General features: G+C 33.4%; 1 protein-coding gene across 1 annotated transcript; it reads right to left on the reverse strand.

Moving 5' to 3' along the window:
- Positions 1-4856: 4856 nt before the first annotated feature.
- LOC118186876 (uncharacterized) lies at positions 4857-86769 on the reverse strand. Its single transcript, XM_035357045.2, has 7 exons — positions 86516-86769; positions 70124-70192; positions 31579-31623; positions 24309-24347; positions 21512-21688; positions 13298-13489; positions 4857-12427 (listed from the first exon to the last, which is right to left on the reverse strand). The coding sequence occupies exons 1-7, from the start codon at positions 86523-86525 to the stop codon at positions 5628-5630; spliced, it is 7332 nt and encodes a 2443-aa protein (XP_035212936.2). The 5' UTR covers positions 86526-86769; the 3' UTR covers positions 4857-5627.
- Between the last annotated feature and the right edge of the window lie 57410 nt (positions 86770-144179).

The raw sequence follows: 144179 nt of genomic DNA on the forward strand, positions 1-144179 counted from the left end.
ATTTGCCAGCCCTTTATGAAATCAATGTTAAACATTTTTAAATGTAATGATCGTTCATCATGAACAGCGAATTGAATACGCGAACTTCCGTTTGTTGATATCTGAAAATGAAAAGTGTTGATTTAATTTTGCATTTGGAATTGTATGGCATGGGTTTATGGTTTAATTGGCCTAGCTTTCGGATACTAATTATCAACAGAACTCCATGATTGTCGAAAATCTATCATTTTATTTATTTTTTCATTATAACCTATATTTTCCTTATTTTACAAAGCAATACCTGAAAATGATATGTACTATTGTATAGCCATTAGGAATTTTAGGCAGGAAATGCGAAAATCACTAATGCTCTTTCCGAGACTCGAACTTCATATCTTCGGATTGCTAGTCAGACGTACTTCCAATTGCACTACTAAGGCAGGCTGCATGGAGTTAGAAAAGCGTATATAGTAATAATATATAATAATATCGAAATATTAATCCTTACCAGGGAAGGTGTGAGAGACATTAATTGAGAATGTTGCATTCTCCGTTGAATATATTTCTTTAAATGTGATGTGTTTTAACTTTCTCTAACTGTGTGTTAAAGAGTGTTAAAACACATCACTAACTGTGTGTTTGTGTGTGTTCATATATACAAAGAAAATAAAAAAATTGTATTGCTGATATACGCATTTATATATAATACGAAGTTCAAAAATGGTATCCCAAAACTGTCCGTCTGATTCCCCATATCTGCAGGTTGGTTAATGCTAATGCCTCATACTGACTGTTTACACTGTGGTTTCTGACTCTCTCGGCATAGACTTCTAATTGCATTGTATTATCCTAAACATTTGGAATCTGTTTTAATCTAAAGTTAATCTCAGAAACAATAAATTTGCTGTCCTTTGCACAAAAGATTTAAAAAAATGCGAAATGCATGGTACAATACATTCATGACGCAATTCAAAAATTACATGGTACGATGAATTATTTAATTTCACACTCTTGTTATAGCCACTTCATTATTTTTATTAGAGTGCAAGTGCCAAAAAGGATAACAAAGCTAATGAATGAGGTAAAATGCTTTAAATTTCTTATGCTGAATTTTATGGTTTCGTATCTGCTGATGTTTTTTTGTTCTGGATTTGAGAGGTGGCAGAAAATCTAATTTATAAGGAAAAATTCTTACATTATATTATAATATTTATTTTTATATAAGACCAACTTTAAAAAAATAATCAAATTTTATTATACATTATAATTAAAAATCAGAATACAAATTTCTGAAAGGTAAAAAATTTGAATTAATTTTCATTAGCCAAAGAAGCGTTAGCCCAGAAAGACTAATGTCTCGAAACAGCATTTCGCGTTTGTTCACTGTAAACGGCGTTATTAAATTGTTGCCACCAAATATTATCGCCCTGTATTATATTTGATTTATAGTAATTAAATGATGAAGAATCTTAATGAATGTATGCATGTTTTTCGCATTGTGAAAAAACGGTACTTAGAGCCATGAGATTTTGAATAACGTAGCCTTTACCCAAATATGGACACCTGGAAGCCCGATTTTGTTTTACTGTCTATTTCATATTTTATAAAACTTTAACGAAATTTTTATTAACAAACTCAACGGTTTCAAAGCGAGCAGTGGCAACACTGTACAGGAAAAAAAATTTTCTCCCGTGCGCGAGAATATCTGTCGGAAATTCTAAAAATTTGCTATTTTGAAATATTTTTAGGCCAAAGGAACATTATCCCAAATGTTCTCGAAACGTGCGTATGTAAATGAAATAAACGCCCCTTTGGGCGTAATATAAAATTCGAAAGCTGTCAGATTTTATTATTATTATTATTATTTAGTAATGATGCAATTTATGGAGATAGATTATTTTATTATATGGAAAAAGGCTTAGCTATGAAAAATTTGTGACAGCATATGCAGAATTCAGAATTTGTTCAGAATAGCTTTTTTGTATCTAAATATTTAACTTCTTCAACTATTTCGGCATTACCATTTACTTACAGCTATTCAAATTTGTAACTGTATCCATTAAAAAATTTTTAAACACAAATTGTAAATCGTATTTGCTGGCTTGCAATTTTAATCGTACTTACGTGAGGTAAATAGAAATCATTAAACAAACAATTCGAAGATTCTGAATTCTCTCTTTAATTATTTCTGATCAATGGAAGAAATCCAACCGTACGAAAGCGATCTCTATTCATCCTGCTTGTTTTCCACTTCGCTTTTCATAATGAGGAAGTCATCCCACAGGAGAAGGAAGCGCAGTTCGTCATCCTTCGGCTCCAATTGAACGAGTCTGGGCCCCCACAGATGGTGATTTAGTTAGCAATTTCCTAGTAAACTATACTAACTAGATGTTTATGCAAGTAACGCGTGGCCTTCATCATCGGCCTTTAGGGTTAGGTGTTTGAAAAGGAAGCAATGCTTTATTATTTTCCTTCTACCTATGATTTTCTATTATATATACAATTTCTGAAGAAAATAAAGGTACAGAAAGTATTTTGAAATCAAACCGTTTGAGGTAAATAAATAAACGCTGTTAAAAAGTAATTTCGTATTGCAAAGAACTCACAATTTATTCTATGAAACTTCCCAGAAATTTACTTTTTTATTCAAGACTCATTTCGGATGATGAAACCTGCAATGCACTGGCTTCCATAATTAGCAATCTTTCATTCATTTCTTGTTGTTTATTAAATTACTAATCTAATAAATTTAGAATTTATATTGGATTCTCTTTTGGCAGTCACCTTCCATAGAAGATCACTTCTAAAAGTAATTTCTGAAAACATAAATAAACGGATACATTAGACATAACCTCTATAAGGCGACGCTCTAGCGAAGATGTAAATACTCTCTCGAAATGCGGATAATTGAGAGGCATTGCTGCGTCTAGGAATCTTAAAGAATTGATTTATTCAAAGAAAAGAAGACTTTTACTAGAAATTTCAAAAATAATAATTAATGAATTATTTATATATGTTTTTGGTGCGACTGAATAACACGTACAGTAAACTTTTATGCATATAAACTCCTAAATATATGCGTCTAAAATTTTGATCATAAAAAGGAAGGGAGACAAAAAGAACTTTTTTATGCTTCTCTATGCTTCATATTCAAGAGCAAAAGAAAACTCTTGAACTTGATATCTTCCTGCATAATGGAAGTTTCCAAAAATTTCTTAATGGAATGCAAATATAAGAGGAACCGCAGGAAAGCAATTTTGAATAGAAGGAAAATGTTTTGTTAATTTATAAAAGAAAAGAATAACTAACACTCAAATTTAATTCATTGGTACGATTGCTGTCATGGAGGAAATGTTTTAGTTACATCAATGTTTGAATCATGAGAGAGGGTTAGATGTCTGCGATAGTTCTATTATAAGCAGAATGTACACATGTTAAAACCTGTAAGTATTAAACCATGTAGTGCTTAATGGTTCTTAAAAAAGATGAATAAGACATCTTAGGTGACTTTTCATTAAGATTTAATTAAGATGTTCATTAAGATTCGTGACTTTTCATTAAGATTTAAGTCCTGGTGTTGTTTGAAATTTCTCAAAATTTAACACAATTTATGGCTTCAAAAGCTTGGCGATTTATCGTTGTAGCAGTTCAAACTCAAATTTTCTTCAGAATATCACATCTCACTGAAATAAATTAATAATACATTCTGGGTTCCTATAGTTTTATAAATTGGAAAATTAAATCATATATATTTAATTAAAGATATTTTTGCAATTAATTTCGAGCTATGCATTTCACAAAATGTTTGAATAATTGCGAAGAAAGCGACATAATCTTGGTATAATGAATTATTTAACTTCCTAATCTTTTTATTACTGTTTTATTATTTTTATTAAAATAAAAGCGATCGCATATTTGCGTTGCGTAATTTTGTATTTTATAAGTATCAACACATAACAAATTTCAGAGTGATCAAGTCGGCGATCAGAAAGAAGCCGAATAAATTGAACCGGTTATTTTTATAAATTTAATTAAATTTGCTTTCTGTTCCATCTAAACTAATGTCCTTGAACGAATATGCATGAATGACAGATCGTGCATCGCTAAATGAATGGTCACTGGTAGTTTATTATTAATTAAACTGTATTTACCACAATTTGAAATTCAAAATAAACATAAAGTCTAAATTACTTTAGATTTCTATCTTAAAAATAAAAATGCATGAGAATTCCAAATTTGGTGAGTATAGTGAAGAGAAACTATAAACATTTCCTTTTTAGATAAAAATATTTATTTTTTCGAAGTACTTTGCCTTTTTAAACAATAACATGAAACCTTTTCTGGATGTCTGACTTTGATGGATAAATTCCCAATACACAGTCCTCTTCATATCATTACATCCCTAGCTTTCTTCGGAGCCCTTCATTTTCAGATTAACTGATTCACCTAAGAATCGTAAGACACTTAGGCCACTTAGGCAGATGATAATTAATAAATTCAGTTAAAAGACTTCCAGGAAGCATTACAGTTATGGTGAAAGCACTAAACCTGATCTTTAAATATACAGACTACTTTGAAAGAGATAGGCCGATTTTAGGCATGCTTTCAAAGTTTAACTGATCTTGTTTGACATTTCTTTTCATTTAACATTAAGTAATTCAATCAGCATGAGCAGAAAATCGACTAAAATGAGATTAATGGTGAATGTAATAATTTTTAGGGATATCTTAGATGTCAAACAATTGTGTATCAGTAAGAATCAAAATGATGCTTGTTTAAGATGACGTAAGATAGGTTCTGAAAAATCAGCGAAACATCTTCATCATGTTATAATCCATGTTAAAGGAAAAAATATCGAAAGAAAAAAGGTGCTAACGTATAAGCCATAAAGTTTAATTTCTTAAAATAAATAGATACGGATTACATTTACATCACTGAAACATTTTCAAAACATAACACACTTAAGATTGAAACTGCGTTGATAAATGATTCTTCTCATTTCATTCATGACATCACAGCTCATCAAGTTCAATTTCAAGTTCGTTATCAATGAACAAATAAATAAAGCACATGAAAACAGATGAACATAAAATGAAATTTTTCACAAAATATTGCTCTTCATATGCGATTTCTTTTCAATCCCTTGCTTCTTCAAAATTGACACAAAATAAAAATGATTGCCATGAACCTAATAATGTACATCATAGAGCCCAAATTTTTAAAAGTCGAGTTTCACAGAAATAAAGAGGAAAAGACACTGCACTGCACAAGAACCACAGTATTTCCAAACAGTAACAATAAAATGTTGTAAAGAATAAAAGCATAAAAATTCCCCCACATGTTTGAAATATACCAATGATAAAGGATTTAAAAGTATCTACTTTCAAGTCTGTGATGTTTGCACACGCTGTTTAATTCTAAGAAGTACGTTTTAATCCCTAGAAGTTTTGTATTGCTTTTATTATGATTTGTTTTTCGAAATAGTTTTGTCTTCATTTCTTAGTAACAAATTGTATTTCGATGTTCTAAGGCACTAAACAATTAAATATGGACAGCATGTTACCTATTTGATGTGCAACATGCTGTCCATAGAAGATGGAACACTTAGAATGGTTTTCACTTGACGGGTATGCACAATGATGAACACTTCATTTTCGAGAACCTGAATTTTCATTTTTGTGTTTAACAGTAGAACCGTTCGATAACACAACTTCTGTCCAGTCACCTTTACTGGTTTCATTATCCTCCGGTGATTCAACAATTATAAACGATGAGGTGACTGGAAAGAAATGACCTGATTTCTTTCCGTAACCTCCCACCAATAATGCACCTTTCATAGTTATGCTATCTTTGGTAGAATATTTCACTTTAGGGGTAGATATTACTTCGGTGTTTTCTGTTGAACTTGAAACTTCAGGTTCCTTTGCGTTTCGCTTCACGATGAAAACGGGTTTGTCTTTATTTAGAGATCTTGCATGAACTTCTGAATCGTATCCTGGAGCCTTGAAGACATTTGAAATAACATCTACCATGGAATAAGAAGGCAGCTTTTCAATTTCTTTTGCTGCTTGAGAACTTTTTGCTACTGGACGAATGATTGTGTGGGGCGGAATGTCAGTTTTATGCTCCACTGAATCGACGGTAGTGTAGTTCTCAATACTAAAAGATGTATACCCTTCATGGTTTGGAAGCTCGTTTTGCGGAACTTCGCTTTGATTTATCCTCAGCTTATCTGCATTTGCTTTTAATTCCGAAATGTCCCTTAAATATATAGGCAAAGGAGGTAAGGTTTTAAGAATAGTGGTTGTTTCCGTATCGTTCACTAATGCACCATTGGTAATAAAAGTGGACTTTGTATCATATGGTGTTACATTATTTTCACTAACATCAGATAAAATTGTGTCATCTCTTACTTTACTTCTGTTCTCTTTTAACGGCAAGTCATTTAAATCTGTGGTTATAGAATACCTGGCACTGGTAGTATGCTCTATTTCTTCATCGTTTCCATTCGCAACAATTTTTGGCCCTGGATCAGTTCTTGAATCATCTATATTTTTCCGGAAAGGAATTTCAGGAACTGTGGGCTCAAACCATTCTCCGCCTTTCTCCGGGCCATTATTAATAATTTGAAAATGTTCTATTGTTATATTTACAGTAGTATCAGGTGTAAAATTTTCTGTTTCATCGTTTGCTGAAGTGTCAGTCACATTATTGATTTTAATTTCGGTTTCATTTTTAAGATAAATTTCAGCTTCATTGTGCGACTTAACAGCTATTTCTGCTCTTTCCTCATGCATTTTCTTGCTGTCGATATTGCGATCGAATGCATGATTATCGATTGTTGTGACTGGCGTAGATTTATTTAGATCGGCAAGCTGATTGTTATTATCGGATTCATTTTGTGTGTTATTTAAGAAAAGCGTAATATTTTTTGAAGATGAAAGTTTAGCTGTTGGAGCAGAATATTTGCTCTTTCCAGTTATGAAAACTCCTCCCAAATAGCCGTACGCACTGTAAGCATCTGTGTCATGAGCGGTTTTAATCTCAGGTGTTTTAGAACCAGATATTTTAGCAATAGTTTGTGTGTTATTTGGAGATACTAATTTAGTAAGATAGTTTTGAGCATTACTTCCGGTTGCTTTTCCTTCAATCGAAATAGCATCTAAGTTTTTTCGTCTTTCCATAATGTTTTCCTGACTGATGGCTTCTGTATTTACAACATCCTGTATTTCATTCGAATTGGATGTCAACTGAGTATAAGAATTGGATAAAATGCTTGATTGATGAAGAATATCATCCATCGTGTTTAAGTTCCTCCCTGTTACATATCTCAGAGACGGTGAAAGATTTGAAACGATATCATCTATGTTTTCGTTTCTAGATCCTTCAGTAGTAGATTCCTCATTCTCAGAATCAGTTTCAGTCGTAATTTCAATGTATGGAGTGAATGGTTTATCCGATTCAGTTTCTTTCAAAGACTTTTCAGTGGTTAAATATTCTTCAAAATCTCCTGCATTCTGTTCACCGGGATAGTTTGAATAATCATTTCTGCCAAATAAAATGCTTATTATTGTTGTTCTCTGGTTCATTTCTGTTTTCTCAGAAGTTATGTCACTAGTCACAGTGAGTACTTTATCTTTATACACTTTCTCGTCTTTCCCTATCTCTACATAGTCTTCTGATGAAATGGGCTCTGAATCCTGTTCTTCATCTTCGTAAGAGTCAAATTCTTCAGATTCAGATGTTTCGCCTATTTCATAGTTATTGTTATCCTTCTCTGCCGATATTGGTACGTTTGTTTGTGCTTGGCTGGCTATTTTGTATTCGATATTTGAAACTATGCTGTTCTTTGTCGACAACTTTGCACTTGATATTTCTGTTGCGTCTGTTGTAAAAAATTCGGTATTACTGGTTTCATTATCACTCAAACGTTCTACAACTTGGAACTGAACTCTGGTTTGTGGGCCTAATGTTTGTTCAGTACTTATATCTGTGCTTGATATGTGTTCAGCATTTACATTTATGTCGGATGTTTGGTCAACGCTTGTCTCAGTGCTTGATGTTTGATCAGCCCTTGCCTCTGTGCTTGAGAGCCGCTCACCATCTGTCTGTCTGCTTAATGTATACTCAGCAGTTGTTTCTGTGCTTGATGTTTGCTCTGAATTTTCCTTTGTGCTTGTTGTTAGCTCAGAATCTGTACTTGATGCTTGCTCCGCGCTTGATGTTTGCTCAGTACGTGCCGCTGGGCTTGGTGTTCGTTCAGCATTTATCTCTGCGTTTGATGTTTGCTCAGCACTTGTCTCTGTGCCTGATGTTTGACCAGCAGTGGTCTTTATGCTTGTTAATATCTCTGCGTTTGTTGCTTCTGTGCTCGATGTTACAAGTTCAAGTGCGCTTAACGATGTTTGCTGCTCCTTGTAAGTAGACACTTGATGAAAAATATCTTCCTCAGCATCAAGTACATCATATTCATCGGTCGAATTACCAGGACTAACTTTCTCTTTTATTAAATGAGCGTTTTCGTGATCTTCTTGATGAATATCTATTTTAGCAATATCTTCCGCCGAGCTATCCTGCCCTGTGGAATGGTTTTCATTGTCAGTTGGAAATTTGTCATCGTTTGCCTCTGTAGTCGTAGCACTGCTATTCTTTGTGTTTATAGAGACTGTTTCTTTACTCGAAACTGATACATTCATCTCTTCTTCAAAAGCTCCTGTATTTGATTGATCAAGATGGAATGTTGTGTAAGAAGCTGTATGCAGTTCATTTATATCTTCTAAAACGGTATTTAATGAAAATTTTGCGTCTGAATCATCTGCATTCACAGCTTTTAAAGAAAGATCAGGATCTATATCGTGTGATGGATTTACAAATTTATTCTCATCTATAATGGAATAAGTTTTATTAACATCTTGGTTTCCCTCAATTTCAGTATATCCGTCTGTTGCATGCTTTTCGAAAGGTTTTGTAATTAAGTCTGTGGTAGCGGTTGATTCAGCAGAATTGCGATCTCCATAAGTCGCTCCAGTGGTGTATGATATTCCGTGAGGTTCTTCTTGAGAAGTATAATTATTTTCGTAACCCGTATTCAAAGTAACGACACTTGCAGTATCATACGATGTAGTGTTGGATTTCACAGTATCTTGGGATTCGTCTTCCTCTGCTTCTAATATGTCTATCTCTTGGGTAGTATTTTCAGTAAAAGTGCTAGAAAATAGGTATTTTTCAGTTGCTTTACTCGACGGTGTTGTGCCTTTCACATCTTTGTCCTCGCTTTCTGTATCCGATGCAGGTGATCCAAGCGCAAATTCAAACTTTTGAGAATCACTTTTCTGCACAGTTTCAAAGGAAAGATGAGAATCTGTAGAAATTTCTGTTACTTTAGTAGATAAAATATCGTTACGGTGTCCTGTTACCTCCTGAGAAGGCTCTTTAATATCAGTAAATGAATTATTAGACTCTGTCGAAAGTTCTGTTCCTTTAGAAGACAGCATGTCATTGTGGTCTAATGTTATCTCTTCATTCGCTTCGTTATTATCAGCATTTTCAAATGGTTGTATGTCTGGGGAATCTACGTCATTTGACTCCGTTTTGCTGTCATTTGCTGGACTGTTCGACTGGGAAACTGTAGATATTTTTTCGGTAACCTCTGTAGCAGGTTCTTCTATTTTCGTTGTGCCAAAATCTACATCATACGTTGTGGCAGATGTACTCGATGATTCTGTGCTGTCCAACTCCATTCCAGTCAATATTAGAGATGAGTTGTAAGCAGATGTTAACTCAACTTTAACTGACTCTGTACTTTGATCTTTTATGTAAGATGTGGTGTAAGAGTCTTCATCCAAACTAGTACTATGCGAAGCTTGATTCTCCCTGTTATTTGTTGCATGTAATAACGCATCTTCAAGTGTGACAGCTGTTACTAAAATTTGAGAGGATTCATCGTCATTATTATCATTTAAGTCATTTGTAGCATCATACTCCTTATTTGTTGACGTGGTACCAGATTTTGTTATTTGGAAAACATTATCATTGCTCTCTTCCGTATGGCCAACAGTAGAAGTTTCACCTAGATTTTTTGTTGTCTCAAATTTAAGAATATTTGTACTTAATTCCTCTCCTTCCATTTCATCAAATTCGTCACTTGCAGATGCTATATCAAGTTTGAAAATGTCTGTATTCTGCTTTGAATGATCTGTTGTAGTATATTCAGTGCTAGAAGATGGTAATTCATGTAATCCTGAAGTTGTATGAATTTTGTTATCCGAATTTGCTTCAGAATCACTATCATTTAATACTTCTTTATCTTGGCTGTCTTTGTCTTCTATTGAAAATGTTTTCAAGCTATCAGGTATTATTTCAGAATCTGTAACCGAACTGTCGCCTTCGAAATTTATTGTAACAGTAGGATGATATAAAATTTCAGAAGTTATAATCTCACTCGTTGTTTCGAGTTCTTCTTCTGGCAACGAGGGTGAACTAGATTTAGAGTCAGATGAAATGTCTTCAGAGTCCAAAGATGGTACTAATTCATTTTTGATGTTTTCAACTTCATCAAAGCTTGATATATTTGTATTAGTTGTATATGAACTTCCATCAGTGTGTTCTGTCGCAGCCTTTGTAGTGCTTGAATTAGCAGAGAAAATGTCTACTGATTTATGGATTTCAGTAGCCTCAGTAACCTTGTGGGTGTCATCCGATGAGTCATGATAGAGATCTGAGGCAGTACGGAAATCAGTAGGATGGAATGATGCATGACTTTCATTTTCTATTTCATCTGACGCACTAGATATAATATTGTCAGTTGTAACATTTATTTTATCGAAAGCTGTTGATTCAGTTTTGTCTTCATCTGTTACATTTTTTGTGGTAAATTTATCTTTATATGATATTACATGAGACTGATAGTCAGAATGAGGAATATCAGTTAAACCAAGATTGGTATTTTGCTGATATTCGCGTTCATCGTCTTCTGTAGTATTTTCTGAATCAACTTCAGCATGCTGAGAGGTTACTTCAGTTGCAGCAGTCTCAGAAGATTCTTCACACTTGCTTTCTACCTTATTGCATTTAGCATCAAATGGTGTAATACTGAATGAAAGGTATTCTGCATACGTTTCAGTGGGAGTTTCAAGATCTGAGTCAATGTTTACCTTAATATGATTATCTTCTTCTGTTGACGTACTTTCATAATAATGAACTTCAGTGCTTTGCGTCTGTAAAATTTCATTTTTAGTGTCGTCTATTGGAACATACGAAACTGATTCTCTCTCCACTGATTCTGAAATTTCTTCCAAACGAGTAGGTTCTGTTACGATATTTATATGTTTAGTAAGTTCTGTTACATGATCGATACCTTTCGACAGTTCTGTTACATGATCGATACTTTTCGACAGTTCTGTTACATGATCGATACCTTTCGACAGTTCTGTTACATTATCGAACTTCTCGGTCAGTGCTGTCACATTATCGACTTCTTCAGTCAATTCTGTTGAGATATCAAACATTTTGATTAATTCTGTTGCGTGATCGATGTCTTCAGTTAGTTCAGTTGCATCATCTTGCTCTTTAGCCTTCTCTGTCGTATGATTTATATCTTCCGTTAAATGAGTTGTATCATTAACAACGGCCTCAAAGTTATAGGAAGATTCATCACCCGTTACAGTATGTGACTGAATAAAACTTACTGTAGTTGTAGTGGTAGTTGTTGTTGTAGATTCATCAACATGCTGTTCCGTACCATCCTCCTGTTTTATCAGCTGTATATCACCAGGTGTTTCAGATGATCTTGTAAATTGTGAAGATTCATCTGTTACTGAAACTGTACTTTCTGATTTTGTTGTACTGGAATCTGCTTCGGAGTACGTCTCATCACTGCTATCATGCGTCTCTTCTGACAGAGAAACGCTTTGTGGTAGCGACGTTTCTGAAGCTGGATAAATGGAGGACTTTGTTTCTTCTGCCTCTAGCTCTTCAAAAGTTTCGAAAGCCCTATCCGTAGTTGAGTCATATTTAATATCTTCAATATTAATTGCTGATAAATTATCAGGGGCAGTTTCTGCACTCGTACTGTCTCGCGTAAATGCTGTTTCAGTACCTGAATCAGATACGCTGCTAATATTTTCATCAAGTAATCCAGTTCTTGATGAGCTAAACTCTTCTGATGTCACGTACCTAGTTGTTTCTGTAAACCCAACAGATTGCAGAGGAAGTGGTGTCGATGATTCTGCCTTTTCACTAGTCAAAGTAAATTTTACAGAGAAACGTGTGCTTTCAGTAGCAGGTGTAGTTGTACTTGATACGACAGGTGTAATCTCTTCAATAGAGACAGTCGTATCTTCAGCAGTGAATTTCTGTAAATGTTGAGTAGTGATATTGATGAAAGTTATTTCTTGTTGCACTACTCCGGGGGTTGTTGTTGATGGTGTCACAGCAATTGTAGACGTGCCTACAAAGATAAAAACGTCAATAAACAAATGGTTCTTTAAAACGTTTTGGATATTTTTTGTTTTTGATATACAATACGTGAATTATGTTTACATTTCTTTTTATGTTATTCTAATTATTTGTAACGCTTGTTCTATAACTCCGTTCTATATTTTTTTCTCATTTAAAGTTGCTTAATTCAAAAGAATATACAAATTAATTAGCGAAAAACAGAGATTAGTATATCGATATAGTTTAATCGTTACTGAAATTGATTTAGAGTTGTGTGAGTGCAGTCTTTCTAATTAGAATTGGCAACAGGCATTACCCAGATTTTCTACCTTTGACCTGTTTGTTAATGAACTTCATTGCTTTAACAGAGAATATAAGGCAGTAAGTGAGAGTTTTTTATTGGTAGTTAGTTTTGAACAGAGACAGATAGTTAAGGAAATTTAGGGCGAAGTGGTCATATTAAAGTAAATATTTTCAGCATAGCTCTATACTCGTAACTTTAAATTGACTTCTGTAAATAAGGAACATTTTTAAACTGAATTTTAAATTGTATCGCAATCTGTAATGAATTAAAAACTATACCATTTTGAAATTTGCATTGAAGCTGTTTTGTGGTTATTTCTGTACTGAATTCAAACTATTCCTTTTTTTTTTTTTTTTTTTTTTTTTTTTTTTTTTTTTTTTTCCAAACTAGTTAGGCTTTTTTATTTTTGTATAACTAGCAAAACCGCAGAAACTCGCTGACACTAGTATAACGCTATTGTAGCAGTGTAAACAAGAAAATTCAGAAGAATGATTTAAGAAAGAGGTTACATATTAAGCCATGTACTTTGGCAATAAGTAAATGAAAAATAAAAAATAGGAACATAAGTCTGCTTACTGAGGGGAGGACAGTGATCATATCGAGGGCAACATTCTCCCTGAACATATTCCGGTTGACAATCTGTTCTGTAAAGACAGTCGGCAAAAGTGCACGAAATAGAACTTCCATGGCAACGACATGTGTAGCAAGCATTCTGTAAATCACGGATGATTTCACCATTTTTGTATTCTTTGTTGTTATGCCAACAACCTACAGCGAAAAGAAAATTCAGTTAACGCGCAATCACTTTAAAGAAATTCTTAATTCAAAGATTTGTTTTTATTTCATAACGATAGGAAAATCGCAAAAATAGCAGGCACTGTTGTAGAAATGAATATAAGGTGATACAAAATTATAGAGCATAATTAGGTCATAAATAACACATTATCTAAATATAGCTATTTGTAATAAATATAAAATTATATTTCAATTTAAGAAGAGCTTTCACATATATGTTAAACTTTAAAACATTTCAGTATACTACCCTTTTGTGGCAGATATTACGATTACAATATTTTAGCCGTCGTGAAGTCCTTAGCGTTTCGGTCATTATTGTTATAACGATTTCCACATTTGTTTTCATTTAATTTTAACGCAACATGGTGTTTTACAAACTCCTCAAGGTAAAGAAATCTGAAGGTAGCAATATCAGAAGATAGAACTAGCTTTTAAATAGGTTCGCATAACATTAATTGCTTTCTTTATACTAGGGTCTGGAATGAACTATGCATGCAACTAAGTTTTGTATCGTTATTGAACTTAAAAGTCATTAGAACTATAGTAATGTGGTGGAGTAGGTGATGCAGATCCCTACCTCTTCAACTACCCACAAACCGATAAACTGCATTTAAAAATGCCAAACAGTGAATACTGGCCACAATGGGCGGAGAATACTTGTGGCAACAAGCAGACGAAAACTAAGATAGAGGAGGTGATCAGGCTATGCTCAGCAAGGTACTAAGAAATTCTCCCCTTCCCTTGAGAATTATATCTTCGCAGCATAATTTTAATAGCAAATCAAAATACTACAACAACTGAAAATCAACACTAGAAATATAGCTCACCCCGTAGAATAGTAACAGGACTGCAAGAGCAAAACTATTAAATGTTTAAAATGACATTGAAAAATCTAGTCAGTGTGTAAATGAATTACAACTTTACTTTGATTATCTCAGTAAAAGTATTGTAAATATGAATTCAGATAAGGTTTAAATGTTCACTTAACCTTTTGAGGCCGGGGCTTTGGTAGCAGTAAAAGCTACCAAAGGACGAGGAATCTTGAACCGAATGTTTTCCCCCCTTTAAGAAATCACCTCCTATTTGCAACAAAGATTCTTGTGTGTACTTTAATGGATTCTCAGAGGGGTGCATCTATGTCGCAAAAGGAAGACCTTTGAAAGAGATAAGTAGTTAAAACCCTAGGGACGTCAAATTTGACATTTCACCCCACTTTTCAGCCTGGAAAATGGAGGAAAAAGACATGGCCACTAAAGTGGACAACCCCGTCTTTTCAAAGAGAGGATTCTATGGCCACTATAATGGCCATCCCGTCTTCAAAAGGTTAACTGTCATGGTTTTATGTAACTATCTCATGTAACTTGTACAATACAATGTTTGTAATTAACATATCTATGCTTATACACAGGCCTTGTATGCCGATGTAATATTTATATTTATATTTTTATCCGGAAGAAATATTCCTTTCTACCAAGATGACTATTAACACTGTAAGACTTTTACAACAAAGTTAGATCAGTGGTTATCTCAGGCGGCGATCAGTACCCGAAATCACAAGAACCGCATGGCAAGAGACTTTGTATCGATTGCGGTATTATACGTACAATGAAACAATCACAATTACAATGAAACAATTTATATTAAAATTATTACACACAGCACAAAATGTTTTGATTTCATGCCCAATTTTATGCATAATACAAATTAATAAGCATCAGAGAAATGCGCTGAGTTGTTTATGAGTATCCTGCATTGTTGTGAGATGCTCCAAAGAGGCTTTGTCCCTGAAGGACTATTGTTTTCGTTTTGCTATTTTGCGTTGAAAACTTTAAAAGGCTGTATCACTTTTCAAATCATTATCACGAAATACTATTGCCCTGTATTAGATTTGTAGAAGTTAAATAATGAAGAATCTGCATAAATGTGTGTATGTTTCTCGCATTGTGATAAAACAACGGTACCTACAGCCATCCAATTTTGAATGACGTAATCCTACTGCGAATATGGGCATCTGAAAGCCTAAATTAGAAATATGGAATTTGTTTTATTATCGATTTCACATTTTGTAAAACTTTAACGAATTTCTGATTAACGAACTCAAGGATTTCAAAGCGAGTAATGGCAATGTTGTACAGAAAAAACATTGAATTCTCCAGCGCGTGAGACTGTGTATCGGAATTTATAAAGATATGCTCAATTTAAAATTACTTTGCGATGTTGCTCTGGAACTGAATTTTATGGTTTAAATGCAAAGAACATGATATTTCATAAATAAAGGTAACACACAAATATTAAAAAACGCCTCTTTGGACGTAATTTAAAATCCGAAACCTTTCAGAGTTTTTTTATTTATATTTACCTTGAAAGCAGCATAACGTAATATACAGACTAAAAGTGGACACACAAAGCATTAACTTTATTAACGTATGTAACATGTATTCTTTTGAAATGTCAATCACGTGTTCTGTTTCGCTTATTTAATATATCTTACAAAAAAGTTTATTACATCGAGAACAGAGATATTGATAGTTATAGATCTTTCATTTTAAATCGAAAGCTAGAAGAAAATTACCAAATAAAGGAAGATTCACAGATTGGTAATTCAGTAGTAGAAAATACGTAATGCAAAATCAAAACCTATAAGCAGACAATATTTATCAGAAGACAACTGACAACTACAGGCAGGCGCAAATGGGGCCATCGGTAATTGGTTAAACTTCTTGAGGTGCCGGTCCTTACCTGATCTTGACGATTTAAAAACCAATAAAATATTAATCATAGCTACAGAACTGACACAGCGCAAAAGAAGAAAGAGAATTGATGATATTCAGAAATAAGAAATGTAATGAATGGCAAAAGTTCTAATCTCATTCTTTTAATAACGGTGTCATCAGCTTGCCTCAGATTCATCATAGTACTATCCAGTTCCCCATTACGCAGCATTTAAATCGTGAATATCCTTACCTTGACATTGAGAAGCATATGTATGCACCTGGTCTTGATATTAAGTATATGCATCTTTATGTATAGCGCCAACAAAGAAATCGTCATAAGAATGCCCCAGCATAAAGACGGCTTTCTTCAAACTAAAAACTGAGCTTCCATCCATTAAAACTGAAATGACAATGTAGGGTTTTATTTATTGTTACTACTAGTCACTTTACTAGTAGTCATAATTTGTGAGCCTTTACTGCTTCCTCTTATTCCTCTCGCATTTCCTCGCCTGGATGTGAATAAGTTAGGGTGACAAGAGTACTTAAACTGTTGGAGCGAAAAGGTTATTGTGAGGGCACGTTGCTATTTTTTTTCCAGCTGCTAACCTTAATATCGACGACGTATTCTTGCCGCCGAGTTATTCTCCCGGCATAGGTCTCTGAGTCAGCCCGTTAGATTAAATTAAATTTTGTAGTCTCTCACTACTCTTTACTTTTAAATTTAGTGTTATATTATCTTTCAAGTTCTCACCGCAAGTGGTCGGTGTTTGTAAGCACGTAAGGCCATGCCTTAATCACATGTTCATATGTTAATCATATTGTGTTCAATAAAAGGGTATTTTACTCTCTTCCCCTGTTGTGTTCATCTTCAAGCCTGCGCGAGAATTCGCAAGGATCAACACTTAGGTAGATCTAATCACATTTCATGATAGCTAAACGATCTAGATCTTAACAATAATAGGAATTTTATGATGTGGTATTCTTGTAAAGGCTTCTTTCTTGGGAAATGGTAGACATCTCGCACTAAGGTAAGGTTAGGTTTGTGGCGAAGTGTTTGCATTCTGACACGAATATTTGTATTTTAACTTTTGCATGCAGTATCCATGTTCGCTGCGCTATACCCGTGCGCACTCGTTATAGCGCGAGTATAAAGACTTAAACGTTTCGCCGAGAGACTCACTTATACATGTAATGCGTTGCTCCTGCTTGTTCGTAGTCGAATTTGACGTCGGCTTATCATCAGGTATTTAATTTCGTATTTACCTTTTAATTTTAAATAAAGTTCATTTTTTGGTTTATTAAAGTCTTCGGCATTTCTTTTAATGAACCTTTTGACAAGTTTGTTATATTGTGGCGTAAACCATCGCAACATTTTTTTTTTCAATATCGCAAAGCCACAAGGGTTATCTGGCTGCCTTTGTGGAGGACTTTATGAACGAAACTAGCTCCTATTCACGTTACGCTTGGGGAAACCCACAAAATCCAGCCACGCAGCCTGCACGCTAGCGTGGGATCGAACCCAAACCAAGTAGAACTACCTGGATACGGTAACTATTGGGCTCATCTTCTGTAAAGATGCCAGATAGATAACTGTGCCACGTCATTATGACGTGGCACAGTTATGCAGCATTCCTTTGCCAACAGCATATGAGTACGTCATATGTGTTGACTAGAAATGAAATCGGGAATTATTGTTTGTGTACTTTAGGTGTGGCCTTATCAGTGACGTACAAGCTTTCTTTAAGCAAGCAGAAATTTCTATAACTACATATTATACGTTACGTTGCAATGAGTCTTCGGAACTACATGCTAGATGCAAGAAAGAAGCAAATATTTTATTCATATTTTGTTTGATTTAATTTGAATTTATAATGATTTGAAGTAGAACAAAACCAAATGTGAATGAAGTTAAAACATGGAATATACTATGTCTATTATTTGTATTTAAGTAAGTTCATATAATCTGCATAACATATTTAGAATCCATATAATAACAAATTGCAACTATAAAATAATTTTATAAAATTTAATTTAAAGAAAAATATTACTTGGTGAATATTTTATGATTTATCATAATTTGCGATTTATAGGTTATTTTTCAATAATTAAATAGAAAGTTATAATTTTAATAGTGTTTTTAATTTTATTATACTTTAATCATAAATTTAATGTAAAATATCTATAGGAAATAAGTAGAGAATTATTTAGAGATATTAATTTGGATAAACTATGAAACAGATTTACTATTGCTAACAAGAAATCTAACAGGAATTATATAATTAATAAGGTAGACCTAGCAAAAGAGCTCTTTTTAAATTAAGAAAGTTTTATTATTTATTTAATTTTAACATACTTTAAGCAAATTTTTAGTATTTGTATGGAAATGCATTAAAAAATTTCATTATTTTTGTTTCGTTTTTGTTGTTTTGCTACACATTATATTCAATATTATGATACATAATGTAGGTTTTTAATATTATTTAAAACATAAAACACGACTAATAAAGATATGCATTTGTATTAATAAATAAATTTTTTAATTTATACAGTATTTTATGTCAATGGAAAGCCACATATATCATTTTAACACCTAGAGCCATCATATGCCTAAAATAGTTTGCAGAGCTGATATTTAAATCATCAAGAGAATACTTTTTTCCTGTTCTATCTCAAGGAATGATTAAAAATGTTTTATGAACCCGCTCTCTAAATTTCCATAAGTTGCACAATTTTGTTAGTATTTTTGTTATAGTTATGCTACTATAGTATTGTAATAAAATAAAATATATGTTCAGTTAATTATTTTTTGGAAATGCAATTTTATATAGTTATCAGCATCTCTAAAATTTGAAACTTTAAGGGCTGTTGTATTAATAAATAAATTACTTTCTGTGCCTGTCAGGCCAAGCTCATCCGCCCTGGATACATACTTATTAAATATTCACGAAATAACAGTATTATTTCATTTTCAAATGTCATAATATACATTTAATTACAATTATTCTGGGTTTAAGACTAATTGTCTGGTTCAGACAAAAGAGGGAGGACCAGACTTGCAGATAAAAAAAAGATAAAGAGGAGCAAAAGAACTCATGAATGTTTTTTAAATATTGAAATAACAGGTGTAATTATTATTCAGATTCTTCGCCAAAATAACCAGTTTTCTAAAATAAATGTCTACGAATTCCGAGTGAGCGAGTGACAAAAATTGATAATGCATTCTCGTTGCAAGTTTTCGAAGTCAGAAAATACAAGAATAGTGTTAATGCTGCATCTCAAAAAGTTCTTGTTGAACAGTTGAAATAATGAGGTGCTTTTATGAGGGATAGGAATGAGGGATAAGAATGAGAGTTGAAGCAATGAAATGCGTTAATGAGGGATGAGAATGAGGGTTGAAGTAATGAGGTGCGTTAATGTCTATGTCATTTAAGACTCTCAAGTTTCTGCTTCAGATCTTCAGGTTTTCTAAATCATCATAAATCAGCAAATTTGTTTTGATGAGCAATAGGCCAAAAAGTGTTTCTGTATGCTCATTCAGGTAGCTCTTGGTCATATTTAATCTTTTATTAGCAAATGAAAGAACGTCAAGGGAATATGTGGTTTTTCTTGGCTGAAAAGTGACTATACTTGTCTTATAAGGTATTTATCCCGCCTTCTTAGCGAGCCTTCATGGTGTGGTGGTCTGCACCCTGGGCGCGTATTCCAGAGGTCCACGGTTCGATTCTCGGCGAAGGCGTTGCATATTTTTCATCTTGCCTGCTTCAAAAAAATACCTAATGTCTCTACAGTGGCGCCCAAACTAAGAGGGTCGTGGATGATGATTCTCCACACACAGGATTTGGCAATTGGGCCCCCTAGAAACCCAGTCGCCCTTTAAAAGGGGAAGTATATAAGATATTTCTCCCGCCTTCTTAGCGAGCCTTCGTGGTGTGGTGGTCTGCACGCTGCGCGCGTATTCTAGAGGTCCGCGGTTCGATTCCCGAAGGCGTTGCATAGTTTTCGTCTTGCCTACTTCCAAAAAATCCTAATGTCTCTACAGTCCCTGTTCAAAGAAGGTACAACAGATTCTCACAGTTTTGCTATATATTGGTACCACTTATTGACTAGTGTAAACTAATGAATGTATTATCATAAACGAAAGGATAAGAGTTGATGGATACTAATATAATTTCATTACTGATCCGCTTATCATCTTGCAATGGCAATACCTGCCCAGAATGCAGCTTCTTTGTAGAAATGATTTTGATCGAGAGGGAAAACTTCAAAGAAATAACTTCCAGTTCTTAAAACACTTGCTTTATTTTAATAATAGGCTGAATTTCTTTTCGTTATTCTGTTGAAATGATCTGTCAATTCTGTGTGTGATGTTTGTGTTTGTTTACAACCTTTTCTTGAGTGAACTGGAGCGACCACGAGTATGAAGCCTTAAAAGATATACTCAGTCCAAGTTGTTGCTTGATTTACTGTGCCTACATTTGGATGATAAAATAATGGAAAACTGCGCTTTGCTTTTAATATCAATGAAGATTTCTTGTATCCTTTCACATATTTTCTTTCAATTCTTTCTCACTTCAAATCTTCATATTCATGAAGTAAATTAAATTAACCTTTCAAATTTTTATATCTGGAGATAAGTGGTAACAGAAATCGCCGTTTACCCCCTGCCCATTTCATTAAAACTACACAAACTGTTACTGTGACAAACTGCTAAGTGATTTAATAAGTCTTATTTTGCTAATTTTATTTTTCATTATTTAATTTCTGTAAATGTACTCTAATTTTAAATTTAATTGAAAAGAAATAGTTTTATGTTTTATATTCCGTATAAACAAGGTTATATATTTTCTTTCAGACTCCACGTAAATATTTATTAATTTCATTGCTTTATTTTGCTTGAAGCAGAAATGAACTTGAATGATGAGAAGATATGAGGTAATATTAAACAATTTATTGTTTAGTTTTGCCAAAAAAGCCAAGTTTCGTCTTTAAGTATAAGGCAAAAAATATTTTTAAATGCACGAACATTGTCGAAATAAAATATTTTAACGAAGATGTAAAACTACTTCACTTACATTACCGAAAATAAATAAATAAATAAATACTGTAGCTTATAGAAAAAGGACAACACACTTTACTGGATGACAACACTGGATATTCCGCATATCCGGATACTATCTGTGATCTCTTATATATTTCGAATTCTAGAGAAAATTCTCTAATCTGACTTTTCATAATATATTTTCATTAGAGGTTTCACAGATAGACAAATAAAGAAACTTACCACAGATGTATTCCGGACAGCATTCTCCTACTTGTCGGACAGCCTTACATCCCGGTTTTACGTGGCAGTCCCTCAATACGCAAGAGAAGCCGGGTGGTCGACACGTACACCTCTCACAATGGTCATCAGCGGGTACCGGGTCGCCTCTTTGGTACACTTTATCGTCTACGATGCATACTATACATAATGTACAAGAAAAGTAAATGAATATGTTAATTAAAATTTGAGCTTCAAAGCAGGAAATAATTGAAAAACATCTAATGTAGTGTGCTTATTTACAGTTTGTAGGCTTGAGGCACAGTTACTAGGAATTAAGCTTGCACGTAGTGTTTTGCCAAAATACGAGAGTTTTTTAAAATTTTATTCCGAAAAGAGTAAAAACAAAAATGCAAATCAAAGTAAAGGCTTTAATGTTTTCAAATTTTAAATACATGCGACCGTTATGCTATTTGGCAGAGCGTTTTTTCATTACACCTATTTCTGTTCGTGTAGCTTGCGCATAAATATATCTAATGCAATGTTTGTTAACCTATTCAATTTATTTTCCTTCCTTTCTTTTCCTGTGAGCCAGAATTTCATCCTTTATTTCTAAGATTTTTTTTACTTCAAGATACATTTCAAATAATATGCAAAACTTAAAACTTTTATTTTGAGTTTTGAACATTATTTGGGTATAATATACAAAGTGTACTATGAAGTTACATATAAATTTACTTACTAAAACTCTGATAATGGTTTGGGAATAACTAATTATTAACTTTTCTTACTAAATTTTTAACTGAATTAATTTTTGAACAAATCATTGAGATAAATTTAATCAACAAACAGACTTTGAAGTAAATATCAATATTTTAAAAATTACATAGATTTGATGAGGTCAGTGAGAAACCTGTGATGGTTTGCGTTTTTGCATCAAATCTGAAATCAAAGGAGAAATGTTTGAAAGAGCAAAATGCAGGTTTTTCGAGCTTCCAAACAATCTTCTTCATTGCTCCGACATAATGCAATAGCGCACAGATATCTTTTTCTGTAACGTTTATATAAGGTGCGCCTAAAAAGGGCAAAACTCTATGATCGATTTCTCATGGAAAACATCTCTTGCTTCTGAAACAGCCCTTAACTCCGAAGATCCATCTTTTTCGGAAGATCTTCGGAGAAACATATGAATATTTTCATATGATCAAACGGATTTCTAATTAAATCTAAAGAATTATCAGAGTTCAACAAGGTACCAACTAAATTTAATAGTTAGGGTGACGTTCAAATGTTGTAATGTCTTTTAAACGGGAAATATTTATTATTTTTCCTTATAATCAAGAACTAATAGCAGTTTGCACACTTAAATACTTTTAACATTATTCTTTTCTTATTTTTTTTAGCTCGCCGATGATAAATTTCAGTTTTTGTTTCCTTCCTAGCATTTAAAGATTTAGTTTATCAGCTGTTAAAAAATGCCAGACAGGTAAGGCGCACGTTCCATTTCTAAATTTCCAGCCAGAAGATCAACTCTATCTAGTCCGGCACTTCGAAACCGAACTCAGCTCATCTTCTTGTTCCAAGATACCAACGATGACGCTTCTTCCTGAAAGCCGCAAAGCATTGAATGGGAAATAAATAGATATTGCCGTACATTCATGCCTGTACGTAATAGCTTATATGTAAGTCGTATGTTTAGAGCATATCTTTAAGACAAAATCCACTATTTCAGTTGATCGGTCGAGAAGTTTTCTTATCTGAAAGGAATTTTAAGGTCAGAGCAGTAATTTATTTCACGCGCAGATAAAGCTTGTTTACATAAGTTTGAAATTCTGACTTCGTCTCCAACATGAGTGGCATCTGCATAGCTCTCAAAGAATTTTTTATTTTGGGCTACAAAAGGTTTTTTTTTTCTTTTTCCAGAGAAACGCGAAACCGTTTTTAAAATATCCGAAGCTTTTTAATGATTTCTATAGGAGAACAAAAGACAGACTTCCTTTTGAGTCGGATAGTACATAAATTAAAACACTAGCAGATAGAAAAACAATTTTGCATCAGTTTGATTTATAAAGCTGAATTGAAGATAAACCGATTGTTAATGATTATCCACTGTTCAACGTGATCCTTGATATAAATGGTCATGTCGTTGATACTTGTTTAAACAGCTCTTTATGATAATTAAAGTTTTTTTTCAATCCATTTCTCAATGCAGTTTTTGTCATTTTGAGTTTTCGAACTATATGTGGCTTTCTAAGCTTTGGTATCTTAAATGCTTCAACAACTCCTTTCGATTCGGAGAATATTAAATCCAATTTCAACTTCTTAAATGAATTCCAAAATATAATGCTTAAAAGTTGTTGGATTTTTGTTAGGGGGGAGACATTCAGTAAACATTCTTTTAATTCTGTTTACTTAATAGAAACATTCTTTGAAACTTTGCTAAAAATAAACAGACATAACTCTTTCTTCTTCAGAAGTAAAAATTTTGTTCATGAAAAACGAGAAGCCTGTATGTGATTGCTCTAAAAATCAATAAAGTTTTATTGAACAAAACCTAAAGTGTTTTTTCTTAATTTTAAATTTAGGTGTGTTACTCTTTCAAATCAATTCTGTCTTCACATAACAGCAGAATACTTGTGTACAACTAGTAGCAAACAAGCAACAAGTGCTCTGTTATTAAGTTAACGTATTTTTCTCATGCTTTTGTTATGCTTTATATTAATGAACAGCAAGTTTGGAAGCACCTCAAATTCTGCCTAAACACGATAGTTTTCCAAAGATAAGAATAACTTCCTTATGCAATAGTCAAAACTATACTTACGTGTTTCATTTGCTATGTAGGATCTGCCCCTCTGATGATCTGTAAAGAGAATGAAGTAATTAAAAATTAAATAAATACGACGAAAAAGAAGTAGATCGCCATTATATTTAACTTGTAGCAGATTGCGATTACATTTAACATTTAGCTAAATACAATAACTAAATACATAAATAAAAATAAAAAGCAAGTATTTTTCAAGGATATAGCCAATATGAGTGTATAGTACAGGGTTCAAGAACCGAAAAAAAAAATATCTAGATTAGTTATGGCAAATTCAAAGTCTTTCCAGAATGAGAAAATTGACTAGAAAATTTCACATAGCACTTTTCAGGAGGAAAATACCCGTAAATATGACTACTTATGTGTGATATTTTACGCGCTTGCAAATAATGTTGTAGAGTTCCTCACTTTGTAATTCTAAGTTACTGTTGGAAGTGAACAATCTTAAGAACTGATAAGCGAATAATCGCTTGAATTCGTGTGACAGGAGACAATAAGATAGAAGGGTAAACTAGCCCTTTATTATTCCAACTAAAGTTTAGCAAAACTCCGTCTTGGAGTTGTACAATGAAGCCCACATTTGGGCTTGAACTTATCTTAACTAAAGAGATACTGAGAATTAAACTAAACTTATCTTAACTAAAGAGGCATAGCCGAAGCTATCAAAATTCTAACAGAGTTGGCCTCTTAACGCTAATTGACTGCGAAGCTACCAAGGGCCTGAAGTACGGCCGAGCGTGATAATAACTTGCGAGAGAGTAGACTAAAAAGGCGGACGCGTGCAGCCAGAATACCTGGTATCTCTCTCTCTAACACCGAAGAACTTAGCGGTTAAATACCGCCCTTCTTCATTATGTATTCAGACGTGATTCTAAAACTACGTTCTGGCCGGAAGTAGTAAGTTGAAGTTAAGAATCGACAGGAAAGGAACTTTAACTCAAAATTTAACTGTTAATAAAATTAACATATTCCTTACAATGTTACAAAAAAGTCCAAAATTAACAACAAAATCATAATTGAATTCATTTTTGTAGCGTTTGAAGACAGTTGCTCCATTTATGAAGTTAAATTGTCAGGAACATTTGTTTTTTTAATTTGGATGTAAGGAAAATTTGAGAGTTTTGAATGAATGAGAAGGAACAGCATTCTAAGGTATCGTTTCCCAAATATTAAGTGTATGTATACCATTTTATTGCATGTTTTATTATTTCTTTAAAAATTTAATAATCATACTTTTAATAATTATTAATAAAAATTTACATAATTATAAACCGTTCTAGCACCTTCCAGTGGTGCGGGCTTTGACGGCTAGCTTTGCTAACCCTGCGAGTTACGATCGCAAATGGGAGGGGGCTAGCACTGGCCATGAGGTGACTATTTGAAAGAAACAGATTAGAGTAAAATGTTCTTTGTCTTTTACTTAGTTACAAGCGAAAGGTTTCCATAGGATTACAATTGCATTAGAAGTACAGAATTTTTTTTTTAACTCATTAAAGCACAATAAGTATTGTTCCGAATTATGTATGTAGGTAAATAATTTTGGTGCAGTTATGTGTAAAATTATAGTACCTCTTGTATAATGTAACATGAAATGCTTCGAAATGTTGAAGTTATCCATCTACCATTGAGGTAAATAAGTAAATGGCTATCTGGCCAATTAATTATCAAGGTTCCGATGGTTCTGGCAACTAACCGTTTTCGAGAAATTTGCCGAGAAATCGCCAAAAGTCGCCAAATTTGGGCTCCATTTGATGATATTTTGGTTCGATACCTATTTAATGATAGTTGATCTGATCCTCTGTATGTAACTATAACTATATCCTTCCCTATATGTGACTAATTATGTATTTCTTCCTGCAATCGAAAATTGAAGCTGCTTGAAATTTCTAGGCAGGCGGAGGAAAAGTGTATAAGCCGGAGAGAGCATCAGTTCACAGTTTTACATTAGAATTGAGTTTGGAGTGCTGAGATATCTCCGTACGAGCTTCGTTCTATAGATGGGTTTTGAATTGCGTTGTGTTTAACATTCTTAGTAGTTTGGTGTGGTAGCTACTGATTTTGCTCTGTGCGAGTACTTTTGTGAAACGTTCCAGAACTGCAAAGTGTTTCTTTTGGGAAAATAAATTTTATCATCGGTTCTGTGTGCATACACTCCGTTACGGAAACGTACGCACGTAACAGTATTTTACTAACTGCAATATGTTTTAGAGGTTTATATAAAATAATGTATAAAAGTTATATAAAATGTCAATGTTGGCAGAATTCTTGCATTCTCAATTTTGAAACCTTTTAAAATAATCCCTAACTTCTTTTAAGAAATTTAGTATTCTCTGAGCACACAAAAAAGGGATGGTTCTAATATCTCCTATTCTATTGGGCCGATCGGCAAACTTTGATTTGCATTTTTCATGTCTCGAAAGCGCAATTTAGGATATATATTAGATTCATATATAGCATTGTTCTAACTTAGGCATTTTAGTATAAAATAGGACTTTTTCTGAAATGACAAGCCAATGGTTTTCCGTATTTCGCTTCTGCGAGTCAAATTATGCCCAAATATTAAATTTTGTAAAATCTGGTGAGAAACTTACCGAGAAATTAAAAAATTTACCTTGGCGCCCTTTTTTCATTTTCCGCTTCTGGAAATTCTAATTTATGGTTACCTATTGTCCTTTCCGTTTCTTCATTGTGGACGAGTGGAAAAAAAGGTGCATATACATGCATTCTAATAATTTTAACAAAGTGCGTAAAGCATATTTTGCGTTATTATCGCTTATAACAAATATGCCAAATATCAAAATGAGTCAATACAGAAATTCACTTACATCTTGAGAAATTTTGAATAAAAAACTCTAATTTTTTGCAGGCTTGCCCGTAAATACATCCACTTTAAAATGATGGGGAAACTTTTGCAGGTTATAATCAAAAACGTTTTCGAAAAATTTATTAAAATTTCTGAAAATGCAAATTTAAAAAGCAAATCAGAAAGTATCTGCGAATTTTATTTAGATTGAGCCTAAGCTTCGACGGTTGAAGAAAGAATCAAGTAAGTTTAATAGAAAAAGAGATATATAAATGTATACCAAATTCAATTAACACTAATAAGCCAAAACTTCGAGAACTAATTTTATAAAACCTAACCGTGCGGTTTTCACAAAACTCAGCACTTCGGGATAATTTGAGTCGTAGGCTCGAAATATGGAAAAAACACCAGTCTGTCATTTCAGAAAAAGTCTGATTTTGCGTCAGAAAAACCTATGTTAGAACATTGCTATATATAAATCTACTATATATCCTAAGTCGCGCTTTCGAGACGTGAAAAACGCAAGTGAAATTTCGTCAATCGGCCCAGTTGAACGGAGATAAAGAACTCTCCTTTTTTTTTTTTTTTTTTTTTTTTTTTTGTGCAAAGGTGTACGTATAATGCTTATGAATATTGTTACTTTTTTTTTTTTTTTCTGACACCAGTTGTTACGTTATTTTTTCCTTCACGTTCGTACAGGGTTTGTGTGGATTTGGTGTAAATAACGGCGACACTTGATGAAGTATCGAAACACACTTTATTTACCAATATCAATCAGGACAGCTCGAAAACACTTTTACAGTCGTCGAAGATCTACTATAAACACGCTGGAACAATCAGCGACACAGCCTTCACACTGTCAAGCAATAACGGTGGAGGCAGCTTCACTGCAAAGCACCAGACTACATGTTACCGACTCTGCTCGTTCGTTCTCGGAATTCCACGTAATCTCGAGACTCTCCACGCTACAACTCGCGAAGCACTGAACGACACACAGAGCACAGCTCCCGACTCTTCGGTTCAGTCGTTCCCGGAGCTTCCCGGAACACACTCTCTCGATGATGCACTAACCGCGATACAATAAGAAACTCTTCGATGCACTCGACGACCCACTCGACACTCGCTGGCCGGCTGTCAACTCGATCGTCTCCGCACGGACTAACTAGATGAGACACACTATCTCGCACTCTAGACGAGGCACACACTGACTGCGGACCAGCAGGGTTTATATAGCTTTCGGCTTGTGTTCATTTTATGGTAACCCTAAAACTGCTTTGCGGGGTATCTTACCGCGCCTGTACATTTCGTAACAAAATTATATACAGAAATGTAGTTATCATATCCACCTCTTTGACTACCCTACTCAACAAACGCAATGTGAAATTTTAGCCGGAATAGATAGATTTTGTTACCCTTAGCACTGTACGAGAAAGAAAAAAAAAAAAGCGATAATAAAAATTATCTATTTGGTTCCAGTTCCAGGAAATTTGCTAAACAGCAGAACGAATTGTTTAAGCTTGTTAGGAGCAGGGATTCAATATATGATAGTCAATATTTCATTTATATCAATGCAGATTATGAGTTTTTCCGCAAATAGATTGCTACTAAAAATTAAAAAAAAAGTTAATCTTTTAAAGTATTTTGTTTTGAAGCGTAATTAAATAAAATGTCCTAAGTTCAAATTATGGTAGCTCAGATGAAAAAACAAAATTGACATTTCTAAAGTGCGTAATCTGACAGGTCTAAGAACTATAAGAGGGAAACAAAAGTGGTAAAAAATGATTAAGAAAAGAAAGAAAGGTTTATGAAATTAGGAAGGGAAAGAAGTATCCAAGGAAGGAGTAGATTTTGAAAAGAAGAAAATGATGTGCTTTTATGATTAACAAAGAAGTAAAAATACTTACAGTAGCCTTTAATAAGTTAATAATCTTCAGTTTTTCTGTTGAAGTTATATTGTAATTTAATACATTAGTGTTGAGATAATTTATTTTACCTGCAATGAATTAACGTGACGGATCCTATTTTTGTATTTTAAAGCTGGATTTGTAATGTGTTAAAAATAGAAATGGGATGAACCCTAAAAGGTTCTCGAGCCATTTGATTACTTCATATGCGAATAACAAAGACAGAAAAAAGGAAAAAGCTTTTTAATATCAAATTTAATATCAAAAGCTTTAATTAAAACATAATTTCAAATCAGTGTTTAATATAAAATTTAATGCAGCTTTTAAAAATGTACCTATATTTGCAAAGAAGATGCTAATGAAATGTTATAAATGAAGTGCATAGTTAAAATTCTTGAACATTATATGCAATTAAAACTCTCATATCATACTGCCAGAGTCAATATACTGGAAACAAAGCATGAATATTGGTAAATGCACAGGGACTTTACTTCAAAGATGCAATGAAAACCCTTCGATCCGTATACCTTCGCTAGTGGATAGAAGGAACTAGGAAAAGAAAATAAACAATGAGCCCCTGATTCATATTATCTACTGTTAAAACTATCGATCTCGTGAAATCGATTTTTGTGATGATTTAGAATGTTTTTTTTATAAATATGAAACATTTAAGTCGCGGACTGTTAATGCTAAATTAGCGTTTCATTCCGAGCTAGTTTGAGTACTTTAGTTGTTCTGCTGTCGAAATTGGAAATCTAATTAACTTCTCAGGAAAACATTTTCTGATCATTTTCGGGATAATTGAAAGAAACATTAAGATGAATCTTCTGCAGAGTCTCAGTTTGCAGGGAAAAATCAAGAGGTTAGTTTACAGCATAAAAAAAAAATAATTGTTTGCTCTTTAGAATTATTTTACATCCTTATTCTAGAGAATAACAGTTTGATAAATAATGTCTAAGGGATTCCACTAATGACTTGGATTCTAATTTGATTGCAAATATTTCTATACTTTATGAGATCCGTCTTGATGTCTCTAAGTTTAAATGTACAAAACTCTAATTTCTGATACCTCGAATACAAACTTGAAAGATTTTGTGAGTTAAAAATAGAATTCGGATTTCTAAAAGGGTCACATTAGAAGGTATGATCTTCCTCCTTTCTACATGCCTTCGTCGTGCAACGGCAGCACACTCGACCGGTATTCGGAAGGTGCAGGTTAGTGTTCCGGTGAAAGCATTGATAATTTTTTTTTTAATTTAAAAATCCTAATGACTCGAACTAAAGTGGCGTTCGAACTAAAGGTTGCTGGTTGATAATTCTTAACCACCAGGATTTAGCGATTGGGTCCCCTAATTCCCAGTTGTACTTAAAAAGAGGGAGTATATAAGGTATTTTCTCCCACCTTTCTGCATGTCTTCGTGGTGTAACAGTAGCACACGCGGCGCGTATTCGAGAGGTCGAGGTTCGAGTCCAGGCGAGGGCACTGCTCCTTTTTCACATCTCCAGCATCAAAATGACTCTACAGTGAACCTGAACTAAAAAACCTTTGGTGGATGATGATTCTTCATCACCAGGATTTGGCAACTGGCTCCCCTAATCCACAGTCGCCCTATAAAAGGGGGTGTATATAGGTTCAGTTCGAGAGGTCCAGGTTCGAGTACCAGCTAGGGCATTACTCATTTTTCGTGTTTCCTACTTTAAAACTCCTAATGAATCTGCAATATAATGTGCAAGAATGAAAAATAAGATGACTGTTTTAGCTTGTGAATCTCATAATGTAAATGCCTCGTGGTCTAAATGCTGAACAGATGCCATTAAAGAAAACGCAAAATATAGGGACATCTGCTTTTATTATTAAAAACATGGACCTTTCTAATAACACTATACACAAGCCTTCCGACAGCTCCCATGAAGTGGAGCCCCACTTGTGGCCGAGCGGTTAAAGATAGTTAAATACAGATAGTTCGCTTTGGATTCCAACCCATGCAAGCACATGAACTCATGCGAGCTCATGCAAGCTGGCTGCATGTTTGGGTTTTGTTGTTATTCCCATGTGTAACGTGAATACGAGTTAGTTTCTCTTAGAAAGTTATCTACGATGGCATCCCCAAGCTTATGCAAATAACTTTCATGTGTTCGTAACTATATTCAAATAATCTATCAACTCAGCCAAGAAGTGGAATGAAATTTATAGCGCTTTAATTATTGTCCTGATCCATCCCCTTTAGTTGATAACTTTACATGTTTGTCATAATTAGCTAAACAAACATATAAACCTAATCCAACCCACTTTCTATTCATAAATTTTCCAGTGATAGATCCAGTATTTTTTGCGTTGATTCCTCCCAATCATATTTATATCACATATTACTCAGAAGAATATACTTGTATATTTGATGCATATGAATTTCACTTAATTTATATTAAATTTATAAATTGAAGTACATGAATTATCATAATTTTATGGCTGAAAAATGAAATCTGTTGAAGAATTAACATGAAAAGAGTTTTCCTAAACTAAATGAAACAAGCTGATATTAAAAAAAGCAAAAATTATACTTACTTATTTCGTCACCAAAGGTGGAAGACGCCCTTCTGTTGATTACATCTACAAAAAAATAACATAATTAAGAACTGAATTATATTAAAAAATGCTTTTATTAGTTACATATTTAACATGAATTTAAGCGTAATAGTTTAATTCATATTTTTACAAATGAGCAATTTAATCTACTTTAAATGAGTGGGTGGTGTAGATATGTTATGATAAATTCAAAGTATTTCATGCTCTAAAATGATAAAAATAGCGTATCATGAAGCGAATGGTTAGGTATGCTAACTATTTGATTACGCGAATTTGGTGGGACGGATCTAATTCCTAATTCTTCCTGGTTAGTTATTTATTTCAACTGAATGTAAATGTAAATTTCAATCATTAATTATTTTATTTCGACATTAAATTATATTTTTGATCAAAACCTATATGCAATAAATATCTATAAATATTTCACTTTTATTTAAAATATACATAAGTGTTAATGGGCTTCGATAACAATACTCCGGACAATCAATATTCAGATAATCGGAACTACACTATAAATAATATTAAAACACTTTTATTAAATAGTTGATGTATTCTAAAGCAGTATATAAAAATCTTGGGTGAGAATTTAGCATCAAATATGAAAAATTTATATCTCAGTCGAAACCTGCTTCGTGCTCGATTTCTGTTACTCCACTTCTGAAGGAAATTAAGCAATATTGTACTTATATTTTGCGATTTCAAAAGGCAAACTGCACTTCAGAATTTAAGATATAGTATATACCTTCGCTAAAATAAATAAGTTGATGTTTGATGTTTGAAAAAATATTTGAGACCGATTTGTTGGAAAAAATTCCCAAGAAGGAAAAACGTTTTTTTTTAAACATGGCACAAAAATCTTTTGGAAGAGTTCCAGAAATTTTTAGCATTTCATTTTATTAAAATCTTTAGCTTCATTTTTTTCCGATATCTTCTATTGATATTTTAAATTAATCAAATTTAGCTTCCATTCTTACTCCTAGACTTTTATTTCTTTGCTTTTATGCAAAGACATCTGAGGAATATAAGTAACACTAATTGAAAATATATTGTATTAATAAAACAAGAAAGTAATCCGTCATTCACAAATGCAATGTATTAATGACATAACCCATTATACATGTTATAATAATAAATTATGCTTGCTATAATAATAGTCATAATACTAATAATAATACATAACTTATTTGATAATAACAATTGTAATAAAAAAATTCAATCTTAAAATTTAAAATTGCAATCTAACACCTGAAAGCGTTTCCCACTAAAGTATAAAAAAGTTAAGGAAATGCTTCAAAAAATTCAAAAATTTAAAAATCATAATATTACAAAATTTGCAACTCAGAGAAACTGTAGTGTGATCTTAGCATGCAGAATTCAATTCAACCCCTGAAATAATTTTAAGCTAAGCAGTTTACGATTGCCTACAAATTTAGAAATTCCCCCCCCCCCGCCAGAAATTAAAAGTATAAAACACAAAATCATTTATTCATTTTAATTATAGCCACCTTCTCCTTCAATCTTACATTTATTTTAAATATAGGAAAATAATATCATAGGCCTTTTTCTCCATACGTTTTGGCTTCGCCATTTTGACCAGTTTATTTTGAAAATGGCAAAGCCAGAAAGTATGGAGAAGAATGTTTATTACATTAAATCATCATAAATTAATGTCAGGTAAAAATTTGTTCACGTGCTATTAAAGAAAGATATAACTATTTAAGATGCAGGTGCGTATTTATTTCATTAGATTTCTTGGACACGAGGATAGCAATAACTCCTCAACTCACAATACTTTCTTATTTTGCCATGATAACTGATCCATAATCTGAAAACAATAAGCATGCTCATAAGCTTCTTTCGTGGTATTTAACATATTAGTGATAATATAAAAATAATGAATATTACTAACGCGCGATTCAACTTATGAGGAAGAAGAAAAACTAATTTATAAAAAAATGGAAGGGATAACTCCTTGAATCACGGAGAGAGATAGTTAATTCGTCTTTTTTCCAAGACCTATCGTTTCCTTCTGTTTAAAGGTTACGTATTTGGTTATTTGAATATTACAAATACACGAGGGCTATCTGCGTAAGAGGAGGGATGCCTTCATGAAGGACTTTCTAAGGGAAACTCGCTTGTATTTATATTACACATAGGGAAAACAACGAAAACCAACCATACAGTCAGTGCTTTCGCCTGGACTCGAACCAAAACTAGGAAGAACTACCAGTGTTTAGCGGTCTTAACAAAACGGCCACGGTAGGGGCTTAAGAGAAAGGAAGGCGGGAGTACGTTTCTTTATGCAACCTATTTGCCGGTTAGTCATTTAGCAACCTCACCACCTCGTCACTAATTTCACCTTGTTTTTTTATTTATTTTTAAAAATTTTAGCAGTACATATTTAGGGTAAAGAACATAAAATGTATTAAAAAATTTTGGATCGATTATTTTCTTGGTCTCTTAATCCTTCTTTTAACTTCAGTTCTCCAGAAATTGTCAAAAATATTTCTTGAATAAACGAGTCAAAATTTCTTTGAATCTTTTGGTTTCATCGAAATCTACTGTTTTAAATTTTCTGAAATTTTTAATTAAATTTTTATTATTTTAATTAAATCTTTAAAATTTTTAATTACTGTTTTAAATTTTCTGAAAGCCGTACCTCATAAATTTTAACATTTTCATCTCGATTTCTCATCATAGATAACGTATCAGTTATTGTTTTCACCTTTTATTCCATTTATATAACTCAGACCTTTCCAAAAAATAGGACTATATATATACATAAATATATTTATATTTATAAATATAAATTGCTTGCAGTAGAGGGATCTGTGTTAGATGTCTTAAAATGCGTAAGGTTTCTCTATAAAATCAGAGCCATACTAATGTTGAATTTGTTTAAATATAAATACACATTCAGACTGATAAACAACGAAATAAATTCTATCTATAAGCTTTACAAAAGAACTTGTTATGATCTATATTTCCATCTAAGTCAAGATACATTAAGAGATTTTCCGCAAGCAGATTATTGTTAAAAATAGTTGGTTTAATCTGCAAAGTAATGCACTATCTAATACAATGGAATATCAAAAGCTTAAAATATAAATGTATGAAAAAGAAAAATAGAAGACTGGCAAATGAAAGCCGATAATCTGACAGCTCTAAAGATAAGAGGAAAAGAAAAGTGGTAATGAAATTAAAAGCGAAACAAGGAGAAACCTATGAGATTAGAAAGTGAAAGAACTGCCCAAGAGAGGATAACAGAAAAAGATAAAAGTTTTTGGGATTAGTAGAGGATAAAGGATACCCAGAATAACTTTCGACTGATTAAAAATTTATCCTTTTTAACGCTGAAACTATATCATAGTTTTAAAGATGATTTAACTAAAGCTATTTTGAATTAATGCTTATGAAATTAATTTCATTCTTATACTTTAACGCTGGACCTACCAAATAAATAAAAATGAAGAATTTTTTAGGCATAATGAATCTGGGTACACATACACTGCCAATAGTTAACATTAAGCAACAGACTGAGAAACATTTACACTCCGCTAGATAATGCAGAGACTTCATAATATAAAAAGAACATTACAGTAGACACCATTTAATGTGATCTCGATTAATGTTATCATTCGATATTGTTATCGAGTTGCCAAACTCAGTGAATTGATATACGTCTTTCCTCACAAGTCTACGGAAAGTATTTTCTCCTACCTTACCTTAAGTGGTAATAATGCAATTGGAAGCACGTCCGCCTAGTAGTCGAGAATTGCGAACTTCAAGTCTCCGTGTGAACATTACTTATTTGCCTTGTTTTCTGCATCGAAAACCCTAATAACTTCACAAGAGGCGCATGAGCTAAAATGTAATGGATGATTATTCGTCACCACTTTGATTTGGTGATTGGTTTCCGTTTCTCTCCTGTCATCCTTTAAGTAAGGAAGAATGTATGGAATTTTCTCTTTCTTTAGCACTTGCCTCCGTAACGTAACTGGAAGTACGCTTGGTTAACACTGACAAATTGAGAGGCAACTCTCGGTGATTGCCCTCGCTGTCTTCTTGCGTTTCTTACCTCTCTTCCCCCTTAAAAATTTGAATCGATTTACAAGGAGCGACTGAACTAAAATGTATGGAACGATAAAACTGAATCCACTTGCTGGATTTGATGACTGTGTCCTAGGCTCTCCAATCGCCCTTGAAATTCTCTTTAGCAGGTCCCGTCGCGATGTAATTCATGAAACAATTATTCCTTCTAGCAGACAAAATATCCGCAGTTCAGATCCAGGGGTGATGTCCACTTTTAACCGTGGAAATTGACCCTGAAAGGAAAATAATGCACATTCAACCTAAAATTCTCTTTCCGCTTAAAGAAACAGACTCAAATAACCGGACACCTAGCAACATTGACCTGGTTTTTCTCGTCTCTAAGGTATCCATACACATAACTGTGCAGCCCAAACGGTGTAGTGGTTAGGTTGCTAACTGCCATACCGAAGGGCCCGAGTTCGAATCCCGCAGAAGGCATGGATGTTTATAAATGTATGGCTGCACTCTAAAGTCCTCTCGTCTGGTTTGTTGGAATGGGAGAGGGTTGGGAGAACCTAGGAACCGTCCCTCCGGGGTGCTCTCCATCAAAATTGGGGGCGGAACTGAGCCAAATTGCACTGCTACCTGGGAGGTGCTCAAGGCTATTACCAACGACAGGCGTAATCTTGTGGTTCTTGCCACGAGAATTTCGTAGGCTCGGGTTAACTACGTCAGACAAGTCAGCATAAGCTGCAACAAAACACACAACCATCCCCGAATGTCCAATTTTCGAAGTTTGCTTGCACATTTTGGCGATAACTCGATAAATTTGAGTATTAATGGATAACACTTGTTTTCTTTGATAGAGCAGCCGAACAATGGTGAAATACAATTCGCATGAATGTGATCAGGCTTAAAATAAACTATAATTTAAATTAAAATGAAAGAAAATTGTCTTTACATTTTCTACACTGTTTCAACCACGAAATAACCCAACAATGAAATAAAACTCATGCGAATTTTAGATTGATTAAAAATAAACTGTATTTAAACTTAAACTGAAAATAAAAGTCTTTCACATAGATGTACTTAAAAATAAGGCAGGACAATACCTTTCATAATCTGGCTGCAATAGCTTGCATAGTGGATCTTCATTATCACTCTTGCCCAAAAATTCGTTTAATGTAGTATGCGCGTATACTGTCTACGGTATAGAAAGCTTTCCCTGAGAAGTTTGAAGAATTCCAATTTCTTATATTGAAACTGTATATAGTTTAGTGTCTAATATAGTGAGTGAGCAATAAGATCAAGAAATTAAGAGGGCCCGTATAGTCGAATGCACATGAATGCATATAACAATATAATTCCATTACTTCTATAATTCATATTTTAAAAATTACTGCACGAGAATGAGTATTATTGAAGGTGGAAAAAGGGGGAACTGAATAAGAAAAGAAACATAGTATTTCACATTCAAACTTGTATTTAAAGTTTAACTACGATATCTTGTCGACGATTCGATGAATCGATGAAATTATAATTTTTGCAATTAAGTTTTGTTAACCTGAAGCGAACTGGCAGAGCTACTCTGAAAGGCGTATATCCATCCTGTTCTTTTCAATGTACTTATCGTAGCTCGAGATCCTTTTTAGATAGTTTTTCCAACTTAGCAACATATATCAGAAGTGGCCAAACTCTGTTTCAGTAAAAGGATGAGATCTAATTTTAATTTTCTAACCAATTATTTTAAGTTAAGTTACTTTTCTATCAAGCCTCGTTTAGCTTCCTTTCAGAATTTAAATTTTCAGCGCGCGCGATATTCAAAGTAGGTAGAATGAAGGAAGTATTTAAAGGAATGTTTTTGAGGGTAAAATCAGAGCCTGTTCTGCCTGCATCAAGCTGATGTCGCTAACTTTAATTCTCTTGATTAGAACTCTACGGCGTTGTGTTATTCTCGCCATTCGGCATCTTTACGCCGATTTCGGTCAGAACTAGCTTCCGCGCTAGTTTTACTGTGAAGCCGTTAGGCTATACTTAAACTTATAAGGTATTTTGTCCCTTCTTTCTGTATGCCTTCGTGGTGTAACGGTAGCACACTCGGCGCTTATTCAAGAAGTCCAGGTTCGACACCCGGCGAGAGCATTGCGCATTTTTTACGTCTCGCAGCTTCAAAATTTTTCTAATGACTCTACAGTGGCGCCCGAACTAAAAAGGGAGGTTCTTCACTCCCCAGGATTTGGCGAATGAGTCTCTTAATCCCCAGTCACCCTTTAAAAGGGGAAGTTTACAAGGCAATTTCTCCCTTCTTTCTGCATGCCTTCGTGGTGAAAAGGTAACACACTCGGCGCGTATTCGGGAGGTCCAGGCTTGAGTCTCGGGGAGGGGAAACCATGCTCATTTTTCGCGCCTCCAGCATCGAAGTAACCTAATGACTCTACAATTTCATTCATTTTAGTTTATCCATTTTCTTTGATTTAAGCCAAAAGTGTTAGCTTCTGCAAGCATAAGTTGGTGCCGTCTATTAAACTTTATTTGGATTAATAGAAAGGTTCTTTTCAAACTTTTTCTGTCTCTCTGGTAATTATAAGACACAGTGAAAAGTCACCAGCTCTGTTCTGACTGTGCGCTTCCCGAAAGGCCAGATCTTAAAAGAGATACAGAAAGATAGATACCGAAATATCAGTAAGCACTGAAATATCGAATATGAGGTTAAACTAAATCGTCGCAATGCAGCCATTTTCCATACGTGTTAGCTTTTTTTTCATTTCATTAAAAAATAATAATGAGGTGTCATAACACATATTAAACAGAGTCATGACACATATTTTAATAAAATAACTGTAAATTAAAATTCACCGTCTTCCAAGAACAAAATTTAAAAGCTTTACCATTATGTTACTCTTCTTTTTAATAGTGAGCTGAAGACAGAAATATCAAACCAGCTGAATAAAATAATTATTTTTAATACTTATTAAGCAAGGAAATTATTTATGAATCTACCATATTAGTTTTCATTGAGTTAATTGGCCTAGGTGTTTTTCAAAACAAAATCACAAAGAATCACATTTAATAGTTCCGATTCAAGTATATTTCTGTACTTTAGTTTTTTAAACATGATCAAATATATATAAATTCTACTGTATGCTGAGTTATTTCAAATAATAAAATAAGACCAAACGGAGAAAATGCAAGTAGTGCGTTGTGTAGGAATTAGTGTTTTTAAATGATATGCTACATTTTTCAAACGGTCGCCAAATGTAAGGCACTTGAAGACATCGGACTTAGAAAACAGTTAACGTCCGACTATGACGGGCAAAATTTCGAGGTCTTGGATGAATGGGAAGCACTTAATTACTTCTACTTACTTACTGCTTCATTTCCCCTGCTGTGTGAGAGGAAAAAAATTTGGATTAAAGCACACTATTTTCCCTTTCGGCTAATCTTCCACTGGTTGAAAAGGCATCAGACAAGAGTCCCAGTGAGGGCATTACTGATTTTTTTATTTCCTGCTCTGAGAAATGCATAATTTACTTTAAAGTGATGCCACGTATGTGAAACCTGCCATGTTTGTATTTAGTTGTTAAAGGGCTTTGCGTACTCTCTACCAAAGTAAGATGAGAAGTGACATCATCCGGGACAACGAAGCTCATATCGTAATACAAATGTGGTTAAATATTTTCGATTACAAAGTTAATTCAAACGTGGTTAAATATTTTTGTCACAACGTCACATTCTTATCAGAGACTTTTAAGTGTCGGTAGAGTCATTAGGTTATTTTAAAGCAGGAAAGGTGAAAAATGAGAAATGCCCTCGCCGGGACTTGAACATGGATCTCTCAAATACGTGCCGAGTTTGCTATCGGTTACACCACGAAGGCATGCAGAAAGGAGGGCGAAATTACCTTATATTGTCGCCTTTTAAAAGGCGACTGAGGATTAGGGGACCATATCGCCAAATCCTGGTGGCGAAGAATCATCATCCACCACCTTTTAGTTCGGGCGCCACTGTAGAGTCATTAGGAATTTTTTGAAGTGGAAGACGTGAAAAGTGAGCAGTGCCCTCACGGAAACTGGGACCTGGACCTCTCGAATACGCGTCCAGTGGGCTTCCGTTACACCACGAAGGCATGCAGAAAGGAGGGAGAAAATAGCTTACATGTCTTTGATCAAAAACGGATCCCTATCATTTCATATCATTTTTATATGTCAGATGCTTCCCCCTGTGATACCGTTGCTATCGCTGTCAATAAGATAGAGGCAAAGTTTTTAAACAATTTAAGTTGTTCAATCGATGTGACAGGTTATTCTACGATAAATACGAAAGAGATTTCTACTAAAGCTTCCAGGAACGTCAGGATCGTTGGAAGAAAAGCATTTTTCCTTCGGATATTACTTTAATAGTGACTAGATAATAATATTTTACGTTTCAAATAGAACTAAAATAAAACATTTTTCGCCAAATATTTGGACACAGATATATAATGATATCAGACGTTATTTTGTGCGTATCTACTCCAGAATTCTGAAAGAAAACAATAAGACAGGAAAATTATTTTATGGTGGTAATACAGGAAATGTGTTTGAAGCATAGTACTTTTAGTAAGTACGTTTATTGAGCACTACAGTGTATTGTTGTTTTCTTGCCGCGGATAAATTCTGTCGTGAGAGCTTAAATATACGTTTTTCTTGTTGGAGTAGAATCAATATCACCTTAAAAAAATTACAGCTTCCCCGTTATAAAAAAATACAAAATATTTGCATATTTTAACAATAAAAATTTATTTAAATATTAATTGTCAACTTTAGATATTAATTGAGCTTTCTTATTTCACAGAAAATCAGTCTGATTTAAAAACAAGTAGACAATAGAATTTTTCAGATCAAAGTAGTTGAATTCGTACTTGACAATTCTTTTATCGATTATTCAGAATCGATAATTCCGCTTTAATTGATACAACATATCTAACACATCTTTATATTACAAAACAAGAAGACAATTTACTTAACAGAAGAATTATTAAAAGAAAAATTCGTATAAATAAAAATCCTAAAATGTTTTAGAAGTGGATTCCGGACAAAACTAATTACAGAGTTTAGAACAAAGATACACATTTGGCATTTTTCCAACAGAATGTTTTTTTGATTTAATGGAATGTTAACGTTTTAATGTGAGTGTCAAGGACAGTATACATTATTTAATAACAGAAGGCAACTGCAGTTGTTGCATGGCTCTTAAGATGCTAACATTCTTTTTGAAATGAAAAGGATTGTCCGGAAATGAATGAATTTTAAAGTACCTTTGTAGTTTCCGTGATCGATTTCCTTTTATAATGTGTCATTCGTGTTTATCTTTTCCTTTTTATATCTATATCTTTATGAAGACTCATAGCTGCAGAATGAGACGAGTGAAGGAAGTAGCTGTTTATAAGAAAAAGTATACACTGCTATATTTTAAAACTGCTGATTTCGACAGAAAATTGGAAATGCATAATAAGCTTAATAACCGAATGCTATTCAAGTACTGCAAGTTAAGTACTCATTATGTGTCAAAAATTAAAAAATTATTAGAATAAATGATTACTGAATATAAAGAAAAAGGAAAATAATCGTCGGATGTCTGTGAAATAGTATTGAAGTTTTCTTTCTTTTTCCTCGAGATAGATTAGCACGCATGTCAGTTCTAATAGCTAATAAAGTGATGTCTGGTAACATAATAATAAAAGGAACAGAGCCATTACACTTCAAAAGAGGTATATTGTTTTCACATAAAGTCCTATCCTGACTAAATTGTCTGATATGCAGAAAGAAAGAATTTAAAAGTAGCCCTTACATATGTGATCATTATACTCGAAATGTAAGGCATTAATTCATTGTTATCACGCTCCAACGAATAGCGGATTTTTTACTTTGCTGAATCAGTCTGCTATTGGTTAACAAATTGAGCTGTTTTTACGAACGCTGGATATATATATTAATCGTACAGTGTTGCCTTTGCTTGCTTTCAAATCACTAAGATTTTTAATCAAAATTTCGTTAAAATTTTACAAAATATGAAATAGACAGCTAAACAACAAATTCGAAATTTGGGTTTCCAGGTACCCGTGTTTGGGTACAGAACTACGTTATTCAAAATGTGATGGCTCTAGGTACCCTTGTTTTTTCACAGTGCCAGAAACATACATACGTTCATGCAAATTCTTCATTATCTAATTTCTTTAAATGTAATATAAGGCGATAATATTTGGTGGCAACAATTTGAAAAGTGAAAGACATTTATAGTGAACCGACGCAAAATGCAATTTCGAGACTAATAGCCCCTCTGGGCCCTTTTGCGCTAAAAAGTATTTAAAAAAAGAACTGATCAAGAACTACTAATTAAACACTCTTATTTGTAGTTATTAAAAGTTCTCTCTTTTAAATTATGTATCTGATTAATATAAGCTGAAAGGTACTTAACTTAATATATCAAACGGATTATAAGCATTCTTAAATTTATTGTCATTAATAAAGGATGTTTCTAATGCTATTGTAGAGACATTAGGTAATTTTTGGAAGCAGAAGAGATGAAAAATTAGCAACGCCTTCGCCGGGAATCGAACCACGGACCTCTGAAAATACCATCTCAGTTTGCTGACCACTACACCACGAAGGCATGCTAGGAAGGCGGGAGAAATGCCTTATATACTCCCCCTTTTAAAGGGCAACTGGGGTTTTTAGGGGACGCCAAATGCTGGGTGTGGAGAGTCATCATCCACAACCCTTTTAGTTCGGGCGCCACTGTAGAGACATTAGGTTAAATGGAAAAGCCGGAGAGATGAAAATTGAGCAATTTCTTTCGCTGGGAATCGAACCACGGACCTCTGGAATACCAGCACAGCGTGCAGAACCACTACACCACGAAACCAGGAAAGTGGGAGAAATACCTTATACTATATGTTAAGTAAATTGTACCATCATTAGTTTTTATTATGTTTACATTATAAAATACTTTTAAAAATACTAAAAAACACATTTTTTCGAAATTTCTTAATTAAACGCTGTCAGGTGGTAGATTATAATCTGAAATTTTCAAATTTGGTTTCTTGTTTTCCTTCTCTTTACAACTTAAAGCATGGAAAGTGACACATATTTTATCTTTGCAGTGTAAATTATGTAATAAAAATTGAAACTGTTTTGATAATGAGAGAAACTTCTATACATTCATATGAAACATAATTGTCTCCTCCAAACAAAAACGGAATCAATGATTACACCGTGTGGATTGCTAATAATTTTTATTTATACATGTTAGGGGTCGCTGCTTACCAGTAGTTCCAAGATTATGAGTGCTAAATTTGCTTGTAAATATGCTAACTGCATATTTATAAGCAATTAGCATATTTACAAGCGGTTAGCAATTAGCATATTTACAAGCAGTTAGCATATTTGCAAGCAGTTAACTACATATTTACAAGCAGTTTAGAGCTTGTAAATATGCTAGCTACAAACTAATATTTAATACCTCATAGTCGATAAATTTTATACTAACCGATGTTTAGAGATATTATGCAAAGGGAGCTCAGCAACACTTTTTGTATTTACAGGCTAGTAATTCTTTACTTTCCGTAGTGAACACATATATTAATGCATGTATTTAAAATAATCCTTTTAAAATTGCTGAAAATATTAGCTGAGAAATTAGCAGTTCTCAAATATAATAAATGGTGCTGTTTCAAACGTAATGTCTAAATCAAAGTGCAGTTAGCAATTTATAATGATGTTTTAAGTCAGAAAAATTACTGACTATTTGAGCTTGGAAGGTCGATGTTATTAAAATCTGTTATTAAAATAGACATATAACTAATTTCCCAGCAAAACCCGTCCTATTATTTGCGATGTAAATCTATAAAGAATCGCTCATTCGAGACGAGTCTTCCGCAAGGTTATATTTTATGAAGAAGAATTCAGAGGTCAGTCTACGTCTAGTAATTATAGCACTATAAATTTTTGTTTATTTCTAGCATTCTTTGTTTAGTGAATATAGAAAATAAAAGGCTGACTTTCGTATTTTTATCTTTTTTCACTCGCGTTTCTTAAATGCGATCCTTGGAGTTACAAAAACGTTCACCTTTTTGCGAGAGATTACAAGGTTTATTTTAAGCGTGCTCTCTGTTTCCTAAGAACCTTTGGAGTTTTCTTTGCAGAAATATTTTTAACTAATAATTAATGGCGGTTGAAGTCCATATAAGATTGCAAACACACGACATTAGTTTCACTACAAACACATTCGATCCAGTTTTTTTCACGCAGCTTTTCATATAGAATTTTTAAATGCAGAAAATATTACTTCCGAATACAGTCAAAAGTCTTTAATCCCGACGTCCATAATCCGGAATGATCTATAATCCGGACCTCAAAGCTACAAACTTTCTGTGCAAACTTTCTACAAAGCGAAAGCATGTTTCGATGTCCATTAAACAAAAAGTGAAATTGTCGCAAAAAATGGATAAAGGCATGAAGAAAGTGACAGAGAGGTGATTTGTTTCTCTAACCATTCCGAAATCTGTTTCTCAATTTCACGCTGCTCTGCGGGGGGGGGGGTGGAGAGGAAACGTCGCGGCGAGCAATGAACTGGAAGTTGATCTGTCAGCACCATCCTCATCTTCAAGGCAGATGTTTTTATTTTATTCGGCTTATAATTCCTCACTAAATGTAGTGTTTCATCTCGATGTACTCCGATATAATTTAAATCAGTTTCCTCGTCATTATAAATATCACGAATACACATCATTTCTGGTTGCAGTTTTCTAGTTTCGATTATGTGTAATGTATGCTTTACGCATGCGTGCGTTGAAAGAAATGTTTAATAAAGTAAACAAATAAATATTAAGCTTTTTTTTTGTAAATTTTTATAGCCTTTAGATAATAATTGCTCTTTATTTCATAAATTACGGTTTCACATTTTTAATTTTATAATTTCTGCATGCCATCTTACCAGATTAAATCTGATGATCTATAATCCGGAAAAACCGATAAACCGGAATCGCTAAAGTCCCGACGAGTCTGGAGTAAAGACTTTTGACTATATTAGTTTGTGGAATAATTTTATGCATAGAAGAAGGTGTATTCTTTTAGATTAATACATAAAATCAACCCTTAACAAATCGACATCATCAAGCTCGGAAGCTGACGAACAAAGAATAGAAAGAATCTAGAAGCAGTCCTTGCTAATGTTGACACTTCGTGAAACAGTAGAATTTTAATTTATCTTCCACTCAACTTCATGCATGACTATTTCTTTTTTCTCCAATGTAGGAGCAATGCGATGTCATTTAGTTATGCGACATGGAACTGAATTCTTTTTATATTCTTTTCCATCGTAACTGCGAGTAATACTGACAGGTGCAAGTGAAACAAAGGAAATAAGAAAGTAAATTTAAGGGGATAAAAAAATTGGATGCAATCTGTTTTAATCGCCAAACTGTATCTTTCATACCAACGCATGGAAAGTTACGAATATTATACCAGCAGTTCTTGTTTTACTCCTGAAAAAGCAAAAATTAGCAGGTACTAATGCACAAATTTCATTATCTTCCGAAAAACGTTATATCACAGCGAAGTTAGTTTCTGAATTTTAATCTTTAGTTACTGAATGTTAACTTTGATTAAAATATCGTAATTGCAATGTAAAACGTTTTTCCACACTCTGAAATTGGCAGATGTAATCACTATATCCCGCAGACCCCTTGAGGAAGAACTACAGGAATGTGACTTTTAACTACCTGTGACACAAAAAGAGACTTCAATTTGGTATACGTATTATCTTCAGTATCTCTGTTTCCGGAGGTAGTGAGAAAGAATGGATTCTCACTCGAGAAAACTCACAACTCATTTTTACAGGTCCTTTGTTGAGAAATGTTCCGATGTACATCATATATTAAAATGAATAATTCCCCAGAAAGGTAGCTGAAGATTTAATTCATCTCTTGGAAAAAAAAACCCAAACGCTTACAGTTTGATAAGTGTTTGAACAATGAAGCTAAAAATAGTAATTTTATATTTAATAGAAATGTTCGGACTTAGAAATTAAGCAGAGAAAGGAAATATATTTATGCATCTAAATGATAAAATCAAAATTTCAGTCAATTTTACAAGATTAATAGAGATAACTAAACATATTTAAAAACATTTTTCTAAGTTAGTATGCACAAAAAGGACAATAAACGAATAACTTTATAGCCTTATTTTACTTAAGACATAAGATTCCCTTTCCCGCACTCAGTTGTAAAAGCAACCATATACTCTCGTATTCAAGTTAATCTTAATTTTTAAACATGTTAGTTTTTCTTTTAAATTTGATCAATATGTTACACTAACTGATTTAAAAACAATAAAAGCACTTCTATATAGTTTAAATCTGTATTTTAATCTTTGGGATAAAATATCTGACATAAATTACAGCACGTTTAATTTATAATATAGCCAACTCGTAATTTTTATGAATATTTGCAACTTTATTTTAATTAATGGAATAAATTTTCTGTTATATAGTGTTATATAATTAAATCATTTGTGTATTAGACTGAACTGGTACAGAATCCTTTTTTAAACGTTTTTATATTTTCGAAATTTTTAAATACAACTTCTTTTGTGAGCTTTTAGGTATCAATCGGAAGTTTTCAGATTGCAATTTCTTTTCTTTTTTTTTTCGATTTCATAAATGCTATCACCTGGTTAATTTTGTATCAAATGACAGCGCGTACATTAGTAAACATATTTATTTACCATAAAAACAATATTAGTAGATATGAGAAAATAATAGATTTCTATTTTATATATTTTTTAAATTAAAGTTTTGTTAAAAATACATTTATCGATGTATCTATATCTTTATCTATCTATTTATGTCTCTTTCCCTATATATGTATAAAACAGAAGGAAGCTTAAGTTAATTAAATAGCCAAGTACAAACTAATTTAATCATTCCAAAATATATAATTAAGCTCAACTGCAGCATTAATTAATATGTGTAACAATATATTTCAAAAATATCTTAAATATTTTCACACATTCCAGTTACCAGAAGTACTTATAATCAGCACAAACAAGAACAGAAAATGTTTTAAAATGATGTATATACAAACATACAGTATATAAGAAAACAGATAGTTAAATAAGCAATGCATTCATTCAAAATACAAAAGGCCTGTTACCTCACTCAGTAAAGTCATTATAACAGATTAACTGTAAATGGAAACAAATGTATTTAAGGTTTATACAAAAACCAGTATTTCAAAGATATTATGACCTTTAATGATATAAATTTGACAAATTTAACAGAAATATAAAAATTATTGAGAAAATGAGCCCATTTTCTCAATAATTTCTGTGTGTCAAAGGAAGTAAGTTTCGGACCTGAGAAAGAAAGAGGGGGGAAAAAGAACCCCTCGCTGTTGTTCCGATCCACAAACACATTTAAGCCTAACACCTGAAAGTTAGTATACATATGTATGTGTGCTTTCACCGTGAAATGAGCTATGAAAGTGCAAAAAGGTAGGCATTTTTTTAATAATCAAATTATCTAATCATACGTGTCTATGATATGTTAACTACTGAAAGTTATATGCACATGCGTGCTTTAATTGTGAAACGTAGCACTGAAAATGCAAATAAGTAGACCTTTTTTATTAATGAAATCATTTACTCATATGTAAAGTAAACATGAATTTTAAAGCTTCCGAAATTCACAAACCAAATTTTGCTGAAATTGAGAATCACGCAAATATTTCATTTCTGTTTTCAAATAAAAAAATATCTAGAGTTGCTATTTCATAAGCGCCATCTTTATCGTTAAATAAAGTTAAAATTCAGCTCAAAATCTTTATATCAATTTCCCAATATTAAAATAATTTCTGTATATTATTTTAAATGTAAAACTGCATCAAAATATTTTTCAAAAGTGCATTTCTATTTGAGTAAAATAAAGTAAAAAAAAAAAAAATAACATACATACTCTGAACACGTATATGAACATGCTACAGACAGTTATCCCTACCACTGTATTGTATGAAATAAGGTATTATTTCAAATCATAATAAGTTCAGTAAATAGCCTTCAAAATGTTACAAGGAAGCCTTGAAAATGTTACACATACACAAGTGTTACAACGCAAGAACCACCTTTCGTTAATTATACTATTAGTATTAACATTAATTATATTTTTTGAAAATGCCTTCTAAGAAATGCAGGTTATATTTTTAAAGAATTCACATTTTTATGCAGCTAATTAGTACAGAAAATTGTAATTGGACCAAAAAAATGAAAGATTATATTCTTATTTCTATTGGCAAATTGTTCTTATTTTGCTAAGATAGGAAGTTTTAGCTTTCACGCATAAAAAACAATAACACCTTACTTCATACGTTAATAATACGTGTGGTTAATTTTGTTGAAAAAATATGGTGTCAAAGAGAAAAAATAAACTCTTAACGTGTCAAATACTAAATGCTGTATTTCTATTTTGCATTCAATAAATGATGAAGCGTATGCAGTTAACCTGACATACAATTTTTCACAGTAACGCTCGACCACATGATATTGGCTGTCTAACAAGAAGTTTTGAACGAATATTTGATTAATGACTACGGCAAAAAAGAAATCTTATTTGCGTTTATTTTGCATAAAATAAACAAGAATGCCAAAACCTGAGTAATTAAATAAATCTCTTTAGCATTTACTTTGCATAAAATAAACGCCACTACCAAAAAATAAAGCAAGAAAAGACATTTTCTTTAGCGTTTAATTTGCATATAATGGAGGTCAGTGCCCAAAACAAATCTCATACATGTTTATTTTGCATAAAACAAACACGATGAATTCTGCATAAAATAAACGCGAATAGTTTTGCATAAAGTAAACATTAATAAAAGAGGAAAAAATTACGAAGGAGCAAAAAAATGAAGGTCAAAGACTAGAAAATAGAGAATGCTTAACAAAAATTTTAAAGCATTATTGTGACTTTGAAATAAACTCCTTATATGCGATAAAATCAAGTTTGTGTTATTGTACTGACCAAAAAGGTTGACTCTTTTCGAATATTTCATGATGGAATTTCGTATGCTTATATGTTAACACTGGATTTCGTATGCTTATACGAAAAGCTGTGTTAACATTTATACATCAATTGAAAGATAATTGAATGCTGAATTTCTCATGTCAATGAAAAAAAGAGTTATGCTTATTTTACTCTGAAACCAAACACAGCTGTGATTGAATAAAGAAGACTATTTGAATTGCAAATCCTGCAGGCCAGTCGCATTATTTGGATTGAGAATCCCACATTCCTTGTTCACAATTGCTGCCACTTCATTTATTCATCAAAGGAAATAGCTGCGAGCAAACGTAGGGTTAAAAATATACCCTGTTCCAGAAGAAAAATATGCTTTAGAGTGAAATCCAAACACAGGTGTGATTGAATTAAGAAGGCGAATGGAATTCCAACTAGTGACATTAGATTGGTCCACAGCAAAAGGATTGTGATTGGTCAGAAATGTTTCGAATTCCTCAAATTTCTTATTTTAATCACACCTGTGTTTGGCTTGTAGATAAATTGACTATATTTCTGTAAAACAAAAACGTAAAACTAATGTGTTCAGTGCCAAATGTAAATCCATTTTGCCACTGTCATAGCAACGGAACAAGAGTTAGTAATGACAAAGAAAAATAACGTATGTTTTGATATAAACGTGTTGAATTACCATTAATGTTCAGTAAAAGAACCGATATAAAAATTTACGTACACTTAAGATGGACTATATTTCGTCCCGATGAATACCTCTGAGGAAATTATCTTAGATAGTATTTTGGTTTATCTTTACTCATGGGTAGCATCTTACTTGTCATAAACATTTTACCCTCCATGACAAAAAAACAATCCTAATTCAGTATAGTTTTTATTTTTAACGTTTAAACTCAATTCCTCTTTTATCTGCAAACTCTTTATAACAGCAACTATTTTTGCAATAAATGCTGTTGTAGTTTCTGGATTTCTAAAACGAGAAACCCTGTTGCAAAAATTTTTAATATCATGATTACTTTTCCTCATTTCAGAAAAATGTTGACTTCATCTAACCAAATAAAAGAATGTTCAGTTTCAAAATTCAGAATTCAAACTTCAACGTGCACATGTTCGGATGGAGGACTATGTGTGGTCAAAATAATGGACTAACATCATTACGAAGATTACTGGTATAGAAAGTTCCTTACACCAGTTAAAGATCTTATACATCTCCACGGAACCACGTAATTATTTTTTACTACTATATACGAGAGAACTGAAGATGAAGAAAGTGGCTGATTATCATAATTATGACAATAAACCTTTCTCAGCTAATATAGGTAATATATAAGACAAGGTAATAAGCTCGTAAAAAAGCTTTCCGAAAATTTATTCTAAAATTTAACAAGCAGATTTTCAAACATAAAGAAGCAATAGCCCTAATTATTTCTTCGGAATGGATCATAAAAACAGCTGTACCAAAGAAGTCTTTTTTTTTTTTTTCACATCGGTGACTAAATGATCTAAAATGGGTATAATGAAACAACTGACAAAAATGTCAGCTCTTCAGCTTTCGTTTCGTCCACGGAATCAAAATGTTGCATAAAATAAGGATTTAATGATACCAGTGATTCGACTTTATATATTCAGGGATATAAATTATTTAAAAGGCTTTTGCTCAAAAAGGAAATCAGGGTTGCATTTTATATGAAGTAATAAATGATACATATAAACATGAGAGTAGCCAATGTAATGCGAAGTTCTCTTTGTATCGGGATTGTATTCATTTTTATGATTGAATTTTATTCAGTTTTGATGCTTGTAAATTCTCGGAACATAAGATTGTCATAAGATTGTCACATAAGATTGTCATAAGATTTTGATCTCGGATATTTCTTTAGTTTCTAGCTCAGGAAGTCTGAGTAGGTCCACCATAAAGCTAAAAATTCTAATGAAACCGCACATTAATTCGTTCTGGTGTCTGTTCTCGGAAATATGAAAAGCATGGTTGCTTGCGGCTTCTCTGATTTTCCTCATCTATACTAAAAATAGAAGTCGGACTTCCTTAGAAAGTCTTCAGCTGGAGTGTTCCTTCCCCTCCGGTAGACAACTCTCAAGTGGGTGCTAAGTATATTAATCAAACTAAATCGGAAGTATCTAAATAAACGAAAACAAAGCAATGCCGGCTGCTTTTTGTCTATATTAAGTAAGAACAGCAGAGAAGTGATAAGAAGATGCGTCATTTTTATTTATCGCTCAAAAGTGATCAATTGATTGTAAAGACCTCATATTTTATTCTAACCAATTATTTTTAGTTTTACTTCCCTTTGCCTTCTGATTTCATTTTCCCACCGGAATGTAAATTTTTAAATGACGTAGTATGCTCCTCTAAACGTGTTTCAGAAGCAGCACTTGAGCTGCGTTTCAAGAGTTCGAAAAGAGAAATAGCGGATATAGTTCCGAGTTTATGTTGCGTGTTTGAAATTAGCGCTCCAGTCGGTATTAGACACCTTTCAGTTTATACTGATATTTCTAGGTTCGGCTATGTTTAGTTAAGCTAAGGAGCCAGTCAAATTTATTAGTGATTTGTTACATTTTTATTTTCTGTAAAAGTTTAATTAGCCACAAGTGGTGGTGAATTGTGAGCACAAAGTCCCTGCATCTGCTCATTTTGGTTCAAATAAAAAGGTTATTTAAAACCTTAAAACCTTCTTCGGCAGTATTTATTCTTTAAAGACATAGCGAGTATTTGCTACTTCGTCTTCTAAGTAGAGTCTACATTGTATGCTTCCAAAAAGAACACAGAGACTCTATGGAAATGTCGCAACTGCTTATATATGCTCTTCATTTTACAAGAAGGCATTATTAAGCATCTGTGAAATCGGCTATTGTTTTACGATAAAAGTAATATTTATAAAAGTAATAACAGTAGTGTCTATTTACAACGACAAAAAATTATATAATTTCCAAATTATTAATGAAGAAAGAAAGAACGAAGTGTTGGCAAGAATGTTTTTTAAAAAATTCTGAAAGGTTTCATATTTTAACAATCGGCCAAAACGTTTTGTTAGAGATTTTTACGCTTGTTAAATTTTTTTTGGTTAGTATTCAGCATCATTATCTTTACATACAGTTTCCCATCAAAATTTCAAAACTTTTAAAAGTTGCATAGCAACATATGTTCAGACTTTCCCATTTAGTGTTAAGCGTTGACATACATTTTTATTAGCTTAAAGGAGCGTAAACCCAGAACGGCTATTATTCTAGAAACGGCATTTTTCGTCGAATCACTAAAAGCACGTAATCACTTTTCAAATCGTGTCGACAACTATTATGGCCCTGTAGTACATTTAAAAAAATTAAATAATAAAGATATTTCAAGTTATGTTTCTCGCATTGTGGAAAAACAACGGTGCCTAAAGCCATCAAATTTTAAATAGCATAGTCCTCCATCTGAATATGGGTACATAGAAGCCGGAATTTCGAATTTAGTTTATTATCTATTTCATGTTTTGTAAAACTATAACGAATTTTATTTTATTTTCAGTCTTTTCTCAGTTCGTCATATGAATATTCAGTTTTTAGTAAGATGGCTAAGAAAAAACAATTTCTGTCTTTTTATTATTAATTTTTTACGTGTTAACTGTATTAAATATCGCGCTCTTCGCCCATACGCCACTTAAAATTCAATTCAACAGCAGTATCACAAAATGTCTAAAAACAGTCTAGTTTTAAAATTTATGGTACAAAGTCTTGTGCTCTGGAGATAAATTTGTTTTTATTTCGTCATTTGCTTAGCCTGTATTATGTCCTAAGCAAAATTCTTCATTTTGTGCAGTCATTTTATGAGGCATGATGTCCCGTTGGAAATCTTTACTAAATCATCAATCACCGTGACATTCTGAAGTTGCTTGCTATCATTTGGCCATAAAGTTAATCACTTGGACTTCATGAAAGCAGTGCCCGGCTTTTTACATTTGGTCAGAGACGCATGATAGTAATTTATTTGATTTAAAAATAATTGTATTTTACAAGCATTTTTAGAAACATCCGAATTTAGAAAAAAAATTCTTACTCTCGGTATCAGATATACGTTTTCGAAATGTACTGTCTTCTCATACTAAAGAATAAAAGAATATTCTTATTCGAGCAATGAAAAACACAATAGCAATCGACGAAAAATATTTATTTTAACTTAGCTCTTAATTACGATAAAGACATTTTTCCCTCTGGCTCTTTTTCTTAAGCTCCCATTTCATTTCAGGGCCATTCACCTAACTTCGATGTCCGCCGTTCTCTATTCTCACTATCTTTGCACGCGCAGATGAAAAGATTCCAAAAGCGGAGGTTCGCGTGATTCGAATTCTCTCAATGCTATTTTTTTTTTTTTTTTTTTTTTTTTTTTTTTTGCTGTTACAGCAGATTTGGTTCGACATGAATTTTAATTTCAATTTTTTTTTTAAACTCCCCTCTCCCTCAAGATGGCTCATTATTACAGCATGCGAAGCTAGAGTGGCTTTTTGGATAATTTAGATTTTATTTTCTCCAAACGAGTTCTCTGGAAAGTCATTTACAATTCGCAGTGCGATTTGGAATGAATAAAATAAGTGTTCTTCGGGTACTTAAAAATGAAAAGTTCGTTGAAATGCACCAAAGGAGATTGCTACTGAATAGCATCACTTTCAATGTGGGAATTTTATTTTAAATATTTCTTTTTGCAGGAATTATGCAAGATGATGTACAGATACTTTCCCACGACCGAAATTTATGTTCCAGGAAATTCTCAAAGTTTTCAGATGCATATCAAATAGCAGGAAGGGAGCGTGTCAAATATTACAACATTTCAGTTTGAAATTTCACGTCATTCATAATAAAAACAGTTGATTAATTGTATTATGTATTTTGTTGCGAATGCTGAGTGATTTGAAATACTGAACTTGATTTCCAAAAAAAGTAAAATAATTTCACGCGCTTCTGAAGACCAATTTTTAGTTTACCTTTTGTTGCTGATGAATAATTTATAGAACTTTAAATGTTTCTTAAAGCAGCCTCAGAAAATTCTGTATGCTTGCTGTGGTACTGATTTGGAGCTAATTTTTAATGCTGATTTTTAGACTTCCTTGTGGTTTTCAAAATGACTACTAATTTAAATATGGTGAAGTGAAAATTATTTTCGGTCGCACATTGAAGTCCCATGAATAAAAATTACGTTTTTTGCAGATGTATTTTAAATATAAAATCAATTACCAATTCAGAAGTCAAACAACAAAAATCAGCGTTATTTTTTCAAAATTTTCACAGGACTAGTTTCGATGGTTTTACCGAACCACCATCCTCAGCTGCAATGAAATGATTTCCTATCTTGTTCATTTGCGGTATTGCAGCTGAGGATGGTGGTTCGGTAAAACCGTCGAAACTAGTCCTGTGAAAATTTTGAAAATATAACGCTGATTTTTGTTGTTTGACTTCTGAATTGGTATTTGTTCGGCGTGTTATTGTGTCTTAATTATAAACTCAATTATTCACAGTATAAAGTGAAGGATTTTATTTCAAGAATATAGCACTCTATGATTTCTCTGAAAACGATAATGATATTAAGGTACACATGCTATTTCCTCATCTAAATTCGTACGTCCGTTAGATCTGTATCACAATGGCTGAATGTAGGTTTGCAAAAATAATCATATTTGGGCATCACACTAGAAATAAAATATGCAGCTAAATTATAAGTACTAAAATATGAAGCTAAATTATTATACATTCTAATAATATATCTGCATATTATTTTTTGCAAGTATAAAATTATATTATCGTCATCATTAATTTATAAATATAGATCAGCGATGATAGGAATATCGTTTGTTACTGCAATAAATACAACAATAGCTGTAAAACAATTTATGCTATTAGCTGAATCTTAAGTTATTTGTAATTCATAAATATTAGAATCACATGTTCAAGATGGGGAGAACATTTAAATTTCATTCAAATAGTATTCTATAAGTTTGAGAAATTACGTTATTTATATAGATGCTAAACTGTATTTCACGTCAGCAGTTCTTTAAATGTCATATCCTCATAAAGGCAAACTTAGTCTCTTTTGACCATTTATTTAATGACCAGGTAGTCAAGTTTATGTACCTCTGCTAAAATGATATCTGTAATTTTATATTTTATTAACTATCTCTTTGACGAATACTACTAATAACAATAACAAAATAGTGTGGAAATTTAGTGTATTAAATATCTTAAATTAATTGCTGTCTTGATTCCATTCGATGGAATGGAATAAAAAAAGGTCTGAACTGTTAAAATATTCTGAACTGTTAAAAATATAAGCGAATTGCGTTTCTACCATCAAGAGGCGGTATTAAAAATGTCTGAAATATTCACAAAATTATGATACTCAGTATAAATGAATATAGTTAAAGTACTGCAAACTTTTCCGATTGGCTTAGAGAAGCGCCTAAAATTAGCAAATAATTTAGTACTGATAGGGCTCATATACGTATGAAGAAATCTTTGTCTCTCAATTTTTAATGTTCAGCAAAAATCTGCCATTTCCGGTACCTACGAAGATTGTTTTATAAACAGACAAAAGGAAAGCCAATTAAATTTATTGTTAAAAATCAAAAAGCTCTCAAAAAAGCATGAGTATATCACTGTGACAATACAATCGGACAACATTCTAAGGTAGCGGATTTTTTTTTTTTTTTTCAGTGATCGCTTCAACGGTAGCCAAAAGCTAATAACTGCGTCGAGAGATGAGATGGAAAATATTCGTGGGCGGGAAACCATTTGCAAAGAGTAATATGCGATTTGGACTTGGGTAAGATAAAATTGCTGATTTTTAAAGCAAGAGTGCAAACTGAAAACGAAGACTGACATGTGGATCAAGATGACTGAGAAAAGTTATTTATGTGTGTGGCATCTGTCTCATGAAAATCAAGAATGTTTTGGTAAAGATCCGTTTGCTATATAGGTCTGCTTGCATTAAAATTCACTAAAGACTTGTTTAATTGAAAAAATAAAAAATGATTAAGAAAACATTTCTTAGCTGTATACTCTTAGAATTTAATGCTAATTAAAATTAATAAATAAATTTTATTTTTTTGTTTCTATTTTATTCAACAGAGGCTGAGGCAGTTGCTGCTTCTTTTCTTGACTTTGTCTTGTCCAATTAAACTCATATTTGAAGTAAAATATCCCAGAATACCTTTGTTCCTTGAAGAAAAATCTCTTATGTCAGAGTTCCTTGAAAGCGGGATCTAATCTATGAAAACAAACGCTAGTCTACGGTAGAATACTGCCGAAATTTAAGGCTCAAATTAATGTGTATCGTTTTCACATTAAAATAAAACTACCTCCCGAATTGTTTCGCCGAAGGGATGCTGTTGATTTGAAGGGGAGTTTGGAACATAAAGAAATTTTAGATTACAATTGCAGGTGTTCATTAATATTTGTTCATACTGTCCAAAGATGGCGTTACGAAGCCATCTGTTCGATTACTTAGTTCCTCTTCGCCTGGATTGGATTGGATTATTAAATTATGGCAAAGCACACGAGGGATATCTGCCTAAAGGGAGGGATGCCTTCGTGGAGGACTATCTAAGGGAAACTAGCTCATATACACGTTACACATGGCCCGCTTCGCTTGGAGTTCTGAAAACGTAAAACTGATGAATAGTTCAGTTTTCTGTTTAGATATTCGAATTGCAAAGCACAGTATAATATAGAAATATTTGACAGGACCATTAAGCTCTCATTTCAAGTTTTCTAATTTTGATATAGCCTGCCTCATATAATTATTAATTAAAATATGATAAACTCCCATGCCATCCCATTCATTTGATTCTCATCGTTTCGTTTTCATCGATGCTGATATATAGCATTTAAAATTCGCTATCTCTGGCTATGCTGGTAGACGGGAAAAACCGATTGCGGTGTTCTTAGACTTCATTCTCCGAAGTTGGTTTGATAAAAATCGGTAAGTGAAAACGTCTTGCTGTCTGTAGTCGTGTTCAAAAACGCTGCACCTGTTGTGCTCTACATTTATTCAACGACCCGGTATAGGATACAGAAATAACGGCAAAATAAATATTAGTTATTATCTACACTTTTCATGTTACCAATTCTTTAAATGTCCTCGAATCAACGAATCATCGAATCAAGGATGTCCTCGAATCAAGGAATCAAGGTCTTTTCCCAAAGGACAGAGACATTTCTTAGAGACATTAGGATTTTTTGGAAGCCGGAGAGATGAAGAATGCGCAAACGCCTTCGCCGGGAATCGAACCACGGACCATTGGAATATCGGTCCAATGTGCAGAACCACTACACCACGAAGTCACGCTAGGAAGGTGGGAGAAATACCTTATATACTCCCCCTTTTAAAGGGCGACCAATCGGGGAACCAATCGCCAAATCCTGGTTGAGGATAATCATCCAATACCCTTTTTTGTTCGGGCGCCACTGTAGAGACATTAGGTATTTTTGGAAGCAGACAAGATGAAAAATTAGCTACGCTTTTGCCAGGAATCGAACCGCGGACCTCTGGAATACCGGCCCAGCGTGCAGAACAAATACACCATGAAGGCACGCTAGGAAGGCGGGAGAAATACCGTATAAAGTAATAAGAATGACAATAAAAAATAAAATAAAATTCTTGTTTTCCCCTTCCCAAAACCTTTTTTTATTTCAAAAATCTTTTACTAAACAGAAGTTTCAAAAATCTTTTACGAAACTCCAAGACCTTCTTTAAACCTGATAAGCAAAGGAAATAATACTAGTTAAGAGAACAAAATTTTTGTTTCCATTTTGCGTGTTACCATCATCTTAAAGTCATCTGCAGACCCCACACAAGTCGATTAATCTCAACAAGTAGTCCTCTGCAGCAACAGACAAAATAAAACCATTTATTTTTCTCTTCACGTGGTAAGAATGCTGCAACATTTAAAAAAAAATTAAATCGCGATTAGCAACAACATCTGTAGTAACATCATTCTCCTGTTGCATCCTTTCATGCTGCAGTCTCTTTAAAAGCCACCTATGGAAAACTTTTTATTTCGAGGTTAAGAAACTATGATTTAAAAACGATAATATATGTTTATAGTTTTCGTTTCTGATACTCCGACCTTTGAGGTTGTCGACCTAGGTACGCGGTTCATCAGGATACATTAGTTAATTAAACTCCAAGTAAAGATCCAAGTTTAAGAAGAAAGGCGGACACTGAGCTGTTGGTATGAACCGCAATGAATACATAACGAGCTGTTCAGTTTGCACGCTTACTGCTCCTCAAACCTTGAACGTCCTTGAACTAGGTCAAAAGAATCTGCCTCTTTGGTGTGTTGTTTCGGCAATACACGAGACCATAAATACGTGCCTCGGGTCGTTGCCAACCTGTCGCCTCTTAATAATAATGGATGATAAAAAATGAAGAGATGAGAGAAAAAGAACGTCAGCGATGGACTCGAGACCTATTCGCCTTTCTACGAATCTGAAACTACATTTTTTTTTTTTTAAAGGGGGAGGAAGAAGAAGACTACCTGATGAAAGCGAAAGCTCACGAAAGGAACTCGTTTGCTACGAATGACCGCTTCAGAAGAAACCGTGAGTGATGGACCATCTAAGCCATCAAAATGCGATGTTAGGAAATGAAAATTTCAGCAAGTGCCCCCTTGTGAAAATTTGGTAGTGAATATTCGGATGCTGGCGAGTGGTTCAAATCGTATGAGAAACAAACGTCAGTTAACTCTTCAGAAAGAATTTAATTATTTGATTAATTCTCTCATCTTAGGAAATTCAGTTATTCAACAATTTTAAACATGCCAATCTTTATTTTGATACAGTTCTTTTGAGAATCCTACTTACAATACTCACGAAGTTTCCTTTTTTTCCTCAGCTGTTACCTGAAATGTTTTAATGTCATGTCTGTCCTTGCAATTTTTTTAAGCTCAGGAGCGGTAATAATCAGAAAAGCACGAGATCATTTGGTACCAGATCAAACGGATAAACTGAAGTTTAAATCATACCGATTCTTGAGACTCCAATAGAGAAGTTCAACCTGGTTGTGGCCACTTTGCATTGCATGGTAATAAGTCGTACATGGTAATAAGTACTACAATGTTAAATTCAAATTAAATAAAAACCATGTATTGGCATTTATGGATGCACAGTATATTTACGGAATGCAGGCATTTAAATATGTCAGCCGAAAAGATCTCTTGGGAAATTGATGATAAGGAAAATTGGGGGCAACAAAATTTCTCAAGTTTATTTTTAAAAGTGACTTCAGTCACAAAACAGAGTAGCGTGAATTTAGCTTTCGGAAAATAATTCCAAAGTTTGTGTTAGCCGTAAGTATTAGAGCAATGGAGTTTCAGTACCAGCCTGAATATAATTTGTTAAGTGGTGAATTTGTTCAAAATGATATGCTCTCCCTTAGTGTCTTGGAAATCAAACTAGCTGGCAGGGCCACAGTAAGAGAACCTCGAGCCCAAACACAGTGCAGTTTCAATAACCTGTAATGTCAACTTTGCTTATTAGAAACTTTGCTTAAGAACTTTGCTTATTAGAAATTATTTGCTTATTTTAATGAGAAAAAAGCAAGGTTATGATGAGTTAGAAGGTGCATTCGGGAGCTCCTAAAACCAGGAGTTTTAGATCTCCTTACGCTCTTAAGCGGTAACCAAACCTTGCTGAATGAAAACCCATCCCGCTCTTTTGATCTGGCAAAGGCTGATCTCTAGAGATAAATATATGGAAAATAATAGAAAGAATGAATTGAGGCTATCACGACAGTTCGTGAGTAGCTGCACAATGAAGAAAGACAATTTTTAGTATCTTGTTAAATGTAGATCAGTTTGCGAAGAAATGTTTCAAGATTGACGGAGGTTATGTGGGTAAATTTTGTAAACTAGTGTTAAAAGGGAAACATGCTAAAAATAAGGAAAATAATCGGATATATAAATTACTTCTGCGACATTAAATGAACGTTTTGGTCACCTAAAGTATTATAAGGTTACATTTTGAAACAGCAAAAAAGGTACAAAATTTGTTTGACTTGTTTGAATTTACAAATACGTTAGGCAGATTACTTAATTTTCCTTGTTTGAATTAACGTTTCGTTTTTCTTTTATTTTAATAACTTTTTTAATAACTTATAAAAGAATTAAAATGCTTTGAAGATTTTTTTTGATTAATTTTGTTTCCTTCTCTCTAGTAGTTAACTGAAGGTCCTCCTCTTTTTAATTTTGAGCGAAGATTTGATCGTCAGCGATAAGCAAAAATTATCCTTTATTTGCCGTTTATGTCAGAAAAAAAGAAATGCTGAGTGCTTTTCAAAAGTGAAATATGGCCATCTTTCTTTTTTAGGAGGTGCAAATTATTCTGCGTAAGCACATTGTCTTCAAATATGCTCAGTAAGAAAAGGAGTAGAAACACGTTAAGGGGACAGATCTTTAAAAATTCCTGGATCAAAAAATATAAATCAAATAGTCAATTGAAATTCATATGTTTAATGAAAGCGAAAGACAAAGGAAATCTAATTCATCAATTAACAAAATTGGTCAGTCATTTTTTCGAAAAAAGAAAACATTAACCTATTAACTGCATAGAATATTAAGCCAGAGTTGCATGAAATATTAATACAATGTTACAGAAAGATAGAAGTGCATAAATTATATACATAAAAAAAATCTGAAAGGTATTAGATTTTAAATTACGTTCAAAGGGGCGTTTTTTTTTTTTACGTTTTGTGTGTTACCTTTATTTATTAAATATCATGTTCTTCACACTTAAACCATAAAATTCAGTTCAACAACAACATAGCAAAATAGTTTCAAAATGAGCATATCTTTTAAAATTTCCGATACACAGTTCCGCGTGCTGGAGATAAAAAGGTTTTTCCGTACAGTGTTGAGATTGTTCGCTTTGAAATCGCTGAGTTTGTTAATTAAAAGTTCGTTAAAGTTTTAAGAAATAGACAATAAAGCAAATTTGAAATTCCAAACTCGAGCTTCCAGGAACTCATATTCTGATGGAGGACTACGTTATTTAAAATTTGATGACTCTATGTACTGTTGCTTTTCCATAATACGAGAAACATACATACATTCATGCAGATTCTCTATTATTTAATTTTTTAAATGTAATACAGGGCGATAATATTTGGTGGCAATAATTTGAAAGGTGATACAACGCTTAGTGATTTAACACAAAATGCCTTTTCGGAACTAATAGAACTTCTGGGCTAACTCCGCTTTGGGCTAATAATTTAAACCAGTGTTTAATAAGTTTAATGCATACGAGGATAAACAATTAAAAATACAAAATTTCATACCAGCTATGCCATTTTTAAAAAGTTCGTGATGCATGAAAAACTGAAAATTAAGAGCAGCACGTTGCCCAACTCACCCCTACTCCTTCCCATAGCAATTATTTCATTTCATTATGTTAAAAAATAATTTTAATGCAATTTATTCTTTCAGGGAAATGTTCAGGAATAAAAATTTTATAAAAAAAGTTCTGGAATCTGAGGAATACAGATTGAGAGAAAGAAATCTTAATCTAGACAGGGAAAGGCTTGACTTAAAATTCTTTATATTTCTCCCTACTTCAAAATGAAAATTAGTTTTTTCCTTCTGAAAACTTGTAGGTACTTATTTCGCTTAATGATCAGGCTTAATGTAAAAATTAATTCTATCTTTTATTCTTTATAGCTTAAAATAACTAATTCTATCCAATTTATTCACCGTTAAATAACTTACAGTAGTCGCTGCTTAATGTAATCACGTTTTTCACGGCTCTTTTGATAAGAATATCCGAATGATAACATTAACCACGATTTTAAGCGGCGTCTACTCAAGTTTGGCTGAGCCAGTCAAGTTGACTTAGATGCTCAGAATTTGAAATGCTTGTTTTAATGTTTTCTCTAACTACACTTTCTCTTTTCCGTATAGTTCCGCCCCTAAAATATTATTTTCTCAAAGCTAGTTAGTCTGAACGCGTTAGAAGTTGCCACTGATGTAATTTGTTTCTGCTCGCAGACGAACAAATTACATCAGTTAGGTAACTGCTTTTTCAGAATACTATTTTTTTCAATCACGGTACGTATATTTAAAACTTTTTAAATATCTTTTTTCTTGAAAACATTTCACGTTTACTCACAGAACAAAAAATCAGTTTTTTGAGAGTGTGCGCATTTAATCAGCTCGTTTTTAATGCAGTCTGAATTAGTATCTTATGAAAAAATTCACACACCATACAAAAAATTATACAAAATACCGCATAAGTTGTGTATGAAATTATTTTAAGCAATCATTAAATTTAAAAAATTGTTCTTGGGCTAATACAGTCTTCTTGAAAGGAAAATTAATAAATATATGATTGATTTAATAGTTTAAAAATTAAGAAAGAGGAAGGGGAATTCCATTTGGAGAAAGCTAGTAAAAGGTTCTGGACTATGCGACCAGGTCCATTAAAAGTAAATATTCTTGGAGATTTAAACATGAATCTTAAAACATAAATAGACACATAGCGCCCCCTGTATGGCGAATTCTAAACGATGGAATAAAATGCAACAAAAAAGGAAAACAAAAAAGTTAAATTTCTGAGATACCTTCAACTTTTCTTGGAAACAAGAATTTAGAATTAAAATTTCTATATAAACCGAAAGACTTTTAACAAATGCAGAACATGTTGAAAGTTCTAATCTTCATTGACATGAGCAGTTTAATTTCAGATATGGTCCGCGAGTCATTAAGTTTGGTCTTTTAGATGAGTTAACATAATCAAAATCTTTTGCGCATTTATACGTAGAATTTTCGATTAGAAGATAAGAACCGCATACACTGCGGGCGTATAATGGATTCTTAATGATAGGAAAGATAGTTCTAAAAGATATTAAATGCCAGAGAAATATAAAGACAGAAACAAGAATTCTAAAAGTTTCGTTTGAAGAAAAGGTAATTTAAAAATTTTATTTAAGAAAATGCAGTTTTTGTGTAAATTATAAAAGGTAAGGACTTCGGCTTTTCTTCTTATCGCAAAAAATTATCGAAAGAAATTTGAGCTAAAATTTTTTACGTTTTCAATATCAATTTTAAATTTTACAGAACTGACTGATCTTTTTAAAGGACTTTTGTTGGATAATAGTGGGCTTACTAATTAGACTTTTCTTCGTAGAGCGCGAGTGAAAATTAAAATTTTTCTTGAAAGACCTGACTCGATCAAAGCGCTAGCCTAGCCCGAAATCCAAATTGTTTGATCCATTTTTTTAAAATTCGAAACAAATACCTACTCCTAGTCAATCAAGAGGTACTTGGACGATCAAACATTTTTTAAACGAACTGCATATAATTCTTGCGCTTTTAGTTTTTAGTGTATTACTAATATCTATCATGAAATTAAGGTAACCGACCTCGTTCAAACAGGCCAATTTTGGGTGAAAATCTCGATTTTTTTATTCAGCATTTTCAAAGGCCACAGTCTTAACTATCAAAAACAAGTTTTCTTTTCCTGATCAGAAGGCTGATGTCTACTTTTAGTCGTGGATTTTGATTCGGAAAGGAAAATAATGGATTTTTATCCGGAAAATAGTGGATGTTTAGCCGAAAATTCTGCCACCGACTTAAAGAGCACGTGCAGGTGACAGGTGACGGAGGACGGGGATGCCTGATGTTTAACAGAGGTAAACAGGCATATGTCCCGCGCCCTCCCCTATCTAGTGGCAGCAACTCCCAGGAGCCTCATGAGGCCACCTTGGGAGTTTATTGAAGAATTTTACGTAATTGTACATGGCCATACAGAAGCGTCTTAGGAATACATTAGTTTTGATCGATAGGCGGATGATTTGTTACATCTTGGTTTTTAGACACTGTTAGACACTAATTACAGCATATACATACACATACAAGTACATATAATTGCACATATAAAGATACATACAAAACACTTGTAAAACACATATAAAAGCACATATATAACACATATAAAACATGTAAGCACATTATATAAAAATAGAAATTAGATACTAGTTTGCACACACTTATACAAGTAAAACACATACTTATAATGAAACATATTTAAGCTAATATATAGTATACACTTACACTAAAGACACGTTTAGATCATTTAGACACATTTAGATCACATATCACATGTAAAATGCGCAAATAAACATACATAAAGCATGCAGGCACACTGTAGAATATTAAATTTTGTTATTAGATGATATAGTAATTACAGATGAAACTTTACTCTGGAGAATACATTATGCAATACGTTATATCAGGTACACAATACTTATTTAATTTGAATAGATATGCAGCGCTTTTTATATACATAATGCTTACAGAATTGATACACAATGTAAAAACAGATACACTATGCTTGTAAAGCATTAGATATTAGAATTTATACTGCGCACAATTGTACAAACGAAATAAGACACTATACTACTATATACAACACAGTTATGGTGTACAATTATGCAAACACAATTATACTAACGTATTAAAACGCAGAATAGAACACTATACTATGGTATATAACACAATTGTGCACAATTATATAAACACAATTATACTTACACATTAAAAAAAAATCTATACTATCGTATACACACAATTATAGTACGCAGCACCATGCATGCTATGTTGCCAAGCTATATATTTCTATGCGAAGCTATGAGATTATACAGGTAATGCAGATACAATATTGATAGATATAGATGAATTATATATTATGCATATGTCATATACAGTGCAGATATAATACAGATAGTTTGAGTAATACAGATATGATGTGCAGGCAATAACTGTAGTGGAGACACTATGTTATAGAATGCGCTGAGCTTATTTTATATTATATTAGATGCACAGTGTTTATTGGATTAAAGTAGGTACACAGTACTTTTTATATACACATTGCTCACAGAACAAATGCACAGTGCAAAGTCAGATACACAACAGGTTGTAAGGTATTGCAGGTAGTGCACACGCAATGTAGATAGTTGCATAGTAATTATATGCTTTATATACAGCAGATACTGTGCAGAATTTGACAAATTCAGTGCAGAATGAGGTGCATATTTATTGCAGATAGTTTGTATAACGCGTTTATGTAATACAGTACTGGCAATGACTGTAGGAGAAACACTATGTTGTAGAATACACAGTGCATATTAGTATTGTAATAGATACATGATGCTTGTTATATACACAATGCTTACAGAATGGTTACACAATGCAAAGTCGGATACACATTTGTTTTACACTGTTCAGTTAAGCATGGACTAGCATGGACATGCAAGTAGTAATCTGTGATTAGTCAGTGTTGAGCTCTGTACACTGTTGATGAGTTCTGTACACGATTTGTCAGGGCGTTCCAATTACTCTGCGCACAGTACCTTATACACTGATATATAACTTGCAGTTGTTGTAATAACTGTGGTTATTCCAGGAAATACTTCTATAGATATTTCAGTCGTTGTAACTACTACAGAGACACAATGCAGGTAGCAGTCTGTTCATAGTCAGTAGTTTGCTCTATACGCCGTAAGTGAGTACTGTACGCAGTAAGCAGCTATGTCTGCAGTTATGTTGCAGTGCAGTTATGTTATAAGCGCAGCACATAATTTAAACATATTGTAAGTTGCATTCAGCTGATTGTCAGTATAAGAGACTGTCAGAATTCTGTTGATGATTTGGTGAAAGCTGACTGTGGTTGCTTTATGAGACGCCTTAATTGACGCTAGTTTGGTTGGCAGATATCTTGCCCTAGGTCGTTGACCTGCCTAATTATTTGGCAGATCTTTTTGACCGCTGATGGGTGCTTTATGATGAATCGTTTATATGATTCTATATTTGTGGCTGGGAGTGGTAGGTGTAAGTTGGATGTAAGGCTGCATTCAAATATGTAGTGGTCGGGGGAGCCAGTTGCCCCGCAGACGCATATATCTGTCATCGAAATTGCATGTCTTTGAAAATAGGATGGAAATGGGCCGTGCCCCGTGATATAGTATGTCAAGGGTGCAATTGCCTGGAGACGTTCGTTGTCTACTATTGGGTAGAATCCGTGTGTCCTTCTTCCTGTATCACAGTTATCCCACTCCTGTTGCCACTGTTCTTTGCTTAGTTCTCTTAGCTTTCTATGCCCAAATTGCCAACCAACCCATTACCACCAACATAGCAGAATCCACGGCAGCCACAACCTTAAACACAGTCTTCCCAGCAGACGATCCGGACGATGACACGCCAGAGCAAAGGCACACAAGGGGAAACACCACTATCCCAGAGACTTCAGACGACGAACCATTTGAAATGGAAGAGATCAAGCAAATCTTTCGACAGCTTCCAGTCAAAAAGGCACCAGGTCCTGACGGCCTGGATTATGCAATAATCAAGGTCGCCTTCAACGCTCGACCCACTTACTTTAAAGTTCTGTTTAACAAGCTTCTACATTGTCAAATCTTCCCTACTGCATTCAAACAAGGACAGGTCGTCCTGTTTTTAAAAAAGCACAAATCCCCGGAAGATCCAAGATCCTTTAGACCCATATGTCTGTTATCTGCATTGGGTAAGATCTACGAAAAACTGCTAGTCAACAGGCTGAAGCACCATCTATACCGACAAAACTTTCTTAGCCCACATCAATATGGATTCAGGACAGGCACATCTACCATCCATGCTCTAGAACACATTCGAAAACATATAAATGACAACAGAATCAACAATCTACATACTGCATTTATCTCTTTAGATCTTCAAAGTGCCTTTGATACTCTCTGGTGGCCTGCAATAAAGCAGGCCCTCAGGGAGACAAAGAGCACGTGCAAGTAACCCTACCTCTATCAGCCGTGGCTTGACTAAACAGTTTCCTCTCTACTCCAAGTTATCCATATGCCCAACTGCACATTTGGCGATAACTTGCTAAATTTGGCTTCTATAGAGCAGTCTAACAACAGTTGTTTGAAATACGATCGAACGGAAAAATCAAAAGTTAAGTAGTCTGCTCTGTAGAAGTTAGTGCTAGTAATTAGTATGCTAATTTTTCGAATGGTCGCCAAATTTGAGCTAGTTAAAGGCATCGGACTTAAGAAAAAGTTAACGCCGGAATAAGGCGGGCAAAGTTGCGAGGTCTTAACTAAGTGGGGGAGCGTTTATTTACTTGCAACCTGCTTCATCTTCCATTTATGTGGGAGTAGGAAGAAATTTCAGCTCAAGTGCACTGTTTTCCCGATTTTCCAAAGCGACTAAAATTCCACTGGCTGAAAAGACACCAAACCGATTAGAAGTGGAGATATACCGCTTTTTCTAACAGACGACAAACCGGAAGTTATTTTTTGTCATGTTTGAGGAAATCAAAGTTTAAAGGGCAAATTAAAGATGCAATTTTCACCCTTGTTTATGTTATTTTTTAATTTAATAATTTTGAGTATTTTACTATATCTGGAGAATCTGACAAAGTATTTTTATTATGTATTCTTTCACTTTCATTTAGCAACGTGAATATTTGTGTATATAAGGTGTGTGTATCAGGTGACGTTAATCTGAGTCTAGACGTTTGAAGTGCGGAAAAAGTCATTTGATCTACACTTGTGATCTCCCAAAAGGAAAAAAAAACCGACTTGCGTTCATTGTAAACAAAGTCACGTTTCCAGTTCAAAGAATTACGAATTTTATCCTAAATTACGCACAAAATCTACAGAAAATAAGCCAGTCCCAGAGGGAGCTAAAGAAACTGTTAAAAATTCTTCTAAGAAATCACATGACAAGGTTGCACCAATCCCAGTGAGCGAAGCCATTCCTGTGACCGATCTTCTATTGGCACTATTCTGACAAAATCTGTAGGATTTATCAGCAAATTTCTTAATTTTGCTGCTCAATTAAAAAGTTGAAATCGTAAGACGAAAAGCAACAACTTGAGCTGACGAAAAACAACAACTATCCAAAACATGGGCTGTTTCTTGTAGACATGTTTGAAAGACTTGAAACTTAAACTTTCATATTCTAATGTAAGATGTAATGTTCTAACGTATGATTTAATGTTTTCATGTATGATGTTATGTTCTAATGTATGATGTTCTAATGTCATGAGTGTTTTACTTTCAGCGCCATTAAGGCACAATTACTTCAACCGAGCCGGAACACAGCTAGCAAGTGAGCCAGCTAATCACGGCATAATAAAGTCATGTCATATCATAACGTTAATCTGAAAACTTTAAATGCGATTTTTGATTATTATTTTTATGTTTTTATGATTTATGTTCACAGCAACCATGATAACTTTAAGAGTTCTTTATAGAGCCATCTGAAATTTTTCACACAGATTTTGCGCATTATTATGCATAATGTAGAATAGGAGTTAAAAAATTAGCCTTATAGATTCTAATTATGTCATTTTCGTTCAATAACTTTTGAGTGTTGATTAGCATATTTGGCGGTATATTACTTGTCGAATCAATATTTTTCAGTTGTACTACTTCACTGTACTTCATTTATGGTTAGTATATATAACATAAAGTCAAAAATATGTTTTTACTATCATTATTTCTTGTAAGTAATGGTTTTTGTGAATTCCGATCTAAAATTTTCAGTTTTTTCCATAATTATCACAAAGTAATGACTTTCTTATCACTTCTGGAGTGATTATATTTAAGCGCGAGTGCACTCCAATAAAAAATATCATAAATTCAGAAATATAACAAGCGTTTTGAAAAACGTCCTTAACGATGTTGGTTACCTTATTAGTTTGAGTATAAAGAATACCTTCTTTAGTACAGTACATATTTTAGTCTGTATAAAAGATCTAGGAAGGAATAAAACATAAGATCCCATTTACAGGTTTTTAGGGAATATATTAATTTCATTTTCATAGTTAAATTTTTTTGCGTACATAATATTACCCTAACAATTATGTTCTCTTTATGCAATCATAATAAATTTTCAAATAGGATTTTATTTGTTTTTTGGAGGATAGAAATAATAAAATAAGTTTTTTTTTCAAACAAGATTTTATTTGTTTTATTGTTTTTTGTTTTATGACTCTTACTTTGGGAATCTACTTATACAATCACTTTCATTCACAATCATATTCATTCCTTGCATTATAATTTTATAAACCGACAACAATGCACATTGTACTATAACTTATAATTAACTTTCTTAATACTCCTTAAAAGCTTTTTACTTAGAAGATTATTAGCCTAAAGGGCGTTAGCCCAGAAGGGCTATTAATTTCGTTTTGACAATTTGCGTCGATTCACTATAAATGGCGAATCACTTTTTAAATTGATACCATCAAATATTAGAGTCCTATATTATATTTAAAGAAATTAGATTATGAAGAATCTGCATAAATGTGTGTATGCTTCTCACATTGTGATAAAACAACTGTACCTAGAGCCATCAAATTTTGAATGGAAACTTAAGTTCCGAATTTGGAATTTGTTTTATTATCTATTTCATATTTTACAAAGCATTTATGAAGTTTTTATTAAGAAACTCAACGATTTCAAAGCGAGCAATGGCAACACTGTACGAAAAATAAATTACCTCCAGTGTGCGAGACTGCGTATCGGAAATTCTAAAGATATACTCTTGCAAATATTTTGTGATATTACTGTTGAATTGAATTTTATAGTTTAAGCGCGAAGAACATGATATTTAATAAATAAACGCACAAACACACAAAACGTTAGAAAAACGAATCTTTGGGCGTAATGTAAAACCTGAAAACTTCTTTTTTTTTCCCAAAGGTTTGTTATTATTTTAATCATATATGTAGAAAATGTTAGGATTTTCGAAGCACGAAACTCAAAATCTAATTTTGCTTTTTCCAGGATTCGGCCCGCTGATCGTATATTTTTAGCTGGATTTTTTAACCATTTACACAACAGCTTCCAACATATTTAGGCAAAAATATCATACATTACACAAAATGTGATATGTCTTAATATATGCGTCAAGAGCTCTCCTTTTTCTTTTAACGTAGATTAAAAGTAGTTGTCTGCAATGACAGTTATTATGAATTCATAATTATGCAAAAGAAAAACGGAAAGATTTCATTAACCTGAATTTTCTATTAACCTCTTAATTTTTTTCGATTAACATATTACGTGTGATAACAGAATTTCTTTCCCTTAATGGATTCTGTGTGATATCACCCTTTATTTTTTCTTTTAATTTGAAAATGCACCAAACATCAGTTTTTAAGCGATTTAAAGAAAATCGACCTTGCATTTTCATCGCACGTCTGAGAAGGTTAAAGTTAACGATACCGGAAAAGACGAGTTCACTGAAATAACGTATCTAACACCTTCTAGCTCGTTAATTGACATGAGCAGGAGTTCTACTTTCTACAGCGCGGAAACAAAAAGGCGTTTGGGGAGTGGAGTCGTGCAAAGTGTCAGGCATCCCGCTATGTTCACATTAATCGCATGGCTGAATCTACTTACGGCCTCCTGTGGGTGCCCAGAGATGAACTGCTATCACAGCTAGAATTGGCAACAGCATCTTCTTCCCGTCTGCGAAAGAGAAATGAATTCGAGGTTAGGACAGAGCAAATACAATTATTACAATCAAAATATACTTTTTTATTTCTTCTGTTTTTGCTACAAGAGAAAATGTAACATCTTTCACGTATGATTGCTAAGACTGTTAGCAATTTCGGAGGTAATCAATCTAAAATATTGGTATAGAATCTAACTGTCGAAAGATGATTCCTGTAGGCTCTGTTATCTCGAAAAAAAATTATTTTGCTTAAGTACTCATAACAAAGCTCTTAAAGACTGTTTGTATATAATTTAAAGACTCAGCAATGACTATACGAAAAAGTGTTTTTTTTTTTTTTTTTGAAGACAGGTAAAGGTAAAGGTAAAAGTATAAGGGGGCCCCAGCGATGCACCATAGGTCAACTGGTAATGCCTTCCCATACTAACTCTTAAAAAAAAGGGGGGAATTGCAAGTTTTATAGAATTTACATAGACTGAAGCTTTCCAAAAGGTCTAGAATTTGCCTATTATGGTACATCGTGCAATCCCACAGTACGCCCTGCATCCAGTATTTAATTAAAATACTGATGTAGGACATAAGTAGATTACAAAATAGTCGGAATACAATTTGAGATTCACATGATAAATTGAACATCTGATTTGGTGCTACAAAAATACGAGATAAACATAATTAATAAACAGATAAACATAATGAGATAATTATAATTAGTACTGGCAACACAATGTTAAAATGAATTGTAATAATAATGCTAAAGAGGTGGGTGTCCATGCGTTATTTCAAGACAGTTTCGCTTAAGGATTTTAAGCCTATCAGGTTTTGTGTCACTTGATTTTATCTTCTTGCTTATTTTGAATCAAGAATAAATATGCGCTCAGCCGCATTAGAAACTGCAGTACCATAGTTAAAAGCATCGCTGACAGCCTGGAGTGACTTCTTTCCTTAGACACCATGCTGTCAGCAGCCCGTTCTGTATATATATTAATTTAATCAATGTCTTCTGGCTTTCTTAATCCAAAGGCGCTTTGTCCCTATTGTTTTCGTTTTGCGATTTTGCGTTGAATCACTATAAATGTCCGTTTCACTTTTCAAACTGTTGCCAAATGTTAGAGACCTGCATTATATTTGAAGAAATTAAATAATGAAAAATCTGCATAAATGTATATATATTTCTCGCATTGTGATAAAACAACGGTACATAGAGCCATCGAATTTTGAATGACGTAGTCCTCCTACGGATATGGGCATATGGAAGACCAAATTTGAAATTTGGAATTTGTTTTATGATCGATTTCATATTTTGTAAACCTTTAACGAATTTTTGATTAACAAATTCAAGGATTTCAAAGCGAGCAATAGCAACACTGTACGGGAAAAAAAAAACCTTTTTATCTCCAGAGCGCGGAACTATGTATCGGAAATTCTAAAGATACGCTCATTTTAAAATTATTTTTCGCATTTCTATTGAACTGAATTTTATAGTTTAAGTGCAAAGAACATGATATTTAATGATAAATAAAGGCAACACAGAAAACGTTACAAAACGCCCCTCTGGATGTAATTTAAAATCTGAATTCTTTCAGATTTTTTTCTTTTCTTTTTTTTTAAATCTTTTATTTTGTTTTTAATTATGTTTAATATTATGATTAATCCAGAGTTCGTTTAATGTATTTCATAATTTGTAATGTATTTCTTCAGATTTCCTCTTTACATTTGTACCTGAGTCTATACCATATCCTTAACATACCTCTATGCCTAACATGTACCATAATGGTGAAAAGTGTTTCCCTTAGTCTCAACAGTCCCCACCATGCACCTTCTTTCGATATTCTGGTCCTTATTTCAATGTTCCTCGTTTAGCGTGGCCAATTCCCGGAAGCTCTAAATGTAATCAATTCCCGAAGAGCACAGTACTAAGTTCTTTATTTATATTTATTTATTTATTTATTTTTAATTCCATCGACGGGATTCAACAAGCTGAAAAGCACCTAACCCAGTGGGCCAGTTGTTCCGTCGTTGGCGAAAGGAAAGAAAGTCTATTTTGACGTTATTTCCTCCGGTAAAATATCCGTTGTTCTTGTAATAAAATATATTAATAAGTTTCTTAGTTTAAAATCGAAGCAAAACTGTATTATATACCAGACATTTGACAATATATTTACTTTTATGATAGTCTTTTCCCACAGAATAAAAGCAGTTTGTTTTGCATTTTGTCACAGCCTGCATATATGCAATTAAGTAAATAAAACAACAACTCTGCTTAGTAAAATGGGTATAGAAGTATTTATTAAATAATATCAATGAAATTTTACATTTTTACTTGGGACATATTTATTATCAGATAATTGAATCAAATATATCATAGATACAAATATGTTGGCGAATACCTGGAAAGCATAGTAAAGGGATTTTAAGTGGAGGATGATATGATTTTGAAGTAAATAGTTCTAATAGATTTGTTATTGAAACAAAAGGTATAGACATGACATAAATTGAGGAACTCAAAAGAAAAAAGGAGCACAGTAGGTGTGTGAATATAAAAGAATTTAAAAAAGATCTGTACCAATATATTTTATATACGTTACACTATTCATAAACTAAATTATGAGAAATTCCTAAATAGTGCAGAATAATGTACAAAAGTTCTTTCTTTTTAATATCAAAGATAATTTTGCTTACCAACTTTCTTCAACGTAAGAGAGATGCAGTCCAATGTAATTCAAAATACTTACGAAGAAACACTATTTAATGCATTATTAACAGAACAGCCAGTATCTTAAAAAAATTTAAACTTTAACAATTGGCAAGGAAAGAGTTTAATTCCCACTCTTCATAATGTATTAAAATAATACGTTAAATATAACCTCTACATAGCAAGCTTTTTAAGAAGCTCAAGTAGAACTGCATTTAAACACAATTAATAATCTAAATTTGTGTGATTATTTACTTTTGTCTCCCTAACGTTCATTCATTAGGATGATAATAAAAGGATAAAATAAATAAGAAAGTAAAGTATTTTAACAGCAATATAACTTAATGTAAGTAACAAAATTTGTTTATATAAGTAACAAAATATCTCATGGTAGAATAAAGACTGCCATACTGTGCAGCGGTCAACAAACTTGTCAATAAATGAAGAGGAAGAAAAGAGTAATTTACTCCTTTTTCCGTTTATTAACAAGCTTTTTTCTAAGAATTTTTTTTCTTTTGTATCATTACAAACTTTATCCTAACTCTGTTCCAACATTTTTTCTGATATTCTTAATCTTTGTAACTGAAACCTTTGAAGATTTATATTTTGTTAATAAAGTCATTAAAAGGGTATGATCAAAACTAGAAACTGTTTCCTTCACCTTTTTGAAAATCGTGATAGTGATTTTTCAATTTTGAAATCAGTCTCTATCTTTAAATGCATACAAATTGAGAACTCGAAAGAAAAATGGTGCAACGTGATAAGTGTGTGAATATAAAAGAATCTTATAAAGATCTGCACCAGTATATTTTATACATATTACGCCATTCATGTACTAAATTATGAGAAATTCCTGAGTATGAATAGTAAAACGTATTGTACAACAACATTAAGAATACATTAAAAATCAACATTAAGAGTGACGCAATTCAGTGTAATTCTATTAAAGGTATTTACGAGGAAACGCTATTTAATTCTATATTCTATCTATTTCTATAGTCTAGAAACGCTATTTAATTCTATATTCTATCTATTTCTATAGTCTAGAAACGCTATTTAATTCTATATTCTATCTATTTCTATAGTCTAGAAACGCTATTTAATTCTATATTCTATCTATTCTATTCTATATAATTTTGTAATTAAATTCTCTAGTTTATATATACTTTATTTTATGCTATTCATAACTTTCTATAAAATATATGGCTGGTTAAATTAGAATGATTTTAATGAGAAGCAAAAATATTAACGAGATATTCCTTTAGTGCGGTAACTGAAATTAGTCTTATGAACTTCTATAATATTAAAATCTATCATGTGCTGTAACCATCCTAAACACCTTTTCTTATAGCACGATTTTCCTAACACAGGAGTTCCTTCACCGAAGTACATTTAAATATAAAAGTTAGATTTAAACGTTGAAGATTAATTCGAAGAGCATAAGTTCCTGTTACGAAGTTCGTCCATTCTTATGCCTCTGTAAGTCTTTAAATTGCCAATAATATTTAGACAGAGGAGAAAGTACACAGAATTCGTTATTAGTTCTATGCAGTGAATTTTCTGTGTTTCTTTGGAGTAATAAATAATTGAATATGCGAGCATTTGTGGAATAAAGAAAAATGTGTGGACGATTTTCCTTACATTTAAATATATTCCATGCCCCAGAAAAAATATAATATCCCTAAAGGGATACTTTATATGTAAATGAATCTTAGTAAAACACAGTAATATAATCAAAAATTTTAAGGAGGAAGGAAACAGAATTTTCTAAAATTTTAATTATGTTTTTTATCTTATTAATTGGTGAAATTAAATATTAGAGATGCGAACAATTCGTTCATTTTTATTAAAATTTCAATTTTATGGGAAACATGATCAGATTCAGTTAAAAATAAACACACAAAAAAGATACTGAATGAAATATCTTTAGGATTCGAGGAAAAAAAAAAGAATAAATTAAAATTAATTAAGCAATTTAATTCCATTACTTTAACATTTATTTTCATACTTCAAATCCGAAGCAAATACCAAAGATAAAAACATTGTAAAAAATATTCTAGTAGAAAGAAATTGTAGAAGAAATAAAGCTTGATGATTAAAGAACAATTAAATTAGGCAAAAGAACAAACTTACATTGAAGCAGCTTTTTGAACAAAACTGCCGATTTTAAGGGCAATCAGGTTTAGCTATCTCTTTGTCAGAAGCAAAAAAGTAAAAAAATTTTTGCTTTTCAAAAAAAGGGTTCTATATATGATTTCCCTTAAAATCGGTAGAATTTTATACAAGATCTGAGTAAATCTAAGGTCGTATTTTTGCCAGTGGACTCTTAATTGACTTGTCACATTACATGCTTTTTGAAATTGAATGAATCAAAACTTAATTTATTAAATCTTTCTTCCAATAAACAAAAGTATAACGAATATTTAAATTGTGAAATTTGATATTATAATGAATGCATTTAGTACATTACAGTTTGGCAGTCTGTCACATCATTGATTAAAAAGTATCTACGGACAAGAGTGCTGTTTCTCATATAATTTTGAACTCATTACTATGAGACAACATTTGCTCTTCATTTCAAACCTAAGCTGCATTTCTTAATTTCTAATAAAATTGTTCGATAGTCTTAATCAAGCGATTTTTTTCAAGTGAATAGCTGCTAATATCAAGCTAACGCAGTTGTGTTTTAAAAGTAAAAATAGAAAAAAAAGTATTAATACGTAGAAAATAGTAATTTGGAAATGAAATATGCATCATATAAGTAAACATAAATTAATTAAAGGAAGTATGTTGCTGGTGCGATTGAAAATATCGGGAATGACGAAATCAGAAAGATATTTACAAGAAACCGCTTGCAAAGGTTTTCCAGACGTTGTTTCGACGATTTTCGACTTCAATCCTATTTAATCCTAAATATATCAGAATATATCAGTCAACAATCCTATTTAATTTTCTTTCATACTTTGTAAATATATGCGTTTTGAACGAAAAGAAATTTTGCTTTGGAAGTTTCTCTAAATGATGAATATAGCTGAGATAAGAATAGATATAAATTCTTCTTACAATAAAATGTACGACATAAAAATCGTTGAAATGTTACTTGAATTTTTTTTCTCAAATATTTCTATATTGTAAATTTCAATTAGCGATATAAAACATTTGAAATGTTGTAAGAGTCTGTAGGGCCATTAGGTTATATTGAAGCAACAGACATGAAAAATGAGCAATTCCATCGCCTGAACTTAAACCTGGACCTCTCGAATCCGCCCTGAGTGTGCTGTTACACCACGAAGGGATATTGGAAGGAGTGAGAAAATACCTTATCAGTTCTTTGAGGAGAACACTCGATCAAAAACAAGATTTTTGTGATAATGTATGACGGTTAAGGAAGGTATATAGTGCACGGAAATTAACGACGCTCCAATAACTAGAACTTAGAGCAGCATGACGATTAAATCAGAGATTTGATGTGCAGCGATCGTCTTTTAACAGTTAAGGGTATTATAGAACAATTGCTTTTTCCAAGCAAGTTTGAAGCATCATTCGGGTCGCGGGCGTTGCTTCTCAAATTGTTCCAAAATCAATAACTTGTTGAAGTGGCACAGAAGATGTTTCCTCTGAGTTCTTCGTAAAACACATTGTTACCATTGATGAAATATTAATCGGTACTTTTGATGCTTAAAGAACTAAACTATCAAGTAAATGGCACTCAAAAGATGAAGCAAGACTGAAAAGATCAGACCAAAGTCGATCAAAAATCAAAGAAATTTTGAGTGCGTAGTATTTTCCTAACAGACTTACCTAACATCCTTTGGGAAGATTTTGGTCAGTAGTTGACAAATTCTGACCAAATTCTTAACAAATAATGTTATTTTGAGTGTTCTGCAGTATTTCCATGAAGTAATTCGAGAAAACGATTTGACATGTTGCGAAATAATTCGTTGAGTTTGCGCGATAATACACTCAAAATGCTTTTGTTTCTCATAAATATTTAACCAAAAAAATCAAATAATAAAGTTCCTCAACCCTTGTATTAATTTAATAATTTAATAATAATTTAATAATAATTAAAATAATAATTTAATGAAATTATGTGTCTTATGTGTCTTATGGAATCATTCCAGATACATTTTGATCACAGCAGTTTACTGTTTTATGGTTTTTGCCTTAGTCTTAAGCGAACTAAACGGTATTATATATTAAGGCTAACGAACAGAAAATAAAGTGAAGTAGAATTTTAAAATAACATTAGCGGTTAATTATTAAATAAAACTTGAAGAAAATTTAAAATATACCTCACTAGCCCAAATGTGAAATTTTTCTAGATATGACAATGCAATTTTGAAGCCATTCAGGTCTTATATATGCAGATTAACATTTAAAATGCACTAAAGGGTAAAAAAATACTAATAGATCCCCGTGAGAGTATAGAACTGCAGAAATACAAAGGGAATTTATTCTGCGATGATTCAGAAATATTCTATAGTTCATAAACACCACACTTCGTGCACATAATTCTGATATATTTAGGAGGCGTATGACATCTGCCTTCCAGAATGTGTTATGTGGCATTTCATATACGCTGAATAAAATTCGATATTCTGTTAATTTCGGTAGCCGTAACACTACTTCAAATTGGAATATTTATTCCTCTAACCATAGTCTCTAGACACGTGTATGGCTGCTCATTATCTTGTTAAGGTTTAAAAGAGGCGAAATACTTCATTGTTATCGCATGAATACTTACAGTTTCACGGGATGTAAAACGCATACAGTGTTCACCTGTCAAAGATATTTGTAGACATATCAGAGATCCCAATGATTTTCAACTTGATAAATTTCATAGCTACCATAATCTATAGAGGCTGTCATTCATTTTTCAGTTTTATAGCTTCCTGAGGTTTCCTTCACTCAACAAATACTTTCATTTGCTTGAAACAGTTGAAAGCGCAGTTGGTCAAATAAGAATACTTGTTTTCAGTTATCAAGTGACCTTTGTCAGAACTGCCGAGTCAAGTGAGTTACATAGCGTTGTGTCGTGTATTCATTAAGTGCAGTTTGGCTGTGTGTTAGCTCCTAAAGCCAAAGCATGAAAGGAACGTTTGACTGTCCTCATGTTGAAGTATGTGAATATCATAAAGACCATTACCTATTCTTCTGCTCTGTTACAAGTAATCTGTACACCCGAAAACCCACCAATCTAGACCTTAACTTTAAAAGACTCAACGCTAACTATATCCAAAAATCATGAAAACACACCAAACGCTCAGCAGAACCGTACCAATCAAAAGTCACACCTTAAAACCGAAAACAAAAACGCGGAAAGAACAATAACTAGGTGTGAGAACACAGAATTCTCACAGTGAACACGGTGGCTGTATCGATTCTTGAATCGTTATCGCGCCCTGCCACGTGCATCGCAGTGGATAAAAACTGGAAGGACCGGTTTTGTCTCTCGCTTTTTGCCTGTCGTCGTGTTAACGAATGTGTGGGCCTTCGGGCCACACACACAGCTCTCGCCATCGTCCACGGTAAAACATAATGTACTCGAGCTGATGTTCCTTTTCATAAGATGGAGGAGAAAATATGTTCTTGTACGAAGAATATAAGAACTCAGGTAAACTTTACTGATTAGGCTGCGAGGTAAAAAATTGTTCCTGTGCTGTGACTCAACGTGTATAATCCTGACATTTGGATGTTTCGAAGAGACGACCATGTGCGCCAAATTCAAGCCTATCTACAAGAAATCTTTTCTCTTCTATTGCGAGTAATTGCACTGCATATTAATTAAGCTTCTTGCAAGATGCTGATAAGTAATGGGCCAGCGATACTATAGGATTAGGAATTACAATATACAGAAAAAAATGAACGCTGTGACAGTCCCGTAGGACTAACGAGTAGGACATGTCGAAGGGCATTCATGAATGTGTTTTTTTTTATAACATATCGAATATAGGCTAATCAAGAAAAGTGTGTTTTTGTGATTTATCTAGGCTAATCAAGAAATGTGTGTTTTTGTGATTTAATAAATGTATATTTAAAAGAGAGCTACTGACTCATGCATGCCTTATTGGGTAAGTCATTTTATTCTTATTATTAAAAGTCATGCAATGTACTAACCACTAAATTTTTAGTTTAACTATTTACGTGGAATTAATTCGCATTTGATACTCTTAGTATAATTACTTTAATACGATCACGGCCAACAACACCACACTAGGTTACTCCAATAACTCAATCCGAACAACTTGAATAATTTCCATAATTCTTTAAAACATCAAGTGCAGTGAGCTGAGCCCATGAACTTTATTTTTGAACTTTGTATTGAAAAATCTGAACAATCTTGCCTGTAACAAATATCCTCACATAACGAGAACCAGACATTCCAATATATTAGCAAAATCGAACCCCATATGTTGATCTACTTATATAGAAATGTAAAATTTCCGGTGCAACGATCTCCAAAGTACCACTCTACTATACTTGCGTAATCCAATATTGTAATGAGTGAACTTAACAGCGTGAGTTATGTAACTTTGCTTAATTTTATGTTATCATCCTCTTTTGTTTAAATGTAACAATTCCAATGTGTAACTCCACTGTTCCTTAGGAGAAAAAGTATACAAATTAAAATTTTTCATTGAAAACATTTACCTTTCCCCGATCCGTTTGGAGCAGCGACGCGTCCGCGTTTTAGTCTCATCCAACGTCTATCTCTACGGAACCTTCTGTGACTTCATTCGGGTGTCAAACTCTGGATAGTTAGTGTACTGGTAATACCTGTTCGATTCTGTACGGAAGTCTCTGGTGCCCTTTGCACGTTTATTTGTTTACCTGTTGAAGTTTGTTGAGGCCCAAGCATCTTTAATATATAGCTCAAACAGAATAATCCCCCTTTTTCAATTTCCTGTTTGACTTCTCTGTTAATCTTAGATAAAGGGGTTTAAACGTCTCATTGCAAATTGTTATTATAATCCAAAGAACAGATTATGAGAAGTTTCAAAATCGTTACCTTGTTCACTATTTTTTTTTACGCTTCTGAAGAAAATAGGTCAATAAATTCTTGAAGAGCATAGAAATTAAGCTTTGCTGAAGAAAATAGTTTAATTTGGATTATGTTTGCCCTTCTTTTTTTTCCCTTCTATAAATGCTAAAAATTTAAAACTAATAATCGGGCTTTTCCAACACTTGTCTGAATGTTTGCTAGTCTGCAGCTCTTATGTACCTTTTTTTGTATACATTTGAGTATTATATTGCCACAGTAACGACTTTGCGGGCACAAAATACACGGACCAGGTTCCCCTGCCGAAGGGAGCAGTCAATACTGTCCTAGAAGGTAGGTGGGTTCGGTTCTCCGAGTACGTTGGCGCGGCGGCCAGTCTTTGACCCTTTGCTCTGCGCCCTGCATAGTGTGTTGTGCCTTGTGAGCCTAAAGACACCTGCTTAAGATGGGGAGTAACTAATGGGCGAGCCTTGTTGTGGGAGCTTAAATGGAAGCTGGGCGAGTAATCACTCATAACTTATGTAACCTTATAAGAAAATAGAATTTACTACTCCTAAAGATTTACTACTCAATACTTTTAAATACAGGATGTCAGTTAAAGAAGTTATGAAGTATATTCGCTCTCTTTCCAGCACTCCCTAGTGGTGTAACAGTAGCACACTTGGCGCGTATTCGAGAAGTTCAGGTTTGAGTCCCAGCGAGGGCATTGCACATTTTTTTACATCTCCTGCTTCAAAATACTTAATGACTCTACAAAGTATACAATTTCATGCTCTTTCTTAAGAAAACTATGAATGTTATCAGCTTCGTTTTTTTTATTCTAGACATAGACAACAACTGTGAAATTTTGGAATTTCATTATAGATGGCGCTAAATGTCTAACAGAAAATATCATATACTGAAAGCAAAAGTAATTTCAGCGCCAGACCATTTGGTTTCGGTGTGACAGGAGCAAAAGGAGGCTAAAAAGATGGCATCCGTATTAAAGTTTCATAAAGGAAAATCCCGAAACCAAGTATGAAACTTCAGAAAGATGCATAAGAGTGAGCCACCTACATGAAGGAACATCGATCAGTGGGCAAGGAACTTCAACTATTAAGTATCTTCATTATTACTAAAGCTTCACTAAAGCTTCATTACTGACACATGTTTGTGCAAGTAAAATAATTAATCTTTAATTCTGAAGTCTCGGGTATTGCAATACAGTGGTGCTTCTTTATACTGTCATCTTTGGATATTTGCAGCTGTCTAGACCAATAATTCCTGGTGCGTTTTGCTCGATATGACAGCCTAATTGAATAGCTACCTAGTTCTCCAAATATTATTCTTAGTATTTATTGTTATTATTATTGTTATTCTGAAGGACGGGCTTTATTAATGACTATGCCTGCAAAGAAAAATGACGGCCTGTCATTCGACTCAAAGAATGCATTACTAAGTCTTCTTTTATGCACTGTCTCACATTCTGCATTTTACTTGGATGAAACTAGACTATCATTCGCATAGTTTTTAAGCAACCAAAAAAAAAATCTTCTATGGAGTCCTACTAACAATTTATAAAAAATTTTGACCGTTTCCTTAATTTTAAAACTAAATATAAGGTATTATCTGTTATGGTTTTCATGGTGTTGAATTTTAAAACTAATGTTCTTGGTGTTGAATTTCATGGCGAAACTAAGATTCATAGTGTTGAATTTTAAAACTTTAATACCCCATACGAACCAAATTTGCAAACTGATTATTTATTCAAATTAAAAGATAAAATTTCCTGATTGGTTTATATGGTATTTTCTCTCTCCTTCCAGCACGCCTTAGTGATGTAACTCGGAGCGTATTCAAGAGGTCGAATCCCCGCAATGGTATTGCACATTTTTCATGTATCCAGCTTAAAAAAACCTAATGACTCTATAATGGCGCCCGAACTAGAAGGTGGGGAAGGATAATTCGTCGCTACCAAGATATGACGATTGGGCCCCTTTATCCCCAGTCACTCTTTAAAAGTGCAAGTACATAAGGTATTTTCTCCCTCTTTTCAGCATGCCTTCATGGTATAAAGGTAGCAAGCATACTCGTCGCCTATTCGAGAGGCCCAGGTGCGAGTGCCGTTGAAAGACATTGCTCGTTTTTCACGTCTCCTGCTTAAAAAAAACCCTGATGATTCCACAGAATTAATAAAAAATGCTGCTAAAAACGAAAATCCAGTAAACAGCGCAATATGACCAGAAACGTAAAATTTTCTCTTTGAGCCAGATTCGTCTTTTAGCCACAGAATTGCTACATGCAAAACTGATGCATTCTAGTCTACAATCATAACTAGTCACATTTAATCACGCAGTGGTATTGCATAAACAATCAAAATGTACATTTATGTTACACACACATAAAATAATATGTAAAGGTATAACTCAAATTAGCAATGTCCCTCGAGTCTTTATTTTAATATGTCTACCTTCCCACTCTGTTCTAAAAATAGTAATAATTTTCCCTGGACTGCATCATTTCTAGATTAATTCCCTATATTTTTACTTAACATGATAATGATGTAACTAATTCGGAACTTAAGCCTCAACCTTTTCTCTGAGCAAATCTCCATAATGGATAACTACGCACTTCTTTCTGCACCTCGGCCTAGATAGACTGCTGTTAGCTGCTTTCATCGTATATCAACAATATCAAAAATGAAAGGCAAGATTAGAGAGCAAGGTGAATTCTGCCGCAAATTTGAATTGAAACAAGAAGAAATTTTTAATGTTTTTGAGATAGTGGTTGTAAAGTTTTAGAAACCGAAGACAGATATGATGGTATGAAAAAGTAGTTGTAACTATAATGGTCGGTTAAATAGTTATTTTATTCTTAACATATGCAACCAGACATAATCAATCTAGATAGCAAGTGGAGTGGAGAGTGAATGCGACATGTCCAAGATGAAATATTGGTTCAAAATGAGTTAGTTTCGTTTTGCTTTATTTTGATTGTTAATATTTAAGCTTCAAAAATTATTATTGGCTGAAGTTTTACGTAAGTCTCTGCTTCAGTAGCGTTATAAAAGGATTACTTATTTAACTTCAGATTATATAGAAAGATTACTTATTAACTTTACGTTATAGAAAGATTACTTGTTTAGTTTTATTTTTAGAAGGTTTACTTACTTTAGAAATAACGCAGAGTTTTTTTTTTCCCTAAAGAGTTACTATTTTTTAGAAGGAAAGGGAAAATACCCAGATAAAGAATTAAGAAATTATTGCAAATTAAAGCTAATATTTTGATTTATATATTTTTATCTTATGTATATATATATATTGTTACGAATTTGGTATTTAAAAAGCTAATGTTAGTTCAATTAGAAATTAAATGGTTTTATTTCTCGCGCAGTGCAGCGCGTGACGAATATTAAAAGAAAGCTAAGCCGGAAAATTGAAAATACAAGAGCGCGTGCATTAAATAAATAAATATCTCTTTTTGATTTCGAGAAAGTACTGGAAAATTCTAGCGCGTGATTTTAAAATCTTATAAAAGGAGGAAAACATCTCAGTTAGTAGTAGTTGCTTAGTTTGTTGTTGTTTAGAAAACTACTGTTGTTGATTGTAGCGAATTCGCGGATTAGCGTTCTTTAGCTGTTTTGAATTACGTTCTATTGGATATTTGAGTAGTTAAAAGATAACTACTGTGAGATATTGTAATACTGCATGATAATTTGAGAAAATTTAAGCATTTTTGTTGTGATAATAATAAATTTTTGTTCATTTTTCATCGGACTTGTGCATTCATTTCATAACGAACCCGTACGCACGCAACAATATATATATATATATATATATATATATATTATTCCTTGAACTACATATGTCAGAAAAATGTATGTAAAGCAAAATTTTACTTTAGTTTGCAATATTCCCTGAACTCTCTATATTAATTTGGGTATTTCCCCTTTCTTACTTAAAAATAGCAATTGCTTACAATAAGTCGCTCTGAATTGCGTTATTTTGAAATGAAACCATATTACGTGATGCTAATGACTTAGGCACATACATAAATACTTCCGCCAATAATGATTTCAATTTGGGAACCGAAAGTTTTAATTAAATAGCAGAGATTAAATGTGAACTGAAAAGAAATCAGGCTGAACGCAACTTCATCTCGGAAACGTCGCATTTGCTTTCCGTTTTATTCTCTAGCTAGATTGCTGTCGGTGCTTTCTTTCTTACCTCAGTTTCTCAATACAAAATTCATTCAAGAATGCGAGGGCGTAGCTTTATCCTTTAAGTATCAAACGTGTTTCTCAATAAAAATAAGGAAATGTTAGTTCGGAACTATGACTGGAAACGCTTCTTTACACATTAACGTGCCATCAGTTTCTAAATCATTGCTTTGCTTCTAAACTCCGCTGGCGTTTGTAATGTGTTATTGCTGTTTTGTTAGCACTTATCAGAAGGCTTAAGAAACAGTTGATTATTTTTTTATCTTCAAAATTTAAACAAATACGTATATGTTGGCTGTTAAATTAACGTATTATTTTATACAAGCTGTCGCTATTTCAGATAAGAACAAATATATAAAAGGGTTAAAAAATGTTCAACTAAAATCTGTAATATAAACAAATAACATGCAAATGAATTCTCCCATCAGAAAAAAAAAATGGTCATGCCTCTCGGGTTAACCGATTAAAAATAATAAATTTTTATCAATATTATATGATGAATTGTTTTCGGTTATACACCCGAGCACTCCTACAAAAAATTGCGTTAAACCTGTTGATGACAAATTTAAATCTTCCTGCTAAGCATCAGAAAAAAATACGGTTTGTATTCTTGATGTCAAATACCATTATTAAAAAGAAGGCATATTTTCTTTATGCTAAATATCAGTAGCAGTATTACGATAGGTACGTTTATGACAGAGCTTTATAGCAAATGATTTAAAACAAATGCTCTCAAAAATTCGAAAATTACCATTCAATAAAATATCACATAAATGTGTACAAAATTAAGATACTTTTCTCTTCGCCAGAAGGACATGAATGTCGATATATTACATAACTATTTAATGATAAATAATTTTGCCATGGTTTAATAATTTCATTATTAAATAATAATAATAAAATTACTATTATTGTTAATTTAAAAATTTTCCCTATTATTAATTATTAAATCATCATCATCATATAAATAAATTAATGTAAAATTATTCAGTAATAATAATTAAATAATAATAATTATAAAATTATTAAAAAATTTCCTTTATTTTACACATTACATTCAGGAAAATTTACATCTAAAATTAGCACTAACAAATATACTTTAAAAATTAGGTTTTGAAACAAAAATTCTATAAAAATTAATAAAAATATTCTTATATTCTAATGCTAACTCAATTTTGAGATATTACTATGGGATTTTAGCTTTAATACCCATCATCTCTAAGTTAAAGCACGAAACTAATTGTATATACGTAAATTAAAATAATCATCTTAATACGATAATCTCAAAGAGTTAGTTCGTAATCACTCTGATTACGAATAAAATGTGCGTTTGGAAACCGGCAAGAAAATGGCCTTAAAGGAAACTTAAAAGTTAAATATTCAGAGGATAAATAACTACCTGATGGTTTGTTTTACAGATAATTGTTATTATAAAACGTGTAGCTAGATTTCATGACAAAATGCTATTTTTACTGAAAATGCAGATTTTGATGCCTTAGATAACATATGCAGTTTAAATATAGCGACGGAAGATAATCTGTAGTACACTGTTGTTTTAAGATATAAACTAAATTAATTCCTTATCTATAATATAAATTTAATACTAACCATCTTTGATATTATATGCAGCTCTCTTTTTAGTCAAATTTTATGCAATTTTTCATATATGGTTTTTAGAAAAATGTTTTATGCAACGAAATTTATGGCATATAAGATTTAATATTATGCAAATATTTCAAAATGCAATCGAAAAGAAACACAAAAAAACAGAAAAGTAAATTATGAACAATAAAACCAATAATAAAATATTTCAATAAATTAATCTTTTTGGTTTTTGAGTAGGTAAATATTAGTTATTCGACTTGATCAATATTTAGAAAGCTAACAGACTTAAGTGCAAAGGTATACAAGTATTTGCAATGAATGTACTTACAACATCCTTTTTATGTGGTATGTAAAGCTATATATATATATAAAAGACTAGGTAGCAATTTTATTGCAAATATAAATTCTCAGAATTTTCCTTTTTAAACAATAATTGAGAATAAAATTGAGTTGGATATTTTTGTTAAAGCATAATTTAAACTGGCTAAAAAATCTATTAAAAAAGACCTGGGCTGTTTTCCTAAACATGGTAGCATCCAAAAACAGTGTAAAATCAGGACACATTTAAGAAATAAACTATAAAATGCATGAAAACTGATAAACAAGGAAATAATACAATTAATAAAATCAGTTTGAAAATAGATTCTAACTTTAATTAAAATCAGAATCAATGATCTGTACTCGCCGATGATAAATGGGAAATAATTCTTCATTTCTTCCCCCCCCCCCTTCTAAGTCTCAAATAAAAAAGGGAAAGTTCATCAAAAATAATAAATCCTTCCGCTTACAGAAACAGTTCAAGATCACTGCAACTCGTACAAGAGCGAAATTTGTCTTACCTGCTGTCATCGTCCAGTCAGAGAAGCGAGTACGAATTTCTCCTGCTTCAGGATGTGGACGAAGAGGAGAACACAACAAGAAATAACCTTTCTCTCTCTCCACTTCGGAGGCGAGTGACTCACGGCCGGGCCTGCCCCTTTATCTTATGACACAAAAAACCAGTGGCACAGCTCCCGCGATCTGGTGCCGGAGGTTTGAGCCCGGGTTGTCGATCTCGAAGCTTTTTAATGGTGTAACTTTCGCTCCTCGTGGTCAAAAACCCCTGCGTCTGTATACGGCGCCGCACTGAAAACCTGTCTAACCCCCGGGCGGAACAAGGAGATTTTTATAGCGAAGATCAAGAGGAGGGAGAGAGAAGGATGGGATGAAGGCTGTTCGAAGTGATACCCGCTGTTACGCCATCTTTGGTCAGCAGTGACACTCCTTTCTAAGATGCAGGGACTTGCATTTCCGGCTCTGCGCGTTATAAGTAATGAGATCTAAATTAAAGAATGAATATGTAGGTGTGCAAGGATGACTGCAGATGATGATTTCTAAATTTTACTTCTTTTTGAGAAAATAATGACTAGTATTTCATTATGTATATATATTCCTCACCGTCTTAGCGGCTGTCGCTTCTCGATGCTTCGTATTGCGATATGGTTGTGAATCTTGTCAGCACAATTTCGTAGAATATTTTCGTTATTAAAAATTGATATGAAAACATATGAAACAAATCCCCGTTTTATTGTGATTTAATACGCAATTTATAATAAGAGAGTTTCTATTAACACATTTTAAATTGTGTGAAAGTGGAAGCTCATTGATACCTTAATCTTACTGTTCGCATGAACAATTTTAATGCAGGAAATTAATGCTACATTCTTATGTTTTACAAAATGAACAGAAAAGTAAAATAAAGTTTGTTAAATACCTTTTATTATTTCTATGCTTAATTCAGCACTCTCTTGTTTATAGCTCAAGAATTAAGCCCCCATTATGATAAGAAATAAAACATACATACATAGCGTGAAAATCTCACATTCATGGAAGTGTTCTGCATTAAACATTAAAAAAGAAAAGAACATATAAATTTGATATGAAATAAATAGTACACAAATTTGCATATATACGTCAGTATAATGAATATTTATGTAAATCAAAATTATACTAACGCGTATTTCATGAAATTGTTTTTAAGGATCCTTCCTGAAATTCTTAGCTGTTTGTTTTTTTCTGCAAAGTTAACAGCAGAAAACTTCGTGCTTGAAGTTTCTAAGCTTCAAACCTAAGTTTCAGTATATTTATAATTTCCAATATCTTTGTTTGAAGGCACTTTTTATTAATGTATTCTCGCTTTTCTCCTTTATGTTCCTGCAAATTTTGTAAGACTATAAGGTACTTTTCCCACTTTCCTAGCGTGCCTTCGTGGTGTAGTGGTTCTGCACGCTGGGCCGGTATTCCAGAGGTCCGTGGTTCGATTCTCGGCGAAGGCGGTTGCTATTTTTCATCTTGCCTGCTTCCAAAAATACCTAATGTCTCTACAAGACTTTGTAATTTCTATATCTGCTTGATGATAATTTGATAATGTTCTAAAATCCAGTTTGAAAAGTTGTAAAATATTAGCGTGCAAAACAAAATTTATAAGTTCTGTGTACACCTGAAAAGAAACTGTAAAAACATTCCACCGTGAATGAAATGAGTTCATTCTTTCCAATTAATAAATAATTATTTTGTTGCCAAACCAAGACACAAAAACTTTTGACACTTGAGAAATGCGTATAACGTTATGATTTAAATTTAATGTAATATAATAACTTTTCCTCAATATCAATAAAAGAATTAACATGGCAATAAAATATCGTGTCAGTTGTCCTAACGTGAAAAACAAACGTTGCCAACAGCAGCTATTTATTTAAAATGTTGACATTAACGAAAAATGTTCGACATACAGTGACGTCACATGCAGTCTCGTGCTTTCTTCAACGTCAGAATATATCCTTATGTAATGATAATATGTTTAATTTTTGGTAATGCTATTTTTATTTCATATTTTGTAAACTTTACAAATTTTTTATTAACAAACTGTACGATTACGATTTGAAAACGAGCAGCGGCTATACTTTACGAAATAGAGCAGATTTTTTACTTTTAGCGTGCGAGGCTGTTGCCATTCGGAAAAACGAGAATGAAAATTTAGCGTTTTCAGAGTTTTTAGTTCAAAGGAGCTTTGCCCCTGAAAGACTATTGTTTTCGTTTTTGATTTTTCGTTGAATCATTATAAATATACGTTTCACTTTTCAAACTGTTGCCACCAAATGTTAGAGTCCTGCATTATGTTTGAAAAAATTAAATAATGAAAATTCTGCATAAATATATGTATATTTCTCGCATTGTGATAAAACAACGGTACGTAGAGCCATCGAATTTTGAATGACGTAATCCTCGTACGAATATAGGCATGTGGAAGATCAAATTTGAAATTTGGAATTTGTTTTATGATCAATTTCAGATTTTGTAAAACTTTAACGAATTTTTGAGTAAATAACTCAACGATTTAAAAGCGAGCAATGGCAACACTCTACGCGGAAAAAAAACCTTTTTATATCCAGCGCGCGGAACTGTGTATAGGAAATTCTAAAGATAGGCTCAATTTAAAATTATTTTGCAACATTGCTATTGAACTGAATTTTATGGTTTAAGTGCAAAGAACGTGATATTATTTAATAAATAAAGGTAATACACAAAATGTTAAAAAAACGCCCCTCTGGACGTAATTTAAAATATGAAACCTTTTCAGATTTTTTAAAATTTATATCTCGGCTGCTTAAACGTAAGAAGATGAAAATGGTCAAAATGACTTCCCAAGAATTTTTTGGAATCGGAGGGTACTTCTATCGAAGAGATCCCCGGAGTTTCGAAGAAGATAATGTCACAAACAAACAAACAGGCAGACGCGCAGAGATTTTAATAGTATAGATTATAAAAGTGTTGTTAAAAGAAATGAAGTAAAAGCGTATGTCTTACGTAATATGCCATCCTTTAAGTTGCTTTTCAATATTTTTATTAGTTACATCTAAATGTAGTTCGTAATGGCCTTTTTGTACAAACATTAAAGTCCTCTCATATAAATGAACAAAATTATATGTTATCGACTCCTTTTATTTCCTTTTCCTCTTACATAGATAGATTTTATCAGAACAGAAAGAAGAGATACTAGTTTATTAACAACTCGCTGAGATGAATGTTATTCTTAAAAGAAAAAGATAAAAGGATCAGGCAAAATTGGCAGGATAATAAATGATCCTAGAAATACAGCGATCTATTCCGCTCTGCTGAGCATGTAAACGAATATCCGTCCAAATAGGAAAAAAAAGATAGCTTTTTAGATATTAAGAACAAAATTATTGGTTTTCCTGAACAATTCCTCCTGAATGAGTTGAAAGTGATATTAAATGCTTTTGCAGTTTTTACGATAGACTATGATATTTTAAACGGTTTGAAATTTTTCTTGAAGTTGCCAAGACCGGTTACCGAAACGCTTTTAATTTGTTTTGTATCTTTTGTTTTATAAAATGGCTCTTCTTCGTGTAATCGCAAACCTTTGAAATGAAAAAAGGTTATTATTGTCGGGTAAACGTTTATTGCATCACTGCATTCATGCACATGCACATTTATTTACCTGTTAAAAATTAGCATATCTAGAAACACATATTGAATCTCAGATCGCAGTATTATTTCACAACTATGCTACGTCAAACAGCCTTAAATAAAAATGGTCTTATATTTAATACAACGCAAATTCAATGTAAAACAGTCTCATAGGATTTATGACAAGAAAAACGGCAAAAAATAAAAATGTACATCATGTATACATTAATGACAGATATAGTTGTCGTGAATCAAACAAAGCAAATTATAGTAATCTGAAAGTCAACAATTTGTTTTCCCTTTCAGCCATTACTTACGGATTTAATTCTTCTAAGGAATGTTAAACATCCGCTGAATTGATAATCAAAACTCTGTGAAACCTTTTCGGATACTTTTCTACTTTATTAACCACATAATAGCACTAAGGGATTCAGATATCACCCGAAAAAATGGAATGGTTTAAAGAATTTGAATAGTTATACAACTGTAAAGCATGTCATTATTAGAGTATTTCCACTGCATTGCACTGCACTTTCACCAACGCTGTGGAAGCTGCGTGTGTCCTGTTATAAAGAAAGTGTTTAGTTGGATGCATACCCTTTTTCAAACAGCTTTGATGATACTGGGAAACATTCAAAGATAAATCTTCATTATAACAAGGATGGGATAATACCTGCCATCTACTCATACGGTTAAGTTAGGTTAGATTATTTAAGTATGGCAAAGCACAGGAGTGCTGTCTGCTATGAATTAAGGGGAAGGATGCCTTCATGGAAGACATTCTAACTGGTCATATATAGCACAGAGCGTTCTCCAAATTGTCTGAGAAGCCTAGGACTTTCTGAACTGATCATACGTGTCACAGAGTGTTCTCCAAATTATTTGAGAAGCCTAATCAAAATTTGGTAGCCTAAGATACCTTCCGCTACACTAAAACCTTTATGATAACTTCTTCAGACTTCCTATTAAATAATCAAGAATCGCCTTTTAATAAACATACGAGGCAATGGTCGCTTAAAATCTCTCTCACAGATGCCATACGCGAAAGGCAGGATCATAATGCCACTGAATTGCTATGTGATATTAATTGCTACATCCACTGCACGTGTGATCTCCAAGGTCATTTACTATGCAGCAGGCATTACCGCGCGAAACGTCCATCAGGTCAGATTTAAATGCTATTGTACTAACAGTTACAATGTAATTAATGTGGAATGTAAAGTGTGAAGAATAGTAGCGTTACGTTACAAATCTATAGAATTTTTTTCATTAATAATCGAAAAACGAACATATTTAGGGATTTATATCAGTAATATATCTACATTTTTCTTAAAGCAGTTCTTACAAATTAAAAATATATTTTAACGAATAAGTATAGTGTAATTCTGCTTGAAATCATCCTTTTGAAAGTGCATATAATTAAAATCATGTGATATGCCTAATTATCACATTAATTCTGCTAAGCGGTGAGGTACCCATTTTTATATTATTATTATTATTATTATTATTATTATTATTGTTAAGTTAAATTGAAAATAAGAAAGCCACACTGAAACCTCATTAGAGTTCCAGAGTCAAACTGAAAACGAATTAGAAATTTTGTCAGTTTCAGACGAATACAATGGTTGCTGATTTTCAGTATTGCTAACTTTTGTTGTTTAGCTTCTTGTCTTCGATAATAAAAATCAAAGTCATTACCTTAACACTGTAAAAGTAACAAAAACCATTATGACACTCCTTCCCTGAGGTCTCTATTGCTGTACTGGTTAATACACTCAACTAGCAATTGGAAGATTCCCAATTCGGTTTTTAGAGAGAAAAGTAAAGTTTTCCGCTCAAAAAAAAAAAAAAAAAAAATTCTGATCTTTATAGTGGCGACTGAACTACTATGATGACGGACGCCAGCTTAACACCACCTACATGTGGCCGTCTGGGTCTCACCTGCTCTCGCAATCGCACTTTAAGCAAGGTAGGAATGTCATGGAATTATGAGACTTAGCAATCTCTGCAACAGGATATCGCTGGTAATATTTATGTCACCTGGAAAATATTTAATTATATTTTTAAGTACCGAAACTGAATTTGGGAAACCAAGTAAAAAAAGTATTTTCTTTGGCTTGTCTGGTAATTTGTTTTTGTACAACCCGCACTACAGTCCTTTTTTAGTAACGGTGTGTTTAGTCCATTATATAAGTGTGCTTCATGACTCTGTGCTTAAAAGGCAGGTATGCCTTCATGAAAGACGTTTTGAGGAAAACTGGCTTGTGTTCACATACAAAAAGTGTACATTTTAGCCTACTTGTACATTTTCTGAGTTTCAGATAAATACAAATCGGATACAAACGCACAGGAATTTTCATTGAGCTCTACTACTTAATTTAAACCTTATTTTATGTACAAGTTTATAATACAATACAATATTTATTTTATATACTTAATTATATTTTAACTTCATTTTGTATGCGAGTGAGATTCATAGGAAATATTAATATTTATAAAGGCCTTCAGAAGTTTGCAATTACTGTACTTTTTGTGGCAACACGAGAACAGAGTAATCAACACGAGAACAAACTTCCGAGCAAATATTAGGTATAACTCAAGAGAGAAGACACACGTAACTATAAACCATTTAAATAGTAAGCATATGGTTGCTATGAGCAAAAAATGAGAAGACATACATAACTATAAAACGTTAGACTAGTAGGCATATGATTATGAGTAAATGATGAGAGCATATGTATTTATGAAACGTTAGAATAGTAAGCATATGATGATTATCAGCAAATGGTAAGAAGACATGATAGAACTAAAGTAACTTTGGGTTAGGATCAGTTCGTTGATTAAGGACAAGCGCACAAAGGCTATCTGCCTAAAGAACGCTTTTGTGGAAAATTTCTTTGGTGAAACTAATTCATACTCATGTTACACAGAAACAACTAAGATAAATCATTCCCCTGAATTCCCTAACTATTAGTATTCAGTGATCTTGTTCTTTCGCTGCTTGTGGGCTAAGCTAGTAAGGCTAATGATATGAGAAAAAACAGGTAAGGCTTTTTTATAGGATATATAAGTAAAGGATGTGCAAAATTCACCTGCAGAAAATGGTGTGTATTTTTCATCTAGAACGCTCAATTTTTTCCTAACCTGTATGAGTAGCCATAAATAATGTAATGATAACAGTAATGATAGCTATAAAATGCTAACTGAGAAAAAATAAAAAGCAGATTCCCGAAAATGCTCAAAATAGTTAAGTATAGTTAAAAACATTATTTAACCAAGCCTGAGTTTTGACATAATTCCTTGTTGCAACCACGGCTCAAAGTCTCGTTCATAGGAATTTCGGATGTATTTCCTTTTTATACTTTAATCATTATGTATTGTTCTTTCTGTTCCGCGAGAGTTAGAATTTACTTCTTATAATTTAAATTATCTCAAAATTGATAAGATTTTGAAATTATCTTAGTGAGTGTACATACTTTCTGTTTGAAAATGTTTTTCATTTCTTTTGTTAGTTACCATGAAAAGGATATCTATTTTGCAACGATATCTATCTGTTTCTTGCCCATATCACCACCAGACAGAAAAATACGTTTAGATGCCATATTGGACGTACGTATGACAGCTTGTGAAACTTTTGCCTTGATTGAGAAATGGCAATCAGTGAAATAAATCTAATAAAGAGATCATTTCTTATTACGCGAAATAATCAAAGAACACATGAAGAGCGAATCTTGGTCTAACAAAGCCCTTTGTAAAGAACTAAAAGTGAAGCACAGGTGGGAATTGCTGTTAACTAGTATTCTTTCAGTCTTATGTTCTAATTTGTTTACAAGTGATGTCAAATTCCTGAAATACCTCTTTGTATTGTGGAAAATAAGAGTATAAAACTATTTCCTTCCCATATTCTAGGATGGAAGAGGAAAACAAACGCCCGATTCAGTGCTTTTAATTATATATATTTTTCGGATACATATTTTTTTCTGAAAATTATGAATGTTTAAAAATACATTTCTTTAGAAAAATTTAAACATTCTTATATTCTAAATTTGACTTTTCATATTTTATTATGACTGTAAAATAGCCCCATGTAATAACATTTTTTCAACCAAAATTTTAGTTTTCTTTTAAATACTTTAAAATGTTTTACATCTCACATTTTTGCAGCAGGCGTCGATTTCACATAGTTTTGAGATAAATTATGAATAAATATGAACAAACATTTTGTAACAGCCATAATGAAATTGAAATTTAATTTATAATTGGTAGAAATTTTTATAGCGTTAACTGTGTTAATTATAGGAAGGTCTTTAGTATTCCGAGTTTTCGCCATCACCACACTTTATATAGCATTATTTGCTACCACAACGTTCTCTATTCTTTTCCTTATCTAATTAATCATCTATGTAGCCTGCGCGTTGCCCACTCATGTGTTATAAGATCATTAATTTATCTTTTCTAAATTGCCAGACGACTTGCTTAAAGATTAACAGATAGAATTATTTAGAAACAATATATACTCATTAAAAGTACTTTGATCCTCTTGATAGCAGTGATTTTTTAACTTTTGTACTAATAGTATAAAAATTAAAAGAATTTTGATAAGGTATAATATACGAATTTCAGATAAAAAATTTTGCGTTATTTTTGACCACTTTTATGTTATACATATCGCCATTATTATTCATTAATCTCATTTTCTATACTTAAATTGTCCCTTAATTTAACAGCTTATAAATATCAAAATGAATACTTTTCTTAAAAATAAAACTGCAATTTGGAAACTTGAACTTTTAAAGAATTTTCGAACAACTTAAAAGAGTTTACGCTTAAAAAAATTTAAAAAAACCATAAATTATGATCAGTATTAAAAAATAAAATTTATTCTATACACTTATGCAACCAATATACGGCGCTCGAAACATGTATATTAATTACAATAAAACTGCAAATGTCCATAAAATTATTAGTTGGATATATTATAAATGAAATATATTTTTTATTTATATCAATTACATATTAATTACAATAAAACTGCAAATGTCCATAAAATTATTAGTTGGATATATTATAAATTAAATATCTTTTTTGTTTATATCAATTACATATGTAGTGAGAACATAATTTAATGTTTTTATACAATTATTAAGATTTTCTGAGTGGCAACATGATTTAATGTTTTTGCATAGTTATTAAGATTCGCTGTGTGGCAACAACCAGTTCAGTTAAAAAGTTGTTACGTTTAGTGTTTCATGATAATCGTTGCCTAAGCCTTATTCCTTAAAAAGCTCTGATATACTGTTTTTATGTTTAAAATAATCAATATGTAACAAATAAGTGCGAAAGAAAATAAATTACATAAATTTAATCTAAAAAATTAAATATGCTGTTTTTAAAGACTAAAAAGAATCCTTTATTTTAATTATGAAAGCTCTGGATGTTTTGTTTCGATTTTGATCTTCCTTTATTTCATACTTATTTCTTACATATTACGTATTTTTAACATAAAAATAGTATAGAAAAGCTCTTTAAGGAATAAGCAACGATTATCATAGAACACTAAAGGTAACAAGGTAACAATTTTTTAACTGAAAAGATTGTCTCTATACAGCAAATCTTAGTAACTATGCAAAAACATTAAATCATGTTGCCACTCAAAATCTTATAATAATTATATAAAATCATTTAATCACGGTTCCACTACACGTGCATTATTAAAAACGCTAAACATTTTTAAAAATTATTAAGAGTTACATTTATTGCTTTTAAAATGCTCATTTGTTCATCAATTACAGATTTATTAAATTTGAAATATAAATTTAAAAACTTCCGCTTTGCTGAAATGGCAGCATATACTGAGAACCGGTTGTATGCTACGGAGCATGGAAGATAAACTCAAAGTCTTGTATTGTGAAGCAGCAACACGTTGCTTTCAATAACTCAGTTTAATAAATAAAAATTAAAATAAATTTGAAACATTAATAAAATCTTACACTTTTCCAAATCTTCTTAGTCTAGTACTGTTGCACTCTGAGAATGAAACCAGTGAAGGGCATGTAGAATAAGAAAATGGAGACATTACGAGTATACCTTACTGAACCACATAATATATATTGTTAGAAACATATTTTATTACTTACGATAATGCTGCAAATATGCTATCGCTTAAATGTAAATCAAATTATTAAAGTTACTATATTACACCAATTACATACATAAATAAAAATAAAATAAAGACAAAAATTAAGAAATGCGTTTATTGCTTTTAAATTGTTCAGTGTATTAAGGAACTGTTATTGAAATTTGAGAGACAAATTAAAGATCTTATGTTACTTTAAATGGCAATATTCTAAGCACTGGATATTTGACAGGTCATTTAAAAGTTAAATTAAATATTTTATATTTCTTCGAATGGCAATGTTTACGAGCTTTGGGATATGATAAACAATCTGATAGCATAACGTAAAGTAACGGACCCAAAACGACCAACTCTTATAGAGGTTTCAAATTTCAAATGACTTAAATAAAAAGTATTTAGTGGGTATATTAAAAGATAACTTTAAAAGTTATCTGAGCACATTTAAGTTTGGTCCAAAGACTCTGTGTGATTGCAGCGTCGGTGGCGAGGAAAATGTTGAACATGTGCTTCTTTTATGTTCCAAATATGACAGTGAATGAAATAGCTTGAAACTGGCAGTGAAAAATATTATTATTAATTGGCCTCCAGATTTTCATCTGCTTATTTCCGACAGAAGAAACTTTGACTATTTTTGTCATTTCATTGTAATTTTTTTTTCTAATGGTTATTATTTTGTATTGTGTTTCCTACTTATTTCTCTAAGTCCCATGAGATACTTTGTGGTATATGGTGAATCCTTTGTGTTTTTAATAAGAAAATATTAAAAGATACTATTTATTTAAACGATTTCTCAAAAAACATACTTAAAAAGATCTGAAAGCTTTCAGAGTTTACATTACGCTCAAATGGGCATTTTTTAATGTTTTGTGTATTACTTTAATTTATTAAATATCATATTTTTCGCACTTAAACCATAAAATTCAGTTCAAAAGCAATGTCGCAAAATAATTTTAAAATGACCATATCTTTAGAATTTCCGATACATAGTTCCGCGCACTGGAGATAAAAAGGTTCCCCCCCCCCGTAGAGTGTTGCCATTGCTCGCTTTGAAATCGTTGAGTTTGTTAATCAAAAATTCGTTAAAGGTTTACAAAATATGAAATACGTAATAAAACAAATTCCAAATTTGGGCTTGCACTTGCTCATATTCGGGAGGAAACGTACGTTATTCAAAATTTGATGGCTCTAGGTACCCTCGTTGCAGCACATTGCGAGAAACATACATGCATTTATGCAGATTCTTCATTATTTAATTTTTTTAATATAATGCAGGGAGTAATATTTGGTGGCAACAGCTTGAAAAGTGAACCGACATTTAAAGTTTTCAATGCAAAATGCCGAAATGAAATTAATAGCCCCTCTTGACTAACACCCTTTGGGCTAAAAATTACATTTCTCCGTTCATATTGCCATGGTCTATCATTAATTTCTTTAATTTACTTGGTCAATCATTAGGACTGTTACACTAATTTTTTAATTTTATTCTCCCCTTCTTTTTTCCTTTTCGCTTTTATTAGAAATTAAGCTTGATCGATACGATTAATGATTATATTCATTTCCATCCGAAATTAGCATTTTACCCTACAGCCACTTTAACCTCTCTTTCTCTTGTAAAGAACAGGGCAGTTCAGTTTCCATCGCACAAACTTCAAAATGGCGCAGTGGAGTGACCTCGCGTTTCTATGAGCGAAAGAAAGCAAACAGATGGATGGCAAACCAGTAAGGAATTGTTTCTTTCACTTACTGCCCTCGGCTATGGATGGATGAGACAAAGGAATTCGACTCTGTACAGAACTCTCATTCTAAATGCGTCACTTTTTTTTGCCCAAAGATTCGTGTTGACCTTCCACAAACTACGTTCTTTTCACAGTTTCATGAAGACATTTTTCCATCACGATTTCGAAGACTGGTTAATTTTCATTTTACAACAGTAAATAAACTACATTTCTCTCGAAGATCTCCGATTAAAAATTAAAACTTCAAAATGTATATTCTAGTTGCTCGGCCAAGACGGTTACCAAGTTTTAATTGAAAAATAAATTAGTTAATGTTAAAATAAAAAACGTAGAAATGACAAAGATATTGGCGTCTATCAGTATTGGCATACGAAATAATTAAAAATCTCGTGGCAAATGGAGAATGGATGAACTCTTGCATCATTTAGTTGGGCAGACGGTGCAAAGTATTACATACATTTAAGATAACTGACATTGAACTGAAAGTGAAAAAAATCGAATATTTATATAATAGAAAAATTACGGACATATACACTGCACAGTTACTTAATAAACCATATTTATAGATTCCATTCAACCAATTATAAGTCAAGATTTAAAAAAAAGAAAGAGAAAGAAATACATCTATACCTGTACAAATATATATGATCTGATATATATATATATATATCTTTATATATATAAGCGGCTAAAGTGTGTGTCGCCGATAGTTTATTGTTGCCACTCGGAAAAATTAACGCGGAAATTAACGTTTCCGCAGCTTTTAATTATTATCTCGGCCGATTAAAGTCGTACGAAGATGAGAAGGGTATCGATGGATTCGGAGAATTTTTTGGAATCCGAGGATACGGGTCTCGAACTTCAACTCGGCACCGTTCCGTAGATATTCGAGAAAAAAGAATTTGGCACGTAGCTAAATCCCTCTAATAGGGAAAATCCAAGAAAGAAAGTGGAAAATGTAGGGATAACGGAGGGGAAAATTAGTTTTTAATTAATATCTCGGCTAATTAAAGTCCCACGAAGACGCGAATGGTCAAAATTGGCGTGCCACGGACCTGCGGAATCTAACGGTGTGCTTCACTAAGCCCGGAAGCCAGTCGTTTTGGAGAAGATGATGTTAACTTCCCCCAAATATCTTTATTATATGCGGCTTAAGTGTCTGTTTGTCGCCGATAGTTTATTGGTTGCTTGCGTAACTGTACTAGCCAATGGGGTGAAGTTGCCACGGCACAGGGTTGCCGTTTCAATTGAGATGTAGACAATTTCCTGTAAAACTTGCCTTTGCTATGACCATCCATAAGTCTCAGGGTCAAACGCTCAAGCGTGTTGGCAATTTTTTACTTGAGCCTGCATTTGGACACGGTCAACTTTATGTTGCCTGTTCAAGAGTTCGTGAAAGAACGGACGTGAAATTAAAAATAATGGATGGTCCTCCGCTAGGCGACCTTAAAAATGATGGAAAGATCTACACAAAAAATGTTGTGTACAAAGAGATCTTTGACATGTGAATTAACATTTTATTATTTAAAATCACCTTTATTGATTGAGCTAGCTCTTCAGAATGGCTCTTCAGAAATGTGCTGCCAGTGGTTTCCTTCATTGCACTCTACTTTAAGAAAGTAGAAGGGGAAACCCCGTGGGGCAGTTAGCAAATGGGCGTCCTCGCCGCCTGCCCTGGGTAATTCAGTTTGAATTAGCAGACACCTTTGCACAAATAATTTTAATTACAATTTATAATATCTAGAACAGAGGTCATTTCGTATGACCGCCGGGCTTTCTAGTATATATATATATATATATATATATATGTCAAATAACATACTATTATTTATATTTGCAAACGCAATTTCTGTTTACGTATGCCTCAAAATTATGTTTTTAAAATTTCCATATTACGTAGTATTATTATTTCATTATGTAATTATTTCATGGAAAATAAAATTCACGATTGAGGATAATACGTAGATTTTTGAATTTCCAGTTGGCTAAACGCGTTAGATTGCGACGAGGTTTCTTGGGGGAAAAATCCGACACATAAAGAATTACTGTTTTAAGAAGATATTCTTTAAGACACAAATTGCTTCAAATTGGAACATGGTATGGTAAATTTAACTGTGGCAAAGCACTCGAGAGCTATCTGCCTAATGGGAGGGATGCCTTTGAGAAGGACTTTCTAAGGGAAAATGGCTTGTATACAGGTTGCATATGTGAAAAACCACGAAAAAGCTACGCGGTCAGCCTGATTTCGAACTATTAGTGTTCAGCGATTGTATCGATCGCCGCTTTTCGGCTGTCAAACTGGAAGAGATGGTTTAATTTGTTTAATTACGACAAAGCACTTGAGGGATATCTGCCTAAGAGAAGGAATGCCTCCGTGAAGGGCTTTCTAAGGGAAACTGGCTCGCATACACGTTTCGCATCGGAAAAACCACGAAAGCTCCCGTGCAGCCAGATAGTGCACCGGAATTTGAATCTGGACTAAACTACCAATATTCAGCGACTTTACTGCTTCGTCGTTGGGAGGGTTATCAAATTGGAAGAGAGGTAAAATTGGAAAATGACAACGTTAGTTCACACTTTGCTTAATCCCCTGCAATGCGTAAAACAGAGTAATTAACGCCTGAAAGATAATACTTTAAATCCTTCAACCGTGGAAGTGCGGAAGACCGTTACAACTCAAGTCACATTTTCTTAATTTGCAAGCATGTTACAATTAAGTTGCAATTGCAACAAGTCTTAAGTTGCAATTGAAAGCATGCATTGTTACCTTGCATTTTTTTTTTTTTTTTTTTGTTTGTTTGTTTGTTTGTTTGTTTGTTTTGTTGTTGGAATTAGATACGAAAGTACTTAAACACAGCAAATTCTCTCGTGGTGGCTGCCTTTATTTCTGAATCCATATATAGTATATTTCAGTACTGAATATTCTCTTTCTTCAGCCTTCACAAGAGACCAATAGCGACTGAAACGTAAGGGATTCTTTTAGAAGGAATTCATAATATTTCAGTTAAGAGGACTTCGTTTCGTTTCTTTTTAAAAAGCTTGTTATTTTCAACTGTGTTGGCAGCTGCTCACCGGAATGGTTGATAATTGACTAAGGTTGACTAAGTTCAAGGTTAGGTCTTTAAACCATAATTAAAATAGCGCTGTTCTTTTATAATTATTTCTTAAGAAAGTTTGTGATGTGTAATTTTCGTGTCTTAAATTAGCTACTTTGATAGATAAGCAAAGTTAATTAGTAAATCGAATTTGACCTTGATACGCTGATAAGACCTTTGGCGCCACCAGAATCATCAATATTTCCTTACACGCAAAAGGCTCTCGGAAAACATTCCAGCGTTACCATTAACCGATAACTTTGCGGTATAGATACGGTCTAATTTCGAGGAATTGGCAAGCAATATTCCTTGAATTAATCAAGTAAACTGTATTATCAGTCATTTGCATGTAACTCGTATTTCGGGTTGTTTGTTATTCTAATTGATTGGTTGGCTATGGATAATGCAAACTTCTAAAAATGCCGAAATGGTACAAATACTTATTGTTAATGATATTTTAGTCCAAACTAATTCTTTTAATCAAATTTATACCTGATTTCATTATTAATTGTGAAACATTCTAAATTCATATATAAAAAATGCACGTTGTTATTTAAATTATACTGCCGCCCAAACGATATACTGGTCAGGGGTGCCGATTGCGATACTAAAATGCCCGGGATCGAATCCCAGAGAAAGCATGGGAATGTCCATACCTAGATAGGGAGCAAATGTGGCCCACCTAATAGGCGCCTCCATAATAAAGTGGCCACCGCTTCTAGGCTTAGTAGTGGCCAACATCTATGACGATCACTTGTGCCCACCATGCTATATATCAAGGGTGGACAAAATTCACATCAGTAAGAGCCACATGTTGAAATATGAGAAAATCGGCAGGCACAAATAAATTTTCTAAAAGCTACAAGTCCATATTTACATCATTTTATAAGTAGCGAAACAGGTTTCAAATGGAAAGAAATGTCTGAAAACTTTGTAAACATGGAAGGCATGTAAAAAGACATTACTTTTGGATATTGAGTTTTAGTTTACCATGTTTCTTATATATAATTTATTTGCATAAGAACCGCAAAACTTATTTCAAGAGCCGGACGCGAGCCGCGCTATGGTCACCCCTGATATATATTGTTACGTTTTTTTTTCTTCTTTACGTTCGTAAGTACAGGTTCGTGCGGATTTGGAGTGAATAACGAAGACAGCACTTGATGGAATATCGAAACACATTTTATTTAGCCAATATTAATCAGGACAGTTCGAAAGTCACTTTTTACTGTCGGCGAAGCTCTACTATACACTCGCTGGAACTATCAGCGACAAAGCCTTCAGGTTATCAGGCTATAAAGGTGGAGACAGCTTCACTGCAAAGCACCAGAGTACAGCTCCCGACTCTTCTCGGGCGTTCTCGGAACTCCACGTACTCTCGAGACTCTCCACGCTACAACTCGCGATGTACTCGACGACACACACAGCACAGCTCCCGACTCTTCGGTTTAGTCGTCACCGGAGCTAAACACACTCTCTCGATGATGCACTAACCGCGATACCCCAAGAGATTCTTCGATGCACTCGACAACCCACTCGGCACTCGCTGGCTGGCTGTCAACTCTATCGTCTCCTCACGGACTAATTAGATGCGACACACTAACTAACATGCACTCGACGAGGCACACTAACTGATGGCGGACCAGCAGGGTTTATATAGCTTTAGTCTTGTGTTCGAGAACATTCTGGGCTAAACCGGTAAGAATTCGTTCCAAAAGTTTCCCCATCCTTCCATGGGACATCGACAATTTTGTCGCCAAATGGGCGATTTTTTGCCAAATGTGGCAACCCTTCTTTCCCTTTCCATTTTATAGCAACCCTAAACCTGCTTTGCGGGGAAGCTATCTCACCGCGCCTGCACATTTCGTAACAATATGTTAGAAATGCATTTTATTATAGATGTTTGTAATGGGATGACTTAAAGAAAGCTGCAACGAATTGGTGATTATCCCTTGCGTTATCTTGGAGAGGGTTTTCTGCATAGTTAGAAAAGATGGCATTTAAAGACAGACATAGCCATAAATTCCACACAGAAATTTATTCCCCGGATAATTAGTTCGGAGGACACATATTTCACATTACATTTTTCATTTCACATCAGCATTGTCGGTGCACTGAACCCCATAACTTTCTACAGATTATAATTTTAGAACAATACACAATAGCTGGCAGAGGTTAAGCCGTCTGAACGTGGAGAGAGCTCAAGCAAACGTGCTCAGGTATCCAATATGGAGGTTCAACAAGAGAAAGTTTTGATTTTGGTTGTTTATTAAGAGAAAAGTTTCAGTTCTCGAAATTCTGAGTTCAAGTTCCGAATTAGTTAGGTCACCAGCGTTATGCAAGTCATACGAGATGAATTGATTTAGAAATGACGCAGTCCATAAAAGTGCACTGCTATTTTTAAAACAGAGTGTGGGAATTAAGAGGCTATTGCCAGTTTAAATTATAGTTTTGATTTATATAGTTTTTATCTGAGATGTATGTGGATGTATATAATACAGATAATTCATAAATTCTTAGAAACTCCTTAAGCTCTTGTAGAGACATTAGGTAAATTTTTTTAAAGCAGGCGACGTGAAAAATGAGGAATGCGCTACCCGGAACTCGAAACACAGAGCTCTCGAATGCGCGTCGAGCGTGCTGACCACTAACACCACGAATGCATGCTAAGAAGACGGGACAAATACCTTATATACTCCACCCTTTAAAAGGCGACTGGAGATTTGGGAACCCAATCGCCAAATCCTGGAGGTGGAGAATCATCATCCACCCCCTTTTAGTTCGGGCGCCACTATAGAGACATTAGGATTTATTTGAAAGCAGGAATCACGAAAAATGAGCAATGCCCTCGCCTGAAATCGAACCACGGACCTCTCGAATACGCGCCGAGCGTGCTGACCATTAGATACGAAGGCATACTAAGAAGGCGGTAAAAATGCCTTATATACTCCCCTTTTTAAAGGGCGATTGGGGATTAGGGGACTGAATCGCCAAATCTTGGTGGTGGAGAATCATCATCCACCACTTTTTAGTTCGAGCACCACTATAGAGACATTTGGTTTTTTTGGAAGCAAGAGAGATGAAAATTGAGCAACGCCCTCGCCGAGACTCCAACCACGAACCTCTCGAATACGCGACGAGCGTGCTGACCACTACACCACGAAGGTATGCTAAGAAGGCCGGAGAAATACCTTAGACTCTGTCTGTTTAAGATGTTCTCCTTTATATTTCAAAGATAGCCTTACATCGTCCTCATTTTAACTAATGTTATCAATGCCCTCTTAAGTACCTTTGATATAAAATACGTAGTTTTCTTTGCGACTATGATTTAAAATGAAATATCATACAATTTTGAGTTCAGTTACCAGGCAGACTTATATAGTTAATTCTTTGTTGTACCATTAGTATATTTGTAATTATAGATTCACATGGAAAAATGTTTCTAGAATATTTAGAAACTTAATATGAATCCCATGAAATCTTGTTTCTTTTGCCTCTGACATTAAGTAGGAACAGCATTTATATGCAGCTAATTATACATTTAGAGTTTTAGAGCAGGCTTTAGGTTTGCCATTTTTAATAGTTGGTAACCCATCTGTGGCCTAATAGGTTAAAACTGCTAAATATTGGTAGTTTTATATAGATTTTAATCTCGGCGAAAAGGGTTAAATGCATATATGTTTTCATGGTTTATCCCTTGTGTAACATATATACAGTCCAATTTCTTCTAGGAATTGCCTCACGCCTTTTTTAGGCAGATACATGTCCCATGCTTTGCCATTTTCAAATAAATGCGGATTCAAATAAAGTTTGATCACCTGAAAAAAATTATTGGACTCTGGATGAAAAGTGTTATGCGTATCATACTCACCTGATCTTGTGCCCTCAGATTTTCACTTGTTTCTGTCTCCTCAAATCTCCTTTCATGGTGTAACGTTCATTTCAAACGTGGACGCAAATCAGCACCTTGTCAGTTTTTCACTAATAAAGCTAGGTTCTTTTGTGAATGAGGAATTACGAAGCTCAATAAAACAAAGCAAAAAGTTATGGAATAAAATGGACAATTTATTTATACATTGTCTGATCATTGTTTTTTTATACAAATAAAGGACTTTTGAAAAGCATAGAAAAAATGCCTCATAACGTTCAGACAATCTACGTAAAAATTAAAAAAGACATTAATCAGAAATATATTAATCATCGGCATTGATCAAAACAGCGATTTAACTCAGATTTTAGAAAGATCAGATGAATGTGCAAAAAACGGAGAGGACTTTCTTCCTAAATGCGACCGTCTGCCAAACGCTCATTGAACTACTTTCTCGGGCTCGACGGAATATTTGTTATAACATATTAGAAATGAATTAACAAGACCCAGACTTTTTCAAATGCTTGTACAACAAATGCTTTCCCACGGGTTTATTCCCGAAGACCTGGAATATATTCGAAATGATATTAATTCCAAAGACCAGCGACAAAATATACACCAATCTGCCTTTTGAAGGTCTTTGGGAAGATTCTTGACAAGATTAACGTGCGTAAGTCAAAATTTTGATGGAATGAGATCGAAAAACTATTTTTCAACGAGACTGTTGAGTTTCAATCTTGAGAAATGCACAGAAGATGTCCTTTTCTGACCTTTTTATGCTTACATTAACGAAAACAAGAAGCAAGAACATGTAACTGCAATCTTCATTGAGTTAGCGATGCCTTTGATTCGATCTTCTGTCCTCCTTAAACGAATTGAGTTGGGTATCCCAAAAAACACTTTTCTGATCATTATAGACTATTTTAAAGACAGTAAAATATGTGTGATACATACGGAAAAGGGAAAAGTATATTTATGAGTGCCCACAAAGATTTGCCTTCAGAAGTCTAGTGCTCCTTTGTTTTAGAATTTCATAACAAATGAACTTTTTCAAAATGAGCTCAATGAAACTATAAACTTCATTGCTTCTGCCAACATCCTCGTAGTCCTAATAAAAAGGAAAATTCCGAGAGAAAACTCGAAAAACTTTTTGACGAACTTAATTATTGTAATGAACTTGGACATCAAAGAGTTTAAATTCTAGAAAGAACAGAGGGTAAAGATGACCAGATGAGAGGTCATTACATAAAAGCGCATACGACAAAAGCCCACAAAAGGAACCCCACTGTTATAATTACTCACGCTACAAATACCCAGACGGATGAAGGGTACGTAGATAAAGCTTACATTGATATAAAATCAACATTTGTAAAAGCCCGCACGAATAGAAGGATACATGGTTTTTATCAATATAAACTGTATTTATGACTGTTGGTATAATAAATAGAATAATGACTATGATACTTAGTGTCAAAAATATGTCTGTTTGTATATTTTATTACTGTTCTATTTGTTTATTTTATTAACAAGTCGGAAACACTTCTCTGCATTCTGATTAACTTGATCAGTTATCAGATCCATGATAAATCCGAATGTTTATTTTACTTACCTTTTTTTTGTTAAACCAAAAGGCGTTAGCCTTAATGGGCCATTAGTCTCGAAACGGGGTTAGGCAACGTATCACTTTAAATGCCTGAATCACTTTTCAAATTGTTCCCACGAAATATTTCCGTCCTGTATTATTTTTAAAGAAATTAAACAATGAACAAACCACATGAATGTATGTATTTTTCTCCCACTGTGAGAAAACGACCGTACCTAGGTCCATCAAGCTTTGAATAACGTAGGCCTCCACCAAAATATGTGCACCTGGAAGCCCGAATTTTGAATCTCGGATTTTATATTTCATATTGTATGAAACTTTAATGAATTTTGAATAAACTCAACGATAAACGACCAGTAGCTTTACTGCACAAATTAAAACATTGTTATATACAGTGCGGGAGACTGTGTATTCTAAACGTAGTGTTACCTTTTTTTTTATTCTTCTGACACCAGTTGTTACGTAATTAATTCCTTCACGTTCGTACGGGGTTCGTATGGATTTGGAGTGAATAATGACGACACTACTTTATGAAGTATCGAAACACACTTTATTAGCCAGTATTGTCAGGACAGCTCCAAAACACGTTTTACAGTCGTCGATGAACTACAATAAATACGCTGGAACAATCAGCGACACAGCCTTCAAGTTATCAGGTTATCACGGTGGAGACAGCTTCCTGCAAAGCACCCGACTTTGCTTTCCGGAGTACAGCTCCAGACTCTTCTCGGGCGTTCTCGGAACTCCACGTACTCTCGAGACTCTCCAAGCTACAACTCGCGATGCACTCGACGACACACGAGCACAGCTCCCGACTCTTCGGTTCAGTCGTTCCCGGAGCTCAACACACTCTCTCGACTATGCACTACTCGACGACCCACTCGGCACTCGCTGCCCGGCTGTCAACTCGATCGACTCCGCAGGGATTGACTCGCTAGACGAGACACACTCACTCTCGATGAGAGACACACATTCGATGAGAGACATACACTAACTGACTGCGGACCAGCAAGGTTTATATAGCTTTCGGCTTAGAGTTTGAGAACATTCTGGGTTAAACCGGTAAGAATTCGTTCCAGAAGGTTCTCCATCCGTCCATGGGACATCGACAATTTTGTCGCCAAATATCGCCAAATGGGCGATTTTCGCCCAATGTTGCAACCCTGTTTTCCCTTGCCCTTTTATGGCAACCCTAACACTGCTTTGCGGGGAAGCTATCCTACCGCGCCTGTACATTTCGTAACAATATGCTTGTTTTTAAATATTTTGTGATTTTGCTATTCAGCTATATTTTATGAGTCGTAATTGCGAAGAATATGATATTTAATTCATAAATTTAACACACAAAACTTCAACAATAAAAAGAAAAAAAACGTTTTGCAACACCATCTTACTAAGAAAACTGTACATTGATATGATGAACTGAGAAAAGACTGAAAAAAATAGAAAAATTTGGGCCAACACTTAAGACTTGATTGGAAATTCTAAGTACAAGCTCCTTTTAAATTTTTTATAAGCTTTCTCTATGTAAAATTGTTCTGCAGTTGAAGAAAAAAAATCAGCTAAATATATAATTTAAATTTCTCGAGTATATAGGGTTAGTGAGAAGAAAATGATGCTTATAATAAAGCTAAAAAGACAAAAAGGAATGGGCTAGCAGGAGCGAGTGCAACAGCAGCCTGGTTGTTCAGGGAGAGTGTAGAAAACCTTAATAAACATTTTCGAACGACTGTTAAAATCTGAGCCTTTCATATTTTCTTTTACTAATTTATTTATTATTTCGTGAGTGTATGTGATGATGAAAAACGCCATTGTGAAGATCCTTAAAAAATTGTTTTTAGGACATATTTTCAGTGTTAAACATAGGGACGATGTTATTTAATCAACCAACAGAATAAAATAATTTTATAGCTTAATGGAAGTTTCGAAGCCTTTTATAGTTTTTGAACTTCAATATAAAACAATACCTTCGAGGATAAAATCCAGAGTTAAAATTTAAAAGAAATCTCTTAATAGCACTGGTAATATTTGTTTTCTTTATCTGAAGAATATTGCTTTAAAAATATCCCATCATAAATGAAAAGCTATTCTTGCACTCGTTATTCGTTTAATAATTTATAATCATGTTTGGTAAATTCGCCATGATAATTAATAGCCATTGGTATCAAATGTTAAATTAAGATCATAAGTTTTGAAACTACGATAAAGTTCTTGAAGCAAAACATTTCTTTCATTATGAAGCATATAAAAATTTTCTACACTTTCGTGGCAACAATAAAACTTTCAATGTTTTTCAGCAGTTTGAGAATATAAAAAGCTATTTGAAAATTTGTACCAATTGCTTTAAGCACTATTATTTTTCTATGCATTAAATTCTTTTCAAACTGTGCATTAAATTCTTTTCAAATTATGCATTAAATTCTAGCCAAAGTACATATATACACAGACTCTTTGAGGAAGCAACTTTCTAATTGTATTGTTCAGCTTATAACGTTGCGCGCCTCTAACTAGCACGCAACCAAGAGGTGACTGTGAAAGCTTGTATAAACCACAGAGTCTTATAAAGGGTTTAAGTCCCTTTTTATTCAACGTACTAATTTACAATTGCGTTCTCTTGACGCTTACAAACGGTGCCAACTCGGCAGTCAAAATAAAAATAAAAACCTGAAAAGAAATTAAAGACAATATTCTAACTACGAGGCTCTCTCAAATAACTAACTCACCGCGTTTTACAATACGGCTGCTAATTCAGCAGACTTGAAGCTCACTGGAACAATTGCAACTACTTCCCGCCAAGCACATAGGCCGCAACGCGGGGTTTTTCAAATCTCTATAACTACCTCCGCGCTCGCTAAGTAAGAATAACTCTCTCTCACCGAACTTGTTTCCTTCTATTTAAATCATACTACTTCCGCTGATAATTTGAATGCTTGCGCGTTCTACTCAAATTTACATATTCTGGCATTGGCAGTTCCAGGGGAAAGTAAGGATTGACAGGAAAGATAGTTTAAACTTAAAATAAATGTTAGTTAAAATAAATATAAACCCTACATTTGCCGCTGCCAGAATTTGGAAAACTTGGAAGCAGGTCCTACAAACGACCTGTTGTAAGTTTATCTAATTCTGAACTAACTGGCGAAAGCCTCGTTTACACAAAAATAATCTTATGTAACAATTAAAATTCTGTTACTCTTTACAAAGGTTTCTTCTTACAGCAACTTTTCCTGGACTTCATCAATCAATCTTGGTCTTTCCTTCCAGCATCTGGAAGGAATAAGTATCAGTATCTTTCTACATACATTATAATTTACACTTTCTTGACACAATAAATTTTTGTTTTTAACGTTTCGTTTTTCTTAGTTATTGCTTACTTCACATTCATTCAATTTTTCAAGCATTAATTTAACTTTACCCTGGCTCTCCACCGTGTGTGGTGTCAAACGGGAATATTCGTGTTTTAGTCTTACAACACTTCCCCTAACCACCATGATTTGTTAGAATTCAACAACCAAATAGACACACCTTACTCGACATTCTACAACTCAATGAGCTACTTTAATATTCTTAAAAATTCAAATGTAGGTGGAGAACCCTACAAAACACATTCATTCTAACTTCCCCCTCATTCATCTTTTAAACATGCAGGCTTTCGCTCTAAAGCATGACTTTACATTTTAATACTTAAATTTTGACTTCATTGCTTTTAAGCATTCACTTTTAGCATCTACAATTTTATGCTTCTAGACTAAATTCTACTTTTACATAACATGCAAGTATTTACATACATTTACAAAAGTTTAATACATATGCTTTTTACAATTTACCATAAAATGAATAAGAGAAAATAAATTTTTACTTTTCTCATCCTTCGCCAAGCTGGCGGCACTGAAACTAAAATTCTTATTAGTACATACAGAATACGAAGTTATTTTTATCTCCGGCCAAATTTTGGCTTTAACATAACAGAATTAGTCTTTCGACCAACAGAAAATGCTTGTTTTTAGCTTTTACACTTAAAGAAAATAATACTTTTGCCTTAGCTAAATAAAGTAAAACAAAACTAAGTCTCAACCGAGACATATTGACTTTCGTCAAAACATAGAACTTCGTACTTATGCATAACATTTCGGAACAAAAGAGAAAAATATTTATAGAAGGTTTTAACTTATCTTTGAGTTTTCGATGCTTGAAACTCCGTCATCCGTTTTTGACAAAATTGATCCCAAGTTAGAGGTTTCATGGATGTCAATCTTCTCCTTGTTGATCTCCAATTGTCGTCCCCGTTGATCTTTCTTTTGCGTCCTCTACATGCTGGCCTCTTGACGGAGTAATCGTCTGGTTGTTGGCTTTTGCGTTTCTGCCTGGGACGGCTGGTCTTGACGTCCTCCGGTCTGGAGTCCTTGAATTTCTTCTGTTCCTCGTACTTCTGTGCTTCCTGTTGGCGTTTCAGTTTCCGGAACGGCGGCCTTGCTGGCACCTGACTCTGTGGCCGTGTGCGCGTTCTTCTTGATGTGTAATTCCTCCTGCCATTCTTTGTAGGTGGTGTTTTTCTTTTTACCACGGTTTCTTTACCCGGTTCATCTGTACTTTTGTTTTTCTTAAACGCCGGAGTTTGATAATCATTTTTTCTTTTTGATACCGACGTCCGGGTTGTAGAAGTGCTAGGTCTCTCTTCAGTTCTCCGTTTCTTGGGTGGTGGAATAGTTGTTGCAGTCTCTGGCCCTTCTATTTCGTTTAGACTTGAGTCCTGCAAGAAACTTTTAAGGATTTCAAAACCATTGGGATTATAGTATTTTTTCACCTGGTCGGGACTTGCTTTACAGATTTCCCCTCTCTCGTTTTTAAGATATAAAACTACTCCTTTGATTTCCTGAATTACATAGGGGCCTTCAAACTTTGGAGCTAGCTTTGCCATAAAATTGTCTGGGGCACTTGATAAAGAAAATTTCCGTTTCAATACTTTATCACCAACTTTAAAATCTGCTTCACGGCGTTTTTTATCGTAATAAATTTTCTGCCTATTTCTTGCCGTATCCGAGGTTTTAAGCGCCTGATCAATTAGTTTTTGCACGTCCTTTTGTTTGAATTCCTGCTCTCTTTGTTGCACAAAGAATAATTTATCTAAAGGCGTAATTAACTTTCTGCCTAAAAATAATTCTGCTGGAGTTTTTCCCGTAGTATCATGATGTGCCGTTCTTAAAGCATAAGCTAATTCATTTATGTAGCCATCCCAGCGCTTGTGATGTGTGCTAACGTAACTGCGAATTATTTTTACAATGTTTTTATTAACTCTTTCTGCTATGTTAGCCTGTGGTCTATACGGAACCATTTTGATATGGCGTATATCAAGTCCATTGCATATGTTTTCAAATATTTGACTAATGAATTGTTTTCCGTTATCGCTAATGACTTTTATCGGTGCACCGTATTTTAAAATGTATCTGTGTAAGAATGCATCTGCGACTGTTTTGGCTGACGCGCGTTTAAGTGGAACAATTTCTATCCATTTTGAAAAATGATCTACTATTACTAAAAGAAAACGATTTTTATTTAACTCGCTCTGGGGGAAGGGACCAAGGAGATCTATGCCTAAAATTTCATTCGGAAATGTAGCGCGAATGCTATTTAAGTACCCGGCCGGGCTGTAATTAATATCATTTATTAACTGACATTGATTGCAGGACCTGACATACGCCGTTACTATTTTGTATAATTGCGGGAAATATACCGCCTCGCGTACCCTTTTTAAAGTCTTTCTGACCCCGAGGTGGCCCGCTGTTTTTTTTTCGTGCAACTCCCTCAAAATGCTTAATCGAAGCGAGGCTGGGATGACTGGCTTATACTCAAGATTTTCGTTCGTTGTTTTCGTATAGAATAATAAATTATCTATTATTTCATAGTTTTTTGCTCTATTTCTTATCGCATCGATATCTGTATGCTCAAAGCCTTCGGGGTCTTTCAAATAAGCATAGATATTTCCAAATTCAGGATCAGCTTTCAGTTCAGTAATAACCGTATCTCTAGAATCTAAAATTTTTGAAGTCAACACAGCGCATTTAAGTTCATTACCTTCCTCGTCCAGTTTTATACGAGAAAGTGCGTCAGCTACATTGTTTTCCTTACCCGGTTTATATTTTATTGTGATATTATATTCTTGGAGTTTTAACGCCTATCTTATTAACCTGGGCGTTAGGTTTTTTCCCGAGTAAAGTCTACCAACAGCCGCATGATCCGAAAAGACAGTTACTGGCGATTTGCCGAAATAAACTCGAAATTTGTGTACAGCCATTAATACGGCTAATGTTTCTCTTTCTGTAGCTGTATAATTCCTTTGTGTTTGATTCAATGTTTTACTAAAAAATGCCAGCGGATGGTTATTTTGCATAAGAACCGAACCCACCGCATAGTCTGATGCATCTGCCGCAATTTCCAGGTTTTCGTCCCCCTCAGGGAATTTTAAAACAGGGGCATTAATAAGCGCTTCTTTTAATCTTTCAAAAGCCGTGTTAGCTTCCGCTGTCCACGTAAATTTACTCTTTTTTCTTTTGATTACTAAGAGTGGTTCAACAATATTAGCGAAATCTTTTATGAAAGATCGATAGTAAGAACATAGTCCAAGGAAAGACGAAAGTTTCTTGGCGGTGTTGGGCGGTGGGAAATTCTTAATAGCTTTTATTTTTGAATCTTGCGTTTCTATACCCTTTTGCGAAATTTTATAACCGAGATATTTAAGTTCTTTAGTTGCGAACTTGCATTTTGAGGCGTTAATTGTAAGACCGGCCTCTTTTAATAATTTAAAAACTTGTTCGAGATCACTAATGTGTTGTTCCAACGTACTACTCGTTATAATTATATCATCTAGATAAATTAAAGTTGATTTTCCTAGGACAGGCTTTAGAACAATGTCCATAGCTCTCTGGAATGTTGACGGGGCCCCACACAACCCAAAAGGCATGCGTAAAAATGCATAAGTGCCCGATTTTGTTATAAACGCGGTTTTATGTATATCTTCGGGTCTCATAGCTATTTGATAGTAGCCAGACGTTAAGTCCAAAGTAGACATATATCTCGTCGATTTGATCTGTCTAATGATCTCGTCTATAACCGGCAAAGGGTAAACTGGGAATTTAGTTATGCTATTTAGTTTTCTATAATCGATAGCAAACCTCCAAGCCCTTTTATCCGAAGGAGGAAACTCGTTCTTTTTCCTACATAGTACGACTGGACTCGCGTATTCACTATTTATGGGCGTTATTATTTTATTCTTTAACATCTCCTGAATATGTTCTTCGATGATTACGTCTTTTTGTTTGTAATAGCGGTAAGGTTTAGTCCTACAAGGTTTTTCGGCATTTAATTGAATCTTGTGAGTTACAATCTGACAGTTTCCCGGCTTTTCTGAAAACAAATGAGAAAAATTACTCACCACTTGCTGTATTGCTTTACTTTCCTGGTCATTCAAATGGCTAAGGTCCAATTCAGGTGTCTCCACCGGTTCCACCACCCTCTGGTCCATCTCCAGCACCACGGAACTATCTTGAAAATTTAATTTGGCCCTTGCGGCCCTTAAAAAGTCCATACCTAAAATAAGAGAGTGTTGGAGGTGTTTCACCACAAAAATTAATACTTTGAGATTTTCCTCTTTTACCTGTACGTTTAATGCTACTTTCCCGATGCAGTGACATGTTTTTCCTTGCGCCGCTATAATTTCCGTATTTCTGGTTTTAAAGAGTCGTATCCTATAAAAATTCTTTTTGAAGAACTTTTCACTCATGAAATTGCCTTCTGCCCCTGTATCGATGAGGGCTTCTACTGGTACATCGCCAACCAGGACTTGTATAATTGGTAGCTGTGAGTTTTTTACGATGACTGTATTTAGATGTCTATTTGAGGGTTTTTCTAAAACTTCCGGGGTCTGGACCCTCCCTTTCACAGGCCCCTCTAGTCGTTTAAAGCTTTCCTTTCAATCTGTGTCTTCTGGGTACGCGGATGCTTATTTTCAAATTTTCTTTTTGGGCCTTGCCCTTCAAGTTTCGATGCGTTAGCTTGATAGTTCTTTCCCCCATATGAGCGATTTCCATTTCTTGTTTCCTCCTTCCTTCTGGTACTTTGAGAATATGTTTCCCCTCTCGCTCTTTCCGCGATTCTGCGATTTTGAATCTTCACCGCCAATTCGAAAAGTTCCTGCAATGTGGTTGGGTTTCTAATGTCAAAGTAGTCTTGGACAGCGGGTAACAATCTTGGTAATATTATTTCAATAATCTCCGCATCGGGTTTTTTCCCATACAACATATCCGTTAGCTTGATTTTTCGTAAAATAAAGTCCGTCAATTGTGCTGTATCCCGTTGATAGAAACTATATAGCTCGGCTTCCAGCCGTGCGCGATCTTTCACTATGGGGAAGGCCTTTACTAACGATTTTTTGAAATTTTCAAAAGTATACGTCGGGCTTCCAAATTCACCTAGAAGAAATTTGCCTATATTTTTCCACCATAGCGCGGCCTGTCCTCTTAGTGCTGATGTGGCGATAGCACCTTTTTGTCTTTCGGGCACAGGATAGAGCTGAAAGTGGTTTTCTATACGTTCTAAAAATACGGACACCGAATTTTTTCCGTCGAAATAGACGTTTGGCTTGATTGATGCTCTCAAAGTCTGGACCAGGTATCCAAATCCTTCTAACTGCGTTGTCATTTCTTGGTGTTGTCCAGCGGCTTCCATCCAGTTTTCGGCCATTTCAGTTCGATAAGTGTTCGGGCGCCAATATAACGTTGCGCGCCTCTAACTAGCACGCAACCAAGAGGTGACTGTGAAAGCTTGTATAAACCACAGAGTCTTATAAAGGGTTTAAGTCCCTTTTTATTCAACGTACTAATTTACAATTGCGTTCTCTTGACGCTTACAAACGGTGCCAACTCGGCAGTCAAAATAAAAATAAAAACCTGAAAAGAAATTAAAGACAATATTCTAACTACGAGGCTCTCTCAAATAACTAACTCACCGCGTTTTACAATACGGCTGCTAATTCAGCAGACTTGAAGCTCACTGGAACAATTGCAACTACTTCCCGCCAAGCACATAGGCCGCAACGCGGGGTTTTTCAAATCTCTATAACTACCTCCGCGCTCGCTAAGTAAGAATAACTCTCTCTCACCGAACTTGTTTCCTTCTATTTAAATCATACTACTTCCGCTAGTTTCACTTTTGAGTTCAATAAACCTTAACACTTAGTTTTGTGATACATAAGTACAGCTAAAAATGGAAGAAGAAATTTTGTAATATTTTTGAAAATGACACTTTCTAAAGAGCTGTGTTCCTATCAAATGATTTCTCTTTTTTTTTCTGTGTCGCTAATTTATTACGAAACATCACTCGAAAGCAGTCCTGTTTAAAAGGATGCTTTCTTGAGCATTTTGTAAAAAAAAAAAAAAAAAAAAAAAAAAATGTGACTTATTTTTACAAAGAGACAACAGCAAATTCTTAATTTAAAATTTATTCGTTCTATTTAGCAGTTCAACGTAAGAGGAGACGTATTTACTTTCTAAAAAAATTATTCTAAAACAGACTTCTAAAGCTCTTGAGGAATTTACAAGCATGTCAAATTATAATTTCTTAGGTATTACCTCCTTCAACTCTAATTTTAATCAAGCAGAAATAAAGATTTTTAGGTATGCAGAAGAGGAAGCGCTGTTTATTTGTTGTGGCAATTGTGTAACACTCATTAAAGTAATTTAATGCGCACTTTCTGATTGTTTTAATTAGTTGAAAAGCTTATTTTTAATTTAAAATTTAAAAATGTTAAACATATTACTTCTAAGTCAAAATTATTTTATTAAATGGCTTTCGGTTTTTTCACTGAAGATATTTACGGAATAACATTTTCTTGTTTTTTCTAATTGAAATCATATGCAAGACAAAGCCTTTCAAAGAAAGTGATAAATGTTTTCATTTTAAATACAGCAGACAATAATGATGAATCATTTTTTTAAATGATAACAAGCGCACATATAAAGCGTAATATTACGCTTAATAGGTGTGTTTAGAGGCCTTCAAAATTAGAAGTGAGAAGAATTTTGTAGTAATTTCAGAAATTAAAAAAAGAGACAAAACGTTTTTTTTTAGATAAAACCTGAAGAAAATTCATTAAAGTTTTTCAAAATAGGAAAATGAAAAATGTCTGAAAGCTTACGGATTTTATATTACTCCTAATGGGGCGTTTTTTTAACGTTTTGTGTGTTACATTTATTTATCAAATATCACATTCTTCGCACTTAATCGCACAAAATTCAATTCAACAAAAATATCAGAAAATATCTTAAAGCAGCATCTCTTTAGAATTTTTGATAGTCTCGTGCACTGGAGATAAACATGTTCTTTTTTTGCACGGTGTTGCCATTGCTCGCTTTAAAATAGTTCAGTTTGTTAATCAAATATTCGTTAATATTTTACAAAATATGAAATAGACAATAAAACAAATTCCAAATTTCAAATTCGAGCTTCCAGGTGCCATATTCGGGTAGAGGATTACGTTATTCAAAATTTGATGGCTCTAGGTACCGTCGAATTTTTACATTGCGAGAAATATTCATACATTCATACAGATTCTTCATTTTTATAATTTCTTCAAATAAATATAGAGATAGTATTTGGTGGCAATTTTAGAAAGTGATACGCCTTTTACAGTGAACGACGCAAAATGCCGTTTCAATACAAATAGTCCTAAACTAACGCTCCTTTGGGCTGAATATATATGTATATATATTTCTTTTACTCAAACAGGCTGTGGTTCAAAATTAAACAAACAAGTAAACAATGTATATCCAACAACAGTTCAACGGTCATTCGTAGAGCAAAATAAAAATGAAAATATAAAATTTAAAAAAAATGTTAAACATATTACTATACATATTTAGGTAAATCTGGAAATATTTAAGCACTTAAAGCACTCGAGAAAATACGGATTTAAATTAAAATAGTTCTCCAAACTTAATATTGTTTAAGTTTGACCGATATATGTTATAAACTGCCCAAGAATAAAAAGCTTTAGACCTGAACAACCGGTTTTCATTACCCGAGAAAAAAATAACTCGAACAAGGATTATTTCGACATGAATCTGATCAGTTTGGTAACTAACAGAAGGGGAAAAGGGATAATAATTATATAATTATTATTGTTTTATTGAGCAAATGTGTTATAATAACGAAACGTTTCGAACTTTTATCAATAATAAAAAGCGAAAAATAGCTGACCAAAAAGTGAAATAATATTTTAATAAATAAACAAAGCTGAAAACTATTAGCAATGCATCAATAAGTAAATAAAACTTAGTCAAGTAATTAGGCAAAACCTTCAGAAAAGTGTTGGGAAAGATGAACAATGGTTCATGGATAGTCAATGAAAATGTAAAGTATTTCAAGGACAGACGTTAATGAACTCTGATGATCGCTAGCAGTCGGAAATTGTCGGGGGTCTCATTTCCGCATACCAAGACATAATCTTGGAGATAGCGTCCTATCTCAGGAAGGAGAATCAACGGAATGTTTTCTTTATAAACGTTTACTTTTTATTACATCTTCAGAAACACCTATTCGCACCCTTTTCGTTCTTAAAACATATCTAAATTTAGACCTCAATTTATTAAGTACAATAATCTTCAGTTATCACAACAAACCTTTTAATAAGAGTTTACTGCAAAATCGTTTTTTATATTATCATATAATACGATGCCAGTATCAAGTAATATAACGTTATCTTTCACAATGCAATCAAAATAATTAACTTCAAAGGACATCGTTTATATAGATTGACTGCGATTAGAATATCAGGCTGTTGGGTTTCTGAATTAGTAGAAATTCTACTTTATCTTTTTCCACAATAAATTTTTGTTTGAAAATTGCATTATTTGTAAGATATTTTCAAAACCTTCAGTGACTTAAATATGTAACTTCTGAGGAAATTATTATCATAGAATTATATTGAAGTTTTAGGTTTTATTTAAAAAGTTAACATCTGAAAAATAGAATGGAATATGGCTCTCTAGAAATATTTATAACTACGAATGATTTCGTTTGTAATTATGAATGATTTTTTTCCAAAAATTGTGGGGGTTATTTTAATTTCCTGATAGTTATTTTTAATTTTGAACAGCTTTCTTTATTTTCGTGTTTCCCATCTGCATTTCCCTGCCAGAATGAGTTTTCAGGATCACGTTTATGTAAATGACGTAGAACTAGTATTTAAGGGGAAGTCTCGACCACTTCCGTAGAAGAGCTTAGAAGTTCTTTGTAGAGAGTGTTCTGCCTTCTGGCCACGTCGTTGCTTATTACGCTATTAAAGCCAAATCTTATTACTTTCGGCCGTATTGCTACGTGCCTGCTAGTATTCACCGGCAAGCTATAAATAAGGGCCAGTTTAGTTACTTTTGTTCAGCTTCATATAAATTTAGTTCGTTAGAATTAGATTAGTTTCTTATTCAGTTCTCGAACATTCTGGTTGCCAAGGTGTTCAACTAAAATCTTATGAAATAAATACCAAATATTATAACAGAGAAATCGAATTTCTGGGAACAAAATTTCATAACTATTTTCCTATTAATCTTGATTTTGAAAGTTGTATTCAAAAACATATTAAATTAAATTAAAATGCAAGTCATTTCTCCTTAAAAATTTGCTGAGCTATCAAGTGACAAGTGCTTGAAACAGGAGTTTCTAAAAAAAAATCAATAAATGAATTTTAGCTGATGATTGCGAGAGAACATTCAGTAAATTCATAAATGGCCTCAAGCTTATTTCTGCCATTCTTTACAGCTAAAATATAAAGAATCGATATTATCAATGATGACTTTAAAATCAAAATAGTCAGTCAACTCTGAAAAACGTTGTCTTGCGCCCCTTAATATCAACTATTCAGCTAAGAATTAAATTTTCCGCTCTGTTTTCCCATTCAGGCTTCGCGCGTACATTCTGATTGGTCGGCGCTTATCGCAGAACGGCATAGAGTTGAAAACTTCGAACTTTATCCCAAGAGCCCTAAACCAGATTTTGTGACGTAGCACAGATTGGTTCCCTGGCAGCGCAGCTCTGCTTAAACCACTCGTGCCCTTTATACCGTCGTCTGAACGCAGCTTTAGTGTCCGTCACTGGGAGCCATCAACCATAAAAGATCTAATTTACGGTATTGCTACTTAATGATGACCTAGGGGTTGATCCTAAAAACAAGAAACTCAAACTGGAAGCATAAAACTTTATTCCTTCGCAGCATTTATTCAACGTGCATTCTATTTGCGTCAGTCACGTATTCAAAGAGCGTTATAGCATGCTGAAGAGTGCAGAGAAAGATTTCTCGAAAAATTATAGCGACGTGGCATGCTAAGTCTGCGTTTACTTCAGGCAGAGTCCTTGTGTTTCTTCCAAAGACGCGACATTTTATGAATCCCCACAAACAGAAGCTACGGGAATTCAAATCCGGAGAATAAGGAAATTAGACATTCGAAAAACTTGATTTTAATTAAATTAAGGTACAATGAAGTTCGTCAAGGTTGCTAATCGCCGGTGATCTACGAACTGAGGATCATTTGGGTCCACCCATAGGGCACCAAAATGATGAGATGGGACAGCAAATTTAAGTAGATTCATATAAATCACATAAGTGCACACCTGTTAGCATGAAGGCTATTGCTGAAGGTTGACGGTTTCTGGCACACCGATGATCCTAAGACTCATTGATTACAAGTTATCCCTTAAGTTGCAGGTCACAAGTAACAAGAAGCATTGCGAGCACTGCTGACCAACTAACTACCTAATACCAACTAACTACCTTATATAATTCGTTTTTATTATTTTAAGGAACATTTTTTTCTTTATGTCGTAGGGTGAGTGAGTGAGTGCACCGCTATGATGGCTTCCGACCACGAACATGAACCAAACAGAATTATATACCATCACGGCGGGGAAGACTCCAAAGTAACAAGGTTGAATATTACATACTAATAACATTTTTTACATACTGATCACTGCAAGGCACTAAGCGTTATTCTGGTTATCTGCTAAGTTCTGAACATTTGAAATATAATATTATTCACGGATGTTTCTGCTTAGGCAGTGTCTTGAGATTTTCTCTATTTTATCAAGGGCTATTCTGTTTTTGAGTGTGTTAGACGCCCACATTTCGCAGGCACAGTCCGCTGGTTTCTTCAAGTGCCAGGTTCTTGTATGTACACAATGGAAGTAAAAATGGTCCGTGTCGACGTCCTCTCCGCATTCGCAGAAAGGAGTATCCCTAAGTCTGAATCTGTTCAGGTATACTGGGAATGGTCTATGACCTGTCAAGAACTGTGATAGGCTAGCACAGTGGGTCTTTAATTTATATGTTAACTTTTGGCAGTAAGCGAGATGTCCTTCGTCCTACCTCTGCCTCTGTCCATCTACTTTGCCAATTTTGTAGCAGACTTGTCAAAGTTGTTCGCTTAATATGAGACCAAGGAAGTTTAGTTGGTCTTTTTAATATATCCGTGCAGTTGGCTGCCTGCTTGGCCAGTAGGTCTGTGGCTTCATTGCCTTCAATCCCTGTGTGAGCGGGAATCCATTTTAAAGTGGGTCTTTGCGAAATAGGCATTGTCAGAAGCTGTTTCTGAATTCGGTATACCAAAGGACTCCGGCTGTTTTGACTTGCAATAGCCGCCAGACTTGATGCCGAGTCACTGAGTATAGAGAATTTCTCCTGTTGACATGTGTTCGCATATCTAATTGCAGCACTGATAGCTAAAAGCTCTGCTTGGTATACCGAGTTGTTCAAACCTAGTTTTCTTTTCCACTCGAATGTTACAACTCTATTTTCCAGTCTACAGAAGGCGCTGCCCCTGCCATTCTCAGTTTTGGAGCCATTTGTGAAGAGGTTATTACTGTTCCTCTGAATTGGTTGGTCGTAATACTAATACCGTCGGAGAGTTGTTTTGCTCTTTCTATCGTAGAAAATGACTTCATTTCGCATTAATGTTTTTCATTACTTTTATTTCTGTCTTCCCTTTCCTGATCGGTATGGTGGTTCGCGTTGCTCGCTGCCGTATCGTTAGGCTACTGTTTAAATCCCGTAGATGGCTTCGATTTTTGTTTAGTATGCAAAGTCTTTGTGGCAGGGAATACTTAAAATACTTGACAAGACGAAAGTTCTCTCTAGCGGATTTGTAATTAGAATAGCGAGATGGGAGACTCTTGGACAATACCCCTAGAGATTCTTCTTCAAAACTGGGATGAAACTGAGTAAAATCGCACTGTCACCTATAAAGTTTCCAAGATACATTCCAACGACATAAGGAATCCTGAGTTCCTCAGCAGAATGGAATTGGCAGATTTGTTTTAATATTACTTTCAATTAGTGAGAGAAGTTACAACATTTCTCCTTTCCTAAACAATTACGTATAAAGGAATTTATGCATGCCCTTCGCAATATTTTATTCGAACAGATAATCCTTTAAATTTTATTATTAAACATTATAGTTGTTTTTTTCCAGATTCATTTTTTATATTAAAATCATTTTTTCGTGGCTGTATTTAAATGTACGGCATATGTTTTTGTGCTATACGGGAATATGCTAAGGCATTTTTCCTTTCTTTTGTTATTGACTTTTCCCCATGGTATTTCCAATTTTTCGTGTACAGGGGGACCATCTAAAAGACGCACACAATAATAAATACATTTCTTATCTGTTTTCTTGTTTTTTTTTTTTTTTCTTTTTGTGCCTTAAATTTAGCAAACATCTGCCGTAACTTACCGCATCATATATTAAAATATTACGGTCTTCTTTGTTTTGAGACTTTAGCTCGGATTTTATGATTTACAATAAAAATGAGTACATGTAATTTTCTTTATTGGGCTGTTTGCTAGAAAACGCAGAAAGAGAGAATTAACACACTTCAAAATAAGAGACCATTTTAATACCATTTTCTTATCCTCATATAAATAGAGAATTATGATATCAAATATTGCCTATTCACACTAAATTTAGTATCTGAAAATATTATCCCTAGAGCGAATATTAGTGCCTATCAAAGTTGATCGTCTTTCATACTGTTTGGCAATCTCTTGGAAATCGACAGATTCGATGCAAGATTACCAAAATGCAATTCGCCATTTAAGAAAAATCGTAATACATCTGGTATGCTACTAAATGAAACGCTGAAATGAGATACATTAGAATAAAGTTTAATGCTCAAACATTTCAAATCAAATGTGTTAAGTCCATTAAATACCTTGGCTTATTTATCGACCATAAGTTCAACTGGATCGAACACCTTCAACAGAAGAAACTCACCACCGCCAAAGTTGCTCAATCCCTAAAGACTATGAGAGGTTATTCCTGGGGCCTCAACAGCAAAATCATGAAAATATTACTCAAAACTGTAATCAACGAAATCATCACCTATGCAGCAGCAATGTGGGCATTTCCAATGACAGAGCGCAAAAGAAGATTATTAAATTCAATTCAGCGACCATTCCTACTCAATATAACAAGAGCATATGTCACAACTTCAACAAACGCCCTGCAAACACTCGCCGGAGTTATTCCCCTACCAATAGAAACTCAAGTAGAAGCAATCTCGACAATAGTATTACAGCTAATAAAACCAGCAAAATTCGCAGATACCATGTTCCACCCTGATGAGTATGAGGAAAAACCCCAAAAATACTAGACACATCCAGCCTTCAAACTCCATAAACTCCACTGCAACTTCAACCAACCTCCTCATAACACCAACATAACACCTGAGATCAAATAACAGTGTCTACGAGGCCGAATTAACCGCTATTCGCCTCGCCATCAACCACCTGATACGAGACCCAACAGACACCATTCATATCGTGACAGACAGTCAGTCATCTATACAAGCTATTCAATGCTTCTACACCAACTCGCGAATAGCACAGGACATCCAGAAGACCATAAGGACAAGTAATAAGCAGTTCATTCTGTCATGGACCAGAGGCCATAATAATTGCGAAGGTAATGAGAGGGCGGACTTCCTTGCAAAACAGGCAGCACTTGATCAAGTCGTTTACGGTATAAACATCCCCTGGCCACAATCGGCATTAAAATCAAAGCTCAAACAACTTGCAACTGAGACATGGCAGCAAGAGTGGGAAAATGGTACAACTGGAGGACGTACCTGCAGCTTTATACCGAAGATAAACGATACACGCACAGTATCCAACTATTTCTTGACACAATATATCTCAGATCATGGCCCTTTCCCTACATATTTCTTGGAAAGAAATTATACTTCAACTGATTTGTGCGTATGTGGGGAAAGAGGCGACCCTGATGATTATATCTTTCATTGCCCACTAACCGCCAACCTACACGTCAAACACCCTACTCAAGTGGGAATGGAATTTAAAAGATTCCTAATCAACCATCAACACACCTACAAAAACATTAAACTAATCATAGAGAAGCTACAACAACAAGGTAGAGAACTATGCTACTCATAAATAACAAAACGGACGTAATGAAGAATACCTAGCAATCGAAGTGCCACCACACAGCTGTCCAAAGAATCATGACTGTTTGCTCACCTCCACTGAAGAACGTCACCTAATCTGCAGCTTCACCATTTAATGTTCCATGGAAACAATCTAAGGTACTCATATGATTCAAATATGATATTCAACAGGGAGTGCTCCTATCCTAAGTCATCACTATTTATGTGAGTGATGATTATAAACTCCCAGTGCCTTCAATCTGCCAAAGCGCAGTACTTTGAACTTTACACTATTATCTGATGCTCATTATACAAAGTGCTCTCCATGCTGCTGTGCAATTCTGTGCACATTGAACTCTATGCACAATGAACTCTGTGCAAAGTAAACTCTGCAAAATCTGTGCACAATCACACAACGATACCACCAACACAAAAATAACATAGCATTAAAACTCACATCACATCCATCTTCCCAAATGCTAAGGCATTCCTCCAAGCACACCAACAAATGTCAAACTGCAACACCTAATTAATTGTAACATGTTATCTCCATATTGATTTCTGTATACCAATATATCTGTACCTCGATTACCTGTAGCCCATATCTGTATAATTGTTCTTCCTATGTAAATAACTTCTTACTTTTGCGAAGGTAATGAGAGGGCGGAAATGTAATTTATTATGTCAACTGCGAAATGCAATGACTTGAAATGTAATCTTTTGTCTTAATAAATGCCAGAAAAGGTTAGTGCAGTGGAGCAATACCATTTTTGTGTATGACAATGTCGTGGTGCCCCTGCACTTTTTCCTGTCCTGTCTTGCTCAAATATTTATTCATCTGCAAGAATTAAAACAAGAATTAAAGCATAGTCTCTGTAACGCATACTTTAGTTTTAAACTATGCTAATGCTTTCTTTGGGAATCAAGCAACAGATTGTTAATCGATTTAAAACTAGAATTTTCCACCAAACAATCTGTAAACATGTCGTAAATTATAACCGTAAATAAAGAACTAAATTTATTCGTTATTTGTGAGTTATGCTAAAGAAGTCGCCCAAAATGCAAGCGATGGGGGTCCGGGAAACTTTGTTGGAACGCAGAAAATTTCGATCTCACGTGTCTTTGGCTCAAGCAATGTGATTAATGAAACTCCATGCAATGACCTATGATAACGCTAGCACTGTTTTTACAAGGTTCGGCCAGACAGTGTTTGTTCTGTAAGCACGCAAGTAGACGTAGGTCGTTTCCCAGCTCCCCTGCCGGTAGACTAGTGAACGAATGACTGGCTTCTCGTTTCACCGTGGTTTTTAACCTCTATTTACTTCACGATATTTTTCACGACCAGTACTATTTCCATAGCAATCTTTGACTCACGGCATAAACTGCGTATTTTGAGTTCCATATTTGGCATAAACTGCGTAGAAAGAGCAATGGGTAATAGTAACTAAGAGAAATGGGTAATAGTAACTAAGAGAAATGGGTATACATAATTTTTAAATTCACTTGAATATGTAATTTATAAATTTATTAGTTCTTCAGTTAAGTTCCGTTTTAATCTGGTCCCAAGACCTATGGACTTTTAAAACTCCAAATGTGATAAAACACACGCCGACATCTCATTATTTAAGATTTAAAGCAGGGTTTCTTGAACTTTTTTCAGTCGCGACCCCTTTTTATATTCGAGATTTTTTCGCGAGGCCCCGGAGCCCATAATATTTACAAAAATTTTGGGGGACTCCATAATTATTGCGCAAATCCGTCAGACGCGTGAGTGAAGTCAATTTTCCCACTTGTACTGTATTATTCCATTGTAGTTTTAGGTCATTAACTTTAATTTATAATTTTAAGACATAGTGAAATGTGAAAAATGTGAAAATTTTAAATAAGTAACAGACAAAATGACAGCGTCACGTGCAAAGCAAGGAAAATGAACGATTATATTATAAAAAGAATGCGTCGAAACGTTTTTTTTTGGGGGGGGGGAGTCTGTATTGTCTTTTCTATTTTCAGATACATTGCCTAAAAATATCTGGTAATTGTAAAATTATTATAATAAGTTAAAGAAATATCTAAATTGGTAAAATGTTTGGCGATCCCCTTGGGGGTCGCGACCCATAGTTTAAGAAACCCTCATTTAAAGCAATAATCCGACCAAATATAGAAATGTGTCTAAGCAGACTGATAAACGTATAAGTCATACCTTTAAGAATCACGGCTTTATCCACCATTAAACACAGAATGAGATAATTGTCCAAGCTGCGTTATTAAAAGAAACTGATGATAAAAATTCTTCAGGAAAATAAACGAAAATAATACACAGTGCTAATACTCAAAAGATTTATTAAATGACCATTAAAACCTACAAACACTAGACAGATAGAAACTTCCCATATAACTAAATAATGTAAAAATTTTAGAAGAGAAGAATTTCAAGCTTCGGATTTAGACGAACACCTTCCTTCTAAATGATGCCTTTTAGGAAAATACTATGTTACGAGGAAAATCAGCCGCAGATTACATTTTAAATTATACGTATTGGACTCATGAGCGATGGAAAATTATCGTTACATTGCATGAAATGTAGAATTTGTTTTTCAAACTGTGACAGAAAAATAGAATTTCTTTCACAGGTCAAAATGAGACGAAAACTTTCAAAAGCAGTTTCTTCAAGCGGTGTTACACTATTATTCAAGAAAACGTGGTAATTGTGAATCCAAAAGCAAAGTCATAGTCAGGATACTGAGGATATCAACCGAGACAGCCTACCAGTGTGTAAGATTTCTGGGTACTCTTATTTTGGACTAGAATCTAATTCAGGCTGTAGAGATATTAAGTTATTTCTGAAGAAGGATAGGGAAAAAGAAGCAATGCCCTCGCCGAAACTCGAACCACAGATCCCTCGAATACGCGTCGAGTGTGCTGTACATTACACCACGAAGGCATCTAAGAAAGCAGGAGAAATACCTTATATACTTACCCTTTTAAAGGGTGACTGGGCGTTAGGGAAACCAATCGCCAAATCCTGCTTGTGGGACACCACTGTAGAGACATTAAGTATTTCTTGTAAGCAGGAAGAGAATGAGCAGTGCTCCCCCCTGGACCCGAACCATGGACCTCTCGAATACTTGCCGAATGTGCTGGCCATACACCACAAAAGCATGCTAAGAAGGCAGAAGAAATAGTACCTTGTAAGGCACGCAGACTAGTTACATGGATATTTTCGTGGTTTTCGCCATGTGTAACATATATACGACCCGGTTTCCTTCAGAAAGACCTCCATGAAGTCAACCCTTCTGTTTGAAAAATAACTCTCACACGCTTTCTTAAAACTGATTAAATAAGAAAACAATCTGTAATGAACAATTGAATAGTTATTATTGTAATTTATGGATAGTGTTAGCGTATAGTGAGCTACTGATAAGTTTTTTTTTTTTTTTTTAAATACCCTGAAATTTGAACAGTGTTTGATTTTTCCCTTTTCTTTCCCCCTCTTTTTGTTGGTTTTTTTCTGGGGATTTTGTTTTTGTTTTCTTTGTTTTGTTCCAGAATGTTCTCTACCGTTTCAAAAAAGTATATCGTTCAATCATTGCAAAGCAGGCGAGGATCGCCTAGGAAAAGGATGTCTTCGTGGGAGACTTTCTACCTCTATCCACATTAAGCATGGAGAAAAACAGGAAAACGCCCCTGCAGCTAACAATTCCGCCGGAATTTTAACTAGAGAGAAAATACCAGCGTTCAATGCTGTTTAGAGGCATACGGAAGTAAAATATTGCTCTTATCCATCGCACTAAGTTCTAATCTTCCAACAGTGTAATATGAATATCAGGAATTAGAGTATCATATTACACATAATAATATTTTTTATTTACCTGGAAAGTATCTTGTGTATCTCATTAATTTGATTTTCGGTTAAAAGATTATATATTAGGATAAAATGACAAACTTTACTATGATTTACTGATTATATGCTTAAAAAACTGTTTGCATAAAATATGTTTTATTTCTGAATCTTTCGGATTAAACCAGTTGAGCACAAAATTTTATTTATATCAATTAAGGATTAATTTTAAAATGCATTAAAAATATTATGGAGACACAGTTTCATTCACTTTGACTTAATGAGCCCCCCTTCAAGTCTTTGCTGAAACGGATCGATTAATCTTTAAAATGAAACGCATTCACAAGTTTTCATGAAATGCTTGATAGGTCACTCGTGACTCAGTAATAAAACTCTATAAACGTCACAACCAATAAAAAACTCTGCATTATCTTTTCTCACTGCTGGACTACCTACTTCATACACTTTAAGATAAGTAATAGCAGTAATAAATCTGAAAATGAGAAAAATCAATAAAAAATTACTATTTTATTTAGTTTCTTATGCAGAATCCTCATGCATTTCTCAAACTATACAAAGGTTAAATTTTTGGAGCTTTTTTTATCACAATTACTTCGCAAGAGAAAATTCAAGATCATCTTTTTCTCATCCTCATTAAATGCTTCGCTTAAAAAATAAAATCTCTCTGTTCACATCATCTTATGCGGCTTAAGTTTTCGTCACCGATAGTTTATTGGTTGCTTGCGTAACTGTAAATTTTTTGCAGCGTATGACGAATATTATGAGAAAGCTCAGCCGGAAAAAATAAAAATACAAGAGTACGTGCATTTAACATTTAATAAATAAATTTAATATCTATATATAATGGAATTCGGAAATATGCAACCAGCAAAAACCGGCAACGATGAAAAAATAAATAAAATGAAATAAATAAAATATCTTTATTATATGCGGCTTAAGTGTCTGTTTGTCGCCGATAGTTTATTGGTTGATTGACAATTGAGACAATTTCCTGTAAAACTTGCCTTTGCTATCACCATCAATAACGCTTAAGCGTTATTCAGCCCAAACGTTTAAGCGTGTTGGCAGTTTTTTACCTGATCCTGCATTTGGACACGGTTAACTTTATGTTGCCTGTTCAAAAGTTCGAGAAAGAATGGACGTAAAATAAAAAATAATGGATGGTCCTCTGCAAGGCGAGCTTAAAAATGATGGAAAGATCTACACAAGAAATGTTGTGTACAAAGAGATCTTTGACATGTGAAGTAACATTTTATTATTTAAATCACCTTTATTTATTGAGCAAGCGGTGGCTCTTAAGAAATGTACCGCCAGTGGTTTTCTTCACTGTACTCTACTTTAAGCAATTAAGCAAGTAGAAGGGGAGAAACCCCGTGGGGCAGTAAACAAAGGGGTGCCCTCGCCGCCTGCCCTGGGTAATTCAATTTGAATTAGCAGACACCTTTGTACAAATAATTTTAATTACAATTTATAATATCTAGAACAGCGGTCATTTCGTATGAGCGCCGGGCTTTCTAGTTGAAATATAACTGAATTGGACTAGCTTCATATTCTTTCCTCTTCTCGAAATGATATTTTGCAGGCCACAAAATTAATGCAGAAAACACGCCCATTTTTTAACACTGCAGAACTTTAAACAATTGAAAAAAGTGAAATGTTATTTGTTGGAAACTTCTGAATCAGAAATAAATCAGTATTTTTTCTTCGTCCAAGGTTGTAGTTCCTGACACCGTCAAGACGGATATCACACTAGATTTCTGGTATTTTCGTCATACACGGGAAAACAGTGGAAGTCATACCATTTAGACTGTTGAAATCAAACCAAGAATACTTATCAGTTTCAGGGCGTCTCATTAACACATCCAGCTCTCCTAAAAAAGCTTAGTTTATCTATCGAAGTGCATTATGGTGGCATTATTGGGTCTTTATGATGAAACGTTCAAGAGCTGTCTACTTAGAAAGCCTAGATTGCATTGTTCAGATTATAGCAAAGAATTTGGCCTTTTAAAGGTAGGTATGCACTTAAAGAAAAATTTCTAAGATAAACTATATTGCATTCGTTCGTAGGAAAACCCACAAAAATAATTATTAAAATAATCAATTCCCGAATAGCATAATGCTTCCAAAAGTGATTTGTTAAAACAAGTAGCTAATTATAATAGTAATTTTTAACGAGGAAAAGCAGCTCTCAGAAAATGTATTTCTAAGTACTGATCCATAAATTGAGAATAAAAAGATATTATCAGGAAAAATAAGCTGAGAATAAAAAGATAATATCTGAAGACTAGAAATTGAGAACAGAAAGGATGTATCTTAAGAAAAAAGCATTACAGCAGAGAAATGTTTTATATGAACAAAAACAAAAATATTTAATTTTTGGGAAAATCATAGAAGTCATCCGTTAATAAAAACCAACTTTCACATTATGTAGTGTTAATGAAGCTTTTAGCTCATGATGATTTTGCACTAAACCAAAAGTAGTGAAATTTAACTTTTTAACAATTTTCTTGCTACCACCTCTCGAAGTTTATCTTTATTTTTCACGAAAAACTACTATTTTTAATAAAATAGTTATAGAAAGATTATTACGAGTATAAAATTTTATTTATTTCATAACCTAAGTTGTTTACTTAGGTTACGAAATAGTATTTAGATTAACTAATCGCTTTCAAAAAACACACAAAAAAGTTTTAAAAAATCTCAAAGCTTTTAGATTTTATATTTTGCCCAAAGGGGCGTTTTTTTTAACGTTTTGTGTGTTACCTTTATTTATTAAATATCATGTTCTTTGCACTTAAACCATAATATTAAGTTCTAAAGCAATATCGCAAACTAATTTAGAAAGAGCATATCTTTAGAATTTCCAATACACAGTCTCGCGGGCTAGAGGTAAAAATGTGTTGTTTTTCTTTCCAGTGTTGCCATTGATCGCTTTGAAATATTTGAGTTTCTTAATCAGAAACTCTTAAATGCTTTACAAAGTATGAAATAAATAATAAAGCAAATTCCGAATTTGGGCTTCCAGATGCCCATATTCTGGTGGAGACGTATGTTATTCAAAATTTGATGGCTTTCGGTACCGTTGTTTTATCACAATGCGAGAAACATACATACATTTATGCAGATTCTTCATTATTTAATTTCTTTGAATATAATGCAGGACGATAATATTTGGTGGCAGCAATTTAAAAAGGGATTCAGAGTTTTAAAGTTTCCGACTCAAAATGCCAAAATGAAATTAATAACTCTTCTGGACTAATAAATTAATAATGAAAATTAAATATAAAATAAAAATAAATAAATAAAACCTGTGAGATCCACAAAATATTTCGCGTCAAGTATTAATGTTGTCAAACGTAAATTGCATTAGAAATTTACAAAGTACAAGCTGCATTAATTTTAATTTGATATTTCGTAAAGCTGTATGATTAGTTAGAGTATTAAAGTTTTTCATTACATCCTTCGCCCTTGAAAACCGTTGTCTGTATTTTTCCGATTTGGTTAACACGCCTTTGTGTCAATCCATTTTTCATTTCTAACCATTTAAAGAGACATTCTAGGCTAATAATCACGGACTCTTACACACGGCCTTCGTTAATGATGCGTCATGTTACCCACTTCGATTTTCTGAAGCCTGAACCAAATATTAGTTTAATATTTTATAAATGCAATCTGTATTTCGGTTCCATATGAAAGAACTTGATGTGCCGACTTTCGGGAGATAAAACTGTTTGTAGGTTTTTTATGCTTAATTTCTGATATACGAGTACTAACGCATTATCATTATGATGGGCTAATACATTAAGTACATCACATATAATGCTTTAGCATACTCTCGAGAAAAATGGCGTACTTATATTAGAGCATAAAAATTTAATTAAGGAGACATTTAATGATACATTATATTAGAATTATTATTTCTCATTGATTATATTTCGTCGACTTTTAAATTAGATGTGTTGTGAAAAAATTTTATGGAATAATCCTTAAGCAATAATAATTTTTAGGATACATATTTTAATAAAATGTTCCCTTAGATTTCTTCAGGATTTTCTACTCATTAGAGGTCGCTGAAATGTCAGATATTTTCTGTTTAGACATGAGTGAAATCTAAATATACATGTTTAGACATGAGTGAAATCTAAAATTATAAAAAATCTGTTTTTAGTTAACTAAGATGTCATAAAATAAGTCTGTCGAGTAAAAACAGAATTTGAAGTTTCACCATTGAGTTAACCACTGATCATAATGATCTGTAAAAAATTTTTGCTTAATTATATACCATGACGTTTAATGGGGTTATCACAAAATAATTTGATAAATCAAATAAAAAATTTCAAAAAGAAATGAAAATATGAAAGGTCTCAGTTTTTAAATTACGTTCAAAGGGGCGTTTGTTTAATAATTTGTGTGTTACCTTTATGTATTAAATAGCGTGTTATTCGCACTTAAACCATAAAATTCTGTTCAAGAGCAATACTGCAAAATAATTTTAAATTGAGCATATCTTTAGAATTTCCTATACGTAGTATCACGCGCTGGAGAAAACAATTTTCTTTCTGAACAACGTTGCCATTTCTCGCTTTGAAATCGTTTAGGTTTTTAATCAAAAATTGGTTGAAGTGTTACAAAATGTGAAATGGATAATAAAAAAGATTTCAAATTCAAATTAGGGCTTCTACATCCATATTCTATGGAAGATTATGTTAGTCAAATTTTGATGGCTCTAGGTACCGTTGTTTCATCACAATGCGAGAAACATATATACATTTATGCATATGCTTCATTATTTAATTTCTTCAGATATAATACAAGGCGATAATATTTGGTGGCAACGATGTGAAAACTGATACAGCCTTTGAAAGGTTTCAACGCAAAATCGCAAAATGAAAACAATAGTCCTTCAGGGCAAATTGCCCCTTTGGACTAAAAATTTGTGTTTATGAGAAGCATGTTTATCTGTAAGTTTAATAAGAAATTTCTGGGATGCTCTTCGCAAAATCATTAGCTTTTATTGAATATCGCTGGTGATAGTCATTGTAGTAAATATAATTTACTAGAGATATAAAGTCCACTGAAAACCGAGTAAAAGAAGATTACTGAATTCAGTTTTGTCCGCCGTTTTGATATGGGGTGAAAGTCATAGTTATGTCGCACTTTCCTTCGTGTGTGTTACTCCACAGTTAGGGAGGGCTAGTTTCAAATAGAAATACAGCCGTAAAAGTAGTCTTTACGAAAGCTCTTAAAAACACATTAACAAAATGCAACAGTTAAGAGAAAATTCATATGTAGGGTTTATCATAACTCGAAACCCAAGACTGAGAACATCATAAGAATCACATCCGTACAGGTCCTATATAACATCTTAAAATGAAGTCATACAATGAAAGATTGTCGTTTAATTTCCAAGCTTTAAATAAATGTTTAATATGCTTCATATTTGGATACCTTGTAGAGACATTAGGTTATTTCGAAGCAGGAAACGTGAAAAAGGAACAATGCCCTCGCCGAGACTCGAACCTCTCGAATACACGCCGAGTGTGCTAACCACTACACCACAAAGACATGCTAAGAAGGCGGGTGAAATACCTTATAACCTCTTTCTTAAATTATTATATTCTGATTAATCATACAGAAATTAAAATCAAAATTACGGAAATGATCTTCATTATTTCACTAAATTTCAAACACTATGGAAGGTAACTTCAATTGCCTTTTATAGTGCTTAAAACTTGTTTAAACAATGAAGCTCATTTTTGTTATTAGCCATGAATATTTCTGACTTCGTATATTTTACTTTAAAATGTGAGTATATTTTAGCATGTGCGAATGAAGTTCTACACAACTGAAACTAATACAACAAAAACTAAAAAAACTCAGTGTGGCGCAACAGCCCTAGTGTTCCACGGCCTGCAGTGCCCTTTTTACTGCTTTCTTGACCTTTGGGCCATCAACAAATGCGTTGGGCAAGTGACTAGCTTGTCGCATGACCCCCGGTGTTTAGTCCTCAAGCGAACTTGGTTCTCATTTTATAGACCCACTTAAGGGATGAAAAGCCGAGTCAAACTATCCCAACCCCGGCGATCCAGCCCCGACCTGCGGTACAGCTGCGCAACGCGATAGCCACCTCGTCACCAGGCGGTTTAACAAAAATTGTACTTAATTATAGCTGTAACTTCATTGACTCCACTGAAAAGCGATTCCTCTCCAGAAATCCAACTATTTTCAGAAAAATTTTTTACATTCGGACTGTGAGCAAGAATTACAAAAAAGAACTGTACAGTTTTCAGAAGCTCAATATCAGACTCAACATATTTTAAAAATTTGAATTACTTAATTTTTTTTGTAATTACATTTTTTTTGTAAAATAGTACTGAATTAATTTCTTGTTTTGAATTACATAACTACTAATTTGTTTAATTGTATTTCCTGATTACATTCTGCGAACACATTAATCACAATCGTCCGTTTTTTGTCTAATATTCTAACTAGTGCTCTTCAGTACGAAATTACCTGAAACACAGCGAGGTAACACAACTGAAGTTGTTATAATTGCAGGAATAAATGCTTAAAAATAGCATCTCACATATATGGCACTCTTATTTTTCATAACAACTTAAATTACTTCCCGGAGCTGTTCCAGAGCGAAAGGTCAAACAACAGTTTGTTTTGAAGTATGAACTAATTTCCTTTGTATATCTCACCCCCCCCCCCGCCTTAAATGAAATATTTGTCCTTTTCCCAAAGATTCATTTCTCCCCAAAAATAACAAAAATTTAAATAATATCCTCTCTGATGTCAACAGTTTGTTTTGAAGTATGAACTAATTTCCTTTGTATATCTCACCCCCCCCGCCTTAAATGAAATATTTGTCCTTTTCCCAAAGATTCATTTCTCCTCAAAAATAACAAAAATTTAAATAATATCCTCTCTGATGTAAATATTTTTTTTAAGGTAAGCTGAAATTTTCATAACAAACGAATAAAAGCTTCTGTTTTATTTAAGTCCAGGAAGTATAAAGTAACATTATGGAAAAAGAATGTTTATGATTGAATAAGAGTATTTTATTTTTCGTTCTTTTTTTTAATCCTCCATTAATAATAGTTTCATGTTTTCGTTCATATTTATAGCAAAAGAAAGTCATTAAAACTATTGAAGGCTTACAAATTGACCTTTCTTTCAACAACTTTTAGTTTAAAAAATGCCAGGTAAATAAATTTTATCCACCTCTAACACAAGTGATTTCTTCCGTGAGAAGAAAAACAGAAAAAAAGAACAGAGTTAGACAACTCGGTAAAACCTGAAACAATTTGTAAGCTCAATGAAACTTGAAAAGTACTGAAAGAAGTTAGGATGAAGGATCTTGGTCTTTGCCTACGGTGATGATGCAAAGATTTAGTCTTAATTTTATCTTTTTCTTAACTTAATTATTTCATCAGTCGTTAGCCTTCTTATTATATGAAGTTTTATTAATATATATGGGGCATTCATAAGTCCAATATTGTAACAACGATAGAAATGTTCAAAATGGTTTACTTCGTTTTATGTATAGATTCCCTTGATTTAAATGTCTCACTACACCGATAAGTTTAGCGTTGAATTCTAGAAGGTCAAAAGAAGGTTTGTAGCCTTTGTAGCCTTAAAGTTATTTCTAAATTACATCTTTCATATCATTATACCGTTGTAATGTAATGGACTCAAATACTATTTTAGTTCTTGAAAAAAGAAACGTGAAGTAACATATAGCCAGATGTGATAAATACTGTGAGTGGAGAAGCCGTAATTTGGATTGCTAAATAGCAGAAAACATCAACCTTCTTCCATACAACTTTTTTCAGGTATTTTCATGCAAAAGCACCATTTTCTATTGAGTTTGCCTTGGCATTGTCCATTTATCTCCATTGAAATGGATAAACAAGTCCGTGAAATAAAATTCTTTTAGTGTGTTATCACGTGGGAAAAATCAATAAGTAACGGAATTGGCAGAAATGGCAAGCAAAGTCTTCCCAGGAGACTTCTTTCTTCTGTTTCATTTTTTGCTTTTTTTTTGACTGATCTTACCCGATCGACAGTAATATCAGATCAAGTCTCTGTTATTAGAGCAAACCCACGAAATTCATCGTGGCAAGGGGTCAAGATTGCTGGCAAGATCCTTGAGCAGCATGTAGTAACAACACTACTTTGCTCAGTTTCCGCCCAATTTTGAAGGGCACCCCGGTAAAGACGGTCCGACGGTCTCCCAACCCTCTTCTTCTAGCATTAAATCTCGAGAGGACTTTCACCTCGTCCCATATTTAGAGTAACACCATGCCGCACAAACACTATAGGTTTACAAACATCTATGCCTTCTCCGTCATTCAAACCTGGGCCCTTTGCTAGGGTAGTCAACCCCAGTTGGGCAACCTTCTTTGTTCTAATCTTAAAAGTATATATTTGTTTGTATTAATTAATCCATTTTCTTATTATTTGGAGCTTTTTCCTCTTTTTCCTTTTCGTTATCGTTCACTAGGATGTAAATGAGACACGAGTATTTAAGTTAGTGAAGGCTTTTGGCAGCGATGTTCACGGAAGTAATTTTCTCTCGTCCAAGTCTACAAATTAGTTAACTGAACCAACGCTTGTTAAGCTGTGTATTTTGTAGCATCCTGCATAGAATTAGTTTAATTTAAAATTTTAAAATTTATATTCCTGTTACTGATACTCGTAAGCTACGAAGATTTAATCTGTAAGCACAAGTCGTGTATTTGTTCAGTTTTAAGCTTCTAATAAAAAGAAAGAATAAATAAAATTCAGAAATTTTCTTCTGTAATAAATAGTTCATTTCAAAGATGGAGCAATAACTCGTTTGATTGTCTTATTAAGGTTCAAGAAATTTATTTAACTTCAGAGAATAACCCTACAACTGGTAAGTTTGAAAAGATACGCTATGCTTCAACAGTGTCGTGCTCTCCTGTTTCATTTCCCAGTCACAATGACGGATCCACCATCTTACGCTGGCATTAATCGAAAATAAAATTTATTTTAATTGGATTTATCGCAGACAGCAGATCTCGATAATGTTCAATCTCGCATGTTAAAGATTCTGACATCATCATTTGAAGCAATCTTCGAACGTTTCATGTATCAAACATTTATTTTAGAACTTCACCGCCGATTTACTATTTAATCCTCATTAAGTAATCTGAGAAAACTGTTTTACTCATTTTTGTATCGTTTACTCTTCAAATTTCGTGCATGTTTCATCATATATACTTGTAAACGTACATCTAAAAGTTATCTTAAAACAGCTGTTGGTTCCACTAGACGTAAAAATAGACATCAAATGTCACTAAAACTCTTCTTAAGCTTCTATTTGTGGTGCTAAGCCCTTTTCTAAACGGAGTTTATGAAATATTTCAATGCAATTTCAAATAGTTTAATTAAAACTTTGAGTAGAATACTGGCATATAATATTAAGGAGTTCTAATAAAATACATACGGGCAAAATGGAACTAGATTTTCATTCTTCTACTTTAGAAATCATTTTGGTTAATATGTCATGTTTAATAAGTTGCAAGAATAGTATGCTGTGAAAGTTTAGGTGTATTAATTAAAATAATATTTTAATACTGTAGTTACCAGTAATTACATCTAAAATATAAGGATAATATGAATCTGCTCTTGTCAACGACAACTTATACATAAATCGATCAGTTTGACACCAATAACTTGAATAATTGCAAGTAAAATAAGTATACGGTTTAAATACTCTTCCCCGAAGTTGACCAAGATATTAACATAATATAGCTTTGCCTACTGCCCAGATTTATCATGCGGCTTTTATCCTGTTCGGCAAGCTCATAAAAATCACAGTTTCATCGTTCAAGAAGATAATTTCCATCGACACACTTCTAATCTTGTGATGCTACCAGCTATAATTGTAATAATGCTATTATCATTGTTCTAGCTTTGACTGCATTGTTCCTTTACTCTAGCCGAATCTGAATAATTTTGGCGTGAGTGATGCAAATAAATGAAATTAGAATAGGTAGGATCAAGCAATTTATCCCATGAAGACCGTAAGTATAAATCTTACAGTCTTGTAGCACAAATATACATAAAAAATTCATACCAACAAAGAAACTAAAATCGGTTTTAATTTAGAACAGGCAGAAATAAGAAGTTTAAAAGGAACAAGCTAACGAAAACTTCAAATATAAATCTTACAACATAGTAATATATAAGAAATTAACAGCTAACTTTGAAATTGAAATCAGTTTTGATTAAGTAACATCGATTTACTTGGAGTTTTTAGATTACAGCAAAACATACTACGGTTATCTGTCTAAATAGAAGAAAGCCTTCTTGGAGAAAGAACTTCCTAGGGTAAACTTGCTCGAATTCCTTTCATATGCAAGGAAACTATGAAAACGCCCATGCAGAAACTCCAGCTCGTTCTTCGGGATTACAATTTGGTTCTAACTACTATAGTGTTCAGCAATCGTATCCGCTTAGCCTTTGAAAAATTAAGGAAAAACTAATCGCACAACTATAAAAAATCATAACCTGAATAATGTTGCGGCTAATAACATAAAACTTGCACATCTTTATTTTCTCACGCTTTCTATTTCTTCAAAATGCAGGATCACTTATTTCTAAAAGGAAAGGAAGAAAAAATATTTAATAAGAGCATAGGAAACGTGATGCAGAGTAAGGTTGGAAAAAGTTGTTTTAAATTTTTACAGATGCATAGAAAATCTGTGTTTTTGGCTCTAACCAAAATGCAAACTTCACCGCAATTTCCCATGCCACGAATTTCAGTGCCAGGAGGAATTGACCATGAATATCGCTTGAAATTTCTGAAAAGGAACAGCAGTGATACTCTAATGAGTATGACGCATGTTCTTCCAGATTTAAATCCGGAGAATATCCACTCCTTTCTGGATCTATATTATTATTATTATTATTATTATTATTATTATTATTATGCATCAAGCTGGAACGTTGTCCAAGAACAAAAGATATAATATGTGAAGTAATTTCTAATGAAATAACCTATATGTATAAAGAAAGAATGTCTGAATGTTTCTGTGTTTGTTCGCGATTAACTCAGTCACTACTACAGCTATCGTCACCAAACATAATTCATTTCTGGGTCCTAGAGAAGGTCGACGTTCAGTTTTTTCAAAAAAAAAAAAAAAAAAAAAAAGCTAAAATCAGATATATTAATTAAAAACTCTGAAAACACTCATTTTTACGAGTGGTAAGTTTCGCACGCTGGAGATAAAAATCTGCTTTATTTCGAGAAGTGTTGCCACTGCTCACTTTCAAATCGTACAGTTTGTTAATAAAAAATTCCAAAATTTTACAATAAATAAAAATAGCATTGCCAAACATTAAATACATTATTCCCGATTACAAAAATTCGTGGAAATCTATTTCGACTATTTCCATGTTCGTACGATTTTAATCAGCCTAGATATCAATTAAAAACTCTGGTAACACTAATTTTCGCACTCATTTTTCCGGATGGCAACAGTCTTTCGCGTTGGAGATAAAAATGCTTTATTTCGAAAAGTATTACTGCTGCTCGCTTTCAAACCGTAGAGTTTGTTAATCAAAAGTTTTTAAGTTTTAAAAAATCTATTCATATATATAAAGGGAAATGTCCGTTCGTGTGTTTGTTTGCTTATTCGCGTTATTGATTTCTGATACATTATGATAAATTTTTTTGCCATATTTAATCGACTGAAATTGAATATAAGTGAAATATTGGACAGAACTTGAGCTTTACGGCCATTTAATTGGAAAGACAAAAATAATTAAAAACTGCGTGCCATTGTTGCTGATATAATGAGAGAGGATTAGTTTTTTTTTTCTATCGAAATTATTTGTGTGGATTCCGTATTGCATCAGACTGAAAAATGTATGACTATGAATCGTACATTTGCATCGTTATTAGAGAAGGATTACAGCGATATCGTTCTCTCTGTTGTTAGATACATTATTCTCAATTTAACTTAACTGGCATCGAGTACTCTCGCTAATAGGGAATAATATCTAAAGTAGGAGAATGGGGAAAGTTTACCCCTTTGCGGGACAGCGTGTTCGGTCTGGACACACCTAAAAATTTCCTTCGGTACGCACAGAAAAATTGAATGAAAAAGGATTTATACGTTATTATAGGTTACTCCCTTATTTATAGTAGATGGCAGATCAACATAAACCAATCCATATATTTTAGCCATGTTTATTTTTTTAAGACTCTCATTTTTCAAAGAAATCTTCCAGATTTTTTCAAGGTATAAAATGGATTGCTTGAAAAGAAATTTCTATGTTATTTTTTGGCTGTATGCTAATCTCCTTATATCTCCTTATCTCCTATATTAGTTTTAAATTTTTACCTTGAAATCTTCCCTAAAATCGAACGGCGAATCCTAGGTGTGCCTAGACCGGGCTCACCGATCATCTAGGACAACTGAGAGTTTGTATTCTTTGTTTCTCGGCATCTCATCGATCAGTTCATTGACAACAATGCTCGTTTTAGCACTCTTTTCGAAGCTGTTAATTTAAGAAATTAATGTTGTAGAAGAGGTTATTTTAACTTATGCGAGTGAAATCTCCAGAAAAAGGACACAGATTTATTAACGAAGAAATATTTTTCAAAAAAAAAATTTTTTTTTTACAAGAATGAAAAAGATCAGTTTTTAGCGTTCATGTTTAGACATTTAGAGACTGAAGTAAGTTACGTGAATTCTGGACATTATTATTCAGAGAAAACAAATTTCTCTTTAGATAGAAGCTAGAAGAATGTATGCAGAGTATGAGACTCATGCGACCGAGCGATACAAGAAAGCACTTGCATTATTTTTCATTTTATGTCAATATGATTGCTGTGTGTCTACGCATACAGAAATAAGTAAGATTTTATTTTCTACCGTGACTTTTGTATTACGCTGTATACATTAAATAGAAAGAAATCCCGCAATTGAAGCTCGAAGGAATGCAGTTTTGCAGATTTTGATTAATTTTGTTGAGAGGATTTGATCTTTTTGAGAAGTTAGATTGAGAAGTTAGTTTCGTTTATCAATAGTACCTTTACTGTAACATGAATCGCCATATTCTAATATTTAATATTTGAGTGAGAATAAATTTGTGTGTTCGTTTTAATGTTTCGTAACAAGACCGCACTGCATTGCTTATGGCTTTCCCATTCAAATGTTTTGTGGTAAAATGTATTATTATAATGTATTCGGCAGTTCTAGGTTACTAGAATTTGTTCCTTCCATTACACTCTCGAAGTCGTTGAATCTGAGATAGTAAAAAACACAATAAGTTAAAATATACTTCTATTTTTAAATGTATTTTATTTTCTGTTATTTTTACAAAAATATTATAAAGAGCAATTTTATTCAGGAGGAATTTCGCAATTTAGGAAGAATAAACTTATAATGAATTTAGTTACTTGAAAGATTTATAAATTTTACAATTATATAAAGATTGGTACTTCGAAATATAAATCTACTGACAGAATTTTACCAAATTTCAAATTCTAAATTGCCGTATTTCTTTTACACATTTAGTAAACTGCAACTTCATCCTGTTTTCAGCCTCATGTTATTTCTCAATATTTAAAATATAAATCAGGGTTTCTTAAACGTCCTCTTCTTCTTTTTTATCACTGAGAATTTTTCGTGACTCCCAGGACTCTATAATATTAACAAAAACTTTGTGAGACTCCATAAGTATTGCGCAAATCCGACACACGCGTGAGTGAAACTGTCAGTTTTTTCACTTGTACTATTGCAGTTTCAGGTCATTAACTTTAATTTCTAATTTTAAGACATAGAACAATGTGAAAATTCTAAATCAGACGAAATGACAGCGTCACGTGCAAAGCAAGGAAAATGAACGTTGATATTATAAAAAGAATGCGTCGAAACGTTTTCGTTTTTTTTTCTTTGTCTGTATTTTCTTATCTATTTTCAGATACATTGTTTAAAATATTTTGTAATTATAAAATTATTATAACAAGTTAAAGAAATATCAAAACTGCTAAAATTTTTGGGGACCCCCTTGCGGGTCGCGATCCACAGTTTAAGAAACGCTGCTATAAATGATCATTATCTAAGTAAAGGCAAAATAAAAGTTCTCTTATATTCTAGCTAAAATGATAAAAAAGATGTGCTTAAATGTTTCTTCGCTATACCACAAACTAGGTTTTTAGTACGTTGAACGCCACTCTACCCCAATCTAGGTAACGGTAAGCTACCGCAGGGACACCGTTACCCATAACTCGGTGATGTTTTCATTCAAATCACTAGGCAAGACGACTTTGCAAAATATTAGCAGAGTTTGCAGAAGTAACAACACACGAATGTATACAGTGTGTTTAAAAAAGGTGACTGCAAGCTCTATTTCCTTAAATATTTGTCCTAAACATATACTTCCAACGAGGTAGAGCTTTTACCATCGCTCTCGATATACATCAAAAATGAAATCTATAAAATGTCAAAACAACATATAGGGAAATAAATTAAAGGTGTATGAAAACTTTAGTTCCAGCATTTTGAAGTGCTGTTTCGCTTGGTTTGTTGTTAACAAAATCATCGATGATATTCTTGGAGGTCATTACTCAGGTTACTCTTTTCTAGAGAGTACAACATTTATTAAATACAAAATACACATTTTTAGGTGTTAGGTACTTCTTAACAGATTCATATCTAAAAAATATCTCTCACAACAAGTAATGTAACAGTTGCGAGGAAAATTTGAAGCAGAATTGCAATATTAGGAATTTCGTTGTGGAAATTGTATTTTAAAGTAAACTGCAATAGTTCAAAGCGACAGCGCTTCCACCTCTCGGATTCGTCTTCACAAGCGGTAACAAAACTGAAACAGTGATGCATTTGTATCAGAGTAAGGTAACTAACTCTTCCTGATTTATGCCATCGTCTAATCTATTCAGTGTAAAAATTATTCTCTCCACAATTCAGTTTTGTATCGCAATACGGCGTCTTTAGATTCTTCACTTCATCAATAACCGAGGGGATAACATGGCTGTATACCAGTAGTTTAACCTGCTGTCAACTCAAATGACGGGCCGACGTATAACGTAATGTGAGACGTTATATTCACTCATGCATGGCGTAAATAGAAGCCAGTGCCTCTCTCTTAGCATGAATATTAGCGAGTTTCTATTTTTTAAAGCCCTTCGCGGATAACTTTAGTCTTTCTTCCACGAAGATATCGTATCAATTAGAAAATTACCGCCCTAAAATTGGACAAACAACCTCATTCGTTCCTCTCTTGATATGCTATTGTTTCCAGCTATAAAGTTTGTCGAAACTAGATATAGAATTTTATGAAAATAATGCCAAATTTGGGGCGTAAAAAGGTTTTGGAAATACAAAATTAGCTTTACTAGCTCATGGAGCAAAATGTCTGTTTTACAAAATGTTCATTGTACATTCATAAATTAAATATCAAGTGTTTCTGTAAATACAGTGCCCTGGGAAAACGAAATTAGTGACATAGAATACCTTTAAACACATATCATTAAGTATATATGGAAAAATATAACTTATATTTAAGGAATTTAAGGAGAAAATATATGAAACAAAAGTCATTCGCATTGAAGAAAGAGAACTTATGTGTTAGATAAAATTCCCTCATCATTTTTAACTGACCCTACGAAATTGTAATTGCAAATATATTAAAAAAAATCTGCACTTCAGACTTTATACTAAACTTCTGAAAGCAAAATATGTATTTTATTAATTGAACTTTATTGTTGGTATGTACGGAGTTGAAATTTTACATTCCGCAACCAAAGCTGAAAGAGTGTTTAAAATTCGCTAGCATATTTTGAGAAACTCTGCAGTTGCAAGTACATTTAATGAAACAAAACTTGTAACTAATATTTTTACTAATTCGTGTATAAATACTGTTGTGAGCTTCAGGATTGTTGATGTTTCTTTAAATAATGAGTCCGAATGAGCAGGAAGAAACGAACACTTTGTTTTGGAAAATAAGCTGAATAAATTCTATACACAGCACAATAATGGCTGAAAATAACTCAAATAACGAATATTGAGCAATTTCTCCTTGGCACTCGAAATAAATTTAAATGAATTTTTTCAAATTACTCTCAAGATAAAGCCTAACTCGTGGTTCAATCAAGTCTCACAGCTCATTCGCAATTGATTCACAAATGAACTCCCTAGCTCTCCGACCCACATGTATACCCTGCAACATAGGCTCTGGAAAAATCGGTCGTAGG

This window comes from Stegodyphus dumicola, chromosome 5 (genome assembly GCF_044657685.1).
Source record: "Stegodyphus dumicola isolate Sdum_Otavi_A_Nest chromosome 5, ASM4465768v1".
Taxonomy (NCBI): Eukaryota; Metazoa; Arthropoda; class Arachnida; order Araneae; family Eresidae; genus Stegodyphus; species Stegodyphus dumicola.

Bases quoted from the DNA above. Each gene is read 5' to 3' on its own strand.
- LOC118186876 (XM_035357045.2), bottom strand. The intron at 31,624-70,123 runs GTAAGTAGATTC...ATTTTTTTGTAG, and splicing joins CTGGGCACCCACAGGAGGCC to ATGTAATCAACAGAAGGGCG. The intron at 21,689-24,308 runs GTAAGTATAGTT...CATTATGTATAG, and splicing joins CTACATAGCAAATGAAACAC to TATGCATCGTAGACGATAAA.